Consider the following 144179-nt stretch of genomic DNA (forward strand, 5'->3'; position numbering starts at 1 on the left):
ATATTGGTTCCATAAATTTTCATGGTTTTCAAAAACCGAGAAATGTTCTCAGCCCTAAACCCAAGATCTAGGGGACAAGTGATAATTTCTCTCTACTCATTTGGGTTAATAATGCTTATTATGCATACCTTGACACTAATGGCCAAGGTGACAATTTTTTTTCTAATATGACCACATTTGGGTTTAGTACCAAGAAAGGTTCTGAACCCTAAATCCAAAGATGCAGGGGCCAAGTGAGAGTTTCTTTCTTTGTGCTTTGGTTACTAATCCGAGTAATGTAAACTTTGATACCAGTGGCCAGATTGATGAAAAATTAGTCTAACTTGGCCTTATATGGGTTCGATAAATTTTCTTAGTTTTCAGAGACCAAGAAAAGTTGTTAGCCCTAAACTAAAGACCTCGGGGACAAATGACAATTTCTCTCTAATCATTTGGGTCAATAATCCATATGATGCATACCTTAACACTAATGGCCAAGGAGACAATTTTTTTTTTCTAATACGGCCACATTTGGGTTCAGAAACTTATCTTAGTTTTCAAAAACCAAGAAATGTTCTAAACCCTAAATCCAAAGATGTAAGGGCCAAGTGAGAGTTTCTTTCTCTGTGCTTTGGTTACTAATCCGAGTCATGTAAATTTTGACACTGGTGGCTAGATTGATGAAAAATTAGTTTAAATTGGCCTCATATGTGTTTGGTAAATTTTCTTGGTTTTTAGAAACCAAGAAAGGTTCTCAGCCCTAAACCCATGATCTAGGGGACAAGTGACAATTTGTCTCTACTCATTTGGGTTAAAAATCCATATGATGCATACCTTGACACTAATGGCCAAGGTGACAATTTTTTTTTTTCTAATTTAGTGACATTTGGGTTTAGTAACGTTTCTTGGTTTTCAAAAACCGAAAAAGGTTCTGAGCCCTCAATCCTAAGATGTAGGGGCCAAGTGAGAGTTTCTTTATTTGTGCTTTGGTTACTAATCCGGGTCATTTAACTTCGACACCGGTGGCCAAATTGGTGAAAAATTACTCTAACTTAATGTCAGATGGATTTCGTAAATTTTCTTGGTTTTTAAAAACCAAGAAAAGTTCTCAGTCCTAAACCAAAGATCTAGGGGAAAAGTAACAATTTCTCTCTACTCATTTGGGTTAATAATACTTATAATGCATACCTTGACACTAATGGCCAAGGAAACAATTTTTTTTTTCTAATATGGCCACATTTGGGTTCAATACCTTTTCTAGGTTTTCAAAAACCAAGAAAGGTTCTGAACTCTAAATCCTAAGATGTAGGGGCCAAGTGAGAGTTTCTTTCTTTGTGCTTTGGTTACTAATCTGAGTCATTTAAACTTCGACACCGGTGGCCAGATTGAGGAAAAATTACTCAAATTTGGCCTCATATGAGTTCCGTAAATTTTCTAGGTTTTCAGAAACGAAGAAAGGTTCTCAGCCCTAACAATAAGATCTAGGGGACGAGTGATAATTTCTCTCTATTTATTTGGGTTACTAATCCATATGATGAACACTTTGACACTAATGGTCAATGTGACAATATTTTTTTTCTAATTTGGCAATATTTGGGTTCAGTAACTTTTCTTGGTTTTCAGAAACCGAGAAAGGTTCTGAACCCTAAATCCTAATATGTAGGGGCCAGGTGACAGTTTCTTTCTTTGTGCTTGGGTTAGTAATCCGGATGATGTAAACTTAGACACTAGTGGCCAGATTGATGAAAAATTAGTCTAATTTGGCCAGATGTGGGTTCCATAAATTTTCTTGGTTTTTCATATATGAGAATGGTTCTCAGCCCTAATCATAAGATCTAGGGGACAGGTGACAATTTCTCTCTACTTATTTGGGTGAATAATCCATATGATGCATACCTTCACACTAATGGCCAAAGTGACAATTTTTCTTTCTAATGTGGCCACATATGGGTTCGACAACTTTTTCTTGGTTTTCAAAAATCGAGAAATGTTTTGAACCCTAAATCCTAAGATGTAGGGGCCAAGTGGCAATTTCCTTCTTTGTGCTTGGGACTTTAACCCATCCACAATCAAGAGCTGAGAAACAATCTGCCCTTCCACTTCTCCATTTGTTTTCTCTCATTTAGGAGCTATGGAATAAATTTCATCAATAAAGATAATAGAGGGTGCTATCTTTTCAGTTCTTTCAAATGCCTTTCTGATATTACTTTCACTCTCTCTAGCTAATTTTGACATAATTTCTGGTCCATTAATACAGAAGAAGAAAGCATCGGTCTCAGAGGAAGTTCCACTAGTTCTCGTTTTTGAGCCATCTGCTTTCTAACTCCACTAACATCATCATAACCTACTTCATCTAACCCATCTTCATCCTTCCTCCTTACTAACTCTCCCTCACAAAAGATGTCAGTGTTTGGAGCAACCACACAATACTCTGCTGGGTCTGTCTCAATAACCTTAAATCCAATACTCCTCATTCCACCTCTAACAAGAAAGAGATTCCATTTCCTGGCTGGACTATATGCTTCCAAGAAATAAGCTACAAATGCAACCCCTCAAATCAAAAGAAAATAAATTTCTTGTTCAATTTGAAGAGCCAAGTAAACTAGAAAAATCCTTTCCTTTTCTTTCTGATAAAGCAGAACAAGATAGGAGCACTATGTTTATGTTTGTTCTCAAGAGAGACGTGAAGATAGACTAAACACTAAAATGGTTATGAAGAGAAGGTTTCCTATTAACAACTTTTATTATTATTATTTTTTATGATTGCCAATATCTAATATAATAATTAGGGATAGCATGAAAATAAATTATTTGCTTCCAAATATCAGTTAACTACTAAATAAAAGTCATGACACCATGAAAACTGTTAAATCCTAATTACAGACATTCAGTGGGCAACTTGAAAACCAAACTGAATTATGTTTTCTGATTGCCCAACACTTTATTTCACATAGCAATATTAGTCATATGACTGCCTTATAAAAGTCTAATTGGTAACCTGCTAGTAATACAACATATAGTCTCATTCGTAAGATTAATTATACTAATTTTAGATGCTATCTATTAACAATATGATCATTAAGTCACTTTTAGTAGTAGAGTACCTAAATAATGCATGTACTAGCATTTCTCCTACCATATACCGGACATTGCATGTAATACTTAGTACTTTTCAACAAATAGTGCATAAATAATCCGGTTCAGGTGTAAAGCCTTCGTTACATATCCAAGGACATATGACCTCATTCATGCATATGGTGTTTTCAGCTTATACAAGGACAAGATTTTAGATTAGTGAACTTAGGACTCTCCCGATCTCATTTGGATAATGTTTCTAGACTATAAGAAAAATAATCCAGAAAAGAAAGACAAAAAGAGTTACGGAAGCACAAAAGACCCTCCATCGACGACATTGGAATGGAAACATAGTTTCTTAGTTGAAACCAAGGCAAAACCCTCCATAGGTAGCTTTTCTTGGTTTTAGAATGGAAAAACCGTAGCCATTGAAAGCAAGGAAAAGAAACCCAAAGAAGTAGCAAAAAGAGGCAGCAAAAGAAATTGATAGAAGGGAATGTGCAGACCTTCCCTTGAATGAGCTCCAAAATGTGAAATGTGAATTGTGCAGACCGAAGAATCCGTCGCCAAGCTCCAAAATGTGAAATGTGAATCGTAAAGCAACTTCAAAAACTCCCGAGCTGAAGCTTCTCTGTAGTCGAGTGATTACAGAGAAGGAGAGAAAAGATTGGAGATTCGAAAAAACCAGAAGGGAGACTTGAGGGATTAGAGAGGAGAGAAGAGAGAGAGAAGAAAACATTCACATGCAGGAGGGAAATAGGATCGGAAGATTTTGTTCAAAATTAATAAAGGGGCAATTTTGTCATAAGAAAAGGAGATACGAATTGTATCTCATACGATGCTCTCCTTTCCTATACAGTTGCTCTTTTTTGATATTTCTTCAAAAAAGTTGCCCTCTTTTAGTTATTATCTAAAGTGTGTTTCTTTAATTGATATTAAGGCCGAAAAGCTACCCTTATCGGCTAGAATCCCTAAAAAAAAGGGAAAATCTATGATATGGAAAAAGAATCTTTTCCATATCATATCAGGTGAGATGGACCAATTAACAATCAACTTTCTATTTCGGTGAATGCAGGTTATCGTAGGTAACCGGTTTCAAAAACAACATTTAAAATCACATTTGATAACAGAAAATCATTTAAAGATAAGAAAGACGTTAATGTTCGCCGTTAAATGTCACCCTCCCCCTACTTCCCTCCGTAAACGATCAACCTACTCGGTTACCTCTATAACATCATCTGCGGAGAGCAATGGCTTCAGAGAAGAAGCTCTTGAACCTAATGCGGGAGATCAAAGTTCAAAAATTAGTCCTCAACATCTCCTGGGTGAAAGTGGAGATCGTCTCACTAGAGTCACGAAGGTGTTGGAGCAGCAGAGTGGGCAGACCCTCATTTTCTCAAAGGCTAGGTACACCGTTCGATCTTTTGGTATAAGATGTAATGAGAGCTAATCCTTAAAGTAGAGTGCTTACTTACCCAGAGTTCCTTTGTTATTGTAGTAATTGAAAGCTAATCCTTTCATCCTTGGAGATGATAATTCGAGCACCATGGTTGGAGCATCGGCAATGAAATCCTGCTCAACCCATCACTTCTTTTCCTAGATGAACCAACCTCTGGTCTAGACTCAACTACAACTCTTAGCAAAATAGTTCAAATGATACACAATGTTGCAAAGGTAATAAACCACAACATTTCTTATTTTCTTTAATTTAGAGAACACCCTTCCTTGAATTTTAGTGTGGGGTTTTGTAGGCTGGAAAAACAGTAGTGAGTACAATTCATCAGCCATCAAGTAGACTATTCAACAAGTTCGACAAGTTAATTCTCTTGAGAAGAGGCAATTCATTGTACTTCGGAAAAGCCTCTGAAGCTATGCTATATTAATCTTCAATTGGTTGCTCTCCTCTGATAGCTATGAAACCAGCGGAGTTCTTAATTGATCTTGCAAATGGGAACATAAATGACAAATCAATCCCATCTGTTCTAGAGGATAAAATCTTACTTGGAAGCCAATTTCCTGAAAACAAGATGGAAGGCCATACCCTATGGACATCCAAGAGGTTATAAATTGATCATAAGGCTAATCTTATGTCTGCTTATTTGATTCTTTTACTTTTTCATGGAATTCCTTCAAATATATCTGCATTCTGCCTTCTCTGTAGTATCTTGTAGGTGCTTATGAAACAAGGATTTCAAACATAGAGAAGCAGAAGCTTCTGAAACCTATGATGGTTGATAGTGAGTCAGAGATACAGGGAAGGTCACATTCAAGAGATTGGGAAGCATCCTGGTGGGAGCAGTATTCAATTCTTTTCAAGAGAGGTCTGAAAGAGAGGCACCATGAATATTTAAGTTGTTTACGAGTCACCCAAGTTGTATCCACTGCGATAATAATAGGACTCCTCTGGTGGCATTCTGATGCTTCATCTCCCAAAAGGTTGCAAGATCAATGAAGTATATATTAAAAGTATCTTCCTAGTCCTATTCTGCTCTAGATGCTACTCTTTCAAAGTTGTTCAGTCAATAACAACCAAGAAGGCTTGCAGATAGGACTATTGTTCTTCATTTCTGTATTCTGGGGATTCTTTCCTGTATTCACAGCCATCTTCACATTTCCACAATTCAATAATTTGTAATTTAACAGACATATGGACCATTTCAATTGATTGAGAAGGGAGAGGGAACAACTGTTGGATGTTTGATTGAAGAAGTTCGACCAGAAGAGTGAGGGAGACAAATAGCCTATTGTGAGGGAGAAGAAGTTCAACCAGAAGAAGAAGAAGAAGAAGAAGAATATACTTGTGATCGAGAGTGAACTGGGAAGAAGATATGAATGTAATGGAGTATTCGGTTAATGAATAAGTTAAAACTCTTTTAAATTTTAATTAACATATAAAAAGCCAATTACTAGTTACTTAAATAAACCTGGTAACTGCTGTATACGTGGCAGCAGTACATGTTTTCGATATGATATGGTTTTCCATATCATAGTCGGACCCAAAAAAGAGAATTCATTTAAGATCTATCATATAGTAGAGTCCGAAAGAGGCAAACTCATAGCCACTTTCTGCTATCCACAAAATCTAAGAAGAAAAACAAAATGGAAGAAAAACAGTTTGGTGATGGTGGCCACAAAGAAAATTGTGTTTACAGGAGAATGAATAAAATAGGAAAGTTACATCAAATGGGAACAAAATCAGAATCCTCACGTAATCTGTATAGAGATGCACATACATGACCGTTTTAGTAGGAGAATGCAGCGAATTTGCCCCTACACAATTATGTGTATTCTCCAAAAATAAAAACAAAAAAGAAGGAAAAGATGAGGAAATAAAGAGAAAGAAGTGGGTTCCTAATCTGTCACGTTTCTTGTGAATTGAGTGAAGACATGTAAATTTTAAAGCCAAATAAATGGGCTTAATTTACATGGCAGGTTCTAAATTAATATGGGCCTCCATAGGTCTAAGGCCCATGTCTACATAAACATGACCATGGCCTGGAAATCCAAGTGTACTAAGTCCAGTTAGGCCCATCTCCTATTGTAATAGGGTGGTCCCATTGGCAAGACCACTAACTCCTATATAATGGTGCATGTATGGATTTAACCCTAACCCAAGATCCCACTTACATGAGATTGGTTAGCAAAGTGAGCTTAGGTGGCAGCCCTAATTGTAGGCTATAAATAGCCTTGCCTAGAAAGAAACAGTCATTTTTTTTTCATACTCATATCACAAGAAGCTCTCACACACCAACACTTGAGGATTGAAAAAAACCACAAGCTCCTATAAACTCCAACAACTTCAAGATTAAGAGAGAAGAAAGAAGAGAAAAGCTTCTTAGTTCTCTACAACAGACTTGGATTTAATCTCTCCTAAGAAGATCGAGTCACTATAAAAAGGCCTTTCTTAGAGAAACATCCTTTACAGTCGATCAAGCACGAAGCCTAGAGTGAAGAAATTTACGTTGACTATTCAAAAGCACCAAAATCAATGAAATCTACATCAGCACTTCAAGAAGTATGAGAAACACATCAACTGCCCTCGTCTTCACTGAATTCGACCATTAATCAGAGATTGTTCATGTCATCGAGCAGAAATCAAAGAGAATTCAAATCCCTTGTATTTCTTTATTACAATTTTTTTTGTAATTTGTCCCCATTTTTTGTGTTAATCAAATACACGAAATTTGTGTCGATATTGAGAAGTGGGTCAGGCATGATGAGGTGTTCATATGAGAAAGAGAGAGGAGGTTGATGAGGTGGCTTCTTGAGAGAGCAAGGAAGACTTAAGCAAAGAAGGGTTGAGAGTTAATGGTTGGGGTAAGGGAGAAAGGAGAGGCCATCTAATGGCCTCAACTACTTTTATATATATATATATATATATATATGTAAACATAAATATTGTTTTATACTTAGTTTATATTTTTTTTTAGATTTTTATTTGTAAAAAATGCTAAAAATTGTAATTTATGGCTCAAAAAAGGTTTTTTTTGGCGAAAATAGTGGGGCAAAGCACCTACGACTCCTTGGGATGCATAAATCTTGAAATTTCACCTAAAATAAAAAAAGAAAGATCACCCCCAATTGAACATCAGAGTACTAAGTTATGACTTCTATAAGTTTGCACATATATTATAACCCGTGGCTCGATGACCAAGTCAAATGGGTCAATGGTTCAACTGCCTGAGTTGAATATTTATTTACCAAATCAATATTATTTAACCAAACCACGGGTTTCAGCAACATCAAACCCGGAATCAAGACTGAGTGACGATTTGAATAGTTCAACTACCTAGATCATCAGAAAGTTAAAAACACTGAATGAAATGAAGGGTGTCGGATCAAATTTTGTTGGAAGATTGCTGGAATGGGTTTTATTGGGAGCAGATCCCAACTCAAGACGAAATTGTGTTGTGTTTCATTTCTTCTGTTAAGGCCTGTTTTTTTTTTATATTATTATTATTGAAATTGACTATTAATAGCTTTCTTTTCAGATTTCCTTTTCACAAAATTGTCCTAATACACACATCACAACACGTTGCAGCAGTATCTCAAAAATATCTCTCCCTTGTTCTATTATTTTCTACAAAGTTCGTCTAATAACAACAAAATGTGCCTAACCTACCAAAGGGTAGATCCGCCACCTCCCCTAGTCCCCTTCACTCTATAAAAACCTAGTCGGGCATAAACACTTGGCACACAGTTTTTCTTTTGCTAGTAATCAGAACACTACCTATATCTTTCCGGGATACTGAAGATGAACTTTGCTGGTAAAGTCTCCATCCTCTTTACTTCCACCCATGCAGCCAAATTTGAAATCCGAAACCAATGCCCTACACAGTCTGGGCAGCTGCTTCCCCAGGCGGTGGCAAGCGACTGGAACGAGGCGAGTCATGGACAATCGATATAGCAGCCGGTACAAAGGTAGGTCGCATCTGGGGCCGCACCAACTGCAACTTCGACGCAAACGGCCGGGGAGGGTGTCAGACGGGTGACTGTAGTGGGCTTCAATGCAAAGGTCTCGGGGCCCCACCCAATACCTTGGCTGAATACGGGTTGAATCAACTCCAAAACATGGATTTCTACTACATCTCTCTAGTAGAAGGATTTAACATCCCCATGGACTACAGCCCTACCAGTGGCAATTGCCCGGGAAAGAGATGTGCAGCTGACATCACAGGGCAATGCCCAGCTGAACTTAAGACCCCCGGAGGCTGTAACAATCCATGCACCGTATACAAGACCAGTCAATACTGTTGCAACAACTCTAGGAACTGTGGGCCTACTCCCTTGTCCAAATTCTTCAAGGATAGGTGCCCCACTTCAAAAGGAAAGCCTCCAAGAGTGGAAATAAATGTGCTACCATTGCTAGATAGAAGTTGCTAGAGAGAAGTCCAAATTCTTGAAAGAGCACTCAACTTATTTTCTGACTTAAAGGAAAGCCTCCAAGAGATAAAAAGGGATCCTACTTCAAAAGAGTGGAAATAAATCACATGGAAACCTCCAAATTCGGGTAACGCCTCATGTAACTCAAACAAAATGTGCTACCATTGCTAGAGATTATACTGGGAGAGTGTTGGACTATGAAGCCTACAAATTTGGAAATTCCTCTTGGGAAGTCCACAATTCAACTTTGAATTTCAAAGAGTTCCCTATCTTCATTGGAGGAGGTTCAAAGCTGTTTATTTCTTGTCTAAAAAAGAAGGTGGAGTTCCCATGGAGACTTCATAGCATCATTTACAACCGTCTTCAAATGAAGGATCACCTGTAGAGAGAGAAGTTGCTTACCGTCGCACCTTTCATGAAGCAAATCAAGCAACGAACTGGTTAGCACACGAGGCTCTCTCATCGGATTCAGAGTTCTTATCTTCCTTGCCTTTTTCTCTCTCATGGATTTCTTTCATCTGCACGAGGCTCTCTCACGGGTTCTTAGGGTTATTATTCGACGTAGTTTCGGTTATATTTGTTTCCAGAGAATGATGGAGAACATAGAGACAATTCTCAAGTTCTCTATATACGAGGAATTTGTTATTCCTTTTTATAGTAATCATTTACTAAAAAGAACAGAATAACCATCCGCACACAGTTTTGAACAGAATAACCATTCCTTTTTATAGTAATTATGCATTCTCTGAAATACAATTCTACAGTTCCTATGGCTGTAGCTGCAACACTTGCAGAAGTCACCAAATAAAGAATCACTTCTCTGTCACTCAGTCTTATGCTTGTCCTGAACCCCTGCAATGTATTACATGCATGAGTAGAAGCCCCGGAGTCAATACACCAGGAAGCAAAAGTAACCAACATATTGGTCTCTATGACAAAGGATTCAAAATTACATTGTTTCTTGGTCTCCAGGTACTGAGGACAGTTCCTTTTCCAGTAGTCGGTCTGCTTGCAGAAGTGACAGGCATCTGATGCCTTGTCCTTCTTCTGCTTTTTAGACTTGTTAGTTTTCTTCTGAGGTTTCTTCTTTGCCCTCCTCTTCTTTTTGCCCGATTTGCCACCTTCAACAAGCATGGCTATGAGCTCATCATTCTTTATCAGTTCTTCGGCCCTCTGCAACATATTGTTGAGTTCCTAAAGGCTAACACTTAGCTTGTTCATATTGTAATTCATTATGAACTGATTGAAGGAAGGAGGCAAAGAGTTCACGGTGGTATCAACTTTGGTGACATGATCTAGCCCATATCCAAGAGCCTCTAATTCATTGATGTATCCCATCATCTTGAGACAATGATCATGAATTAGTTGGTTCTTGGACATTTATGCGGTCATAAACTGCTTTAGGACCTTCTGACGAGTATAACGGTTCTGCTCTTCATACATGGTCCTTAGACTATCCAAGATATCCTTAGACACTTCGATCTAATCGAACTGTCACTGTATCTGATTGTCTAAGGAGGCTATGATGTAGCACTGGGCAAAAGAGTTTTTCTCTTCCCATTCTTGATATTCCCTCCTGCGGGCCTCAGAAGCCCTATCACCCGGACGATCCGGAGCAGGGTTCTTAGCAACTTTGTCCAATTTCTCGGATGTTAGAACCAGCATAAGATTACGAAACCAGTTAGCGCAATTTGGGCCCTTAAGCTTATTATCGTCCAACAGTTTGGCGAATTGTCCGTTTGCCATTTCTGATAAAGGCAAAGTAAATATTAGTCCACAACCTGATTTGATTCATGTTATCTACATAGATATGCCTTTTAATCTGTGTTCCATTTTCATTTATTCATTGATGTAGCGTGATCTGGTCACTCCTAGCTGGCAGGGGCCTCACTCCTAACTGGCAACGAACAGCACCTGAGAAGGAGAAGAAGATGAAGGGTTCCCGGGGAGCTTGCCCGACGGGAACACTCCGATGCTTAAGTTAGAACTCGGTGGAGAGCTTAGAGAGTTGCAAAGAAATAAATGCTAAGAGTGAAGATGCGCAAGTTTTCGATTACAAAAGTTCAATTACCTCTTTCCTTGGGGGTCGGAGCCCTTATATATTAATGCTCTGTCAAATCGGGTGTAACCGCCTCTGATTCTCTGCTATAGCCGTTATTTGCCAGGCTGATTCGATTGGTGCAGGTATCTGTCGCAAGGTATGGTCCTGTCAGTTGAGAGATGTTATGCAGAGCTGTTGTGCACAATGCTGCCTGACGTGAGACGTGGGCGCAGTCCTCTGGACAGGCAGGTGCTGCACCGCCGGACAAGAGACGTGAGAGCAGTCTGACGAGCATGGTCTTGTCGGATAAGAAGTTTCCCGAAGACTCTGGGTTGCTCAATAGCAAGCTATTTTGTAGCGAGCTCCCCAATAGCGAGCTCCTTTGTAGCGAGCTCCAATAGCGAACTACCTTGCAGCAGGCTGTTCTGTAGCGAGCTGTCTAGAGGCGAGCTGTTCTGTTGGGGTTTTAGCGAGCTCATTACGTCAAGTTGTGGCCAAGCTGTCATGTTGAGTTGTCTCTTACGTTGAGTCATATCCACGTGTCCCTTAGTTAGGAGGTCGGGTCAAATCACCCTCCGTCATTCATCTCTGAGATTTTCCTCCTATCTCAGTAACGAAGACTGTGAACTATGTCTCTAGAAATATGGGAAACCACATATAATACATGGAGCCAATTATTTCAGCTACATAACCCCACCACCTTCTGTGAAGGATTACATCCACTCATCTCATGAGCTTTCCCTTTGACCTCTGTCAGACAAGGTTCATTGCCATTTTAGGTTAAACCTTTCTGTCCAATAAGTGCTTACCCATCATATTCGTGAACGCCAAGGTACCGTGAGAGAGTCTTCCATTTTAGGATAGGCCCCTCCCACATCGGTCTATGACGCCCCTATCATCTTATGAAACAATCCAACAACAAATGGATAGTGCAATTTTATGGTGCATCTCCTCATTACTGAAGGACCCATCTTCATGCTAATAATGAAAGGCCTTTAGAGAGTTCATCATATGAATCTCCCTATCACATGCACTTATATTTCAGTGGAGGGAACAAAATATTACACCCTAGTTTTATTTAGGTCAAACCAAAGTGGCTCCCACTGACTTTCTCAAAGCTAGATTTAAATGGGCCCTAAATGGCTAGGGTTCCCCACGATTCCTCTTGGGGAAGAAGTTGATGTGGGGCCCATCAAGCAAGCAGATCATCCAATGATCTTATGGACACAATGGCAATGATGTGCATTCAGCCATAGTGAGTGAAAGAGCCACTATCGAATTAGCGTGGGCCAAGTGCTTATGGCCCATGTACGTAGCACATCACACATCCATACATCACATGCATGAAACAAATTGATCCAATCAATTAAAATATCTATAAAACCCTTAATTAATTAGATTAAATTAGTATAAGCCCAACAGAGCCCATAATGTTATCATATAACACTATCTAGGTACATGGGTTGTACTGCAAAAAGCAGTTCAGCCCATGTAGCTAAATCAATGCTAATTCAGTTTTATCATATTAAAACTAGGTTTTTACAGAGGTGGACCGAATTAAAACTTGAAGTGGACCATTAACCCTCTGTCCTAAACTGAATTTGGGTAAGAAAAACCAACCCCATCAAACCATCAATTCGGTCCAACTAGTTTGGACCAAATCTAGCACAAATCGGCCCAAGTTTTGGTGTCCAGTTCAAGATTTAATTCAAGAATAATGATCTGAAAAATAAATTAATTCAAGATAATCAAATTATCACGAAAATGAAATCAGAGGGCTGCACTGTGATTTTCTTGGACATCCTGCAAACCTGCAAAGAACAATTAATCGCAGATTGCAGAATCGTTATCTACAAAATCGCAGATCGCAGAACTTCTTTCTGTGAAAACTTCTTCTCCTTTGTTGTGCACTCCAGCAATCTCCAGATGGAAATAAAACAAAAAAAAAACTAATTTTTCTATTATTACATCACATCGAATTCCTATACAATTTCTCTAAAAATAAAAAATAATTATTTACAAACAAAATTGAATAGAAAAGAAACAGCAGGGTGCGCCAATCTTGGCACTAGAAAGATTCGATCTCCATCACATGTGCAGCTCAAATATTCAAGAAACATTCACAGAATAATTCTATAAATATAACAGAATAATAAAGATTTATTTTACAAATCATTCGTCCAAAATCTGGAAACCAATTCCCCGAAAAACGCTAATTGCGCAAATCGGGTAGAACGCCTTCTGCCCATTTGCGTAGATTCAGATATGACCTAATTTGGTTCAAGACTTGAACCTGGATTTGATACCACTAAAGGGATGGGAGATCCATCATATGGATGGTCAAACCCTATAGGAAGGTTGGGCAAATTTTCAAAAATTTCTTCTCCCATCCGAGAATCCTATTCCCAATTTAGAAAACTACATTTTCAAGATTTGTTCTTATAACTAAACTGGACCAAATCTGAAACCAAGATTAGGGAGGGATATACCTGATACGGAATCCATGCAAAAATCTCCTCCCAAAGCAGGTGTTCATGCCCAAAGAGTATACCGAATCCTCCCTCCACTGAATATGACATAGCTTAGGATGAGGCAGGATTAGCAGGTAGTTCTTCACCAAGAACCTCTAATTCTTCTATAAGAATCGAATGGGGTAGTGAGCACAAATTCATAATTATTTCTTCTAGCAAAAAACAATATCAAGATCAAATCTTGATTAGTTCCAGAATTGGAGATCGAACAGGGTAGGGCGGCAAGAGCAGGGAGAAAAAGAACTGAAGGCAAGATCTGTCTAACTGAGTTGTCTTCTGTAATGTTTGTGTCTTTTTCAGATCCCTACTCTCTATTTATAGCCTTAAGAGACAACCTCCTAATCTGATTAGGAGTCTCTTGATCTAAATCTTTATTTGGATTTGAACTCTTTAAGTGATAGGGATAATCCATTATCTTATATGCAGTTCAAGATCAACTTATTCCTAATCAAATTAGGAGTTCCCTGATCCAAATCTTTATTTGGATCTGGACTCTTTAAGTGGATAATAGTTATCCTCTTATCCTTATCTGCTGATCCAAACCTAGATCTGCCCCTATTTAATTAACCCAATTAACCCAGTTCGAAATGGGCTTTAGGCCCATTAAGCTTTCAGGCTCACTTCCCTTTAATGCTAAATAGTTTGGCTCTCTTTGTATGGCGTGGGACCCTAACATTGACCAACATATCAGCCACATGGGTTCAGCCTAGCCTCTGTTACAAGGCCTGGCCAAATTCACTGCTGAATACAGTGAACCCTTGAGTTCATCACTATGGGCTCTTAATGGGCCCAACATTTACACTAAATGGTCCTTGGGTCCAACCATCTTATGAAGGCCCAAGGATTGTGGGCAGATGCAAGATTATCCATCAGGTATAACCCTCAATGGTCTTACACTTAACCTCTCAGCCCTTAATGATTAAACACTGCCCGACAAGAAAGGACCTCTCCCTCAGCTACAAGGTATAGAGCTGCACTCTCTACTCACATGGATCCCAGGAATTAAAACATTTTGCAAACAATTTGTGAAACCATAATATATAAGTATATCTCTATATAAATATAGTTTGCAAAACAAAATTTCAAACACATTTGAAATCCACTGTCTGCAGTTTAGGTTTCCATCAAAGAGAGTGCATTTTTCCGATCATTCACTTTGTCCGACAAAGGGCTGATCCTGTCACTATGATCACCAACTCAGATGAATTCTTGGGTTGTCCCAACATACCCAGGTTTTGACCCTCTCTAAGGATCTCACTGATTGGCACATCAAAGACAGCCCAATCCGACACCTAGTGCAGTATCATAATCAAGTCTAGGGGTCAGTGTAACATTCCAATTTTGTCCATCTGTCTCCAAGGTCCAGGGCAATACTGGAATTTTGGTACGGTTCAGGGTTTCAAGAAAACCCACACTGCATGTACCTCAGGTCTCACCCTAGCAGCTGAGACAAGCCACCCCAACCAACTTGGTAGTGTATCAATGTCAACCTTGGCATGATAAATCTCCCCAGATCTATCCAACGGCTGTGAAGATTCTAAACTAACACAAGTCTCATATGTTTCCAGTTTAAGGGTATTACATAGAAACACACCACAATAACATGAATCAAGTATGTACTTTATTCATTTACAATAAATATCATAATGTACATCATGCTAATTGGAGCTAAGGGCATACACTGTCTAACACATATACATTTATATCAATTTTTAGTGTGGATCAATTTATCAACCCGAGTCCAATTTGGGTTCGAGCCCAACCCAAGTACATAAAATTTTAGTGTGGTCTAGGTTTGGGCTAGATATTTTGAGCTAGAACTTGAATTTAAGTTGGGCTTAGGCATTAGGTCCAATTCTTAGGGTTGGGCCTGGGTTGAGCTAAAATCTAGCCTAGCCCATGCAAATTAGCAGTCCTAATGAAAATGAGCAACATGGGGAACCATTATATGATGTTTTATTATATATTATGAGTTTTTTAGTATGTTATGTTTATTAAATATACCAATTTGATGAAATTTATAGACATGTTGTACTTCTTCATGTTATTATTTTGATTTTTAATTTTACATATTTTAAATTCCATTTCTATTTAGAAATTACAAGCTTTTTTCAGTTTTTCATTTGGACAATTTCTACTCAATTCAGCAATTAGTTTTAAATAGGTGTTAATTTTTTCCTTAAAATTTTCTTTTATATTTTCTCTCCAACCAAATGCAAAAGCTTTTATCTGCTTTTTCTTTTTCATATATTGTGTTATTGATGTGGCGCCACATGGTTGATATATTTGTGTTTTGTTAGTGTGGGTTATGTGTTTCCATTATAATGAGTATTGTATGTATACCTATATTATTATTTTTGTTGATAAAAAGAAGAATAAAATTGAAATTCATAATCAAGCATGTTCAAAATTTTTCTCATTCTGTCCATTTCTATCCATTCTAAAATTTTATTATTAGAAATAATGACAATTGAACCAAACATGACCTAAACTTCTCATATATCTTAGAAATAGAAGTATGAAAAATGCCACTTTAATTTTCTCAATTCAATTTGTCCATGGCACTTGGGTCTAACGTGGTGGCAATCATTCTTAGCTTTAATATATATCATTGATAACGTAATAATGGGGAAATTTTCATATAATGTCTTATGTAGAAAAATATAATTTTTCGCACCCGGCCCCTTCTCTGGAAAGGATTTTGAATCCCAGATATAAAAGAGATGAACAAAAAAGAGTATATGTGTTAGGCCATATTTAGGAGTGCTTAAAAATAAGTGTTTATTCGAAATAAGTGCTTATGTGGGCTGGGACCATTAAGCAATTATTGGTGTTTGGGAAATATGCCTGAAATAAGTGCTGATTTTAAAAATAGAGGCTTATTTTTTAAGCCCAATTTTCTATCTTTTTTATAAGTGCTTATACAATAAGCATTTATTCATTTTTTCTTCCAAAATTATCTCTAGTTGAATTTTAAAATACCACTTATAAAATTATCCCTAGTTGGATTTTATAAAAATACTTTCATAAAAGTGTTTCTATAAAAATATTTTCATAAAAATATATTTTAAAATTTTGAAAGAAAATAAAGGACAAAATAATCACAAATGCTTATTTAAGTGTTTATTGAAGAAAAAAGATATCAAACGCTCAATATGAAATAAGTGCTTATTTTTTAAAATAAACATTTGAAAAAATTGAATGTCAAATTCCAATAAGCACATATTTTTAACATAAGCACTCCAAAACATGGACTTACTGTGGTGAATGGTCTAGATGATCCAAAGTCGTTTTATGAGACGGAACTTTCCTTCTCTGTATAAGCCAGAATTTGAATCATCATCGCCAGAAAAGTCAAGGGCTAGTTTTAAATGAAACGAGATTTCTGGCATGGGCTCTGTAGAAAATAAGGAAGCATAAGCCCGTTAAGCTTGCCCACCTCACCTCATCTGTAGAAAACTAAAGGGGATATTTTTCTTCTTTCTCTGGTCCAATAGAGAACCTTCATATATCTTGCCCTTATTCCACAATCCTGATTAGTCAACAAAATATGTGCCTAACTTTCCAATTAATAGTACCGAGTACTGACCACTTGATCAACTATAATCACCCCTTCATCAAATCTTTCTGTAAATACCTCCTTCATCAAATCTGTCTTGGTAGCTGAAGATGGCCTTTGCAAGAAAACTCTCCATCGTCTCCCTCCTTTACTCTGCTATTCTCTTCATCTCCACGCATTCAGCCACATTTGAGGTCCGAAGCCAATGTCCCTACACAGTCTGGGCCGCTGCTTCCCCAGGTGGTGGCCAGCGGCTTGAACGAGGCCAGTCGTGGACCATCAACGTGACAGCCGGTACAGAGGGAGCTCGCATTTGGGGCCGCACCAACTGCAGCTTCGATGCAAACGGCCGGGGACAGTGTCTGACCGGTGACTGCGGTGGGGTGCTACAGTGCCAAGGTTTCGGCACCCCGCCCAACACCTTGGTTGAATACGCGCTGAATCAATTCAATAACGTGGATTTCTACGACATCTCTCTGATAGATGGCTTTAACATCCCCGTGGAGTTAAGCCCTATCAGTGACAAATGCCGACGGACCAGATGCGCAGCTGACATCGTAGGGCAATGCCCAACTGAGCTTAAGGTCCCCGGAGGCTGTAACCACCCATGCACTGTATACAAGACCAACCAATACTGCTGCTACTCTGGGAACTGCGAGCCCACCCCCTTGTCTCAGTTCTTCAAGAAAATGTGCCCGGATGCTTAGTTTTCCCAGCAATGATCAACAGACAAGCACATTAACCTGCCCCGGCGGTACTAACTACAGGGTTGTGTTTTGCCCATGAGCCACTCTTTTTGATATATATGTGCTATTGTACATGTAAGAAGGTGATCTCTCCAATAAGATGTTCGGATCCGCCTCTAGTACTAGTTGTAAGGATTCAATAAATATGTGTACCTATCGATCGATGTGCACTTACTTTCTTGTTAAATTTCGATGATATACTTGTAGAAGAAAATATAGAGATGACATTATTGAAGGGACCCTGTTATCTGTTAAGACAAGTCCTCTTCTAATCTAATCTAATTAATTTCATGGATTTGATCACTTCTTCATCCACGTACGTCAGTAGTTCTCCGTTTTTTTTTTTACTATTGTACGAATGCTCCCTGCAACATATCAGGAAATTAACATTTTTCAGAAATCAGATTGGCATCCCACAGAACCACCCACCCATTTATTGGGGACATAGAGCTTGAATCTATGTCATTTATTGGGGACATAGAGATTGGCATCCCATGACAAATAGAGCTTGAATCTCTTACCCACAAGACATTACGGCTGTAAATTTGAAACATCTTCCATGTAGATACGGGGAGATGTTTGGTGTGGGATAGGATTCTTGTGGGATAGGATTCTTGTGGGTAAAAGATCCAGATTCTAACAAATACAAGAGGTGTTACCAATGCAGCAGATGCATATAATGACCAACACACAGAATAACACAATCATGATGCTTGAGAGTGGATTAATTGGATTGGGATTAATAACTTTCACCCCAGGAATTGAATATTTGCCTCACTATGATACTGGTTACATGTTTGTCGACCCTTCTGGTGCTTCGAAGTTCAAAGGACACTTGCGTCCTTAGAGTGAAAAAAAAAAAAAAATGGATTAAGTTGTCTGTGGTAACGTTTTAAAAAACGACCCAGAAACGGAATTGTTTTAGGCATTAGTTTTCGGGTCAACAGTCTGACCGTTTGGTTCGAATGGACGGTCCGTTCTGACATCAAAATTAAAAAATTAAAAATTAAAAAAATGGTTAAAAATTGTTGAACGGGTCAACGGTTTGATCGCCTAGGTCAACGGTTTGTTGACTTTTTTCAACGGTTTTTTACCAGATTTTGGGTTTTAGGTAAAACGGAATTGGTTGCTTGGACGGTTCTTGGGCCGAATGGTCCGACTGTTCGGGTCAACGGCGGTTCAAAAACGTTGGTATGTGGTTTGCCAGTCCAGATTTCCTACCCACAAAAGCCCTTGACACCACAATCATACATCAGGAACATGTCCCATAAATGATAATATACAGTTATGGGAGATGTAAGTAGGGTTCTTGTGGATAAAAAATCTAAACACATGGCTATTATAGATCTCCTATCCGAGTTCACATCTCTGCCCCACAAGGAGCTGCCCCATAACACCCTATAGCACATCCCCGCCATGTATTGAAAATCTCCTGATGATGACATCATCGGAACTGGTACTATCATTGGGAGATGTTCCCAATACACAGTGAGGACGTGATGTGGGGCATTGCGGGGAAGAGCTATCCATGGGACACCATAGCCACATACATCAAGAGCATGTCCCAATAATGAATGAGAATATACAAGTGATGTTATCAATGTGCATTTCAATTCCCATGTCAAGGTGCAAATGGACAAGATCTTGATCCCATCTAAATTTTAATCTAATCATATTTTGTTGGATTTGGATATACCTCTATATATTATTTATTTATTTAAAAATATGTTTACATTGTACTTTTGTAATTTATTTTTATATTTTTTATAAAAAGGGGTAATAGCATATAAGAGCAACTTTTGGTGTTTAATATCAATAAAAGTAATATATTTAAAAAAAATCAAAAATAGGTTAACATTTTAAAAATAATATCAACGTTGCCGGAGGTGGCCGGAGGCAGAGGTGGCAGCGGCGACGCTGGTGGTTTTTCTGTCCAATGTTGTCACCTCCACCTCTGCCTCCGACAACGTTGTTGGAGATGGGTGGAGATAGAGGTGGCAGTGGCGGCAGACAAAGGAATGACCACCAGTCCTACTGCCACCACCTCCAGCAACGTTGCCAGAGGTGGAGGTGGGCGGAGGCGACGACAGATGGCAACGGCAACCGGCAGCGAACGGCGGCTCTGATGAACAAATGGCAAGAAGAAGATGAAGAATGTTTTTGCCCTTTATTGATATTATTTTTAAAAAATTAAACTATTTTTTAAATACATCATTCATTAATATTAAACCCCAAAAGTTTTCCTTCTATGCTAGAAACCCTTATAAAAAAAGTCGTGCATATACATGATAAAAATAGTTAAAAATGCTTATATTTTCAATAATTGATTAAATTTTATGCCTATAGGTAGTTAAATCAATACGGATCAGATTCGAATATTCCACAATTTTATTCAAATTAACTTTTGTAAGATTCTGCTAGGATCGAATTGGATATAAATTTGCATCCCTAGCTACCCGTGTGGCCGTGTCCCACTCCCATCAATAAACGTGGGTAGGGTCTTGTGTGCATACTGCGTAGGACATCTGAACGCGTGTCCAGTCCGGATCTCCTACCCACAAGAAGCTAGCGATGTACAATGTAGATGTGATAGATTTTTTGTGAGCAGAGATCTGAACTGAGTCTGGATTTTTTACCCACAATAATTCTGCTCACATTTATCTCAGTCATACATGAAGAATATCTTATCTTCTGGATAGTATTATACAGGAAAAAATGTTCTCAATTCACGGGTAAACATAGGCAAAATTCCTGTAGGCAGGAGATCCGGTGTCCGCATGGCTTACTGCCCAAAGGAAAAATTTTCACTCCCTGAATGCTGGACAAAGCATTCCAAAACATGATATATGTTCAGCCAGATTACGCGTACCAGTTGAATACTTTGAAGGATACAGGAGATAGCCAAGATATATAAATCCAGCTTGCTATAGATTGGTCTATCATCTACGACAAGAAAATCACATATGAAAGGGCACCCTATACTTATTAAGAGTTAGGAATTCACCTGTACCGAAAATTGGAAATACATGTACGCCTTGTTTTAAAAGAGAAAAGATCACTTCTTATTGGTGTTTTTGTTTTAAGCCCCGTTTCGACGTCTTGTTTCTAGCAGATCTTAGTTATTTGTAACTTGTAAGTTATAAATTAGATGCTTTTAATGAATTTAGCTTCTCAGAAGTCGAATCAGAATAGTTTTGTTTTCATTTATTCAACAATTCGTGCATTAATTTCAAGTAAGGACCGTGCATGAGTGCATCAATCTCAGTGCAAGAACCTGAGAAAACTGCTGTATTTTATTTGAAATCAACCTCATTACAGCATAGTTCTTGGATCCCGGCCTCAGGTTCCTGATCTCTAGTTGCCTAGACTTCTAGTCACTCTTCGGCTACAACTTAGGGTTTACGAGTCCCTTGAATCTGCCCACGAGGAACAGTACAATATATAAATACAAAACCTTGTATTTTGTATTAATATAAATGATAAATTAAGACTTTTAAATCGGGATATGTGCTACAAATTAATAATTAAGACATGTATAATTTAGGAACAACAATTTTCTCCATTTTTTTTACATGGGGATCTGTTCCGAATGGGATAGGGATGGGGATGATTTTATCCCGCAGATATGGGGTTGAAGAAGTTTTCATCCCTGTTAGTGGAGACGGGGAGTGGGATTATATATATATATATATATAAACATCTATATATTAATATTTTTAAAAAATATAGTTAAATATGTTTGAATCTTTTTTAATAGGACTGTAAATTTTAATTATTTTATTTTTATTTTTTAAATAAAATAAAAAATAAAAACAAAATAGTTAATATTATAAAAAATCATGAGGACGGAAAATGCGATAACCTTGCGTTAGCGGGAATGGAGATGTGGACGTATCTGCTACGGAGATATATAACCACGTCAGTGATCTATACATCCTTTCATTGGATTTCCTATTCCGTGGTGGTACACGTCTCGGATCCGAAATTTAAAATTTTAAATACACCATTCGACGTATTTCTTCGCTGGAAATTTTCCAGACCAAGGCTTTTGTATCAACATCACACCAAATTGTTGTTAGTGACCTGCTGCTTTTCTTGACCAGCTAGGGTTAATTGACTTAATTCTCCCTTAAAGGATAAGGAGCCTAAACGCTAAGACGACTTGAAGTCTTTCTCGCTTGTGTAACCCAAGTGGGAGAACTGTACCTAGTGCTTTAAGTCGTATCCCTATGATTTTTCCTGGGTCATTTATGGCTTTCTTTTTGTATCTTGCCCTTATTCCATGAACCAGAATAGTCAACCAAATGTGCCCAATCTTCCAAAGGTGCACTGGACTGGACCTGGAGTCTGCAGCCCCACCTCTCTATAAAAACCTCCTTTGGGCTTTGGCTTGAACACAAAACCAGAATACTACCTATATCTTTCTCACTACTTTCTGGGTTACTGAAGATGGCCTTTACAAGTAAACTCCCCACCTTCTTCCTCCTCTATTCTGCTCTCCTCTTCACCTTCACCCATGCAGCCCAATTTGAAATCCGAAACCAATGCGCCTACACAGTCTGGGCCGCTGCTTCCCCGGGTGGTGGCAGGCGGCTTGAACGAGGCCAGTCATGGACCATCAACGTACCTGCCGGCACAAAGGGAGCTCGCATTTGGGGCCGCACCAACTGCAACTTCGACGCAAACGGCCGGGGACGGTGTCAGACCGGTGACTGTGGTGGGGTACTACAATGCCAAGGTTATGGTGTCCCACCCAACACCTTAGCTGAATACGCATTGAATCAATACAATAACTTGGATTTCTTCGACATCTCCCTGGTAGATGGATTTAACATCCCCATGGACTTCAGCCCTACCAGTGGCAACTGCCGGGGAATCAAATGCTCAGCTGATATCGTGGGGCAGTGCCCAGCTGAACTTAGGGCCCCCGGAGGCTGTAACAATCCATGTACCGTATACAAGACGGATCAATACTGTTGCAACTCCGGGAACTGTGGACCGACTCCCTTGTCCAGGTTCTTCAAGGATAGGTGCCCCACTTCGTACAGTTACCCCAAGGATGACCCTACAAGCACTTTCACCTGCCCTGGTGGTACTAACTACAGGGTTGTATTTTGCCCATGAGCCCCTCTTAATGAAGGTGTGTCTTAATAAATAGCATCTTAATTTGAATCCGCCTGTAGCTCTGTAAGGATTCAAAGAATAAGTATGACGAAATAAAACTTCGACACGCACGTTTCATGTGTACTTGTTTTGTTGTTAAATTTTTGTTCTATTTGCTTGAAACATATTACTAGAGCCTTTCAAATTACACACATAGATCTGTGCCTACCAGTGTCTGGGATCAGATGGACAACTGACATCGTAGTAATGCCAGTCAAACAGACTTCGATATCATACCTTCAAAGTTTAAGCTGTTAAGAGTGTTTAGGTGTGGTCTTTGAATAAGTTTTTATTCTTTAATCAAGGTTTTTAAAATTAAAACCGAATGAGACAATTAATGGTCATGGGTTCTTATTAAGGAAAGTTCTCCAAAAGGCAACTCCACAAGACTGGCAGTTACCAATGGAGTCTCTCAATCCATAATAGCATTTAAGAATAAAGGATATTTAGCAGTTGCTAATGACAAATCTTCTCCAATTATTAATAAAGGTTCTCACACTGATTTGGCAACATTAAATTAGAAAGAATTAATTAGCAGAAATTAATTAGAAAATCTTTGTACATAGGCTCCTATTCTTAGTTTCTTTATTTATTCTTTCATCTTTGTGTATATATATTGTTTCTATCTCAAACTGATTGACAGGTCAAGTAATACAATCATTCCTTTATTTTTTACTCTCTCCCCGACATCTTTATCTGTCTGGTTCTCCGGTTGAAAGGTCCAATCGTTCGAATCGAATGGATGGCTTGTTCTGACAAAAAAATAAAAAATAAAAAACAACCAAAATCATTGGACGGTTCAAATACTTCGACCACCCAGATCAGTGATTTACTAACCAAATCAACGGTTTTTGGTGAAATAATGGTTCTGAGGTAAAAGAGATCAGTCACCTAGTTTTTCTAGGAAAACCATGCTCCTGATACCTATGGGCTGATGCCTATCCTAGTTCTTCAAGAAAAAGTACCCAAAATGCTTTAATACTTGCAGTGAACCCAAGGATGATCAAACAAGCACATTCTCTTGTCATCGTGGTATTAACTTCAACGTTGTCATTTTCAGATGTTCACTTACGTGTACTATTGTAATTACTTGTTGATGAAGGGTGATTTGGCACGACCTAGCAGGAAGGGGACACATAGGCACGATCTGAACGAAGGATGACAACTCAGTCTGGCAAGCCCAGTTCGCAGCATTCGTAGTTCGGGTATTTAGCCACCTCGGCCCAAAACCCGCCTCGACGTAGAGGCACCTCGACACCCAATCCAGTTCGGGACTAAAGAATCGAAGTCCCAGCTCGGACCTAATGAACCGAAGCGCCGCATAACCGACTCCAAAGGCCTCCCCAATAGATCCCGAATCTCTTGAGGTCACGATGGGCCAACAGACCCCGGATTTCCCGAGATCACGATAAGAACTCATCCCGATTCCGCCTGAATCAGAGGTAGATGATAAACCTTATCAACGTACTGCTCTCCTTCAAAAACGGAACCAACCTTATCTCCACAGCTCGAAGATCCCAGAGCTCTTCCATAAGACCCACGACTACTCTAGTATATAAAGACTTGAAATCTCAAAGCAAAGGTATGTATGATTACTCTAATCACTAGCGCTCAAGCTCTCAAGCATTCAGCTCGCATTCACAGCATAATTACTGACTTAAGCATTGGAGCGACCTCACCGGATTAGGTACCCCGGATTCTCTGATACAATGTTTTGCAGATTGGTCCAACTCGCCGTCCATCTAGAATTCGGATCGCCCTCCAGCTAGGAGTAGTGAGATCGCGCACCATCACTTGTCAAATTCAAGTTACATGCTTGGCTGCACAGTCTAAAATTTTAGCGGATTGTTGCTAACTGCATACAGGAGACTTCTGATGAGCGGATTTTCGAATTGTACTCTCTCCTTCACTCTCGTACAGGGAATCATGTTGCTCGTGCTCTAGTTAAGTTTGCTTGTAACCACACACGCACTCACACTTGATCCTTTCTGTTATCTGTTCGTTGCAATGAATTTGCCTTAGGGCCCTTCAGAAAAGGAAAAGAATAAGTATTAAAAGTCCAGTCATGATTCACGAATGGTTTACTTTTCTATGAGTTAACGCACTGATCCGAAGATCATATTGAATCCAGAATAGACGATTGAAGTGGTCTTCTTTATATACCATGTGAGCTCTTGTAGGGTAGGTCAATTGCCTCCATGTGCAATATTGAAATTTCAGTTCTAAACAGGCATAATGTAGAAGATAATGAGGCACGAGTTAGAAAATAAACTCTCCACTATAATTAAAAGTCATGTACTAGAAGGAATGAGCTATTAATTCTATACAGTCTTGCTTGGTGTCTCCTGAGATTTACTATCATAGAGGCATCCCACACAAAATCACAATTTAAGCTCAAAACAAGTTCTCACTTCTCTCGAGCGAAACGATCCGGGGCCACTTTTCAACCTTCTATTTTGACTATCCAACAGCTCAAGGCTATGGTATTGGTATTGGTATTGGTATTGGTATTGCCTTATCATAAAATTTCTCCAAACACAATAGATTCCAACCCATACGATACGTTACCATTTAAATATACTTTGATTAATTAATACTAGTGGCCCAGTGGGCATCAGCACGCCAGCGCCCCACAGCGGGCTCCTCATGCATTGGTAACATCATTTGTATATGGGAGATGAGATGTTTTCAATATACAGTTGGGATGTGAACTCATCGTGTGATGTATGGGTTTTTGTTAATAAAAAGTTGAAGTATGATAATTAATTAATCTATTTATTCTATATATATAAAGCAAGGTTGTTCATCTCAAACCCTTTTTCTAATTTTCTATTTTTATATTTTTTATTTTTTTAATTCTACCTAATTGTCGATTAAACCAATAAGGAAATCATATAGGCAATATCCCCTTATCTTATTCTTAAAATCTCTCTCTCTCTCTCTCTGCCAATCACCTAAGTCATCTTTTCTCCTAATTTTTTTTTCTAAAACTTTCTCCTAAAACATCTCTAATCTATCTCACATGCCAGCATCTCGAGCGAAAAAAAAAACAATTAATTAAAAATATTATTATAATTATAAATGATATTTTAATATTGATGTTATAAAATCTATTTCTCTTTACATATGACTATGAGCCCCGCACATCACTATTTGTATTAATGCTAAAATTTGACAAACACTATAGCAAAAGGATGGTCAAGAAGAAATGAACCAAGGGCCCAAAACGCACTATGCATTAAGAAGACAAAATTGAATGGTTAGGTTCTTTGAATACATGAAAAACATCCAACCCCTTAGCTTCAACTACCAGTTAATACTAAACTAGACTGACCTGATTTGATCAGTTCAACTCAGTTATGCAAATTTGGAAATAAAAAAGCAAATAAGAGAAATTTTCACTAAAAAAACTAATTTTATTAAATAGAAAACAGAAAAACAGAAAAATAAGGGAGTATAATAGAAAAATTGTTAACAAGTTTGTTAATTAACGAGAAAAGAACAATAAAATAAGGGAAACTTTTATAAAATCAAAAAATTATAAAAAAAATAGAAACATAAATTTTTTAATTAATTAATAAAACAAGAGAAATTTTCATTAAAAATAACAAATATTTTATAATATATTTAAATGTGATATTTATTAAGGAAATATTAAAAATCACAAACTAGCAAAAATATGAATAAAGGGAAATTAAAAATTAGCAACTTACTTTACACGATTAACATAATTAAAATAAATTAAGTAATTTATTTTTATTAACTTAAATACATTTAATTAATTTAAAATACGTTTAAATTCTATTTCAAGTTAATATATATAAATAATTAACTAATAAAAGTTAAAAGGAACTTATTAATTTTATTTAAAATCATTAGCTTTCTAGATGGAAAATACGGTTCAGTTTGCACAGTTTTATGTCTTTTTGTTTGTAATTATGATTTGTACTCTTACCTTAAACATCATTTATTCTTTTTGTCTCATTTTTACTCATTAGTAGTATAAATTTTACATCTCGAAATTGAAAATTTTGCACCACCTTCATCCTACCTCAATTCTCCCTCATATAAAGTTGGAACAACATCATCTTATTTCCTATCTCATTCCCAATTCCCAAACAAATAACCCTCGCACCACATTCTCTTGCATATAAGGTGGGACTACACTATTATGTTTCCTATTTCATTTTATTTTAGTGGGGGTTGTCCTATTTTATTTTTCACAAAAGGTCAAATCTGAAGCAACAGTAGACCAGATTTTATACTCAGCCTATTTGCACTCCCGTGCATTTATACCAGTAGAAAAGAAATTTGCACTGCGACCCATAGAGAGAGTTTTTATTAGGGTCAAACACATGGAAATTTATAAGATTGGTAGAAAACTCGGGGAGTTTTTATAATTTCCCCAAATAAATAATAACAAATACAGAAAATTGGCCACTCTTACCAAGGTACAACTTGGGATTGGATAGGCTAGACATACACTTGAGTTGGACTTTGCTTAACAAAGACTTTCACCGCATGGATCCAAGCTAGTTTAAGATTGTATTTAGCATTCTTTATTTTAAGGGCTGATATCATCATCAGAAAATATTCACAATATATGGTGGGGATATGGTGTGGAACGTTGTAGGGGGCTGATTTGATCTTGATCATTAGAGGCAATGCCCACCACACCATTGCTCAGAATGATTCCTCAATACACCTACCATTCCTGGGTTTCCTTTAGTTGCCCTAAGATACACAGCATTCTAGAGATTATAATTTTTTGTTTGACTAACCCACCTTTCAAAAATCTTTGGTCTGTTGGCTGCATTTGTTATTTCTTATTTTAAAGATTTATCTCCTTTTCATTGTTAAAAACTTAAAATGTCCATGCAAATACTGAGATTTAAGTTATAAAAAGAAGATAAGTACTTAAAATAAAGAATGCCAAATGCATCCTTAAGTCATTTCTAAACCTAACCATGGTTATAGTTTTTGTTTAACTAACCCACCCTTCTCATGCTCTAAGGTTAACGAATAACAACAAATGAAAACCATCTATATATACTCCCTTTCTATCTCATACCTATACATCATGCATAGATACAAAGGCTCAGTTTGGAAGGAGTACAAATACAAATATGGACAGTATAAATACATACAAAATAATACAAAATGGAAAATTGTCAAAAACTCACCATGAGTTTTCAGCATTTCTCTTAAACTCACCACAATTTTTTAAAATGTCTAAAACTCACCATTTCATTAGCATGACGTTAAAGAGACTAACGGCTGTTAATATATTACCATTTTAACCTTCATAGAAAAATATAAAATATATACATATATTTTAATATTTAGACATGAAAAAAAAGGAAAAAGTTCAAAAAAATATTTTCAAATATAAAATACATAAAAACATAGAAATTACAAAAAATATAAAAAAAATTATAGAAATTGCAACAAAATAAAAAATTATTTTCAAATTATAGAAACTATGGAAATTGAAAAACAAAATCAGAAAATAAAAATTGTAGAAAAAACACCAAAATTATAGAAAAACACAGAAATTACAAATAAATAACAAAAAATACAGGAAATTTTATAGATGGTAGAAAATAGAAAAATGTAAAAAAAACAGAAATTATAAAAAATATTAGAAATTAGAAGAAAATACTAAAAATGTAAATAAAAAAGAAAAAGGAAAAATGAAAAAGACCCTTTTCCTCTAACTTGCCATTTAAGGGTGATTTGGTCATAAAAATTGTTAATTATGCTGCATGGACACCTCTGTTAAGAAACATTAACGGTGCACTAAAGAAAAGTGAGTTTCGGAAAATAAAAGCTTACTGACATGGCGAGTTTTAGACATTTTGAAAAGTTGTGGTGAGTTTAAGAGAAATACTGAAAACTGATGATGAGTTTTTGACAATTTTTCATACAAAATATAAGGTTTTGTACTCTACATATTTGTATTTGTACTCCTTCCAAATTGAGCTAAAGAGACTTTTGTTATTTGAGGAAAGTGTAGACTAAGCAAGTAACATTTGGCCTTAGGTAATATGTTTTATGACATATGCATGCATTTTAGTGATATACTAGCAGGGAGTCGTGCATGTACGGGCTTTGTTAAAACAGTTTCAAGTAATAGACTTAGGGGTACAAGTTGAATGTACCCAATTAAAGTCGGACCTGATTCAATCAATGCTTTTGATTGACTGTGTATTGAAATCCTCATCTAAAATTGTCCGTTTTCATTATTTGATTTTTTATTATATATATGACAAAAGAATCTTTAAAGTATTCTTTTTTTAGTTTGATATTATATAAAATGGATTAGAATTAATTGAAAATTTACCTTTTTCTTTTTAATAAAATTTACTTTTTCTTTTCTTTCGTCTACTTTTTCAAATCTATAGAAAGATGAAAATGTAGTTATATGTACATCACCAAATACCCTCTCAAGGGTCCATTTAGTTTATAATCAAAATTGAAATTAGAATCAGAATAAAATAAAAAATTAGAATCAGATGGAATAAGATTTCGTTAAAGGAATGACTATTTCTTCAAATGGGCCGGGAATGCCATTCCAGATACTTGTTCCCACGAATCAAGTGGGCACTTAATTTTTCGTCGCATATCATTTAATAGGTATCAAACTTTGGATTACGTATCACCCTCTCAGCGACCACATAAAAAATTAGGTGATTCACCCATAAATAAGGCTTTTTTTATCAAATTCAAGCATCCATACCAAAACCTACCTAAGGGATTTTTTGATATTTCTTCTGTCCGGTAGAGTCATGCATTGGGAACATCCATTTTTAGAAGTGAAGATACTTCCAATGTGAGGCGGGTGTGATAACCATAAAATGAATAGAAAAGACATGATACCAGAAAAATTTATAACCAATCAACCAATGTCAAAAAAGTGGTGGGTTTTCATCAAAATTCATAAAGGATTTCCGGTGTCATGTCCTTTTTTAACATCATAGATGTTTAAGCATTAGAACAAGTATTTATAGGAAACCTAAATGAAGGTCAACTCACATTTTCTGTGATGAGATTATTGTAGCCCTATGAAACAACTAAATCAAAGTCCTTGATTTGTTGCCATGGCCTCACTTTGAATTAGGGGCGTCAGTGGATCCATTTGGATGGATTGGATGGACGGATAAGATATATTGAATTTGGACAGATTGGACGGGCCAATATAACTTATTGGATTGGACCTGGTCTGTCCATAATGAATTTATATTGGATTGAGCCAATATCTGGTCCATTGGTAGAAGATAAGAACATAGATATTAATGAACCGGGTTTAAGTTGAAACCAATCTCAATTAATAAGAATTTGAACAGATTGGACAGTCTCTGGACCGACCCAAAATGGTCTAAAATATTCATTGGACTGGATTGGACCAGGTCCATTTGTAATGAACTCACATTGGACTGGATCAGATTGGACCAAATCCAGTCCAATTGACACCTTTGCCTTGAATTGATGAAATGAATTCTTCATGGTGCCACTATAGTAAATCTAAGACCATGATTTTCTGTTTTAGACCTGGCTACTGCAATGTCGTAGAAAAAGTGAATTCAATGAAGGTTGGTTGGAGACAAAATCACACATTGGGTGAGACCGAATCTATTCGTAACAAAAAATTATTCCAACACGATATGTATCTGCATATCACAGACGTAATGAGTCCTATTCTCATGGTGGCTCCTAGCTTCACAGTGAGATGTATAGACATATATAGATCATGTTGGTACAATTTTTTGTTGTGAGCAAATCCCATTCCAGTGTTCCTAACGTCCTACACATAAGGTATGGATGTCATGTAAGCCCCATATATCAGTGTGCTCAACCCATTGTTGATCCCACCAATTGAATTGTTCGAAGCGTCACTTATTAATCAAAGTTTCATGTCCAATTTGCATGAAATGCACCATTTGGTCAAAAATCATCTAAGCCGAATGGTTGATCCATCCAACCTTGTCACCAGATCACAGGTTATACACCCAATGTATATGTAAACTTCGAGAAGTCATCACTTTGTGCTCAGATGTGTGATTAGGGTGATCTTTTTTTTTTTATTTGGGGTATTTTTTTGAGATCTATGTGTCTTAAGGTGTCAAACCCCACTATTTTCCTCAAAAATCCTTTTTTTTCCAATAAAATTGCATTTTTACATAAATTAAACATAAAATAATATTTATATATTATTTATATATGCATATATTACATCTAAAAAATAATTATTCATTTTTCTATTAATAAAATATATATTTATACATACCTATGTTGATGTGACATTACCTGACTCGTTAGACCCAAATGGTCAAATTAATGACCCACGACCCAGAGACAAAAAAGTTTGACCACCAAGTCAGTTTTTAAAACATTGCGATATATATACAGAAACAAAAAAATTTTGTCTCACCAATTCGGTACTCTATTAATACAAAAACAAGAGAAATAGATTGTGAAGAAAAAGGTTTCTTTAAGGTTGTGTTTGGTTTGAAAAATCCTTCCTTTCCTTACATTTTATTTCAAACCAAACACAACCTAAATTCATCAATAGGAAAAGAATGTTGAGTTCTACAGCATACATGGTTGAGTCCCATTGTACCCACTTGGGCCCATTTCATTTTTCGAGAAATTATTTTTATTGACCAACTTTACAGTATTTTTTTTTATAAATTCTAGGTCCCACAATAAAGTTAATTTCCCTAAGTATCACTTATATACCCATTTTCTAGGTAGATAAATAATTTTTCCACCCAAGAAAAAAGCTTACATAATTCGATAAGTTTGTCCATTCTAACATTGAGTTTGCATAAATCTCTCTCTCTCTCTCTCTCTCTATATATATATATATAACAAAGCGGTTAAGAAATTTTCTCCTGTTTTTTATTTTTTTGTTTTTTTATTCCATGTCATTTTTTTAAATAACCAATGGGATGCTCTCCTTCCATTTTCTCCCAGTTTATGCTAAACTACCTCTCCCAGTTTCTCCTAAACCATCTCCAATTCCTATTTATCTCCTAACTTATCACTAATTTAGTTGAGAATTTCTCCCCAAATTATCTCTAATTCTTATTTATCCTCTTTGCCACTTTTTATCTATATCTATCTAAAGAAAGTTTAAATTAAAATTTTAAAATTTTTTTAAATATTTTAACAAATTATGTAATAACTTTCAAATATTTATTAAAAATATAAAAAAATAATTATAAGAGATTTAATAATATTCATATTATTAATAGTTTTATATTTCTACAAAATTCATAACGAAATTACGTACTAACAATATAAACTATGATTTTCAGATTATCCAAATTAAATGTTATTCAAATAATAGAAATTTAAAATTAAAAAATAATATATTATTTCAATAGTTCAATAATTAAATATCTTATAAAACACTAAAAATAGCTAAATAATTACATAGAAAAATATTGAATTATTTAAATATTTCATTAACTAAATATCTTCAATTAAAATAATGAGTATTTTTAAATATTTTATATATTATTTAAATATTTAAATAACTAAATATTTTAAATAATGAAATATTTAACATAATTATATTTTAAATAGCTAAAATAATGAAATTATGCAATAAAATAACAAAATCATAACATAACATTAAAATTAATAATAATTTAATATTTTTACAAAATCAATAATGAAATTATGTAATAATAGTATAAACATTAAAATAATTATTAAAAACATAAAAAATAATTATAATAGATTTAATAATATTCATATTACTAATAGTTTTATATTTTTACAAAATTCATCATGAAATTATGTACTAACAATATAAATTATGATTTTCCAGATTTTTCAAATTAAATGTTATTCAAATAATAGAAATTTAACATTCGAAAATAATAAAATATTATTTCAATATTTCAATAACTAAATATCTTAAATAATAAAACACTCAAAACTTTCAAATAATTACATAGAAAAATCTTTAAATATTTAAATATTACAATAACTCAATACCTTAAATTCAAATAATGAGTACTTTAAAATATTTTATATATTACTTAAATATTTAAATAACTAAATATTTTAAATAACGAAATATTTAACATAACTACATTTTATATAGTTAAAATAAGAAATTATGCAATAAAATAAAAAAATCATAACATAATATTCAAATTAATAATAATTTAATACTTTTAGAAAATTAATAATGAAATTATGTAATAATAGTATAAACTTTAAAATAATTATTAAAAACACAAAAAAAAATTATAACATATTTAATAATATACATATTATTAATAATTTTATATTTTTACAAAATTCATCAAGAAATTATGTACTAAAAATATAAATTATGATTTTCCAGATTATTCAATTTAAATGTTATTCAAATAATAGAAATTTAACATTCAAAAAAAATAAAATATTATTTCAACATTTCAATAACTAAATATATTAAATAATAAAAGAATAAAAATTGTTAAATAATTGCATAGAAAAATGTTTAATTATTTAAATATTTCAATAACTAAATATCTTAAATTCAAATAATGACTATTTTTAAATATTTTATATATTATTTAAATATTTAAATATCTAAGTATTTTAAACAACGAAATTATGCAAAAAAATAAAAAAAAAATCTTAAAATAAAAAATCATAACATAATATTCAAATTAATAATAATTTAATAATTTACAAATTTAATAATTAAATTATATAATAATAGTATAAGCTTTAAAATATTTATTAAAAACACAAAAAATTATAGTAGATTTAATAATATTCATATTATTAATAGTTTTATATTTTTACAAAATTCATTACGAGATTATGTACTAACAATATAAATTATGTTTTTTTCTGATTATTTAAATTAAATGTTATTCAAATAATAGAAATTTAACATTAAAAAAGTATAATATTATTTAAATATTTCAATAAATAAATATATTAAATTCAAATAATGAGTATTTTTAAATAGTTTATATACTATTTAAATATTTAACATAACTATATTTTAAATAGTTAAAATAACGAAATTATACAATAAATTGAAAATTAAATAAAAAAAATCATAGCATAATATTAAAATTAATAACGATTTAAAATTTTACGAAATTAATAATGAAACTATATAATAATAGAATAATTTATAATTTTATGGATTATTAAATTCAATTAATAATTTTAGTTATAAACTTTAAATAAGGATATTATTTAAATAACTAAATAATTTTTTAAATAACCAATTTCACTTATATCAATTAATATTTCTAGAAAATAACATTCAAAAAATTAATATTCATTAATAATGATTTTAAAATCTTAATCTATATTTATTATATATTTAATATACTAAAATTAATATTTATTGTGTTCTCAGCAATTATTTATAGTTTTTTTATAAATATATTTTCAGTAATTATCTATAAATATATTTGTTTTGTATTTTTGTTGTACTTTATTCATTGATATTTATTAGAGATTAAACTATTATTTGAGATTACAATATTTACTGACTATCGTAATATATTTTTTAGTATTTTTGTAATTATTTTATTTTTATTAATTATTTATTTTATTTTTATTATCAATATATTTTAAATTATTATGCATTTTTTCTATAAAGTTTTAATAATTATTGGAGATTAAACTACTTTTATTTATTAGAGATTAAAATATTAATTTAGATGAAATTAGGGCCTCCTTCGTTTAGCGGTATCACACTTACCTAGGTAGGTAAGTGTTTGCTGGGTAAAATTTACCTAGGAAAGTTTATTTACCCATGTTCTTTTAGTTGAAACTTACCCAGGTAAATTTCACTTTCCAATTTACCCATGTTCTTTTGTTTCACCAACTTTTTTGGGTAAGAGGCCAATTTGTTACACCATTGCCAAAATTACCCTTTTGGCCTAAATGAATATTTTTTGTGGATGTTTTGTTTATAAACCTATGTAATAGGTCCATGCCATATCGAAAGGAACTCAATCAATCACAAACCAATCACTATTGCCAACATTATCCTTTTTAGAGGTTTTTTTAATACCACTAATCATAGAAAGATTTGAATTAAAAACAAACTAGAGGTCCATCCCTTATTTGTAGTTATAGTGGGAATTAAAACAAATAGTTGCATATTGTTTTAACACATTTACTAAAATTCTAAAATGAGCTAAATGGGTTCAATTATAAGTACCGAAGCATTAGGGCAAAGAAGTCGAGCATATTACAAAAGAAGATGCACATTCTCAGAAATCAGAGAGAAGAATGAGATAAAGATTTGCGACTCGAAAACCTAACTAATCGAACAAAGTTTAATAAAAAATGAAAACCTAACTAATCAAATACAAGAACAATCTACTAGCTCTTACAAAAGCTATGAGATTTGCGACTTACTAGGTCGAGCTCGAAAGTTCCAGTAATGGAAGAGAGAGTGGAGGCCTGGAGGTGGAGGAGACGCCGATCTTTGCTAGCAATGCGAATGCCCTAAGCTTGTTAACAACACAAGGGTATTTTCGACTAATTAAAACACCCCACGATGGGAAAGTAAACTTACCCTTTCCCGCATAAGTGGACTTTAAACTTACCTGGGGGAAACTTTAATTTCCATGGGCCCCACACGTTATTGCAAAAAAAACATGGGAAAGTTGGTCAACTTTCCCACCTCAACTTATCGGTAAACGAACGGGGCCTAGGGGTATTGATCACGACCTAGTTTAATTCGGTTGTAGGCTATTTGGCCAACCAAATCGACATGGTCAGGTGGGGGAGTTGGCTACCCGAAATCTACTGACCATTAATAAAAACCATCTAAATTGGGTTGTATTAGTTTGGGTTGATTTTCGGTTTGCTCAATTGGTTTAAAAGATTACATTGGAAACTTAATTTAAATTTTTTAAAATTACACTAATATTATTAAAAAAATAAATTTATAATATAAAATATTTGAGACTAAGAAATATGGGAATTTCCCCACTTTCCCGTATTAAAATATAAAAAATTTTAATATATATCTATGATTGGGTCATTCGATTTTGTTCAATTTACAAATGGCCACAACGAAACTTATCCCAATTTCAACCGGAAAATATTAGAAACTGAGCAATTCAGGTCGAATTGGTCGGATTGGTTGGTTTTATCAATTCGATGAACAAACTTAGCTAAAATAAATTATTGTTATTTTTGTATTGTAAAAAGTTATTAAAAGTATTATAAAATATAAATAATTAATTATTTAAAAATTTAAAAATATAAAACTATTGTATATTCTTATGTGTTTTATTGATAAGCTTTCTTTAACAAATCTCATGCATCACACGGGTCTCTGCTAGTATCATTATAAAATAAAAAATGGATAAATAAACTTATCCGACTAAATATTTTCTATAAAACATTTACCTCCAAAAGTGAACTTAGGGTAGTAGGGTAAGTTCACTTTTGAAAAACGAACAAGGACTTTAAAGTAATGATAGTTCACAATATACCAAATTTAATCTCTACTAACACCGACCCCGATGCCGATGGCGAGATATCAGGTGCATTCGTGACTCATGAGTAGATGGAAACTTCACCAGTAAAGGAAAGACCAGCCTTCGGCCTTCCCCAATCTCGACAACCTTTTGCAGGTCCCACACCTGAAGTAACTAGTCCAAAAGGAGTAAGAGGAAAGTTAATCTCAACCGTTTATCAAGTGATGTGACTATCATCTTCATTGGGCACTAACGTACACCGACTATCAAGTTGACTTTCCAATTAAACGAGTTAACTAGAACATAACCATAGCCCTAGGCCCTAGCCAGCGGATTTGGGCCGCGTCCAGCCGATGAAGTTGTGAGCCGATCTAACAACCGCTTGTACTGAACTCCCTACTACAAATATAGTAATATACCTCACACTTGTGTAAATGGTTGTTTCCATAATTCCATTTGCTCCAAATTGATTGTGAAAGGGAAGAGCAAAGTTGCGCGATTCGAAATATATCTTTGTTTCTGATCGGTTTCCTTTCTTCTGCATTCGATGATGCCTCAAGGAAAACTTGAAGTTCTTCTCGTTAGTGCCAAAGGTCTCAAGAACACTGATTTTCTTAGTAAGCTTTCGAACGACTTTCTCCACAGATGATCTTTCTCTTTCTCTCTCTCTCTCTTTGCTTTCGATTGATTTCTCATCTTGATCCTCGATTCATGTAGAAAAATGATGTTATCTTCTAGCCCTAGGATTTATATGGAGATTTTATGTAATTAATTGACGATCATCTGCTTGGTCTTCCTCAGATTTATATTCCATTTGCAGACGCTATTTTGTCGTCAGAACGTTTAGTAATCCTATTAGGATTTGATTTGTCGATTATTTATGACATTTTCGTCTCAATGTAATCACTGAATTCCAGTTATGAGTTGTTCAAATATCATTTACACGATTGATCTTACTATTTTATTAATCTTGAAATATCTTTTTCAAAATTATATTGATATCCTACAACTATTTGTTGTTAATTTACTCAAGTATATCAAATCCTTGTGGTTTAGCTGTAACTCGAAATAATTAGATAGCATATTTCTCGTTTTCTTTCAGAATGGCCATTAGTGCCACTTACTTTCTCTACAATTTGTCGAGACATCATATTGATTGACTAGATTCTAGATTATGGCGTGAGAGGTTTGAATTTCTCTATATAGATGAATGAAATTGGTATAAATTAGATGTTCCTTTCTTGGCTAGCTCGGTTCATTATATTTATATATATTCCACTACATGTACTATAGATGATTAAGCTAACCGAGATTATCTCTCGAGTTTGCATTGATTATTCAGCTTGTTTTCGACTGATACTTTGATGTTTCGAGTTCATTCTTCAGTATATCTGTTTTTGTTTCGCTTTCTTAAAATTGACAATCACTGCTGAATGGACTGCATGCAATTGTTTCAAGCTGATTTATGAGTGATGGGGAAACCGAAAACGCTGAATGATCGTTGATTTTTATGCCCACTTCTTTGATCTTGTCATTTTTTATTCTGAATTTCTGCAGATTGTAAATTACAGTTTTGCCTCGCCTTCTATGATTGGTTTCCATCACTTTCGACGAAGCTGAATTCGTTATTTGACAATGTATCTATACATTCTTGGTCATTACATGAAGAAATCCCTCTTTTTAGTTGTCTACGTCTTGTTTGATAAGCTTTAGATGTTTATGACAGGTAAAATGGACCCATATGTTATCCTCACTTGCTGTACTCAGCAACAGAAGAGCAGTGTTGCGTCAGGTACATCTCTTGCTTGCCTTTCCGGTTGCCAATTGATGGTGTTGTTTTACTTTTCTCCTTCCGTTCATGTCTGTATATCGAAGCCGGATCAAGCAAAAACCAACAATAGTACATCTAACAGATTAGTGTCTAAATTATGAACAATGCCCCTTTATGATGCATGAAAGGCTCTCGTGGAACAGAGGAACCTAGAAATTAGAATAGAATGCCAATTAAAATAAGAAAAACAATACCTTTTTTTTTTCTTTTTGATAGATTGAAAGCAATACTTCTGCAGCTCGGTTGGTCTGCAGTCTACTATGTCTTTTTCTTTGAAAATAAAAATTAGAAAACTAAAACAGGAGGAACATAAATAGACATGCCACTAAAAACTGATATTTATCAAAAAACTTATATCCTTTTTCATTAACTAGTAATTAAGCACATGCATTGCACGCGAGAAAATTTTCTTTATATTAATTACTTAAATTTTAGATATATCATAGTTAAAATAGAAATTGAAATTTAACAAAAGTAACAATATGATTAAAGATAAACTTAAATGCTTGTAGAAAATAACAATTATTATTATTATTATTGCATTTTTATCATAAATAAAAATAAATTATTTTAACAATTATTTTTATTTAATATGATGAATATATAACATAAAAAATGTTCTCAAATGTTTTTTACAAAATTCTGTACATTTTTATTTTTGGTGTTCTATCTTTTTTTAAATATTTATTATTCAATTATGACATCATGGGTTTCTTTGAAAAGTTGGACCATTAACCCACCATCTAGATAAGAAAATAGCTTTGCTTTTGGATTAGTTTTAAATTAGGGAAAATTATACTCGGAGTTGGTTGTACATTTAAAATTAAGCTACAAGTTGGTCCATAAACCAATAAAACTCTAACAATCAGCTCTACATTTCAAATTATAAAAACCTCCACCATGTCACCAGAGGCTTACGTGGTTGTTGCCAACATGGGACTCTTAATCCATGTTGGACACAACAAAAAGCTTATCAATTTCTCTCATTCTCTCTCTTTTTACCTATTGTTCTCCCTCAATCTCTTTCATTCTCATTCTCGGTCGATCTCTCTTTCTCCCTTAATTTCTATCGTTCTTCCTCAATTTCTCTCTCGCTCCCTCTTTCATTCTTTTTTTTTTTTTCTTACACACTTATATGGTATTAATCAAATCGTATAAAAGAATATGAGACCAACTTGGTATGGTTAAAAAATCATTACACCAATTTGATAAAAAATTCACAAGAAACTCTTGGCTACAAAATTTACACCAGCTAGAGAACGATAGAGATTGGGGCAAATGGGGATATTGACCAAGAGGGAGAATGAAGAAGAAGAATGGGAGAGATTGAGGGAGAACGATAAAGAGAGAAAGAGAGGGAGAGGTTTTGATTTGGCTACAGACTGAAGATGAGAGAGTGTGAGATCGAGAGATGACTATAAGAGTAAGAGAGAAGGGAGGGAGATCGAGAGATAGAGGGAGTGGGAGAGAAATTGAAAACCTATTTTTTGTATAGGCTTTTTGTTGTGTCCAATATGGACTTAGAGTCCCATGTTTGCAATAGTCACATAAGCCTCCGATGACATAGCAGGGGTTTTTATAATTTGAAATGTAGAACTGGTTAGAGTTTTGTTGGTTTTCGGACCAACCTGGAACCTAATTTTAAATGTACAACTTTCTTTGGTTATAATTTTTTCCTTTAAATTATATATTTCATTTACATTATATAAAATATTTTTTACTTATCACACTTATTTTTTGTTTGTCTATGGTATCATTTGACTCACCACTAACTCACCATCTAAAAAGAAATAGTTTGATTTCTAGGTTGACATTAAATTTTGTATTACATTTTTATCATTGATAAAATTATTTCTTATGTATAAAAGTTATTTTTGTTCAATATAATGAATGCATAATATTAGAGATGTATCCAATGTTTTATTTTTTATAAATATATAACATTAGATATGTGCCCAAACTTTTCTCTATCTTTTTTTTTATTTTTCTGATTCTTTGTTTTCTATTATTAAAAATTTTATTATTTGACTATGACATCATTTCATTTCTAGGTAGATTTTAAATTTGGCATTCCATTTTCAATATTAATAAAAATACTTCTTACATTTCATAGTTATTTATTTTAACTTTTTATTATTTAATTATGGCATTATTTACTAATTCATTTGATCCCAAATGGGTTGAATTGCTTGCCCACCACTGGGAGGGAAGAAAATGGTTTTGTTTTCAAATTAATTTTCAAACTATTATTTTTATATTATTAAAATTAATATTGTGGATTTAATTATAAGAATTTAATGATGAGAAAAATATATCTTAAATATAGAATTTAATTGAGAGAATAGGAAAATATTTTTATTTCCAACTGGTTTTAAATTTTACATTCAATTCCATCATTAATAAAAACAATTCTTATTTATCATACTTATTATTGTTTAATATGTATGTTAAAAATGTTCTCAATTTTTTAATTTCTATTTTTTCATTTTATCTATTTTTAAATTTTATTATTTAATTGTGACAACATGGATTGACCCATTTGACCCAAAATGATTTAATTTCTTACCACCACCTAGATGAAAATACTATTTTTGTTAGGTAGATTTTAAAAGTATAAGCTTTTATGTTATTGGAATTATTAATTTATTAAGTATGGATTTAATTAATAGACCTTAATGATGAGAATAAACAAAAATGACTTAAAATTTATTAAGTATGGATTCAATGAACATGAGTGCAAGTTAATAACTTAAATGTTGGATTTAATGAGAGAGAATTGAATGCATTGAATATGTTAAAGTTACCACTTTTCAACTCATTTAATACCAAGAACCGATTATCCTATTTACCCTCCTTTTTTATCAATAAATTTAAATATAGAGGGATAAATTTTATCTTTAGAAAATTATAGAAATATTCTTGAGTCATTCGTGCTTTTTAAAATAATATAAATTTTTAGTTTGTTGAAATAATAAAATATCCACGACTAGCAGTAGACATAATAGCAATTTAAGTGGTTAATGTTCATGTGCCTTACAGCTGCAATGGTACATTTGCAGCATGCTTTTCTTCCAAATAGCCCCACTGTAAAGCATTTATGACTCATTTTCGACTCCGTATGTACCGCTGATAATACATTGGGTGATGCAGGTCAAGGAACTAAACCAGAATGGAACGAGATCTTCGTGTTCACTGTTTCCCAAGGCGTTACGGAACTCCACATCAAAATAATGGATAGAGATAGATTTACTAAGGATGATTTTGTAGGAGAATCAACGTAAGTAATTCTGCATCTATCGTTTCTAGATAAATGTGGAAAAAAGGGAATGAATCTAACTGAAATCATAAATCATACTCAGTTAATGCTCATCCGGATGCCTGCCTTCTTTTTCCCGTCCTTGCAGCATTTCTTTGAAACCACTTTTTGTGGAAGGAAGCTTCCCACCGACCCCATACAGTGTGGTCAAGGACCAGCAGTTCTGTGGAGAGATCAAAGTTGGCTTAACATTCACTCCTGAGGTATATCTCTTCAATATATATCAATTTATTAACATGCACATCCGTGTCCTGGAATTTATCATGTTCGTGAAATGCAGTTTCGAAGTCATTTTTAGTTCAACTCACTAATAATATGATATTTTGATCATTTTTAGTTTAATTTATTAATACTATTTAATATCCAAATTCAATTCGAATTTGATGTAAATCTGGTAGACATGATCTCATTCAAATTCCGATCCTATATCTGATTGGATTCCAGTGTATGATAATTGAATAAAATTTTCTGCTAATTGCAGGATGACTATGAGCAGGGGTATTATGCGGAAGAAGAGAGCTATGGTGGATGGAAAGAATCTTCTTCATGGATTTAAAATGGTTAATTAAATGCTTATGACTCTCTCTCTCTCTCTCTCTCTCTCTCTAAGTCTCTATTAAGGTTAGACTTCCATCGCCAATCTCTGTCGTTAACTTTCACATCATGCACATTTTGATTCTAAATTTAAGTTGAAATAGAAATTTAGAAATAAAGCGATAACTAGACCTTTATTGTTTGCATATTAGAAGGGAGCGAAGTTGCTTTATAAATTTTATATTTTATATATTCTAAAAATTTTTATTATTTAATTACAATTTCATGGGTTGGCTCTTTTGGCTTGGATGTTTGAATCAATTACCCACTTTTGTCATTAATAAAAACAAATTTTATTTATCACAATGAATGTGATATTAGAGACATTCCCAGTTTTTTATAATTTTTGTATTTTTATTTATTTTAAAAATATTATTATTTTATTTAAATTTTTGTTTTTCAAGATTGATTTTAAATTTTGTATTTCATTTCTCTTGTAATTACCTTTTATGTATATTACTTATTTATGTTTAACATAATAAATATACAATATTAGAGACAACCAATTTTTTATATTTTTATAAATATATAACATCAAATATGTGCCCAAATTTTTTTATATTTGTATGATTCTTTGTATTTTTTACTTTTAAAAAATCTATTATTTAATTATGACATCATTTCATTTATAGGTCGATTTCAAATTCTACATTTCATTTCTATCATTAAAAAATATAGAGTAAGGGCTTGTTCGTTTCCTCTTAATACCTCTTATCTCTTATCTCTTAATTACTTTAAGAAGTTTTAAGAACATTTGGTTTTCATTTTGTTTTCAAACTTAATGTTAATAATAATAATAATAATAATAAATAATAATAATAATAATAATATATTGATAATGAAGTTTTTAAAAACTAACATTTAAATAGTTAATACTAATTACTTAATTATGTAATTATTAATGAAATAATATTTAGAAATTATTATTATTTTATTAATTATATATATGTTACTTAATTACTTAATTTGTTTATAATTTAATCATTTATTTATATTCATTATTTTAATTATTGAATTATATAACTATCTTAATTATTTAATTTATTCATTAATTAATTGTGTTAATTAATAATTATATAAGAACTTATTACATAATTCATAATTTTTATTAATTTCCCTTTTATTAATTATTTTATATTCATTTAATTAATTTGTTATATAATTAAACAAAATTTTCAGACATCAAAACTTAAAAAAGTTCACCAAAATCCAATACACCTCTTAAAGTAATTATTACAGTTCCAAAGGCATTCAGACATCAAAACTCAATGCAAACGAACAGGGTTGCAGATTGGTACCCTATACTTTGGCTATTGGGGCCCAAAAGCCTAAGATGCTGAGAATGTTCGTGGACTTGCAATTTAACCCATTCATGCCCATGTTTAGCTTTTTAGTAAAAAGAAAATGGGGGGCAATTGCTCTTTCAACAGCCTAGGCTTTTAGCCCCTAGCAGCCAAAGTTTTTCTATACTTTGGGGCTAGTCTCACTTTAGTACCCGAATTTCAAAACGTACCCAAGAAATATCTAAACTCCCAAAAACTATCACCTTAATCCAAAATTATCAACCGGCATTAAGTGACATGTGAAAAGACACAAATTCCCTTGAAATGTTATCTAATTTTCTTTATGAACCAAATACACAAAAACTGTTAGTTCAATTACTTGGGAGGGATACCTCCCAGTCGATTGAGTGTCACAAAGGATGAAGCAGAACACAATTTGAAACAGTCTAACATGGTTGCTCTATTATGTTTCTCCTAAATTGCCGTTTAAGCAAGTAGAATGCCACTATTGTCAATTCCCCTCTTCACCACCTTGAATTTTGCCTAAACATCACCACAAAGGACATGCCTATCACCATGGCCATGTTTTTCTTTATTGGATCATCTTAAAGCTCCATCCGAAAACATATTGGGAACTAGCTAGCAAACCCGTGGAGGAGAAAAAGCCCACATACATGGTGTTGCGGAGGATAGGGATAGATCCAAATTGGAAGGGAGAATTGGGCTATTGGGTTTTGAAGAAGGTGAAAGCGTTACATTAAGAAGATAATTCATCGAACCTTAATCTATCCACGCCTGAATTGTCAAAAAGGGGTAATTTAAGATAGCAGTAAGGATGATTAGTCAATTAACTAAACCATAAGGGTAATGGGTAATGATTCAGGCATTAAAATTCACATGCTCTACGGAGTTACGGGTTTGCCTTGCATGATAAGATAAAAACCAATCCAGTTATCAATTAATACTCATTGGGAAAACATGAATGAAGATGGAAATGAAGAGAAGATGCAGTGATACTAGGTAAACGGTAGGGAATGCAATGATGTTTTATGACAATGTTAAGGGTAATTTTAAGATTTTGAAATGTTTCAAATGCATATGACATCACGTACATCAAATAACTGACCGAATGCTAACATTAAGGCCTGAAGTGACAATTTTCAAGAGTTTAGGTACTATTTGACACGTTTTGAAATTCAGATGCTCAAGACCTCAAGTGAATACAATGCACTAAACTGCAATTTATCCAAAAATACAAGTTTTTAATGGATCGATTTTAAAAATAAAAGTTTTATATTGTTAAAATTATTAGGTATTAATTTAATTAGTGAAATTTAGTGATAAGAAACAAAAATGCAGAATGAGTTAATACCATTATACCAACGGGAATTGAATGAACTTATAATATTAAATTACATTTTCTGCCTGTTACAATATATATAGGACCATATTTTAAAAAGAAACAGAATAGAAACACTACCCTCGAAACGCAAAGCGCAGTATTGTGTTGCCTTGTCCTACCTCAGACCTACCCAAGAAGGCTCAGACCGTACCTTTGTGCCCATTGCCCGACACAGCCCTCTGATGCCATCATTAATGCACCAGAGATGAATAGTAAAAGATGTTAACCATATATGTTGACTCTAAAATTTAAATACAAGTTGAAGGTTCATTTCTGCTAAACGAAATGGGACTCTACAATATGATGAAATTTAGATATATTTCACTGAAAAGGGGGCTGAATTAGGAAAATCCCAAAATGATTTTTGAAATCTGTGTATGTTTTTACAGTCTATTTCCTACAGCTACATTTTTCTTTTCTGGTTTACCACTTTCTGCATTCTTTGTTTCTGCCCCCACTAGGTTGCTGTAGGACATTCTCACCTGAACTTGCCAAGCAATCATTTCCAAATGATGAGAATGTAGATTTCACCTGAGACTGCTGTTTCAATATAGGATTTTCTGGATTCCCAAACTGTAATATAAAATCAGTTTGGCAGAAGCTATCGAGTCCACGATTTGGCAATGTAAAGTCTCCATTACTCTGGTTCTGTGCTGTACTAAGCTGTTGGAAGTAATCCTCAATTGCCAGAGTATCCTCCACAGGAATTGCACCTGTAAGAGTCTTGAATGCAAATTCGAGGCACGGGTCTGGCCAAGTATCACCAAATGGCAAAATAAGAGGGGACTTTGGTTTCTCCTCACCTGGCTTTTCATTTTCAAGTTTACCAGTAGTATCCTCTATAAGAACTTGGTTCCCAAGGAGCGTTTCACCTTCCTTTGCTTGTTTATTGTCTGATGGAAGTTCTACACCTATAGAAGCACAAGATGTGGACTCTGATACAGGATCGACCTTGGGAACACCAACCTGCTTCAATGCCCCATGACCCTCACAGGCAGGGGTAAAATCCTCTACTGGATTGCCTTCAAGTTTAGCTGACTGGGTGGGGGTGAAGTCATCTACCGGATTGGTTTCAAGCTCACCGGACTGGTTGGATGCAGCCCGACGTGCCCGATTGCTGGTGTCCAAATCTGATGTTGGCTCTGCTTTGAGCCCAGCAAGTCGTCTTGAAGCCCTGCGAGGCACATCTTTTCCAGCATTATAATTTCCTGAGCCAACATGAGTCTTCCTGTCTCTATGTTTTTGCATTCCTATCTCTAAGGAATGCTTTTCCACAGAAACCTCAGCTGCAGGAGCTGAAATAAAGCCATTTTCTGCATGGAAAACCTTCCCATGTTCTTTCTCTGATCCCTCAGCTTCTGGCTTGGGTAACCCACTTGAGTCCATAGTTTCCTCATCTGTAGCATATAGGAAGTTCAAATCAAAGAGATTTCTTGGGTAATTTAATAAAAAAGAGATGTATCTTTCAATGTAACCTATCTGTGTGGGAATTTTTTAATTGAAAATGGGAAGGATAATCAAATGGAATAAAAAAGAAGATACTTAAGTACTTTATCGAGGTGTAGCTTAGAACTTTACTCTGATTTAAGATGCTCTCAGGGAGTGGTACACATTCTTCTGTGGCAGAGGATTCTATTAAATGTTGATCTACTGTTGCACTCGACTTTGAGTTCTGTCCCATCAGAAGGCATCTTCTTGTTGCATTGCCTTCTAGTTTCTGCCTTTTGGCTGCAGTAGGTGGCTAACAAAGCGAAGACAGAAGGATAAAGTAATTGAATAAAGCATATAATTATGCACAAGATACAATGGTAACAAAGAGAAGATGGAAGGATAAATCAAATGAATAATATGTGAATTCTGCACAAGGTACAGCGTGTAAAATTATGGTAAACAAGGATACAGGAGAAGTGAAATAAGCAAGTTGTTGTGACATTTACACGAGAATGGACCAATTGATATTTAAAAAACAATACATGACAAGGGATGCAGGAAGAAAGGCTGTCATGTAGGTATTTCTTGGTCTTTACAAATATTAAGAAAGTAAATTCATGCATATGAAAAAACAGAGGCTGTAAAGTGTCCACTAGGAGGTAAAAACACTTAAACCACATTCAAAACTAGTAAAAACAACAGTACATAAACACTGTCCTAGTCTATGGCAATGTCCTGCATAATTTGCTTGAAACTCTTGAATCTGTTTTCATTTATATTGCATTCATCCAAATAACAATTATTTGACTGCTTGATTTTGCAATTCCCTACTCTGTTTTTTAATTCTTTTTGGCAGACAAGCATTCTAGCAGCCTAGCACATTAATTATCTTGTCAATAATGTGGATGATAAAGAAATACAGAAAAAATGTAGTTGAGCAAATGGAGAGAGAGAGAGAGAGAGAGAAGAGATAATACTTGGAGGCCCAAGAATGCATACACTTACAGAGAATTTGTCATCTATAGAATCCATGTCATTGGTGCCTCTTTTCTTTGGTTTGATTGCACAGTTCTCAAGGTCTCCAGTTCCAAGATAGCGGAAAACGTCCTTTTTAGAGCGGAATTCATATCCATTTACAGGATCAATGTAATACTGTACCAATTAAGGAGAATTAAAATGCATTCCGATTTTACTAGTTTTGAGTGGAAAAGGAACCATAAAACATAAAGCATAAATGAGAAATGGTTGATGATGCTTCCAACCAAGATAAGACCATCATGTACATAGGCATTACAGAAATCAGATGTTTAAGTTCATGAAACTAAGAAAGCATGTACACACTGAAATCAAACCAGAAACTGAAAGTAAAGATGGTACCGTGTCAGATTTTTTTGTTTTACATGTCTTCCTTCTAACTCTTATCTCCTTAATCCAACCTGGAGGCAACTCCTCTGTTACATCCTTCAGTACAACCTAGTAATTCATTGAAAAATCAGCTGCTTCATATTTAACTAAGTGAATGCAAATGACGGAAAAATTAGATATGTCAAACATAAAAAATACACAGTAAATAATGTTCTAGGAAACACACATTGCATGCAGACTGCATATTCTTGCATTCTTTCCTCTTCACTTCAGGCATGTAACAGCTTAGATAACGTTGCACCTCTTTCTTGGAATAGAGTTTGCAGCCTGTTGATGGAGCAATATAACACTGCAACAAGTAGAAAAGACACAATACTAATGATTTATTTCATTACATGATGGAAGACAATTCAAGAGATTCCTGAAATTCAATGAAAACCTGTCTTGGAATAGAGTTTGCAGCCTGTTAATGGAGCAACATAACACTACAAGCAGAAAAGAGACAAGTACCAATGATGTAATTCATTACATGATGGAAGACAAATCAAGAAACATCAAAATATCCATGCTATTACTAAGAAACTAGCAAGAGAGTATATTACCAAAGGAATACATTCTTCTAAATTGCACATTAATATAACCAAATTGATAATCAATCTTAATGATATGGTAAAATAAATAGTGTCCCCTAATTACTAAAATTATGCAAGCTCAAGATATTCCCTCCAAAATGGCAATATATCTAATCCCAATATATAACGAGAACTAGAATTTGACCATATGCTAGAGAACTCATATTACCAATTCCTTGTTCCGATACTAATCGACCATAAAAGTTCCTTTTTTATAAGCCTAAAAGTTCTTATTTCTTCAAGTGCCTTGACTACAACCACAATTATTATTGTAGGCAAATTAAAACTGTTTTTAATTTAAATGTCTCCTGCAGTTAGGAAATGAGCTTAGCAGAGATGATGATTGTAAGATGGATGGGTGGCAAGACTAGAAAGGACAGAATTAAAAGTGAGCCAGGGATAGTCACAGTAGGTGATAAAATAAGAGAAAATAGACTAACAAGCACCCCATATGGAAAAATCTCTCACTACTAAGCAAATGACAAGACCATATTTTGGCTTTTTGAGTTCATGAATACAATCATATAATTGGAAACATTTTTCTTTAAGGAGAAAAAATAGGACAGTAAAAGCTGACAAAACAATTCCATGAGCCTAATTCATCAAAAAAAAGTCCTTGAACTTACATGGAAATCTTGCATGTTAGACCCGGGCTCAGTGATTCCCAAACCGAAAAAAGACCTAACTACACCCTCCCTTGCAAAGGTTCCAAATAGGCTATCTTTTGATCTAGGAGTCCATCTAAACATGTCTAGCCCCAATGACAAAGCTTAATCTTTTTCTTGTGAAACTTCTAAGGAACCAAGTGCCTTCTACAGTTGCTTGCAGTGCCAATCTCCTTCAGCTCATTCCAACCTGAAGAAAAGGTCAGGCCTCATCATAGAGCAAGAAGTTCTGCTCTTATATAGGTTTCTCTGGTTGGAAACTGGGAAAACATAAGTGAGGAAATCACAAAACATGCACATACTTGTAACATTTTTTCAAAGGATAAGGTGATAACACTTGAAACTAACACCAAAAGCAACTATTTTAGAAACAGTGTCAATATTTTAATTTATTCTTCTGGGGGTGATTAACACTTAAACACAACATAATAACATGGACCAATATGATATTACAGTCAGTTGCAAGAAAATGTGCAATTGATGAACAAGCTTCATATTTAACAATCATGCCAATAGGTGACAGACATGACAAATAAAAGTGCAATAACATGGACCAATATGACAATTCAATCAAGGTATAAAGACAAGGTGCATGTAAGAAGCTACTTGTATATATGGCATACTCATCCTAACAGGCTTACATGCATGTGAAACAGAACCATAGAAATTATTTTCAAGCTTAACTGGATCAGGCTTCAGTTTTTACTAAACAAAAAAAAAAAAAATCATGCTTCAGTAACCACCTTGATATAAAAGATTCATGCCCAACAATTTGATATTGTATCCAAAATCCAAGTATCCAACAACAGTAGTAGGAAACAAAATGACCCTCTCAAACAGTAACCACCTTGATATTAAAGATTCATGCCCAAAAATTTGATATTGTATCCAAAATCCAATTATCCAACAACAGTAGTTACAAATAAAATGACCCTCTCAAACAGACAACAGAAACAGAAGGTGTGAACACTAAAAGATAATAAATAATTAATAAGCAAGGACATTGTACCTTGTATTTCTGTCCAGCACTTGAACCACTCATTCGGGTTTTGATCTCCACAACCCAACCAGCAGGTAACCATTCTGGTGGATCCTCCATTTGCACAACAAGCTAGTGATTGACCCATTCCAATAGGTAGAAATTAGAGAAAGGTTACAAAGAAATAAATAAAAAAATAAAGTGAAAGAAATAAAAGACACTCGAACTCACTTCCATGTCTTTGTCTCTTGAGCACATTTTAGTTTGCCTTTCAATTGGTAGAGGCATGCAATTACAAACTCTCCAGTTTCTATATAGCGAAGGACCCCATCCTTGGAAGGAAATTTGCACCCATTTTTCAGATGAATATAATATGACAGATTATATAAATGGATGAAGGTAGTCTATGTAGATCTGCACAATACTATTACCAAATAAAGTGGATACCCAATGTACAAGACAAAATCAGAAAAAAAAAACATATAAAGCAAAGTACCAGAATCCTTATCTTTTCTTAACACGTGCAATGCACATACCTTTCTGCTTGTATCATAAACAAAACCCACAAGATGGCCATAATAACAAACCAAACAACATCAAAAATTGTCCAATTTGACAATATTTTACATAGTTAATTCTTTCTTCTTTCCATAGTTGTCAAGGCAATGCCTAAGGGATGCCTAGGCAACAAGGCACCCTCGGAGGCTCGCCTTGCCTAATTGCCAAGCAGTTTTGTACATTGTGCTATAAAATACTTTTATATTCTTAATTTTTTTTTTAGATTATAATTATAAAATAGACATTATTAAACTAAAATATTCATTTTGTGTGTTTATATACTAATATATTTTTATTATCTTCTTCTTCTTCCACCTTTCCTTTTCTTCTTTTTCTATAATAAAAATAGGGGTTCAGCCCCTATATTTTTTGAATTTTCTTTTCTTTCTTCTTTTCTTCTCATGAATATGTTGGTTTTCTATACTTTAACATGATGTTTATACTTTTCTTATGAAAATTATGGATAATTATTAAGGAAACATCATTATGGAACCTAGAGAACTACCCTTGGATATATGTTTTTCACTTAAAAAAACCCATTGTTTAGGTGACGCCTAGGCGCTCCCTTGTCGCCTAGCCTCACCTTGGCACCTTGAAAACTATGCTTCTTTCTGATACCAAGTTGTAAAAAAAAAAAAAAAGAAATAAGAGAGAAAACTCTACCACAAGTAAATCATTTAAACAGAGACCAATGATACCATCAAAACCAATGAGTTTTCTAAAGGTACTTGTGTCAGAGGAATATGCATCATTTAGGTGATACCTTTGAGCAAATAGAATTGATAGACCATAACAAATAGAAACAAATAAATCCATAAAAGAAGAAAAACACTTGACTTGCTTGAAGCAATGAAATATAACAGATACTCTTGAAGCAATGAAATATAAGAATAAGGGGATTTCGCATAACAGACACTCTTGAAAAGGATTGCATAACAGACACTCTTGAAGCAATGAAATATAAAAATAAGGGGATTTCACATCCACAAAGAAAAAATATTGAACAAGATACATTGTTTATTACCAAAAAATTTGGGCATCTTGACAAAGAATAACTGATATCCTTATAATTATAATTCTCTTTATCCTTAAGTTTGTTTACTAGGCTCACTGGATCAAAAGTTTAATTTAAAGAAAATGCCATACACCTGCATTGTGTTCCTACCCCATATTTTTGGTCTTCCTACAATGAATCTAACCTGATTCACCAAAGATATCACTTTTTTCCCTTTCTTCCTTTATCAGTAACAAATTGAGTAATTTTATTGATATCCAAGGGATAAGATATAAGAAGTACAGAAACTGTTAAGCTGAGATCAAGAAGCTTTTTCTTTATTATCAATAACTGAAACTTTAATTCATTAAAGAAGAGAAAAAGTGTACAGGGTCAATTGGAGATAAAACAGCTTAACAAATCAAATATTACAGTTGAGCCCAAAACATTTGATTTCTCCCAGACGCTGTTAGCTGATCTTTCAACCCATTAAATTCTTGCATCCATACCCCTAATTATCCATTTAATCTTCTTTAACTCATTTTTGTACATCCATAAATCATTCTCTTTGTTTTGCAGCCAATAAACCACCAGTTGAGAATCCCCTTCTATAATCAGCTTGTACACATCTAACTCCTTTACTTTAATGACCCCTTCCACAGCTACCATTATTTCAGCCCTCAAAGAACTCCCAATATCAGACCAAAGAAAATTGCCACCACCTAACCTAACTCATTTCTGAACTGAACAAATCTCCTAGACTGAAGGGGCCTGGATTCCACCTGTTACTGCCATCAAAATTCAGTTTTATGTACCCTCAGTGTCCAACCCAACTCTAGAGGCTTTAGCGAATGAACAGCTCTAACAATTATCATTCTATCAAGGTTTCCTTACTCTTTTCCTTTTCAAGGCAGACCCTTGCATTCCTCTCTTCCCAAAGTGTCCAGGTTACTACAGCTCATATACTTCTCCACATGACCATACCTCTCTTCTTCAATCAATCAAAAGAGGAGGGAGAAAAGAGGTTTGACATATTGGAAGGAGGGTCCACCCATAACCAGAAAAAAAAAGCAAGAAAGCAATTCTAAATACCAATAGCAAAAGAGAAGGAGATTAGTAAGTGAAAGCAAGATTCACCACTTGCCTTGCAAAAAACACACCAATGGGGAGATAAGCAAGTGTGAGACCTCTTTTTTTCTAGCAAGTCATAGGTGTTAATTTTCCCATGGTAGACCTCCCACCTGAAAGCTCCAATTTTAGGTTGGATTGGTTTTGCCCAAATCTTTTCACAGGAAAAGATTTAAGACGATCTAAAGGAAATGCTAGAGCCTTAAAAAAATGAGGCATGTGAAAAGAAGCCCAAAGGCGCAAGAGTCCAAATTCAACTGTCAAGTTTCAAAGGATCCAAATAGATACTTCCAAGAATGTTTAATAGATATAACACTGTTGGTGTGAAAATTTTAAGAAATTCTCATGCAGCATAATTCACTCAATCAAGTGATTGAATTTTTTATTATTTTGGGTAAGGCCCATTCAGGGAATCATATGGATTGTTCCCCTTAATTGCATTTCCACAAGAAAGTAAAGAACACCTTTTGATTCTGACTTAGAGAAATGAATGCATAGAACAAAAGAAAAGAATAACAAAGTACTTCTTAAAAGGAACTTTTCATTTGCATTTCTTTTACATACTTCAAGTGTACAAGAATGAGACAAAAAAATACAACTGAAGAAGAATTCCTTCTTACTCCTTTCTTCACAATAAGTTGCAGTCAATCAGATAAAATTGACTGTAGACAGCCTCAATCCTCTAGATTTTGTATACAATAAAGGAACTGTAGTTAGTCAAATTGAATATTTGATTGTAAACAGTTTTTATCCCTTTGTTCATTTTCATTTGAAGGGAACCACATCAGCCCTTAGGAATTAGAATATAGATGGTTTAATCCCTAACTTGTCTTGATAGGGACCATAATCAACCAAGTAAAAGCACTTGGTCATAGATGGTTTCTTTCCCTCTATTTTCATACTTAAAAGCAAAAATAAAAGAGAGAGGAAGAAGAATACATAGCAGAAGACATATATAGGAAATACCTCCCCCTAGGTGAAGGACACCTGTCCCTCCCACTTAAAAAGAGGGAACTCCCATATGAGCCACCTTTTTTAGTTTTAAAGATTTAGCTAGAACACTAGCCAACCCACTTACTTGAGTTATAAATTGTTTAAATATTATTTGGATTAAAAAAAAAAATCCTTCAACAAACACCAACAGGATCTCAGAATCACTTGAGCTTCCTCTGAAACCCATATCCCAATGAGAGCTACTGCTCAAACTTGAAGGAACAACAAATTTTGACACAAGTTTCCCTTTTAAGGAAGATAAAGCAAATAAATAAGGAAATTGATATTTCAAAGGGGTTGAGACCACCCATGTGTGTTCCCAAATTTTCACTGAATTACCCAAACAAACGCCATACCTGATAATAGGAAGAAACTAAGGAAGAACTTCATTGATAACCTTCCAAGGAGATCTCGTTGTTGATCTTGCAGCGGCTCCGGCATCCCAACCATATTCCAACTAGCCATGTATACTAAACACCACTTTGTGCCACAACCTATCTTTCTCCATTGGTAGCCTCCATTGGAATGTACCCTCTTTTCCACAGAAATGTACCCTCTTTTCCACCCCCAAAGTGGACTTAATCAAAGTTATCCCCCCCCCCCCACCCAAAGAAATGTACCCTCTTTTCCACACAGCCAGTCTCTTTGAGAACCTCTTTACCACTGGGCTCCAAAAAGATTACTCCCTAGGTTTAGCTCTAAGCGATAAGCCTTGGTATTTCACTGGTAAGGGTGAAACCAAGCAACCTAAAATCCCTACAAAGTCCTCTAAAACCCTCTCATCCAAATGTATCCCAGTAATACAGCTATTATCGAATTTTATCTTCATATTTGAGATCTACCCAAACAAAAGTACTGCAAGCCTTAGGTTTTTGATTGATCGATCATCTTCTGCATCACAGAATACAATAATATCATCTGCAAATAGCATGTTTGACCACCACCCTTTCTCTCCCCACTCTCCAACCCTTAAATAATTGTAATCTGTCTACCCACAAGATCAATCTACTAAGGACATCAGCAATAAGGGTGAAAAGTAACAGTGAGAGAGGATCTCCTTGCCTAAGCCCTCTACAAGCAGGAAAAAAGTCTACCACCAACCCATTGACCAAAATCAAGTAGTGGCAAGTCTAGACACAACCTCTAATCCATTTGCACCACCTTTCCCCGAACCTATAGCACTTAAGAACTTCTAATAAAAAAAACCCAATCAGTCATGGGCTTTCTTAATATCTAAGTTGTAGATCACTCCTTTTCCCCCAAATCTCTTTAAGTCTTTCACACACTCATTTGCAATGAGAATTTGATATGTGATTTTCCTACCATGTAGAAAAGCTCCCTAGAACTGGATGGTAACACCTTCCTAAGTCTCAATGAAAGCACCTTAGCAATAATCTTAGAGAGACTGGTAACCAAGCTAATCGGCCTAAACTCCTTTAGATGAATGGCACCAACCTTTTTATGGATCAAGTTGTCAAGGCGATGCCTAGGCAACAAGGTGCACTTGGAGGCTCGCCTCACCTAATCACCAAGCAGTTTTGTACATTGTGTTATAAAACACTTTTATATTCTTAATTTTTTGAGATTATAATTATAAAGTAGACATTATTAAACTAAAATATTCATTTTGTGTGTTTATATACTAACTTTTTTTATAATTTTCGTATTTGTTAGGGTTTAATCAACACAAACATTGCTAAATGTTGTATTGAACCCTCAAAGACTTCAAAACCTGAACCAATAAGGAAGAACTTAAAATTTTGTCTACTCAACACATTCTCTTCTTCCACTTCTTCAACCTTTTATTTTCTTCTTTTCCTATAACAAAAATAGGGGTTCGGCCCCTATATTTTTTGAATTTTCTTTACTGTCGTCTTTTTCTTCTCATGAATGTATTGATTTTCTTTACTTAAACATGAAGTTTATACTTTTCTTATGAAAATTATGGATAATTATTAAGGAAACATGGTTATGGAACCTAGGGAACTATCCTAGGATATACTTTTTTACTTAAAAAATCCATCGCCTGGGCGCCCCCCCTATCACCTAGCCTTGTCTTGGTGCCTTGAAAACTGTGCTCTAGGATTTATTATATCCCATTCAAAAAAAATCTCTACAAAAGGCCTCTAGGAGTTCAACATTTACAATGCTCCAACAATCCTGGTAAAAAAAAAACGTAGTAAATCCATCTAGCCTTTGATTTATTTATATTTAATACTGCCTCCTTGATTTCCTCTCATTCAAGCTTAGTCTCCACTAAATCTTTAAGATTTCACTTAGTCTAGGCCAATCCATTCCTTCAACCAAGTTTCTTCTATTTAAAGGCCTTCTATAAATAAATTTGAAATGGTCCATAAAATCCCTTTAAACCCCCTCCCTCTGATTGATTACCATACCATCCACCTCCAAAGAAGAAAGAAGATTCTTCCTCCTCTTATTGTTTTCCATTTCATGAAATAATTGTGTTTCCATCCCCTTCTTTGATCTACTTCTGCCTATAGTTGTCAAGATGTCTAGGCAATTCTGGGCGCCACTAGGGCACCTAGTAGCCTAGTTGCCTAGGCAATAAGAATTTTATAATATAAAGAAGTAACTTTTGGCTAGTTCCCTAGTTTTATATGCCATTCAGCACGCAATTTTAATTGAAAAAAAGTAGCAATGCTCTTTATTAAAAACATTAATTTTCCTATAAAAATGTAGCAAATCATCATATCTAAAAGACAAAAAAATCTTTTAAATATACTAATTTCATTATTGTCAAAACTAATAGCATAATAAGCATTTAATAAAAAAGTTTCACATTAATTACCAACTTAAGAAGGTTATTAACTTTATATGATAAAAATTCAAGATGGGAAATAAAATAGAAAAAGCACAGAAGCAGTTGTTTTATTTAATTAAAGAGAGAAAGGGTGAGAATTAAAAAAAAAAAGAAACAAAAAGGAAAAGAAAGCTCTTTACTTCTATTATTTCTTTCTTTTTCCATAGATGGGCACCTAGGTAGGTGCCTAGTTGCTTAGATGGGCATCTAGTTGCCATAAGTCAAGTCATTTGGGCAAAGTGAGTAACCAAGGGCACCTACGCAACGCCTTGGCTTTTGCATCTAAGAGATCTCTTTAAATAACAAATCTTCTACTTCCAATTCTTTCCTCAACTCCCATCTACACTATTTGGCTTCTTCATCCAATTCTCCTAGAGATTCCTTTGCTTCCAATTGCTTAATTAGTCTCAACTTCCTTTCCTATCTAATCTCCCAAATTGCTCCCTATTCCACTCCTTAATTTTTTCCTTTATCAATTTCAACTTCCTATGGAACCTCATCCCTTTAAATTTAGTTGTGACTTGACACCCTTCCCACCACTCCTTCACCCTTTGGTTAAACCCAGGTGAAACAACATATTTTCAAATCTAAATGGGGTCAGGCCTCCACCTCCTACACTAGGATGGAAAAGCAGCATAGGTCAATGGTCAAAGGTAAGTACAGGTAAGGCTCTAGAAGTAAACCCACCCCATAACTCTTCCCAATCTGGAGTAAAAGGAAATACATCCAACATTGAGCAAACTAGATTAACCTGCATGTTGGACCAAGTATAGGTACTCTAGGAATGGAGAATCTCCTTCAAACTACAATCATTTACAAACTGGTTGAGTGGTTGAACCTCTTCATACTTGTGGTTATACTTTGTCTAGGGTTGTTTGATTCTAAGGTAAACCTAATGACATTAAAATCCCCCCCCCCCAAACACCAAGAACCCCCCCAAAGTCCTCTAATATCCCAAAGCTCCTCCCGCATCACTTCTATCTCTGTAAGAGGTGGGGACATACACATTTGACAATACCCACTGAGCACTTCTATCCATCTATCTAAACTAAAATCGAGAATCTTCCCACCATCTCTTCTTTATTCATTGATCCACATGGTTAGAATGCCTCCAACAGCACTCTAAGAGGGTGCCATAGCCCAACTAACCCCTCTAGATTTTCATACACCTATAATTCATCTTTGATCTATTCCCCCAATTTAGTCTTGGAAAAAATACCACCTCAGGATTCTCCTTTCTTAGCACTTCCTTAACAATCTTCCTTTTCCTAGAGCTCCCCAATCCTCTCACATTCCAACTTACTATCTTTATATCATAACTCTTTTCACAGCCCTTGCATTCCTTCTCCTTTTACTTGAATCATGTTCTCCTATCCCTCCCTTCCACTGAATTCTTCATCACCCTCTATGTCAGAAATTGATCTCTCAACTTCACTTATCTTCCTCTTTTTTTTTTTTCTTTTTTTTTTTTGATAGAACTCTTTCTTTTCATTTTTCCTCTTTACTTTTCCCTAAGTGAACTCTTGAAGGTTGCGGAGTGTTAACCTTGAGTCCCAGCTTTTCTGCAAATTCCATTGTTAAATTCTTCTGTCTTTTCTCATCGTCTTCTAGGTGAGACTCCACCCTTAACTCCTCTCCAGCTTACATCTTATCTTTTGAGGCTCCTTTTTCCAAATTTCACAATTCATCTAATTCCTTTTCCTTTAGCTCATCCAAAAACAAAGTTTTCATTTTCCAGATTCTATCTCCTTCCTCCCCATCCCCCAAACTTCCAACCACCACTTCCAAAGCTGCCGCTTCCCCTGCTTCCTTTTTAGTAACCAAAGTAGCATCCTTAGACAACAGTTGGTCTGCTGGAGCTCCTACAACACAAAAGCAAGGAGAAGAAAGGTGTTGATGAGGTCAACCACATATCCCAACAAATAGCATGCCCACAAAGGCTTCTAATCAGAAGCCTTCCTCCCACCCCCCTTGGTTGACTGTAGGTCCCCAAAAGAACTATTCCCATCAACACCTTCTCTGCCAAGAGAATCTGCCAATGAGAGCTCCCCCTCACCTTGCAACATAGAGAAAATCAATGCTGTGCCCTCTTTGAATCCTTGTAACAAGGATTGTAACAAGGATGATAACTCAGCACAGATTTGAGTTTTCATGCCAAATAGGACCAGAAGAAACAACCAAAATATTACCCTCATGAACCCAACTTGAATAGCACATTCATTCGGTTCCCAAGAAGTGCAAATTGTTTAGCAAGGGAAGTGGTTGTAAGAGATCAATCATGATTTTCGAGCCTCCATTGACCCGGACGGTTGGGCCGTTCGGCCTGGGAACCGTCCAGGCAACCAGTTCCATTTTACCCCAAACCCTATCCCTAGCCAAAAACCATTGAACCGGTCAAAGACCCATTGACCCAGGCAGTCGAACCGCCGACCCATTCAATGGTCTTTGGCCGTTTTTTATTTTTAATTTTTAATTTTTTATTTTTTTAATTTATTTTGTCAGAACGGGCCGTCCATACGGACCAGACAGTCAAACCGTTGACCTGGAAACCAGTGGCCATAAGGGTTCCGGTTCCGGGTTGTTTTTTAAAACATTGAGATCAATTGATGTGGGGGTGTACAAGTACAAGGCCAGGTTGTAATTTGTAAAAGGGTTGTATTTGTATTTGTTTTTTTTATGCTCCAATTTGTGTGGAACTTGCTTTGTACTTTTTTTTTATTTTGATAAATAACAGGAAACATTGTACTCTTTTGGCCTGCTGCCTACTTTGTAGGCTGCGTGGAGTTTTGGCATTTATAAAAATTCTTTGTTATTCATTATACATATTACTCTCATGATCCCAGAAATCCCCTCCTATACCTGAATCACTTGGATTCCCAATACTACAACCATCACAATTCATTTGGATAACACCAGGCTGTGGAGGAGCTCATGTAAGAAGTAAGAATATTTGGCTCCCTTCTTATTGAAGAGGAAGCCACATACTGCTTCATTCTTCACCTTTTCTTCAATGATTTTTCTGGTTCTCCTTTCCCATGCTGCTCATAAGACTACAACCCTTACACATGATCACAATATCGCATATCCATAAAGAAAATAAAGACGATACAAACAAGTTTAAGACTGTGAGTGTTCTAAATTTAATGTGCTCTAACATATGTCTACTGTCTTCATTAAAACAGTACCTATCTCTTGCAAAGACTATAAATGCAACTCTGACATATTTCTTTAAACATTTATGTTCTAACTCAACATGTAAATGAGATAACATGGCACCCAGGCAAAATAGCAGTGTTGCATGGACACAGACATAGGAGTAGAAATCCAATGTATGTCCAATAGTCTGGCTCAGCAAGATGAGAAAACATGGACTCAAGGACACATCTATGAAAAAGTATATACCTACAAAAAATGTTGCCTTGCCACTAAGGCTCAGTCTGGAAGGAGTACAGATGCAAATATATAGAGTGCAAAACCTTAAATTTTGTATTAATTTGTATGTATTTGCACTGTAAATATTTGCATTTGTACTTTTTCCAAACTGAGCATAAGGGACATTTCATAGGAGATGGATTCATCTTGTAAATTAGCTGTCCATTTATGTAAAATAAGCTAGGAGATAGCAAAATGTTATGTAGAAGTACCCTCAAGAATCTGTGGAGTGTCAGATTCAGACGTGTGTATGAGACAACACATCATCCATTTAAGAGAGTTCACACAACGCTGCAAAATTGAAATGGTAGGCTGTTATTTACAGGGTAATTTTGGTCAACCTGAGTTCACAACTCATCTTTAGGTACCAAGGCAATGTTAGTATGGCTGTTTCTTCATGTTAATTTTACATGCAAGCAGATTTACCATATCATGGATTGTGGTTTTTCTTTATGAATAAAGATCATGGATCATGTTTAGGTACCAAGGAATTGTTTGTATGAGTGTTTCTTCATATTCCTTGCAAAATTTGGTATTATCCTTTCTTGATAGCATGATGGAAAGAGCATTTCAGAAAATTATGCTCACAAAGAAAAAAAGAAGACTTCTATGTCTTTTTTGGTAAATAAGTAGAAAGATTCAACATGTTTAGTAATTTTCCCAAGAGGTGACAACCAGAACATGCAATAAAACTTTGACATTTATAATGACTTGAAATACAGGTTTTGCTAACATGCAATCTTGATTGCACTTTGGCTCAGTTTAGGAAGAGTGCAAATGCAAATGTGTTTGGTGCAAAACCTTATATATGGTATTTCTAAACCTTGTATTTGCACTCTTTCCAAACTAAGTTGATGTAACCGTTTCCGGTCACGTATCATTTTTTTGGCTACGTACCTCGTCACCTCATCTGCTCCCAAGTGGCCAACAACTCAGGGGCTGAAGTGGAGCTCCCTAGCGTAGTGCAACCCAGCTACTCCCTGCTGGAAGCGATCTGCTCACCTTTGTAGACGACGATAACTGAGGAATTCATCCTCCCTACAGGAGATGATCTGGCTACCAGCAAGAACTAAATCAGAGAACCCGAGGGTGTTTACCCAGCGAGGTCACTCCAATGGCTAAGTCAGCACTTAGTAGCGAGCTGAGAATGATATTAGAGAATGAGAGAGCTAGAGAGCAGGGGTTACCACCTCTTTTTTTTCATCCCTTCGCCCCTGGGGGGTGAGGCCTTTATATACTAGAGTCCTCGTGGGTTTGGTGGAGCATTTCCTGGATTCCCGCTGTGATGGGACCTGTTTTCGTGTTAGGTGGGGATAAAGCCACCAATCGGTAAGGTTGCCCATTTCCGCCTAAATCGGGGAGTGGGTGAGCTAATATAGCCGTTACAAGTCACAATCCCGTAAAATGCAGGGTACAGTGGTGAGCTCCTTGGGGTTGTCATGCGGTGGTCGGTCTGACTAAGAGGCGAGCTGCCCGTAAGTGGCGAGCTGCTTAGTGGCAAGCTGCCTAGTGGCGAGCTGCTTAGTGGCGAGTTGCCTGTGCAGTGCCGAGTTGTCTAAGTTGCGAGGCTATAAGAGGGTGAGCTTCATACGGCAAGCTGCCTGTGGCGAGCTGCCCGTGGCGAGCTGCCTGTGGCGAGCTACCTATGGCAAGTTGCCTGTGGCGAGCTGCCCTGTGGCGAGCTGCCTATGGCAAGCTGCCTGTGAGTGCTGTATGGTGGCGAGCTGCCTAGTGGCGAGCTGCCTGTGAGTGGCGAGCTGCCTATAAGTGGCAAGCTGCCTAGTTGTCACGAGGTGCCAGGTGTCACAATGTCACTGGAGGGCCAAAATCCGCCCTCATCATTTGCCCCCAACTCCCGAGCTGAAAGTAACTCAGCGAAGGGAGTAGACTTCTCCTTTTTGGCTCGTAATTCGACGAGCTAGTAGGCGTTGATTTAATTTCTTAGGCTCTGGGAGCTGCTTGGAAGCGAGCTGCTCGTAAGGCATTGAGGTTTCTACCAGTTCGGTACTTTAGCCCTTAAGACTCTGGGAGCGACTTGTAGTCCTTTCTCCTTGACCTTGCCCATGCCAACGAGGTGGATGGGTCTTGTGCAGTATTGTAGCCCTTAGGCTTCGGGGAGCAATCGTAGTCCACTCCTGAACTTTGCCCATGCCGAAGAGGCGAATGGGTCTTATGCAGTAGTATTGTAGCTCGTAGGCTTTGGGGAGCGACTCATAGTCCACTCCTGAACTTTGCCCATGCCGAAGAGGCAACTGGGTCTTATGCAGCAGTACTGTAGCCCGTAGGCTTTGGGGAGCAACTCATAGTCCACTCCTGAACTTTGTCCATGCCGAAGAGGCGACTGGGTCTTATGCAGCAGTATTGTAGCCCGTAGGCTTTGGGGAGCGACTCATAGTCCACTCTTGAACTTTGCCCATGCCGAAGAGGCGACTGGGTCTTATGCAGTGGCAAGCTGCTTGTGAGGTGCCAAGCTGCCTTGGTGCCGAGCTGCCTATGAGGTGCCGAGCTGACCAGGTGCCAAGCTGCCTGTTCGGTGCTACATGGTGGTGCGCTACCAGTTCGGTACTTTAGCCCTTAGGCTCTGGGAGCGACACGTAGTCCACTCCTTGACTTTGCCCATGCCGACGAGGCGACTGGGACTTAGCTTTCTGGCAGAAGAGGACTTAGCTTTTCGTAGCATGTCCCCATAGACGGCGCCAATTGATGTAACCGTTTTCGGTCACGTATCATTTTTTTGGCTAGGTACCTCCTCACCTCGTCTGCTCCCAAGTGGCCGACGACTCAAGGGCTGAAGTGGAGCTCCCTAGCATAGTGCAACCCGGCTGCTCCCTGCTAGAGGCGATCTGCTCATCTTTGTAGACGACGAGAACTGAGGAACTCATCCTCCCTACAGGAGATGATCTGGCTACTAGCAACGACGGGAGCTGAGGAACCTGCAGGAACTAAATCAGAGAACCCAGGGGTGTTTATCGGGCAAGGTCACTCCGATGGTTAAGTCAGCACTTAGTAGCGAGCTGAGAATGATATTAGAGAATGAGAGAGCTAGAGAGCACGGGTTACCACCTCTTTTTTTTCATCCCTTCACCCCTGGGGGGTGAGGCCTTTATATACTGGAGTCCTCGTGGGTTTGGTGGAGCAGTTCCTGGATTCCCGTTGTGATGGGACCTGTTTTCGTGTTAGGTGGGGATAAAGCCATCAACCGGTAAGGTTGCCCATTTCCGCCTAAATCGGGGAGTGGGTGAGCTAATATAGCCATTATAAGTCACAATCCCGTAAAATGAGGGGTACGGTGGTGATCCCCTCGGGGTTGTCATGTGGTGGTCGGTCTGACTAGGAGGCGAGTTGCCCGTAAGTGGCGAGCTGCCTGGTGGCGAGCTACTTAGTGGCGAGCTGTCTAGTGGCAAGTTGCTTAGTGGCGAGCTGCCTAGTGGCAAGCTGCCTGTGCAGTGCCGAGTTGTCTAAGTTGCAAACCTATAAGAGGGTGAGCTGCCTGTGGCGAGCTTCCCGTGGCGAGCTGCCTGTGGCGAGCTGCCCTGTGGCGAGCTACCTGAGGCGAGCTGCCTGTGGCGAGCTGCCTGTGAGTGCTGTATGGTGGCGAGCTACCTGTGAGTGGCGAGCTGCCTAGTTGTCACAAGGCTGCACCTAGTTGTCACGAGGTGCCAGGTGTCACAATGTCACTGGAGGGCCAAAATCCACCCTCATCATAAGTCATTGGTACTATATATGCTAATTGTTATAATATATAGCCACACCATACCTAGAAGAAGAAATAACTAACTTCCAGCTATGCAAGTAATTACATTTAATATTTTATCATAAAAGGAAAAGAAACAAAAATAACAAAACAGAAAATGCAATGAATGAATTTAGAGTATGGTAATTAAGACCTCAAAATACATTGATGTTTGGCAGTCCTTGTTAGGCATTACACAAGTTCAATTTCTAATTGAATATTACTTTAATAATATTGTTAAAATTTTGATGGAACCTTGTATAGGTTTCCCTTCCTTTCCATACCTTTTCTTTCAAACCAAACACAGCCTAAGTGGAAATGTACCAATTTACCAAAATTTGTGTTGAATGTTGACAAAACAAGCACATATTAATTTAGCAGATCTGGCACATATTACATAGCCACACATAACTTGTGTTTTATAGGACACAGGTACTTTGGGCAAACTGAAGGGTCCAGCCATCATAGCTTATGGCTGAGTGCCTGTTTGGGTGGGCTTAAGTGCAGCAGCTTCTGGGTGTCCAATGTGCAGGGCCCACACGGTCAACCTATAAGATCTGTTTAGTGAAAATTTTGGAGAGTCAAATTGGCTGTCGATCAGCCAGTTGAAGGGTTGTCCGCTTCATGCTGTAGAACAGGTTATCCGAGTGCCTTGCCAAGATTATCTGACTTCTTAGGTAGCTAAGTCAGTTCACTCAGTTTGTCAACAAACATAGCTTGTGTTATTTATGCAGCTCTTAACAAAAGCACCATCTTCAAAGCAGCTGAATCAGCTTAGCCGAACCAAAGATTATCTTCAACTCAGCCCTCCCAAACAGGCCCTGAGAGGTCCAGTTATAATAGATTGTAGTTTATACATTAGTGTTACAAAGAACCAAAAGAATATGGCTGACGTAGTTGCAATATTATGTTATGAAAATTTTACCAGGTAAAAACTCCAAGACCTTCTCATCATCTAAAGAAAGTAATCTCAAATAGATCGACTTCTTTAGATAGCTCCATGAAGCACACCAAAAAAAAATGTACAACCCCATGAAGAAAAAAAGACGATCAAGGAACAAAATGAAAAATCATTTACAAGGGTATTTTAGTCAACTCAAGTAACTGCAAACGGCTATAGATATGCTTCATAAAGATAGCATCATACAAAACTTGTTCAAATTCCCTTGTAACCATGTGATCAAGAAACTAGACCAACATCAGTAACCAGGAGGTTTAGTCAATTCTCCGTCTCTTTACCAATACAAAGTATCTATAGCTTATTCAGATAGAAGTTTGAACATGAACAAACATGCAAGCCTTGTTTTTCTCAAGTAATCACATCCAGTTTCTCTAGCATTCGATGAGTAGTAGTAGTAGTAGTAAATAGAACCAATGAAGTAAAAGCAGCATTATCAAGGTAAAAAAGTCAGACAAACCCAGTCAAAAAGCTTAATCACTTTATCAACAATCATGATATCTAATACAACTTAATCAACGCATTCAGAATTCAATCTACCTGAATCTCATACCCAGAATTCCAAATCTGGTTTGTATTGAAAATAAGCACAAGATAAATAAGCAACGATTCAAATAATCAAAGATTTTACACTTTCCTAAGCTCAAACCCTAAAATTCCAACAAGTTTCAAGAAAATGAGCTGAAAAGGGTAAAATCACCTTATCCTTCTGCCCAGTCCACCGCACTTTAACCTCCGTAATCCAGCCAGCGGACAGCCAGCTTGGCTACTCATCCACAGCCATCTCACCGATATCTGACGTTTTCCGGCTATAATCACCGGGAAATATTACTCCTTTCCCCGAGGATCTACAATTCGTAAGCTCACCCACTTCTTTTCTCTGTCTCACTCTCTCTTCCCCCAGCTCCCTCAGTCGTTACTCAACCTCTATATGAGGTAATTCGACAGTCAAACGGAAGCTCACCCCCAATCAGACGAACAAAACCACGTGTTTCGAAACCCAGAGCTGCGAGTTGAGACCCGCGAAACGTGTCGAAAACTCGAAATTAAAAAAAAAAAAAAAAAAAAAAAAAAAACGTGCTTTGTTTCCTTTTCCTGTTTTCTATCTCGTACTCTCTCTATCTCTCTCCGGTGGGGGGAGTCCTTCAGCTTCAGGCAGGTAACAACGGGGGAGCCGACCAGCGAGTTGTTTGTTGGGCGATGTGTGGAGTTTGGGAATTGGGGTCCTCAGTCCGATTTCGTACAGTTGAATTGAAAGAAATGGTTTTGTTTTTTTTTTTTATTCATTTATTATATTAAAGAAATACCAGTAAAGAACCAAAGATGTGAGAACTGTGGAATGACGTTAGTAGCCCCTGAACCTTTTTGCAGAAGAATTGAGGTCTAGATTTCTGTTCTGCTTTCTAATAAAAAAAACAGATTTCGGTTCTGCTTTGGATAGATACTGGATGGAGACTGTTGGCGCACTCGTGACTCGTGAGACACTCAACACTGATGAATGATGATTGTGCACGGCCACCCCCGTCTTCACATCCCTCTTTTTTATATTTTTTGTAATCGTAAGTTTCTTCCATCTTAATTTTTATTTTTTTTTTATCTCTATCGAAAAAAATCTTTACTTTTTGCTGGTAGGATCTGACCTTATCGACCAGTTAATGAATCATCCGATGAGGTTTCTGTTTTCTGATTTGTTTTTCTTTTTACAGTCAAACCTATTACTTGCAAGAAAACAAAGCGTTGATTTATAGCTTCTACTGAATAATACAGGACATCTAATTGCTGATTGCATAAGCTTCAGCGTTTTATAAGGAAAATTCATTTGGACATTATCGGCGTTAAAAATTGGGATACATCTAAGAATAGTTTTCAAAACCGGATCAGTCAGTTCCGTTTTACCCCATAACCGTTATTTTCTTAAAAATCATTGATTTGGTCAACAAATTGTTGACTTGGATGGTCGAACCATTCAAACCGTTCAACAGTTTGGCCGGTTTTTTTTTTAATTTTTTAAACTTTTTTTGATTTTTGGCAAAACAGGCCGTCCATTCGGTTCAAAGGTTGGATTGTTCGACTGGGGAACCAGACCCCCTAACCAGTTCGTTGTCCGGTTCAATTTTAAAAACTTGCATCGAAGGTTCAAAATATTGATACGATATATCAGGCAGTATCAATAGTCTTTTTAGTTTTTTTGTAAATCCAATTTAAAAGGGTTGGTTTAAAATCCGTCCACCCCTAAACTGGTCAAAATCCCAATACCCCCTCTGTAGGGGCATATCAGGATATTTTGAACCTTGGATACATCATGCATATAATAATTAAAAATAGTAAAGAAGTTGCCATTGATACCGGTTAGCCTATCCAATATCCATGTTTGGGTTAATTAGTACTTTTCATAGTCCGAGCTAACTGCTCAATTAAAGGTTTTGTGTTCGATAGAGCATTAGTTGTACTAATAATATAAAAGTTTTCTTTTATATTTCATTTACAATATTAATAAAGGTGTTAAGTGTGCAGCTATATTCATTGAGTTAAAAATGTCTAACAAATTACTATAAAGAAATAAGTATGGATAAATTGTATAAGTAGCTATCAACAAACATTTATCAACTTGCAACTCTCTGAAGTATGCCACAACTCTCCATAGAATAAGTATATTACCAATAGGCGAAAGAAAAAAGCATTAAAGTCCAAGTGGTTTATATTGTTCTACATTCTTTTAAGTTTTAGGACTTGGTGTAAATCATGTGTAAGATGCACGTTTTGGGTTATAACTTGACCAATCTCAGTTAACCTAAACCCCATAAACCAATGGATAATATTAAATCTATCTTTTAGGTGTTTCTAAACTCAAAAGTAATTAACCTAAGTTTTGAAGCCTAAATAAACATATTTTGAACCTTCAAAATAGAAATATCTAAATTTCTAAGGTTGTGAATAGTGAGTAGTCAACTACTCATTATCTATAGTCAACTACCCATGACAACCAAGGCTAGTGTTTGTAAAAACATTGATTAGTAGTCGATTACAACAAAATGATGAGTCAGGGACCTACCTAGTTAGGTTGGACTGAATCGAACCAAACCAGCCTAGTTGGGTTCGAACTACCTAGTTGGTCCAGTTCAAATTCAAGTTGTTTGGCCAATTGAACTGACCTAGTTAGGTTGGACAAGTTGGTCACCTGAAACCAATTAGCCATTATTGAAAATCGGCCAACTCAGGTTGTATCAATTTGAGTTAGTTAGTTCAAAAGATTTAAATTTAAAGTTAAAAAGTTATAATGGATTAATTAAAATTTATAATACAAAATACTTTAAACTAGGAAATATAGGAAAATTTTCCACTTTCTCATAATAAAATTTTAAATTTTAAAATATAATATATTTATGGTCAAGTTGGTTCAATTTTGGTTAATTTACAAATTGTCAAACTGAAACTAACCCAACCTCTCAAGTTAGCATAATAGTTGAACCGTAACTGATCGAAAAATACTAAAAAGTAACATATTCAAGTCAAGTTGAGTTAGGTTGGTTGGTTGGTTTCATCGATTTGATGAACAACCCTTTTGGGTATAAATTGCCAAACTGAAACTAACCCAACCTCTCAAGTTAGCATAATAGTTGAATCGTAACTGATTGAAAAATACTAAAAAGTAACATATTCAAGTCAAGTTGGGTTAGGTTGGTTGGTTTCATCAATTTGATGAACAACCCTTTTGGGTATAAACTTCTAGTCAACTATCAAAAGGAAGTAGTCAACTATTAGAGAAAAAAGATTCATTCCTATAATTGGTAGTTGACTACTAGGTTTTTTATCAGAAAATGGCATAATGACAATGTAAGTGGTTTTTAAGTCTTTGGCTAGCATACTAGCCATGTTCCTAGAACTTCATTAAAATGATCCAAGGAAGTTTGATTCTTTTGGGATCTTCATAAAGATAAGAGAGGTTTTCTAATTTAGCCTACTCCATCACCACTATATAATTAATGTCTTCAATTAGAAAGAAAAAAGACCAAATAAATTAAAATTAAGAATCTATTGGTCAGGGAAAAAAGAGAATGATAATTTCACCCAAAATATTAATAGAATGAGAAAACAAAATAAATAACGAAAAATTAACAGAAAAATAATCAACTTCATGAAATAGATCAAGATTGATATTAAACTCTCATTTCATTCTCTAATAATGCATATTTTAGTAAATACGACTAGTATAGAAGAGAATCAATTAGGGTTGTCCATGGGTCGGTTTGGTCGGTTATACAATATTTTGGCAACCGAATTGAACATTTTGGGTTGGCTATTATGCCAACTGAAGCTGACCGACAAGTAGCATAAATCGATTTGTAAAAATTCTGTAAGGTGCTTAGTTTGGTCGGTCTAAACCGAATAGAGATCTCCATTAATATATTCTAACTTTGGATACTTTTTTCTTATACTTTTGCAGTTTCTCGTAAGATGTACCTTAGTGTTCTGTTGGAAATGATATAAAAAAATTAAAAATAAAATCATTATGAATCCTAGAGTTATAGGTTTAAGACAATTGTTATGATAACAATCATCATTGAAAATTTTGAATATTTTTATTCAAATATTAAAATAAAACTTAATGAAATGGTAGGTCATGGGGGTAGGGCTAAAATAAGCCTAGGGGGTAGAGGCTAAGTTGTAGACACAACAGAAAGTGATAGGTCATTTCATTGTAAAAAGTGGTTTACAAGAAAGTGGAACATTTCTTATATGAGAAAAAAAGATCACTTTTTTAACAACTATACTATATCACACTATATATAGTCGTTCGGGTTAGTTTTACTCAGTTTATAAATTCATAAACTGCAACCCAAACTGATCAGTCGGTTTATCTATATTTTTAAACCAAAGTTGACTGAAAATTTAAGAAAACTGATCAACTCGGATCGAGTTGGGTCAGATTGGTCAGTTTCACCCAATTCATGAACAACCCTAGAATCAATCTAATACACCTATTGTTGATAATCAATTTCAACCTACTACACCTATTGATGCTAATGGCTCCATAGTCAACCCTTAATATTTATCATCAATGGGTGATGATTCTACAACTCCAACATTAAGCTCCATCTATTCAACTCAACTAATAGATGATGTTACTAGTAATGATGAACCAAAGCAACCAAGGTTGGTTCCACAAGTGTGAAATATTTCAAGAAAGAAAATGTTAATGGTTTATAGAGGGCAATATATAATAATTGCCATAAGGCATTTGGTGTTGAAAACAAACATGAGACAAGTCACTTGAATATCATATTAAGATGCATTGTCTTAAATGAAAATAAGCAAATCTTCAACAAATGATCTTAATTAGAAATATGAAATCATATGGGAATGTGAAGTTGGAACATATACAATTGACTAAGAAGTGTCAAGACAAGTGCTTTTAAAAATGATAATCATACATGAATATCCATTGTCCATGATGGACCATGATGGTTTTTAGAGTTATTTGACTAGCTTTTAACCATTGTTTAAAACTCATTGACAAAACACAATAAAGAGTGATATCATGAGATTGTATAAAGAAAAAATGGCAAAAATGATGGAGATTGATGAAAATAAAGGTAAAATTTTTATTACTACTAATATGTGGACCACAGAACATAAAAAAGGGTATTTTGCTATTATAGGACATTACATTGATGATTCTAAGACCATACAAAAGCAAATCAAAAGGTAACCATAGTTATTTTATTTTTAATTATTTCTTTTATTTTACTAAAATGTTTGTTTTTTAATTATTTTTTTTATCATAGGTTTTGTTATGTACTAGCTCCATACACAAAGGATGTTATTATTAAAATCTTGATGAATTATTTTATTGAATAAACCATTAATAAAAAATTTGCACACACACTTTGGATAATTGTTTTACTAACGATGGAATGCTAGAAAATATAATAGAGATACTTTCTAATAGCCCCCTCTTATTGATACATTTTTTTTCCATATGAGGTGTTATGCACATATTTTAAACTTGATCGTACAAAATGGGTTAGAAATGATTATTGAAGATGTTATAGAAAAAGTGTGAGAGAATGTTATATATTAGATAATTACACCAAAAGGAATGCAAATGTTTTAACATCATGCTAAACAAATATGTATTGCACTTACAAAAAAATTGTCTCTTAATATTAAGACGTGATGAAATTTTATATACATGATGTTTAAGGCTGACTTATTTTACTCCAAATGTTTTTGAACGATTGATAAACACTGTAAGATCATAAAATTGTTGTTCTAATGATGTAGAGTGGACGATTGTCCTAATGATGTGATAGAGTTGTTTTCTTGGATATTCTATGCAATGGCCAATCTTTTTTTTTTCAAAAATTTATGAAATTAAATTGACATTGAATGAGTTAAGTTTAGATAGAAGCTTAATTATTCAAGCTATAATACTAAAAATGATTATGAAACTTAATAAATATTAAAGCACAATACATGGCATTATAGGTGTTGTTACAATTTTGGAAGGTATAAGACTTATTTCCTCCAATATTACTATTAAGTGTGTGGAAATAAAACTGAGAAAGAGGTTGAGAGAATTATAAAAATTTGTATTTGGTTTGTGATTATTAAAAAACATTTTAATGAACAATCTAAGAAAAGTACATCTTATTAAGAAATAATACACCCAAAAGAAAAAAAAAAGATGTATGAATTTAACCTATTTATTTGTAGTTTCAAAAGCACAAAAAAAAAAATGAATCTTTAGTCTAAAATGGATCATTATTTGGATGAGGATTTTTTACCTTATGGCCTTATTTGGTGGTACTTTTAAAAGTAATTTTCATACTTTCAAAAGTATGAAACTACAAAAAATATCAAAACGTATTTGTTTAATTTTTACTTTTAAAAAATATGAAGTAAAAGTAGAAAAAATATTGAAAGCATGAATTCAACTTTTGATACTGTGTTTTTTGGCTCTTTGACATACTTTAAATTTTTTAAAATGTGTATATCAACTATACATGTGATACTTATACACCCTATCATATGGTAGCATATGAATGTCATGTGGAAGTATAGGTACATTAATTTATTTAGTGACACGTGGCATTCATTTATATTATCACGTAGTATTTGCATGTCATTAATCTAATATTTAGATGCTATATAACATTTATATATGATGTCACGTGGCATATATATGCAATAATGTGACATTTAAACATAATTAATGGCACTTATACGTCACATGACATTTAATATTATTTTCTTGTCTTCAAAATCACATGACATTTATATATAACACCACATGACATCTACATATCAATAACCCATATTCAAATGCCAAATGACATTTATATATGATGTCACATGATGCCACATATTATTGGCTTACATTCAAATGTCATGTGGCATACACATGTATAAAACATTTTGTTGTATTCAAATACTATCATTTATTTGTATTTTGAAAAATTTCCATTCAAACGATTTTTTAAGTGAATGTATGAAACAAAAAGTATACCATATACTTTGTACTTTGGTATTGTTGAGAGAACAAAGCACAAAGTAACGTCTAACAAGGCCTTAGTTTGGTAGAAGTTAAATGGTCCAAAAAATCCAATTTTGCAAGCACTTGGTAGAGACATTTATGTTATTTTGGTTAACTAGTTGCTTCAAAATCTACCTTTAGTATAAGTGATAGGTTGGTGAATCCACAATATAGTAGGCTCTTTCCAAGTATTATAGAGGCATTGACATGATGTCAAAGTTGGTTACTCATTAAAAAGAAAGGTACAATAATACTACAACACATTTACTAGATATATTAATTTTGTTATATGCTTTATACATTTATTAGATAGTGATAGGTATTTTATATTTTGTGTAGTTTTGAGTTTTTGTTTCAAATTCAAGTGTGTACACAAGGATGTACATCCTCATCTCACTATTTGTGATGGCATGGATGAAGAAAATTTTAATGAAGATGACAACAACATCATTGATGTAGATTTAGAATGATATTACTTATCGGAATTCATTTCAATTATTGAGAACTTTTTGTGTTTTTTAGGTTATTTTAGTCGTTTATTGTTTTACATATAATGGAAAACATTTATTAAGTTCTATAGATTTATTAATTTTTGTAAATTTGAGTTACTTTTAATAACACTATTAAGCTTGTTAGATGCGGGTTATAAACCCAAATCACTAACCCAACCCACTCCATCATCAAATACAGGGAGGGTAGGGTTGGGTTGGGTTAGGAGGTTTGTTGAGGTGGGGATGGTGTAGAATTTATAAAATCCTCCCTGAACCCACCTTATTGCCATTCCTAGCACTTTCTGTATAAATAGTTAAGAAATTCTTAGTAAAAAGGTATGCACAACATAGCTCTCTCCTTACTCTCGCCTTGTCCTTTGTTCTCTTCACTAATCAACCAATCGGCTCAGTTCTATGACTTTTTGTTTACTTATTGACTTAAGCATTAGGAGAATTTGCTCTAAGTACATACCACGGGACATTCTCTCTTTGTAGGTGTAGGGAATCGACCTAAGTATCGTCACGAACTAATGAATGCAAAACTCCATGGACTTGGTTATTTCTGATCGTAGTTTATGGTCCACGACATTACTTCATTATTACATGAGTCTATCCTCATACATATAAAATACACAATCTTTTCTCCTACTACATTTTTTTTGTAAACATAGGGTTCATTTGCATTTTGCTCAAAATCAAATTGTCTTACAATTGAGTCCATCTTAAAACCTAATGTTCCAACTTTTGGAATGGTGTTTTAGCCCATAGATTGATCTACTGAGTTTGCACATCGTGTGTTTTCACCTTTGACAACAAAGTCTTCCAATTGTTACTTATAGACATCTTTTGTAAGATCTCTATTTAAGAACACAATCTTGACACATATTTGCATGATCTCATAATCATAGTGTGTGGTTATCTCTAACATTATTCTAATAGACTTTAGTATGGCCATGAGTGAGAAGGTTTATGTTAGAATAGTTTACTTTATATTTATATTTTTATTCTACTTAGTTAGGGTCAGTTTGTTTTGTTTAAAATAGTTTTTTATCACTATTTATACACTTTAACTACAATAGGGGCACAAGGGTCTTTTCCCTTTTAATTATGGTCGCCCTATATATAATATTATAATCTGGCCCCACCAGACTGTATACTATTTGCCAAACATTTCTCTTCTCTTTTCCCTCCTCTCTTCTCTCCCTCTCTCTTTCTTTCATTATTCTTCTTGTTTCCTACTATTCTTTCTTTGTTAAGATGGTATCGGCAGTTCTACTGGGTTTGAGAGCATATCGAACAAGGTTTTTCCTCTTTCTCTTGTTGTCTTCTCCAAACTGAGATCTAAAAAGCTTACCTATATAACTGGTATAAGTTTTTCTATTTTTTTTCTCTCTTATCTTGCCGTGTACCAAGAGAAAACTCTATGAAGCAAGTCTACTAAATGCTACCAGAAAAATTGTGAGTTTCAAACCTCTTTTTTTGTGAATCGTGTGATCCTATACCTGAGAGGGGGATGACCTGTTATTTCAGAGTTTTGGTGTAATTACAATGTTATGAAGATCTCTCCTAGTGGTTAATGTGCTTAGATAATCTGGAAGATTGGTAGGCTGGAATTGTTACTTTTGTACAGGTCTAAAATCAATCAAAACATACCTTTTATTGGAGAATTGGTGCTAGTTTGTGTTCAGATTGTGTCTAAATCGAAGTGTGTGCATGTGAACTGCTTCTCTGGTGTGTTTCTAGGATCTTTTTTTTTGTGTCAAGAGGGATCCTAAGTTGTCTTGAAATTGAATAGTGAATTTAACCATGTCCTCTAAGAATTCTACAACTTCTAGGGTTTCAAGAGGTCAAAACGTAGGAATGGCAATGGGGCGGGGCAAAGCTAGGTTTTGCCTGTCCTGTACCCGACCCCGAATTAAAATTCCTTGCCCCATCCCCACCCTGAACCCTGATGGGGCTAAAAATCCTAACCCCATCCCTGTCCCCACGGGGAATGGGGATCCCCAACTTTGCCCCACCCCACCCCGGCTATTCTTACTTGGATACTTATTAATTTATTTTTTTTTTATTTTTATGAAACCAACCTAGAACTATTTTATATTATGCAATACAATATAGTATAATATAATATAATATATATTAGCATATATTAATAATTATATATATATATATATTATGTTTTATAATATAGTCGGGGTGGGGTGGACAAATACCATCCCCAACCCTAGAGTTACAGGTTTTACTAGAACCCACACAAAACCCCGATCAGTGGTAAAAAAACCAGCCCCGATCGGGGAGGGGTAGACCGGGGCCCTACGGGGATAGGTGAAATTGCCATATCTATCAAAATAGAATGAGTGCGGGGGTGGATATGAGTTTCCCCATGGTCGTAATTCCCTTTGATGGACTAAACTACATTGAATTGTCTAGGGGAATTAAACTCTACATTACTGCCAGGGGGAAATAGGGTATATTAATGGTAAAGTGAAGGAACCAAAGACTAGAAGTGTTGAACATGATAGGTGGAACCAAGAAAATAGTATGGTGATGTCGTTTCCATGTTTCCACAAGTAAGGAGGACATTTATGTGGGTTGAAATATCTTGTGAAATATGGGAACAAGCGAAATCTACGTATTTGGAGCTAGCATAGGCACTATGCAAAGATATACCAATTAAAAGATGAATCCTCCATTGCAAGTAAGGGGAGAGAAGTCTCTCAATGTACTACTCAGATCTGACATCAATTTAGAAGGAACTAGATCATTATCAAAATGTGAATTGGAAGTGTGATGAAAATGCAAAGGCCTACAAGTCACTTGTCTCCCAGCAATGAGTATTTGTTTTTCTTTTGGGGTCGAATCCTACATATGAATTTATTAGGGTAAAAATCTTGGAAAGTAAGGACTTACCTTTAGTTCAGCCTGAAGAAAGTAGAAGAAGTGTGACAAATTGTGTAGAGGGAGAGCCGGTTGCACTAGCAGTTCGAGGAGGTACAAATTCAAATGTCGGAAGCTCTTTTAAGAAGGGTGATTCACAGAAGATAGTGGGCGACAAAGACAAGCTTTGGTGCACTCACTGTCAGAAGTTCAGGCACACTAGAGACACATGTTGGGACCTCCATGGGAAGCCTAAATGAGCTTAGGAATTGAGTAAGAAATCAACATTTGATCAGAGTAAGAAGCCAGCCCAGCAAAATCAGAAGAAATATAACTCAACAAATGTGGCACTAGTCCTATGGTACCTCAAGAGCGACACTCTGGTTCTGACCCCAAGGAAGAGATTATCAACTTTTTCAATGATGATTTGTAGTTATATGGTAGGAAACTTCGCCAGATGGATTTTGGCCCTACTCCTACCCCCTTTGCGTCTACATCAAGTAACACTGCCACTGCTTTCCATGTGTCATCTTATACATCTAATTCCCCCTGGATAATTGACTCTAGAGCCTCAAATCACATGACTGGTAAGTCAACTTTATTTTAGGCATATAACCTCCTCTTTGGGAGAGATAAGGTGAGACTTGGATGATGGATCATTCTCCACCATAGCCGGTCAAAGAACCATCTTCCTTCCTTTTGGTCTTACCCTCTCTAATGTGTTGCTTGTTCCTAAATTACTTATCAATTTACTTTCCATTAGTGGTATTACTCACTTCTTAACCTTAAATTGTTCAATTACCTTCTTTCCTTCATGTGTGTTTCAGGATTTGGCCTCAGGAAAGACGATGATGAAGCATGGTGGATGGTCTTTACATGTTGGAGAATAAAGCCAGTCTTGTGGCTACAGAGTCGTCAAGTTCATTTAGTGAGAGTAACACCTACTTATGACATAGTTGTCTTGGTCATCTTTCTTTTGAGTCATTAAAACTTATGTTTTCAAAATTATTTAAGTCTTTGTCAGTTAGTGAGTTACAGTGTCAGTCATGTCAATTGAGCAAATATTGTAGAAGTTTTTTTCCTTTAAGAAATAAAAGATCTGAATTTCCATTTCATATTGCCTATTCTGATGTTTGGGGCCCTGTTACTCTACTTTCTAAGACTGGATATATGTATTTCATTACTTTGATTAATGACTATTCTAGGTATACTTGGGTTTATCCTATGCAATCTAGAGATAAAGTGCCAAAGATTGTGAAAGATTTTCAACGCATAATTTTTTCTCAATTACAAAATGAGATTCATATTTTCCAGCCAGACAACACAAAAGGGTACTTATATAGTGATCTCACAAAGTTCTTTGCTTTGTATGGATTTTTTCATTAGAGCTCTTATGCAAGGACACCCCAACAAAATAGTGTCACTGAAAGAAAGAATTGTCATCTTCTCAAAGTGGTTCATGGGTTATTACTCCATATGCATGTTTTGAAACGCTTTTGGGTAGATGTCATTATGTGTGTTGCATATATCATCAACCGCATACCATCTCGATTACTGGAGTATAAGGCCCCATATCAACTGTTGTTTTCTATGACTCCTCGGTCCCCTATTCCAATGCGTATCTTTGGGTGTTGTTGCCTTGTTCATGACTTGAATTCTATTTGCGATAAGCTCGATCCTCGTGCCATTCCTTGTGTTTTTCTTGATTACCCTTTATCTCAAAGGGCTATTGATACTATAATCTTGTTTCATACAAGTATTATGTCTCCATGGATGTATCCTTTTTTGAGAATCAATATTTTTTCCCAGTTTCTCCTCAGGGGGAGAGTAGGGTTAAGGAGAAACAAACCTTAGGCTCAATTACCTCATCTTCCTGATCCTCCTTTATTCTGTGTCTTCTTTCACTGCCACAAGATCTAGTAGGGTTCAAGAGCAATGGAACTTGAAACTATGCAACCAACATCATTAGACTCGCCAGAGTCAGATCCTCATCATCAACCAAGTGCACTTGTTCCCATTGATATGCTTGATCCTCTTGATATTGATCCCCCTGTTATTAATGATCTTGATGTTCCTATTGCTAAGAGAATGGGTGTTAGATCTTGTACTACTAATCATCCTATTTCTCACTTTATGTCCTATGATCATATTTCACCTTCATATCATGTGTTCATTTCTTTCGTTGACAGTGTTTCTGTTCTTAAGAATGTGGTAGAAGTTTTATCCAAACCTGAATGGACAGATGCAATGAAGAAAGAAATTAATGCCTTACACAAAAATGGCATCTAGGAGTTAGTGGATCTTCTTGAAGGAAATGAACCAATGGAATGCAAGTGTGTGTTCACAGTGAAACATAAGGCTGATGGTATAGTAGAAAATTACAAACATTACAAGAAAAAGCTTTTCTAGTGACAAATTTTGAAATGGTAGAAGGGCAGCTACCGCTAGAAATGTGATTCTTTAGTAGTAATTGATTACCATAGCCGCTAAAGACTAAACGACTACTACTATAGAAGAGGCATGAATGTAATAAGTTTTTCCTCCCCCATGCACCTTCCTTTCCCCATTTACTCTTCTCTCTCTCTTAATCGAACTTTGCACTAGCATCTCCTTGTCAATCCAACTTCACACCATCGGAAGGCATCCAACCATAGGTAAATCTCTTTCTCTATTCGACTTCACCATTTGATTTTCTCTATGTTCTCCACCAGACAACACCAATTAATGACAACAATCACAGGTAAATGAAAACTCGGATTGAATATGTTTGTTTTCTATCTTTTTTGTTGGAAGGGGGGCTAGACCTTACCCTTAACACCCTCTATACAAAGATATGAAGAAAGACTTTGTAACAATCACTTTTTGTAACGTTAGCATTCATCTTGATGTTCTAGCCTTTGGACTATGGAGATCAAATTTCAATCGATACCTAGATCGGTAAATGGATTGGTTGATACATTGGCTAAGCAAGGGGTAAATAGAGGGGCAATTGTCTTGGGCTCAACTGTAACTTTTTATTTCTGGATGAATAGAGGTGTAAATGATGATAAACAGTTTGATTAAATTCCACAATGAAGAAATTTGAAGTTTCTTTCCATTTTATCCGCAATCCCAACTACCACATGAGATGGAGTCTAGAGTTGGGTTTAAGGTGGTCCTACTGAAACTTTATTGCATAGGAATATTTTATTGTTTGTATGCAAAAGAAAATCATAACAAGCAAAACTATTGATAAAATATTTGAATAGAAGATTTCCATAATTTGACTATTGAGGAGTGTGCCTGATGCCATAATGAAGCATTCATGCCATGGATTTTCTTCAACCAGTCACTCAGTCTGCTATGTGCATTAAAGCTTAACTTCAAGAAATATTAGCACTAAGTGACCTAATCATGTCTACTTACCCAATTAAGTAACTAGTGGATCTACTTACCCAATATTCAAATTATTTTTTTCCTAACATACAACATTTACCTAGTTATGTAGGTTCATTGTTAGCACAGGTTCGTTTTTAATCATGAAGGTGTGTAACACTCCACAAGGATTTGTTCTTGTCTCACTCACAACCAATTCCCCCAAGTACTGCTGAATTAGATCTCATATTCTCTCTCCCATGTTGATTATTGAGGCCAACTTCACTACATCTTTCTCAATTCATTGAAACTAGCAGTACATATTAGAACACAAAGACCTTGGAGCATATTTATGATCCCATGTTGATTATTGTTACCCCAAACAAGCTACCTCCAAATGGCATGGTTAGAGTTTCAGAGCTGGTGGATAGCTTTTATACATCAGCCAAGAAGGTGGTAATCTACTATTTTGGATTATGCAAATTTTTATGTATTCATAATGCCTAAATTCAAGTAATTTTTTTTGATAATTATGTTTTCCAATAAAATTACATATTCTGTTCTCAACTGTGCAGGTTGTAATGTCTCATGGTTGCAAACCACTTACTATGGGTATGACCATATTTTCGATGCATAGCATTTTTCTTGATTAGTAGATGTTTGAATGGCTACTATTTTGATCATAGTTCCCCAGGTATGTATCAGCATTAGGTATTAATTCAAATGTCCTACTTGCTTGGGCCCAACCTTTGGCTGCATGATTGTAGAGTTCATTTGACAATGTTTTTTCCCTAAAAGGAATTGGGCTATGTTTTGTTCATATTGAATATTAAAATAATGCTATGCATTTTAAATACACCTGCTTACATAAATTGGCATCGGTAGTACCATATTAGTAGGAATTTTGTGAATTCCTGGCATTGCATAAGTAGTTGTTGTAACGTAGATGATATCTGCTCAATGCTTTTACAGTTCTAATCTTCCTCTATTTCTTAAAATTAAAAAATTATTATTATTTTTTTTCTCTTTTGATCAGTAACAAATACACATTTTTTTTGATAAATAAACAGAATTTATTAGTAAACTACTGAAACATGAGAAGAGGTTGTCGTCATACAACTTAAAAGAAAATGAGAGAATGACCTTGGTTTCTATCCCCTATACAAATTGCATTTGGCCTAAGGCCAAACTTTTATCTAACCCTTGGACTCATTGAATTTCCAACTACATGTCCTTTGAAAACCAGTTAAAGTTTTAAAGTGTTTGATATCTTTTCTATAACTCCACAAAGATGCTTTACTTCCTTTCATTAACCTTCTGATCGCAACATTGGGAATTCCTTTAATGACCAATTATTCAACTCCCATCTCCTTAGTGTTTCATACTCCCATAACTACTCGAGTCTCCTTCACCTATTGGACCTAAAAACATTCCACGACTGAGTCCATTCTCATATCCTATCACTCCCTTTACCGTAAAAATCCAGTTCCATCCATATTGAGGTGAAGTTATGCATCCTAGAAGTTTGGTCTAGTTCTAAATGATAGAATCAGATAACATTGTCTGTAAAAAATTACTAGTAATTTACAAGCCCCGATTATTACGACCATGCATTGAAAAGACATCCTATTACAAATTGCAATAAGAATACAAATTTTGACAAATGATAGTTGAGTCTAAGACTCTAAGCAAGATGGGGTTGTATTCAGACTCTTCTGAACTTTTAAGAATGTTGAGGCCAACAGTGCAACTATTCATAGGCTGCAAATGAGATGCACAATTAAGGGAATTTTTGTAATTTTATCAAATTAGCATGTGCTAATGAAAAGAAGGGCATGAGAATCAAAGAAAATATTCTTAGAACCCTATTCTCAATCTTCTTCTTCTCCCTTCTTATTTTTCTGGTTTCTCCTATTTATATCTAAATTTTTTTGACAAGAATTTACAATTTGAAGAAAAAATGTTTAAAATTTAAAATGAATCGAGTGAATGCTTTGCAATCTGTAAGTCAACTACCAGAAATTTTTGCACAATCCACTACAAGTCTGTAAATCATAGTTTCCAAGTCATAATTTTTAGCTTTTTGTTTTTCTACATTTAAGAATTCATCTATATCCTTTTAATTACCATTTAGTTATTTCATTACCATCCTATGATTGACATTCTTGTCCTACATCAGATAACTGGGATCAAAATTGGATAATGGCTTTATTATCCTATTTGTGAATTATTTGATCATCTTAAGACTGTCCTACATCAGCTTGTTGGGGCATCTTATTGCAAAATTTAATCTATAAAATGTCTACCCTTTTAGTTAATGTGTTGCCTAGGTATCAACGGAGCATTCTTGTGGCCTGTTTCATAGGTGACTAACTAAGTAGATGATGAACAAAAGCATTTTAGTGGGCAATGCATAGTTAATTATTCTTGATAATATAGTGCTGTTGGCCTGTTTAACCCATTTTGGGTTTATATTAGTACAAGGAGATCTAAAAGTCATGGCTCTTAATCCAATTGTATGTTCATATGTATGCTACTTTGAACCAAGAAGGTTATTCAAGAATCTTATGCATGTCTGTGTATGTTAACTAGGTGATAATCTACTTTTCTAGGCCAAAATTCTCAGGGAATATGTGAGTATTTCTTATTGCAAGCTTCAAACCTTATTTGATTTTGTTAAATTAGTTTTCACCCCATATATCTCCTACTAACCATTTAGCCCATTGTTCCATCAAGAAATTCATTATTGTAACACTTGTTAGATATTTTTTGCAGTGACGTATCTTACAAGAATTTTACAGGAGAGTCAGTTCTGAACTGTATAAGAAAACCAAACATGTAAGTCTCTCCAAATTTGATATTTATTAGTTCCTTGTCCCATTTTTTTCCTTTCTCTTACAACCTTCCTCTTTATATTGTTTAATAGGAAAATGATTGTTACTTATTCATCTTCAAATAACAATTCGTAAGTTCCTAGGTCTTCATAATTCTATTTACTTCACTTGGGAACCATGTTGACATATTTATCTTTAAAACTTATGTAGAATCGAGTGGTGCTTAAAGAAGGACCTTCCATGCCCAGAAAATCCAAGTGTAAGTAATCTGTTTTAAGTAATTTTCCATTTATGAGATCCTTGAGTTCTTATACATTTGGTGCTATATTTTACCATTCCCATGAAAGAATTGGTATTTATCAATGTGATTAAATGGAGTTCATGTTATAAATGTAGATCGTTCCTTGTTCATTAATTGTAGCAGCCCAAAGGAGGAATTTGCTGGGGAGAAATATGAAGATGACTCAGCATGGATGGGTCCATCATGCTTCTACCAATCTAATGAGAAACGGGCTTGTAGTACCACGAAAGATTACTTGGAAACTAGCATTACTAATTACAATACCTTGAACAATGCATTGAACATGACTATTCCAGGAATATACAGGACAACCCGTCTTGCCCCTTTGTCACTTAGGTACTATGGATTTTGCTTACTGAAGGGAATCTATATAATGAAATTCCACTTTGCTGAAATTATGTATACAGATAACCATACATTTAATAATGTTGGGGAGCGCATTTTTGATGTATCAATTCAAGTGAGTTTGTTGAAAATTGCCAGCATTCAGTTTTTATTAGAATAAACTGTCATCATTCATACAGTCACTAATGTCATCTCTAAGTGTTGATAATCATTTCCAACAGAAGATAGCATTTAGTTTCATCCTTTTGTTTATGAAAAAATAGAAAATTCATTTAACTTCTTGAGTTCATTTATGCTTTGTATTTGAAGAATAATGATGACAATTCTTCTCTTGATGAAATTTTTGATGCGTTGTTGCTCCTTGCAAGGTCAAAGGCGAAAGATTTCAATATTGCCAAAGAGGCTAATGATTTTGGTAGAAGCATTGTTAAGGAATTTAATGACATCATTGTTAGTCTATAGAGGACGAAGATACAATAAATGAATTTTTATCTTATTTTTTTATTTATTTGAGAACGATTTTGGCTTTTGTATAAAGTCTATAGAGTATACAGTTTTCCTGGCCATTTCTTCTAGCATTTTGTAACTAGTTCATGTGATAGGGCCTTATTCTTGGTAGGAATGTGTTTCACATTGTTAAAGTTATATATGCTGCACCGTAGGAATGAATTCTTCAAACACTGAAAGTAAATTATAGGCCATCTCTTGATCCAATAGCTCAACTTCCTTAATAAAATAGTAATAACAGTGGATTGGATTAAAATTCAGATACCACTTCTCTATTTTTTCTTGATTTTTGTGCAAAAAAATTCTAGGAATTATTCCCAGGCACCAAGCCAACCCAGAAACCTCTCCTAAATTCCTTAAAATTTAGGTCTCTGGCTGGATGAAACAAAGACTTGGGATATGGCAATTAGAAGATTGAGTTACCATTTTCATATGATTCATTTAGTAAGTCTAAATCATTTCAATCTAATAGAATCAAAACACACACACACCCACCTCTATTAGACTTTTGTCTTGCACTGTTAGTCCAAGTTCAAATCAAGAGGCCTACATCAATATGGCAATAGGCCTATACCTTATAGCCAAACTCCACAAACATATCTAAAAGATTTGTCTAAGCAAACCAAAATATATAGTATAACAGAACACTAAATACTATATTTACAGTCAGAGAGTCTGGTGTCACACATCAAAGTGGGATGGATAGAGTAAATAAGATCTAGATCAATTCATTTCCACAAATTAAGTGTTTGAAAAAGTCATAGTGGTCTATATTAAGATTGATTTCTAGAAAATTCTGAACATTGAATTTTGTTGCATAGAGCCAAAAATTTTTAGTTAGATGCCAACATTTCGTCACAAGGAAGAACCATCATATTTAGCTTTAAACTTACAATTGAAATAGTAAACAAAATGAAATTCCATTGACTTGGTGGAGTGAAAGGTCAAAAGCGGGGCTAAGAGTGGAAAATGCTGAAGAAAGACCGACACCTCAGAGTAGAGTATAAAACTAAGGGTATCTTAGCAAATAGTTGAATCTGCATAAAATTCAGTCAATCTAGGTTTGGATTGGGGACGGGGGATTAAACAATGAAACAATTGGGCAACCTACTTGCTTCATCCATTACAAACTCCATCTGAATGAATTGTCAAGAGAACACCAAGTAATACCAGTTCCATAAAGCAGATTAGCTCCGTGTCTTGCATAAGGGGTTCAATAAACTCTCAGCTTTTAGCAAAAGATTTAACCATGTACCTTAGGAGATGTGAACGGTCAACTCATCCAACTGGTAAACCTAACCTCCTAAGAAGGTAAAGGATTACAAGGATTAATGACCAATGTACCTCATCTTAGACATGCATAGAATATTTTGTTGATTTATGCAACCTCCAGAGCAATCAAAATTTCAAAACCACAATAGATGAGTATGAAGTTCATAATGGAACTAGGAAAGCTTATGTAGTTGCCCATTCCAAGTCTTTGTCTTAGAAGAAGCATAGACATTTTTGCTATTTGATTGTAATGCGTGCATAAGGGACTCATTAGTATGAGTTATTACCAAGAGAAGCTCATGTCATAGCCAAACTCATTAATATGAGTTGTTACCAAGAGAAGTCCATGTCCTAGCCAGTACCATCATAAAATTGCAAGGAATATTACCACAAGAAAAGGTAATTTTACAAGATGAATAATGTAAACTACCAAGTTTCATATACTTTATCTAGAGTGTTTTATAAGTTATAAGCCACATGAGAAGACGATTCATTTACAATGACACTCTTCAAGTTAAAGTTTACAAGTCTTACTTCATTCTAGGTTTTTAGAATTTTTATTGAAATATTGTCAATATTTCAATCTTCTGAAAAAAATAGGGGAAAACAAATAGGAAACATTTTATTTGACATCCTATTTTTGTTCTCCCTATTTTGCCTATTTTGTCTCTACTTTCTTATGTTTCCTATTTTTTCACTTCTCTATCTCTTATTTTGTCCCATTTATTTACCAGGGTTTGACTATGATGCCAGAAAGATTTCATATCGTTAAAACATATAGCCAATCAACCAGTATCATAAAAGAGGTGACCAATCAGGTGGTATTTATCAAATTCAAGGGGGTGCTTTAAGTTTTGTAATCATAAATAAACCTAGTTTAATTTCATAAATAATGACCTAGCATAAATGCTTCAAGACTAACCACCTGGATAGTAGAAACGAAACAACATATCTAGTCTAGGTCTCCCAATAAATAAATAGGGATCCACATAAGTTTGATTTCAATATAAATCTATGTTTTTGATGGCATGTATTCCACCCTTATCCAAGTGAAGTATTAACCAAAAGAAGTATTCCTGGACAGAACTGCCACTAGCAACCATAAGACATAGGTAAGCGTTTTCCTAACATTTCATCTTCCTAGTAAGCATCATTCTCAAGTAAATTTGAATTGCATTCTATCCAAATTGCCCCCAAAAGTTACAACTGGAACTCCCCATGTTTTCTTGCCTTCTCTGTTCAAATCCTCTAGATACTAGCTCTCTAGACATTCCTCAACATACTGGGGGAAAACAGAATAAATTTAGTGCCCTGAAGAAATAAGCCCAAACCCCATGAAATTTTATTATATGTATGTGACCCTCAGAACTTGAATGAAATCCAAAATTTTCAACAATTATGTTAACATTTTATAGTTTTACATTGCTTCAAGGCCTACTATAAGTGGAAGAGATATTACAAGATCTTAGAATATTTCCTATGGACAAGTGATTTTGTCCATCATTTTCCTAAAACCTAATTTAGTTGCTTAGCAAAGAAATATTTTTTCAATAATTTAACTAAAAAGCATGCCTCATATAGAAGTTTAAATTCAGCATAAATAGAATATATAAGTACCTTTAATTGTATCATGCACAAAATTTTGTTCAAATAGCTGTAATGCCTCCTTGAGGGACATAACACAACTTTTTCTTAGAATAGGCTGTGTTTCAAGTTTCTGAAACTCTCTGTACAGCTCAGCACCTTCATTTCCCAACTGAACAGCCACTTGTCATTTTCTAGGTGGATATTCCAGGATCATTTATGGCTTCACTGAATACAAGCATGTTGACAAAGCGCTCTTGATATTTGATCAAATGAAGAGCTTAAAATATAAGTCATATGTGATAACTTATAATGCAGTTTTAGCAATGTTGGGACAAGCATGTCGGCTAGATGAAATGTTGCACAAGTTTGCAGCCATGAAAGAAGTTGATATGGTCCCAGATATTGTCTCTTACAACACTTTAATAAATAGCTTGGGAAGGTGGGCAGATTGGATTTTGGGAGAAGCCAAAGAAGTTTTTGTAAAGAAGTCTTTTGAACAGAACTCAATATTTTTAAGAATAAATGGACAAAATTTGTATTTTTGAGAATGAATGAATGGAATTAGTATTTTGAATGGAGAATAGACTTTTAAATTTTATTTGTATTTGATTTGTTTTTTGTATTTCATTTAAATTTGGATGTATGAATATTCAACATGTTATTTGAAGCAAATTATAAGCTTATTTAGTAATTACAAATAATTACAGGTTATTTTGGATGAATTTCAGGTTATTTGGGCAGGTGTGAATATATATATTTATATATATATATATATATATATATAGTCGATGCATCTCTTTAGTGGCAGTTTTGAAGCTTTATCAATAGTCAGGAAAACTATAACTGTTGCCAATAGATCATTAAGCGACAATTGTATATACATATATATATATATATATATATATATATATATATATATATAATAGTTTTAGCGGTAACCGGTACATCTCTTTAACTATCGCTAAACCTATAACTAACGGCAGTTTTTAAGACATTTAGCGACAGTCAAAACTACCGCTAAAAGTCAATTTTCTTGTAGTGAGTGATTCGTTGTTGGGGTCATGTAAGACTAAATATCTAATGGGCAAGAATCATCTAATCATGTATTTTTGGTTTGAGGTGCCCTAATCTATATTACTGAAGGGCAACTCAATTCCTTTTTAAAGGGTTAAAATCTTGTGGCTTGGACTCTCTTCAAGATGTGATCAAATCTTACAATGTAGTCACGACTTGCAAAATCCTACAATGTATCTTAGATGAATGGTTATGCATGTAGTGATTCCAACATGAATCTCAATTGTCACAATATCTATTTTCAGGTCTTAATAGTTCATGAAATCCTCAAGAGAAATTCAATTACTAGTTTCTAGTTGTTTTCTTCATCTTTCAAATTTCATCCAAACTATACTTTGTATGGCTACCTAAAGTTGCCACCTAGTTTTTGGGAATTGGGAATTTAGGAAAACCCAAGATGTTTCAAGAAAAAAAAATGGTATTCTTGGTGACTTGTAACCCAATGGAGAATAGAGATTGTTTGAGTTCGGGAACCAATGTACAATGTGGGAAGGTATTAGGCACCCCACACATGCCCGATTAAATTGGCCTCTACTACACCAATGTTCCAAAATTTTTTGTTAGATAGTTGTATGCCTTTAGTTCCAATTAGATTGATGTACATAAACATTTATGAATGAATAATATAAGTATATTATTGTTTTATGTCCAAATTGGTGTGTTTCTGTGAATTATTCCTTAAACTATACACTTATTAGACTCGTGTCAGTTTAAAATGCTTTCAGCCATTGGATAGACTTGGAAGTTTATCTTGAAAAGGCTAGAACTAATGTGCTACAGAATTCATAGAGCAATTTATCTCAATTGCTAGGGTTATATCCCTAGCATAGTTGGTAGGAGTTTGGAAGAAACACTAAACCTAGACCAATTTCTAATTATGCCCTGGACCTTGGAGATAAATTTACAAAATTAGAAAGTTGTACTTAACCCCAAACTTGATTATGATATTATACTAGGTCTTTGACTGAATTGCTTTTTATATGCTAACTAGTGAGATCTATTCATGGTCAAATAACTAGGCATGTTGGAGCAATTTGGAAAATTACCCAAGTGGGTGATCATAGTGATAAGATCGGCCCCTTTGTCAGACAAAGTGAATATCAAGGTTTACACTCTTTCTGATGGAAACCTAAACTATCGGTAGTGGATTTCAATTGTATTTGAAATCAGGTTTGCAAAATGTATTTATATGTTATATAATTATTTTATAAAAAATGTTTGCAAATGGTTTTAATCCCAGGATCCATTTGAGCAGAGAGCGTGACACTGCTTTTTACAGTCAAGGAAGAGGTCCGTTCCTGTAAGTAGTTGATGAATATGGGTCAAGAGCTTAAGGGCAAGAGACCATTACTTGGTGATTATTTGATGGGCTTTATCTTACAGAAGTCCATTATCCTTGGGTCTTCATAGGGTGGTTAAATCTAAGGATCACTTATGTTTAAATGTTGAGTCCAAACAGAGCCCAAGTTGGTTGGGTCAGGGGTTCACTACCCTTAAGTAGTGAATTCAGTTTGTCCCTATATAAGGTTGGGACTAAACCCTTGTGGGCTAATGTAAGACCTTTGTGAGTCCCATGCTACATAATACTTAGGCCTAAAGTGGCCATGCAATGCCTTAGGACATGAACCATTGAAGGAAATTGGCCTTAGGCCCATTATTAATAAGATTAATTAAGTGGTCATTGTCATGTGATATGGGTCAAATATGGGTATAGAGCACTCATTTCTTTTAAAGAAGATAAGGATTATCTTAACCTGAATGATTTTGATCCAAATATGATTTAGATAAGCTCCTAATAGAATTAAGAGAGTGCTCTATATAAGGAATGAGAGGGAGAGGGCAAACCATCCAATTTCTCCCCTCTCTTGCACTCTTTCTTTCTTCCCTTGCACCCAAAACCCTTGTTCGAACCAGACATTATAGGGGCTGTTTCTCTTTAGTCCATAGCTTAGTTTATGGAGAAAAACATCAATCACATCAAGTTTCACACAATTGCATTGATCCAAGGATGTTGGAGTTCAGGTTTTTCTGAAAGTGCATTATTGAATCGGCTTCACACACACTGATGCACCATCTTTAGTAGGAGGCCAATTTAGCTTTGATATTGGGCATGAACTACCACTCTGGAAGCTTCTTTGTGGACTCCATATCAGGTATGATTAACATTTATTTTAGATTTTAAATCTGTTCCGATTCAGTGCAAGATCGATCTGGAAATTCAAAATTCAAATTATCGGGAAATCAGTTCCTAGGATGGGTTAGAATTTTATTTTTATAATTCGGCCAAACACCAGATCTGGTTTGACCATGTTAAATATGATTTCTAACCTACCAAAATTATTCTAATAACTACGGGCTTATGAAGAAACTAAAATTACCTCTCACGAAATTACAAGAGAGGAACTGAATAATATCTATCTAATTATTCAACAAGAAAGAGAAAGCAATTAACAAATATAAATGAAGTATGGATTTCTAATAAATTAAATGAGAATAACAAATATCTACTACAAAAAGGGGAATATGAAAAATTAGAACTAATGAATCCTGGATATGGATCTAATTTTTTTAATTGGTTGTGAAATTTTTGGGATCCAAAAAAAACTATAAGAAAGATTGTTTTAATTGGTTGATGCATATACTATTTTCCTATAATTATGATATATGGTGTTTGTTCTTGAAACAACAAAGGTGAAACTATTTTGACCCAATTATGCAAAACATAGGGATAGCATGTCAACAACTTTATTTCTATCAAAATGACTTCAGTGTTCTAGGGGGATACTAAATTGACTATTGGGACCTACTCCTATCAAATGATGTTACCTTGGGAGCTAAGATGAATCTGACTTGGGTGAAGGCTGACCATATTAATAGATAAAAAGAAACTAAAATATGCAACTAAGTGATAAATGGTGTACATACCAATTATTACAATTATAAAGCGAATGATTACGATCGTGGGGTGAGAACCTTTGAAATTTCAATTTAAAATGGGCCCATAGGAATTCAACTACAAGACTAGAATACCTAAACACAGATCTAAATGATGCATGACATAATTGGGTGAAAAACTAGTGAATGATTCTAAAATGGGTGCTAATTAAGTAAGAGAATGATTTTCATTCTAATAAAAATGACATTGCATATGCTAATTAAGTGAAATAAGATAAGAAACTAAGAAAAAAACTATTCATCTTCTGAATGGTCATTGAGCCAATCCTATTTGACTACTTCAGAAAATAATAATAATCAAAGAAAAAAAGTTATCCAAATGAAAATCTGCACTATCTAAATAGAAAAATAACTTCTGTATCAAGGGAAGTATATTACTACTACTATCGAAAAGGCTAAGAGATGCACAATGCTATTAAATAATAACCCTAGCAACAAATAGCAACGACGAGAGCATCCAACAAATATATTCAAAATAGTGATCTTACCTCGAATATGGTTTGGAAGCAAAATATATGCAGTGCAACAACTGATATGTTTGGCCCAAGGAATGAAAAAATATTGTTCATGTGGCCCAATGAATAAGAAAAGGCTGCTGAATGTTCTTACTCTTTTACAACGACCGTTAGATTCAAATAAGATTCATCCTTGCTCTTCCTACTATAGGATCGACTCAAAAGGGAAGATGATGGAGTTTTGTTGGGGTGGGAGAAAATAGATGTGTTGGGGTCGTGAGAGATGATTCTTTGGTGTCTAAAACATGTAGGGGGAGTGATAAAGGTATAAGCAATAGTTCATGGGTCTACTATAAACTACAACTAGGGTATAGATGGCTTGGGGGAGTCCTTGCACATGATGAACGTGTTCTCATGAGTTTGGACGTGGGTAAGGGAAGGCTGGAGTTTCTTTGGACATGGAGAGGGGGGGGGGGGGTATTGTTTAGGCTATAGTTGTAGAGTTCTCTCCCTAATCAAGAATGTGTCTTTGTGTGAGAAAGCATGGGTTTTTATAGAGTTTTGGGAAGAATTCTAGAAGGGAATGGATGACTTAGATTTGAATTGGGGGGATGAATGGTTGAGGTTTAAAATGTTTTTAGAGGGAGATTAAATGTGAGAAAGGTATGGCATGACAGCCTTGTGAGAGATTTTCTCAATTAATCAAGACAATAGATGGAATGTCTTAGAAATTTACCTAAAATGAATATTCTAAGTTTAGGTGATTGCTTTATTGATTTGAGACTCCTTAGCTGATTTATTTTAATTTTAAAGATGGTTCTAAAGGCTGGTAGAAAGATTTGGTCATGTGGGTCCATAAGTTTGAAGTTGTAGTGAAGATTCTTGGGGGATTCAGATTGAGTCTAGCTTTGGTTCTCAAGATGGAGGGGTTAACGGTGTTGGAATTGGATGATCTTGGTATCATTGGACTTGAAATTTTGAGCCTTATATGTTTACAGGGTTGGATTTTTTATTTCATGTGATATATGGTTAAGATCAAAATGATCCTAATTAAACAATTGGAATCAACTTTAGCTTCAGGTCTTGAGATGAAGGAGCAAAGTCGTTTGGAATTTTGGGCTATACATAACTATGGTGTTGGATTTTTTACTTAATGTGATATAAGGTTTAGGATCAAAAGATCCTGATCAAACAATCAGAATCAGTTTCGACTTCAAGTCTTAAGATGAAGGAGTACATACCTATGGTGTTGGATTTCTGATTTGATGTGAGATGAGGTTTAGGATCAAAATGATCCCGATCGAATGATTGAAATCAGTTCTAGCTTCGGGTCTTAAGATGAAGGGGTAAATGGTGTCAGATTTGGGTGATTTTTGTGTCATTAGATTTGGAAATTTTGGTTCAACATACCCCTAGGTCGGATGCAAGATTAGTTGAAGCATACTTGAAACTCAAAATGTTGCATAAAGACCAAAGGGTGCAAAATTATGTCTTATATTCCCATCCTTAAGCTAATACAAATCTTGTAGCAATTTAATGCTTTTGTTTGAGCATCACCTAAGTAATGACTTGTTAGACTAAATCTTCTAGAGCAACCATCTGGATAAATTGAGTTGTTACATTTATGTGGGTGAAAATCTTCTAGATAAATTGACTTTTTTAATCATAAATAAACCTAGTGTAGTTTCATAAATAATAACCTAGAATAAATGCATCAAGACTAACCACCTGGATAGTAGATATGAAACAACACGTCTAGTCTAGGCCTCCCAATAAAAAACAGGGATCCACATAAGTTTGATTTGAATATAAATCTATGTTTTTGGTGGCATGTATTCCACCCTTATCCAAGTGAAGTATTAACTAAAAGAAATTTCAGAAAAGCAATATTCCTGGACAAAACTACCACTGGAAACCATAAGACATAGGTAAGCATTTCCTTAACATTTCATCTTCTTGGTAAGCATCATTCTCAAGTAAATTTGAATTGCATTTTGTCCAAATTGCCCAAAAAATTGCAACTGGAACTCCCCGTGTTTTCTTGCCTTTTTATTCAAACCCTCTAGACACCAGCTCTCTAGACATTCCTCGACATACTGAGGGAATAGCTTAGATTTAGTGCCCTGAAGAAATAAGCCCAAACCCCATGAAATTTTATTATATGTTTGTGACCCTCAGAACTTGAATGAAATCCAAAATTTTCAACAATTATGTTAACATTTTATAGTTTTACACTGCTTCAAGGCCTACTATAAGTGGAAGAGATATTACAAAATCTTAGAATATTTTCTATGGACAAGTGATTTTGTCCATCATTTTCCTAAAACCTAATCTAGTTGCTTAGCAAAGAAATATTTTTTCAATAATTTAACTAAAAAGCATGCCTCATATAGAAGTTTAAATTCAGCATAAATAGAATATATAAGTACCTTTAATTGTATCATGCACAAAATTTTGTTCAAATAGCTATAATGCCTCGAGGGACATAACACAACTTTTTCTTAGAACAGGTTGTGTTTCAAGTTTCTGAAGCTCTCTGTACAGCTCAACACCTTCATTTCTCACCTGAATAGCCACTTGTCATTTTCTAGGTGGATATTCCAGGATCATTTATGGCTTCACAAAGCGCTCTTGATATTTGATCAAATGAAGAGCTTAAAATATAAGCTGTATGTGATAACTTATAATGCAATTTTAGCAATGTTGGGACAAGCATGTCGGCTAGATGAAATGTTGCACAAGTTTGCAGCCAAGGAAGAAGTTGATATGGTCCCAAATATCATCTCTACAGCACTTTAATAAATAGCCTGGGGATGGTGGACAGATCAGATTTTGGGAGAAGCCGAAGAAGTTTTTGTAAAGAAGTCTTTTGAATGGAACTCGATATTTTTAAGAATAAATGGATGAAATTTGTATTTTGAGAATGAATGAATGGAATTTTTATTTTGAATGGGGAATATACTTTTAAATTTTATTTCTATTTGATGTTTTTTTTTTGTATTTCATTTCAATTGGGATGAATGAATAAGTTATTTGAAGCAAATTATAAGCTTATTTAGTAATTAAAAATAATTATAGGTTATTTTGAACGAATTTCAGGTTATTTGGGCAGGTTTGAATATATATATATAATAGTTTTAGCCACCAAAACTATAACTAGCGACAGTTTTGAAGCTTTACTGACAGTTAGGAAACTGCCGCTAGAACTTTTAGTGACAATTGTTTTAGCGGCAGCTTGCTGACTTCCGATAAAACCTTTAGCGGTAGTTTTTAAGACATTTAACGACCATTTTAATTGCCGCTAAAAGTCAATTTTCTTGTATTGAAAGCCAGGTTGGTGGCAAAATGGTTTACACAAGTATATGGAGTAAACTATGTTGAGACCTTTTATCCAGTAGCCATGATGAATTCGATCAAAATTCTCCTTTCACTGGCAGTTAAATTTGACTGGGAACTTCACGAGTTTGACATTAAAAATGCATTCTTGAATGGTGACCTAGAAGAGGGGGTGCACATGACTCAGTTTCCAAGTTTTTGTGCCAAAAACAATGAGTAGAAGGTGTGCATGTTAAAAAAATCATTATATGGGTTGAAACAATCACCTTGAGCCTAGTTTAGTAAGTTTCACTTAGCTGTACACCAAATAAGGTTCAGAGAATGCCAGTCAGATCATATTCTATTTGTGAAGAACGGTGAAGGAAAAATTGTATCTTTAATTGTGTATGTTGATGACATAGTGGTTATAGGAGACTGGAATACTAAAATGTAAAAGCTAAATAAATTCTTAGCCACTCAATTCGAGGTGAAAGATCTAGGCCCCTTATGTTATTTCCTTGGGATTGAAGTTGCTCATTCTTAAAGGGCATCTTTATTTCCCGAAGGAAATATGTACTAGATTTATTAGAGGATACAAGCAAGTTAGGGGTGAAGCCAATTGATTCACACATTGAACTTAACCATCAATTGGGAGACAGTTAAGGTGAGGTTATGAACGATGTGAAAAAGTTCCCAAGACTTGTAGGGAGACTCTTATATTTTTCTATGACCAGGCCTCATATTGCTTATGTAGTGGGTGTCCTTAGCCAGTTCATTTATAATTCTAAGACAACTCACTTTGAAGTTGCAGAAATGATCCTTAGATACCTTAAGAATTTCCTAGGAGTTAGTTTGTTATTCCATAAACATGGGCATTTGAAGGTTGAAGTGTATACAGATGCAGATTGAGCAAGGGTAGTCGATCACGAAAAGTCTATCAGTGGGAATTGTAACTTTATGGGAGGAAACTTAGTCACTTAAAGAAATAAGAAGAAAAGTGTGGTGGTTAGGTCCAGTTCTGAAGCAGAATACAGAGTTATGTCTCATGGAGTTGTTGAAATCATGTGGATAAAAAACTTGTTAGGTGAATTGGGTTTTATAGTTAACAACTCCATGTCACTATTGTGACAATAAATCTGCTATCGACATTACTACTAACCTTGTACTCTGTGATAGAACAAAACATACTAAAGTGGACAAGCATTTTATTAGAGAAAAACTTGTGAGTGGAGAAGTGTGCACTCCATATGTTAGTTCAAAAGAACAACTTGCAGACATCTTCACCACCAAGGGCTTTCATCACGCGCAACATAATAATTTGTGTGACAAGTTGGGCATGATTGACATCTATGTCTCAACTTGAGGGGGAGTGTTGGAATAGTTTACTTTACACTTATGTTTTTATTCTACTTAGTTAGGGTCAATTTGTTCTGTTCAAAGTAGCATTTTTGTCATTGTTTATGTAATTTAAATACAATAGGGGCACAAGGGTCTTTTCCCTTTTAATTATGGTTGACTTATATATAATATTATAATCTAGTGCCACCAAACAGAGTTTTATTCACCAAACATCTCTCTTTTCTCTCCCTTTCCTTCTTCTTATTGTTTCCTACTGTTCTTTCTCTATTAAGAGTTTCCTCATAATGAAATCCTTCTTTCTATTTATAAGCCTTCACTACAAGATGAGCTTTGTAGGTCTCAATTTTTCCACCAAGGACATTCTTCCTCTTGAAGATACATTTGAAATCAATTAGTTTTCATTGAGTTCATCTTAACTTTCATGGCATCTACCAACTTAAAGGAGTTTATGTCCAATATTGCTTGAAGTCAAAGGATTTTCTTCACTATCATTAGTTTTTATCAAGAAGGTCTCTTGATCATAACCATATCAACAAGAGTCTAAGACACCCAAGTAGATCTTTTAGGATGGGTGTTTATATTTGGAGCTTCTTGGACCTATCCCATTACATCAAAGTTTTCCTTGTCAATAACAACTTATTGATGATCATCAATTTCCATCAAGAAGGTCTCTTGGTCATAACCATATCAACAAGAGTCTAGACACCCAGGTAGATCTTTTAGGTTGGGTATTTATATTTGGAGCTTGTTGAAGCGAAGCTCTCCCACTACATAAAGTTTTCCTCATCAAGAACAACTTCTTGATGATAATCATTCAAGATGTATTCCTTTCCAAGGAAATGGGTATTTCGACTAACAAAGACCTTTTGTTCACTTAGGTTATAACGAGAAGTGATCTAACCATGTTTAAGAAAGTCCAATTTCTTCTCTTTAATATACCATTCAATGTTGTAGCAGATTAATCTTCAACAACACCAAAACCTTTAAATTCATGGGTAGCATTTGTGCTTGATTTCTTGGATCTTCCTTTGTTGGAGAAAGGTTGATGATGGCGTAGAAACACATTGAAACAGAAACAACTACTCAACATAGCTTCTACTTGATAACATGTAGCATTCTAACTTTTTATACCATTTAAGCACAAAGAAACTTACTAAAGATGTTGTACACTTAAATACACCATTAGTACTCTCAATGTGTTTGCTATCATCAAAACATATAGGGTCAACAATCTTCCCCTTTTTGATGTTGAAAAACCATTAATAAAAATAAAAATAAAATAGTAAAGTTTGATATGAGAGTACTATTCTCCTGTGTCATGTTACATGAGACAATTGAACACAATGATGCACATAACAAATTTAGCTTAGTTAACAAGACAAATGAATATGGCTTTCAATTAAGAACATATATGCAAATAATTAGCCATACTCCACAAGCAATGCTTATTCAACTAGATAAATACTAATGATGCACATAACAAATTTAGCTTAGTTAACAAGACAAATGAATATGGCTTTCAATTAAGAACATATATGCAAATAATTAGCCATACTCCACAAGCAATGCCTATTCAACTAGATAAATACTAATGAGCATAAGAATATATGATATTTTTCTGTATAACTCCTCTTAAGTTGTAGCATATACATATCTTTGGAGGTAGAGCTAAAATATCTCCTTTTTTCATTCATTTGGGAGATCAAATGATAGTCTCCTTTTTACATTAAGAAGATGCATTTTTGTTACTAGCATCTTTTTGCATATTGGATTGTTGCTTCCATAGGAGGTAGTTGGAATTCCTCCATTTTCACATAATGAGAGTTAATACACTCAAATCTAGGGATGACAATTTTCCCCATTTCCCCGATCCCCATAGGGACCTACCTCAAATGGGGCGGGGATGGGGATGATTTTCCCCCTGTAGGGATGGGGAGAGCACTCCCTGCTTCGCAAGGACCCCTATCCCCATGGGTATATATGTATATATGTATGTATGTATGTTAATATTTTAAAAATATTTGAATCTTTTTTAATAGGATTATAAATTTTAACATTTTTTATTTTTAATTTTTTAAATAAAATAAAAAACAAAAACTCACTTCTTCTTGGTGCACAGTATAAGCAGTTCATAGACTTTGAATTTAGTGAGATTCTCCTTTTTTTTTTCTTCCTCAAAAGGTTCTAAGTAATCTTCTTTTTCTATATCCTTTTATTCACTTGAGGATTTATGTAGTCCATGTACAACTATTTCCCAATGATCATAGTCTTGGGATATGAGATATGCCCTCATTTAGACTTTTAGTAATTGTAGTCTTTTCCATTAAATGATGGAAGTCTGGAGAAAGATTGACCTTTATGGTGATAATGAATTGGGTGGCCATTGTTCACCAAGTTGTTAAGCTTGTGGATAGGTGAACCTGCTCTGATACCACTTGTTGGGACCGACGGCCTTATCCAAGAGGAGGTGAATTAGGTAAAGCTCTAAAACTATGATTATGCTTGAATTCAATTCAAGCTCATAGATTATTAAACAATCAAGGTCAACATCCTTCCCCTTAAATTAAATCTAAGCCTTTTTCACAAATAATATTCAACTAAAGTTTAAAGAATTAGTTGGCTAGGTTCTGTAATTAATCAAGATGGTAAACTTGAATCAACCAAACTTTCAAACTAGTGAAGAACCTATGTCTACAAAATTGATAAACAATACAGTAGCAGGAGATGTAGGGGTTAGCAGTCAACAAGAAAGCACAATAGTAAATATGAAGACTGCTAATAAGAATATAGCAACTGATAAAGAATTAAATAGTTAAAGAACTATAGCCTGCTATTAGGTTAGTTCTTCTACATTTAATACATAATAAGGTCAGTAAATGTAAATAATTATATAAATGTAAAGGAGTAGCTGAAATGTAAAGTTGCTCAAATGTAAACGGTAGCTGTACCTAGTGGTGTGTGCTTTGTAGCTAAAGAGAGAGGACTAACCACAAACAAGTAGTAGCGAAGTGGACCTGCTATAAGATAGATGAGATATGGACCATCTATCACAACACTCAAAACTGACTATAGAAATGTAAATAGACGATAAATGTAAATAGCATAACAATAAATGTAAAGGAAATGAATAATGTTTGTAATGCTAGTGCAATTGATAGAGTTAGTAAAGTTAGAGCTCAAAGAAAATAAAGTGCAAGTCTACATGGTCTCAAGGTTTTAAGTATTAAAGTTGAGACAAATTAGCATAAGAGGAATAAACTACACAAATTTTAAAAGTAAAGAAACAAAAACAAGAAGGCACATAGAGATTTTTATAGATAATCGACCAACCCTACCTACATCCTACCTTAGAACACAACTGAGGATTTTCCATTAACCGATTGGACTTCCCAGAAATCAAACAAACCTTTACAACCAATAGGACTTTACGGGTGCATACAATACCTTTCCAGTTGGACTTACACTAGGTGCCAACAAGATCTAAACCAGTAGAACTTTCGGGTGCATGCAAGACCTTATAGTTGGGCTTAATAGAGTTGCCAACAAGACCTTAATGGTGTTCAACAAGTTGAAAACCTATCTATTCAAAGACCTTCCATTATAACATAGGAGTAGGTTTATAATGCAAGAGCAATCACTTAATAGGTAGATATAAATAACTACAACACAAAATAATTCAGTTGCTAGAGTATTTACAGATGCTCAACTTAGGGAGGAGAATCCCAATAAGATGAGTGAGAAAGAACTCAAGGTTTTGACAAAGTTCACCCCTAAACCAGATGAAGATCAAGTATCTTCTCCAGAAAGACTCTAGCTCTAGCTTGCTCTCTTTAAAAAACAATTATATACTATATGTACATTTGAAAGCACAAGTTGTTTTTTGCTAGGTCGATTCAAAACTTGGCTTTTGCTTTCTTGTGTTTGAATTGATGTTTAGAACCTCTATTTATAGAGGATTAATAACATGAAACCATTTTTTATCCGTTGGAGGGATTTTATCTCTTTAGTAAATGATTCAAATTTCCTCCAACTCATTAGAAGGCTTTCTAGATTTAGTAGTATCCTTTCAAGCCTTCAAATGGTTAAACTTCTTCGTGGTAGGTGATTGCACTATTTTAATAATTGACTACAACACAAAGGGAGAAATCTTTTTTCTCTTTTTGTTGACTGGTTCAATTGACTAGTGAGCCTAAGTTGGCACATCTTCTCAATTTGGGCTCTTACATGGCTCAGTTGTCATAATTAGTTGATATATCTTTCTGGGTAGTCAGCACATTCTCAAAATCTTAGCAATGCAACCCTCAAATGTTATAATTAATCAATACATCTTTTTGGGTAGTTAACACATTTTCATAGTCAAGGAAAATTTGCATAACAGATAACCCTTGAAATCTTGGTACATTTTGCCTAAAGGTTTGGAAACTTTTCCTTTGGATTTTAAAGATGTTTCTCTAACTTTTAACATGATTAAGCTTAGGAAAGACAATGTTGTTGAGCATCCATGAAGTGCATAATACAATTGATTTACATCAAGATTATAGAAAAGATAAAAGCCAATAAATACAACTTGATGTATAATTTGACTCCTTTATGAGTTTTGCAGAAAATCGATCTTTAGCAGCTCCAAATCCTTTAAGTTCATGGAGCTTCCTTTGTTGGAGAAAGGTTGATGATGGTGTAGAAACACATTGAAGCACAAGTAGCTAATCAACACAACTTCCACTTGATCGCATGTGGCATTGCAGTTTTTTACATCATTTAAATATAGAGAAGCTTACTAAAGATGTTGCACACTTAAATACACTATTAATACTCTCAATGTGTTTGTTATCGTCAAAACACATAGGGTCAATAGATTCTCCATTTATTGGGACTGTTTAGTCTTATACATAGAAATTTCCAAAGTAGTGTTGTGAGATGCATTGCAAGGGGTACAAGGAAAAAATGACTTCATCATTTTTTATTCATTAAAATGAAAGATGGCCTTGATTGAACTTTATAGGGCAATGTTTCATGGGATCACCAACCATGCACCACAAATCCCTCTTCATATCAACGTCCATTGGTTTAGAGACTTAACAATCATGATTTGGTGCAGCTAAACATATGGTAGCATAGTTCTTAGGTAGTCAGAAATAGAATAAGTTCATAAGACCCATAAATATCGAGTGCATCATTTATTCCCATCTAATAGATTTAATTAACTAATGGGCTCAAATGATTTCTTTTCACAACTTTCAGTTTAGGTCGATCCATATTGCATTAATTTCTAGTGTGGCTTACTCAAAGCCATTCAAAGTTCAACCACCTTTGACTTCATTAAAAAGATGGTTTTTCCTTTAGTTCTTAGTTTAATGACACAATAATGGTGAGTTCCACATGAATTATGAGTAAGTACTTCTTAGGTCACTGATTTGGAATTCATCATGCAACTTTCCTTAATTTATTAGAAATGGGTCCCATAGTAAAAGATAAAAGCAAATGGGCTTGATAGCTAGCCAAAGAAAGCATGTATAGTTTCTTCTTTGTTGGCAATTGTAGAAAATCATTGCTAGAGAAGGGCATATAATAGAGCCTATTGGAAGGGTTAAAAATCATATTAGACATGGATGAATCAAATTTAATGGTTGACTGAATTTAAAAAATTTTTCTAATCCAACCTGAGAACCGATTTCCCAATGATTTTGAAATATGAAATTTCAAGATCAGTCTTGAATTGACTTAGACCAAATTTGAAGCACATTTAAAACTGATTATACCTAAACAGCCAAGGCAATGCGTTTGATAGCCTTCAGATTGGAATTTTGGAACAGGTGATGGGACTCTCTAGCTATTAAAAATTTCAAATACAATGGGGACTTATTGCTCGTTTGCTTCTGTACTCCTATGCTTTGAGATTGAGATATTACATCAATCACTACTAGAACTAAGTAGGTTTGCGCACGCAAGATGTGTCCAAAGGCTAACTATTTGTTCCAAGAAACCATTTCCGTAACTTTTTCACATTTTCTGGGTTTTTAAGTATTTTTTGAATTTTCATTTAGTTTGGACCGGGTTGGACTCAATCCAATCTATTTGCATTTCAAATAGACTGGATCCAATCCAGTTTGTATAGATTTGGATTGAATTTGGTCCAGGTCATTTGTAAATGGACCAACGTTGGGTCGGATTGGACTGGACCAAATCCAGTCCGATTGACACCAGTCTTGAGTCTTGAGTAAGAGGATGATGTTGTAATTTACGATATCTGAGATTGAGGCCAATTCGTCCTCGTTACATGTTGGTTATTTCTTGGTCCACCCATTCTCAGCTTCTCTTTGCCACACAACACATCTCCCGCTTCAAGCATTTCTGAAGCGACGCCCGTTCAGGGGCTTCTGAAGATTGTTTTCTCTTAGACGATGCCCGTTCAGGCGCACATTGTCGGCCCCTGGGGCATTCCTTCCATTACTCGTTTCCACGAAACCCTAATCTCCGTTCACTTCTTTCCTTCTATTCCTTTCGAATTTTCTTCTTCACCGTTTCTTCACTGCTCTGCAAAGAGATCCTTCAATGGTGAGCTTGCTTGAGCACGAAAATTTATTATTTCATTGATAAAATTAAAAATTCTGCATTTGTTTTTGATTTGGTCAAATTTCTAGTTTTGAAGTCAAAAGGAATTCCGATAAATTGTTCCCGTTGGGAGAATCGTTTGAGAGTTGATTTTTCTGCTTCTGAAGAACCGTTTTCCGGCACTGGTTCAGAGAACTCCGCTTCCACGAGGAAAAGGTGCTATCTTTGGTTTATTTGTTTTTCACCCTCGCAACATGGAACTCTGTATTTGAAATTGCATTCCGCTTCCACGAGGAAAAGGTGCTATCTTTGGTTTATTTGTTTTTCACCCTCGCAACATGGAACTCTGTATTTGAAATTGCATCCCCACATTGTAAGAACAGATTTCTAGATAAATTGGTGGATTCCTCTGAACTTAAAGAAGGATGCTTTCTTTCTTTCTTCAACAAGACATTGAATACTCACTTGAATCCAGAGCAGAGTTCACATTACAAGTAAACTATGTAATTGTAGTTGATGATAGCATTTACATGGATTAATAGAGAACAGGGAAATGCCATAACGTCCCATGTTGTGTATAGTGAATCCGAATTGAATGCCATTTCTTGATTTTTTTTCTCTTTATTTCCATTTTGCTTTCTGTTAATTTTCAATGCACCACAAAAAAAAAAAGAAGAAAAAAGGATTTACCTAGTATGGCTCCACTATTGATCGCCGCCTTTACTCTGCTTTAACTCATTGATGGGTATCTGTTCTTTTCCTTTTCTTTGTCCATTTTTTCTTCTTTCCTTTCATTACATGAGCCATTGACGTGGGCATAATTCACCGGTTTGTGTAAGTTTGATTCTTGCGGGTATTGCTTTGTCTACTATGTATTGGAAACTTCAATTCCAAGTTTAAATGTATTAACATCTAATCCATTCATAAGTAGAACAAAAGGAAATATATTAGATTGTTGGCATATATTTACATATCAAGTTACAATTTCCTGTTTACAAAAAAAAAATAGTTACAATTACAATTTCCTGAATTAGAACATCCATTTAGTTTTCTAATAAGGTTTTAAGCAATGACTATTCATATTTTTTTCTTACTCAATATAAATACTAGATTTGCAAGTGAAAGATGGGTGTCATATCATTCTATTTATTGCAGAAAAGTTGTAGAACACGTTTCTCTGCTGAAAGCAAAAGGGGACTTATCTAATGAAGAAGAAACAGATATGCTAGACTATATTTATACATCTCAGTATCAAATGAGAGGAATTGTGGCAATATCTCTAGGTGAGTCTTGTTTATGGGGCTTGTTATTTGGATTTACAAAAGCAATAAACCATTCTTTTTATCCTTTGCTATTTATTTATTCATTATATATTTGTTTAAGAGCCATTCTAGGAAACTAGGAATTAGAAGCTCAGTTTTATTGCCTCATGATAGTCTTGAATTTCATCAATGGTGTTAAGTGTTATGGGCCCGCGAATAGGATCTCGTCACGGGTCGGTTCACGGGGAAAACCTCCTGTTTTCCCTTGTTCCTCCCTGTTCTTGATGAACCTATCTTGGCCGCCCTAATGGTGATTTGTCCAAGAGATCACCAACTTTCCTTACTCTCTTCTTGACTGAATATTCAATGCCTTTATTCACTAATAGTGGCTCCTTAAATAGGAGATTACAAGAGTCCTGTTCTTAGGGAGACTCCTTGCTGAATAGGGAGACCTTCAGCTTTATCTTGATAAGATAAGACTGATAAGATAAGATAAGTCTCTCTTAATCCTAATCTAATAAGATAAGTCTCTCTTAATCCTAATCTGATAAGATAAGGCAACCTAATACGATAAGATAATCTAATCTACTAACTTAATAAGATAAGATAAGAATAACAAGATAGTCTAATCTAATCTGCCGAATGGATAAGATTGTTGCTGCCGAATTGGATAGGATGAGAACACCGGATCATTGCTGTTGTTGCTCCCAATACGTGTCCACATCATTACTCCCCTTCTGGACTACGAGCTTGTCCTCAAGCTCAAATTCAGGATGGGTGTCTTGAAACACAGTCAAAGGAATCCCGGATAGGTGGAATGACTTTGCCCTCCTAGATCGGGTTCCAGTGAAGAGGGTTCATCCTCATCTTCCTCTTGTTTCACCAGGAGGCAGAAAAGTCTCTTGCACTTGTGCCCTGCTGAGTAGAGTTTATCACAATTAAAACATTGTCCCCTCGCCCTGCATTCCGCCATCTCAGCTCTGGACAAGTGCTTAATAGGGGGTGCAACGACGCTGCTCCCCACACTGGATGCTGATCTGGAATTGTTGCTCGTCTGTGGCTTCTGTTCTTGGCTGGCTACTGAATATGGAGCCATTCCGAGTGGTTCCGGAGATGCCCATGCTGATGGAGGCCGCCCCATACTGAAGGTTCCGCGGCTGAGTTGTATCTTGCGTTCGAAGGCGCGAGCTATATTCATGGTTGTGACCAGGTTGGGGGGGTGTTGCATCTCCACATCCACCCTCAAGGGTTCTGCTAACCTTGCGGTGAACATGTCTACCTGCTGGTCTGGTCGTACTGAAGCTGCTCTGGCAAGGAGGGTCTGGAATTGGCGTTGGTATTCAGCCACCGTTACCGTCTGTTTGAGGTTGATCAATTCACCTAAGGGGTTGCTTGTCAGTGGGGGCCCAAACCTAAAAAGGCAGTAAGATTTGAACTAGGTCCAACTGAGCCCAGGTTCTTCCTGTTCCAATCGATAGAACCAGAGTTGCGCTTCCTTTGTTAGGTGAAAGGCGGCTAGGTTTACCTTGTCTTGATCGTTTGTCCGTTGATTGCGAAAAAACTGCTCGCACCAGTACAACCAACCCAAGGGATCTCCATTGCTGTTGTACGACGGAAATTCCAACCTGTTGTACTTGGGAATGACCGCGGCCCCCTGGTTGACGATCTACTGCTCACCGGAAGACTTCGACAGATCCGGTCGGCAGCCGCCAGTGGTTGCCTCCCCTTCTGTGTTCCTCTCCTTGCTAGAAAGGAATAACTCCAAACGCCATAGCTCCCTGACTTCGTCCTTGATTTCTCGTACTTTCGAGCTGGTCTCCACGAGCCAGTGCTCGAGTTTGTGGACCCTGGACGGCAGCTGCTCCAGATCACCCATACGCCTTGCTCTGATACCAAAATGTTATGGGCCCGCGAATAGGATCTCGTCACGGGTCGGTTCACGGGGAAAACCTCCTGTTTTTCCTTGTTCCTCCCTGTTCTTGATGAACCTGTCTTGGCCGCCCTAATGGTGATTTGTCCAAGAGATCACCAACTCTCCTTACTCTCTTCTTGACTGAATATTCGGTGCCTTTATTCACTAATAGTGGCTCCTTAAATAGGAGATTACAAGAGTCCTGTTCTTAGGGAGACTCCTTGCTGAATAGGGAGACCTCCAGCTTTATCTTGATAAGATAAGACTGATAAGATAAGATAAGTCTCTCTTAATCCTAATCTAATAAGATAAGTCTCTCTTAATCCTAATCTGATAAGATAAGGCAACCTAATAAGATAAGATAATCTAATCTACTAAATAAGATAAGATAAGAATAACAAGATAGTCTAATCTAATCTGCCGAATGGATAAGACTGTTGCTGCCGAATTGGATAGGATGAGAACACCGGATCATTGCTGCTACTGCTCCCAATACGTGTCCACATCATTAAGTGACTAGCATGTTTAGCTAATTAGCTTACAGATTCCATGCCTTTTATCTGTATTTTAATGTTAGTTGCTTATGTTGGCTGAAACATGAAACGCAGTCAACAGTCAACACTATTACCTAATGATAATGAGAGCTACATAATATATTAATTAGCAGAGATCTGTTGCATATTTGGTATAAAGGTCATGCATATATTACATACATGTAATCTATGTTAGTAATAAACATATAACCTATTTGAGTATGTGACAATATTTTGGAATATCTAATATTATTATTGTTTACAATATATTAGTTTTTCTTCTTAGGAAATAAACAAGGCCAGTTGTTCAGAATTCTGGCATGAGATGATATTACCTTTGAAAAGGTATTATGTAACAAAGGATTGATTGTATTAAATCCCTTTGTTAGTTGGATATCGGGTTGCAAATGGATCAGCCAATCAGGTATGGTACAAGTTGTTATAATCCCACTCCTGACCTTAATGAACTTTTCCCCAATAAAACCCAGTATGCCCTGTTAAAGAGGTGAGGTGAGACAGGGTGAGATAGAAAGCTGGGCAGAGAGAGGAGGCAGGGTTATGAGTAGGTAAGTAGGTGAGAAAAAAGAAAAGAGGGAAAAAAAAAAAAGAATGATGGTGCAGCTTCTATCTTTCCTCTCACATACACACACACAGAGCTGATCTGCTAAAAGAATGCAGTAAATTCCCGTACCACTGAAATTGTGAAATAATTGCAGAACAAAAGAAAGGTTTGCAAGAATGTAAGTCATTAACTCCATCTAGAAAACACTTTAGAGACTGATCAGGTCTCGAGCCAGGTTCTTGACCTGCAATGTGAATCTTAGACTATAGACCCCCTGGCTTTGAAAATCTGCAGAACTGCAGAACAAAAGAAAGATTTGCAAGAATGTAAATCATTAACCCCGTCTAGAAAACACTTTAGAGTGATCAATTCTTGATCCAGGGTCTTGACCTGCAATGTGAATCTTAGATTATTGACCCCCTGGCTTTAAAAATCTGCATAACTGCAGCTCTCTGAGGTAAGGTCAGTGAACCTCATGTGCACCCTACTCTGTCCCCACCCTGAGTCAGAAAAAAAAAAAACAAAAAGAAAAGAAAAGAAAAGGAAAATGAAAATGAAAAAGAAAACCTGGCTTTAAGGGGTCAAGATATAAGAAATGTATTTGTGCTGTCTGAACATCTTGCTGAATCAGTTCGCCATCTCTTATTATATTGCAGCTTCTTAGTTTAGGTATGGATTCATCTCATAGAGCTACTTGGCAATGATTATTATTGGGTGAAATAGCCTGTTCAGTTTATTTTTGGCTTGTGAGGGGTTTGCAAAACAAGGTGATATTATATTAAACCTGATATGTGCAATATGTTAAGTATATGGAGAGAAAAACTTATAAAAAAAGTATATATAGAGAAAGAAAATTTGGAATTTTTGAAGAAAAGCAATGTGAGAGTTTTGTAAGTCATCAGAAAAGCGGAATGTACAATCTTTTCTTAGGCATACAAGCTAGTAGATTTTGGTTATTTGAAAATTTCTAATTTTTGTAATGATTGGGAGAATATACCTTCTAGTTCTTAGTTAGGGGAGTTGATTATAGCTATACATCAGCTCAAAGTCGATATTTGTATCTACTTGTATGGGCCCCCCTGAACATTTTACCATTGATGCAATTTTACTTTAATTAAATCTCCCTAAAAAGGAGCTTTAAAGTAGAAGTCCTAGGTATTCGTTACAATTTTTAGGTATTACAGTTTCTGCATACACTTAAATTTTTTAAATCCTTGTTTGTTTGTGTAGGCCGTATCTCTGATCAGAACCCTGATGGTTACACCCATGCTGTATACATGCGCTTCCAAAGAAGGGAAGACCTTGCAAAGTTCTATAGTCATTCTTTCTACTTGGGAGTCTTAAAGGACCATGTGGTTCCTTACTGTCATGTATGCCACATGTAAACACCAACAAGCCAGTTCCTTATATGTCATTTCTTTTTAGTTTTATCACAGAAGCACCTTTATCATACCACATTAATTGGAGACAACTTATAGTTGGTGGATGTTTTTTAGGGGTTGATTTCTGTGGATTATGAATCTGAAGTAGAAGATGATATCTTGCCTATATTTCGCAAGGGAGAGGTTAGGTTCATTAAACCCACAGAGTTCATCTGAGTTATCGATTCAATATTAATTCAGTAGGAAATTGAAATGATCCAGTGGATTCTTCTGTTGGTTTCACAATTGAAATTATCTTGTCGACTTGTTGCTGGTTTCACAATTTAAGGTAATTTTGTTCTTTGAACTTTTTAGTCAGCTCTGGATCAATAAGAGCATTCATTGGTCATCCCACTTAATGAAAATTTACTTATTATGACTTAATTTTCTTTTTTCTAGTATTATGTTCTGATGATTCTTAAACTGATGTGAGCTAACTTTGGGGTACAGGAGTTCAATTACGGGGTGGAGTTTGTGCTTCTGCTTTCAGTTATTGAGAGTGCAAATGGTGGAAGTATAGAGGATGCATTGGCTACTTTTGCAAAGTTGACCATGGACTTCCCCTCATTGATTGTACAGTCCACTCAAGGTGTGCTTGAAATAAAAAAAATAAATAAAAAGAAACGTTTTTGGTCTTGAGCATGATTGCTTGCTTATTCACAAACATAGTCCAACTGTAAAGAAAATGTTTCTTAATTGTATTGCCTTGATATCGAGAGTCTGAGATTAAGACAACCCTTTAATATGTGATTCTTTTCTCTTCAAGTTATGTGTCAATTGGTCGCATGTGACATGTCATACTTTGTATTTAGTTTCACATTCATGTTCAATTTTCAGGGACAAATTTCAATTCTAGTGATAACGAATATACACATTGCATAGTAATTCGCTTTCGGTCAAGTAAGTTTTCCTTTATGACTAGTAGCAACTGCTTCTCCCCTCACACAAACAGAAGAAAAAAACAAAGAAATAAAACTGATAAAACAACTAACTTTTGGTCTGTTCTTGCAGTTGAAGCCTTCCAGATATTTGTAGGTGGCTCAGAGTACAAAGATGTAAGGAACTAAGGACCTAATCCTTTGAACGAGCATAGCTTTGTACTTTAAGATTTTGTTATTATTCATAAGAAAAATTAATATTCTATTATTATTGATTATTTGAGCCACAAAAGCAGCATGAACTGATTGATCAAAAAATACTGCATGAACTGTGTTATATACATGCATGGTTACATTCTTTTGTGTATGCCCTAACATATTCAGACAGCCATTAGATTATGAACTGGGGATTAGAAACATGGTTTTCTGTTGCCATTTTTGGTACCAATGCTAGTAGCATTCTTTCTAGTTTCTAGTAATCTTTGGAAAATGAACTTGTGCATTCTTTCATCCATGTAGCTACTCTTTCAGATGTGGAGTGGCTTTATTCACCATAATGGATTAATGTTCAGCTTGATAGTGACATTCAGGCTTCAGTTCATTCTTGTATTAGGGGTGATACTTGTAGCCTAGAGGCAGGATAGTAGTTTGGTGGATTTTAGGGTTTTTTTTAAGTAGTTTTTTTTTTTTTTTATGTGTGTGTGTGTGTGTTTATAGACTCTTGTTGCTTGTTGTTTGATTGATCCGTATGCAGATTTGGAGATCAAAGTTCCAGCCGATAACCCAGAAAAGTCTGTCAGTTCATTTTACCGTGGATCCTGTTGGCACCGAAATTATGTAGTACAGCTCCTTTGGGTTGATGGTTTGTTCCCTCACTCGTTTATGTAAATTATATATGAAGTGAAAGAAATACATAGGAATTGCTGGAGCAAGCAGTATTATGAGTGGCATTGTGCTGAACTGCTTGGGTTTGATACATTCACTGTATCTTTCTATATCTATATGTATTTAGCATCCATTCATCCTAGACTGATGTTTATTTCCTGTTATGTCATAATCTCTCTCTCTCTCTCTCTCTCTACCATGTGCCTTATGTGCATATGCACATGTTCAAATCTGTGTCTGTCTCGGGGAATGTGGAAGAGACCATTTGTATACAAAGAAAGGAGATAAATAACGTTATTTATAAATAAAAGAGTACAAAACGGTCTTCCTGCGTACACGATACTTTCTGATTAGAGAACATGTCAAAACAAATTGAGTTCCTATTTACACAAGTACTTCACATCTTCAAATTTACTCTTGACCTCCTGAGTTCATAAAAAAGAAACATATCCTTCCAACTGTGCTCCTTCATCTTGCCTGAAAGCTTCCAAACAAGTTGCTGTGTGTCTGCAAAAACTAGGACTTTCTTAAAGCCTCTATTTATAGTTTCCTTTAAACCTTCCTTTACTGTTTCATAACTGTTGTAAACTTGACACGGTGATGCTGCAGCATAAATAAATCTGTTAATTTCTTCGATCTATCAACAAGAAGAGATTCTAATTTGTTGGATTATACATATTTTAAGACTTCCATGAACAAGAACCAGCATAAACTCACGTGTGTACATGTGGTTATTGGTATTGGGGCCACTCATGATACGGCACATCAGCCTCATATGTGGGGACCCACAACTGCAGACCTTACGTGGTGTATCATGAATGGTGCGGTCTTATAAAGACAACTGCGGACTACCGGAATTCTAAGACGGGAAGAAAGAAGGTACAGCAGATTCTCAGGAAAAAAAAAATCTGTGTGTTAGGTAGTTAGTTACTTTCTTTTCGTTTTTCTCATTGGTTTCATTTTGAATTAGTTGGGGATCTCTTGCTACTGTTCTTTTATTTTATTTTATTGTTTGTTTCATGGGGCTATGCAACCATAGTTTCAAGATCGATACATCCTGAATTCCCGATGCGCAAGAACAGGCGTATCGGTGTGTTTCGCTACTCTATAACTCTGTTATTTTAATTTTTTTTCTAAATTACATCAGAATCTGAAGCACCTCTTATTTGAGATTCCGGACATCAGTTATATCGTATCCAAATTTTAAACCTCCCAGGCAACAGAAATAACCAATCCCTATAGCTATGGCAATGGAATTTGATCCTAATACTCCGCTACAAGCAGCAGATAACCTACCAACTGGGCCACCATCAGTTGGTGATCTTGCTACTGTAGTTCTCACAGTATTTCAATCTCCTCCATGTTACCGATGCCACCGGGTGTTGTTCTGAACCACATGATTCACATCATTTAATCTCTTTCAAATCAAATCGAAGTGCATTGTTTGACCAACCAAAATTAGTACAACTATTTGCACAATTTTATATAATTGAAGTCAGTCTACATAAACTATTCTGTCCAATTTTAAATTTCTGAAACCCAACGTTTGTCCCCAGCAAACTAGCTTCCCTAATAAATAACCTGTAGATGGTAGGGATTCCATTTCAATATCGAAGTTAAATCCAACAAGTTATTTCCTCTTGTGTCTGAGATTTGACCTTGCAAGCCACTTCAATTATTAATTATAGCTCTTGTTTATCTTATAGGTCGGTGATTAAACCTAATTTAATTGGCCATCTGTCCTATCAGTTCATCGGTGTTGGGCCGGAAACTCTTCTTTTCTCCAATTTATGGCATTGTCACCTTCTAAACTTTTCTTTTCTACATATGATTGTACAATTCAAATAAAGTAATAAACTAAGTCTCCAAATCTTCACTGGTTGGATTCCCTTGCTCTTGGTGAAACTCAACCCAGATCCTGCCGGAAACCGGCCACACTGTATAGTTAATTAGTTGCATACTTTGTACACATCCTTGACATTGAATTGCTTGCATTAATTTGTGCTTGATATATATCTTTATCATCCAATCAAGTCCTACAGTCGTTCATGAAGGGAAAAACAACAAAAGAACTTATATCTCTTTGTAAACTTTATCTATTATACATCACTGGTGGAAGGAAAAAAAAAAAAAAATCTATGACTAACTTTCAAGTATAAAACTGAAAAAAAAAAAAAAAAAAACTCTAGTTTTGGCATTTAAACAAGAAAATTAGCATGGTTTGATCCTTCCAGCCATCCAGTCCAATCAATTGTGAAGTGGGTTGGGTCCTCCTGGCACAACTCGATCAGAAGCCCCAAAAAATGGATCAGCCTTGGAGTTGCTGAGATTTGGAGAAGGTGGAACCGCAGAGAAACGCCATGAAGCCTGGGTTGAAACTTCAGTTCTTGACCTTGGGCCAGCTTCTAATTTGCTGGTTGCTCTGTGGATGTAGTGGGAACTCGATAGCTGGGGAAAGGTTAGTATGACTAAGAGAAACAAAAATGGGACTAGAGAATAAAGAAATCTCATGATGTGAAGAAGAACAAGAAGAAGAGGAAGGAGTAGAAAAGTTGAATTGAGTTGATCACGAAGGCAGGCAGGTGGGGGAGCTCTCTATTAATATGGGGTCAGGCAACCTGTGGCAAAGGAAGATAGAGCCAAATTTTTATAATTAATTAATTACCTCAAATTGACTAAAATGCCCATAAATATCTTTAGTTTTGCACTGACCCTCTTTATTATTATCATTGGCTGCCCAAAATACCCTCTAAAGTCTAAACTAATTGATGAATATTTTCCTCTATCTCCCAAAATTATTTGAGGGTCCCTCTTCAATCTTCATTCTGGGCGCAAGACAGTATTACATCCTGTTTCTTTATGCTTTCAACGTGCGGCAGATGAATTGGAAGGGCAAGATAGGTCAACCTGTTTGTTAATACCAACTCATTTGTACGTGGCAAATTGAAGTCCTGTAACACTTTGCCACATGATTAAAATATAACCATTTTTACCATGCTGTTCAATGAAAATGTGTTACGTGGGTAGACGTGGACAGTAGTAAAAGAAGAAGATATGACCACAATATTATATGGGTAGACATGGGCAGAGTTCTTGTCAGCATGACTCTTGTATGGGGTCGTCTACATGAATCCTGATTCACCTTTCAATGTCATATCCATTATTAAATTACGAGTGATGACATTATTTCAATATTGACTATAATTTATATAGATGCCTATTTATGAAAAAATATAGTAGAAAAATCTCTATCCCATCAGTTATCTTTTATGATCTTCTGATTTATGTTATCCAAATACGACAAAGACATAACTAACATGGTATCAGATATGAAATTTACACTACAAAATATCTAGATATCTTAGCTTTTGAAAGCATATTCAATTTTGAGGTAAAAAGACATAATTATTATATTGATCAGACAGCCTAAACCTTTTTAATTTAGGGAGAATGATAGTTTAGTCCAGGGTCAAAATTTTTAGGCCCAAAGTACAGTTGGGATAAGTTCCAGCTCAAAATTAATGCCAATTTACAGACTGACATTGATGTATAAAATAGAGATTTTTGACATTTTGAATGTTTACAAATCTGCAGTGGAATTCAGAAATTTGCGTTGAGCCTATCTGTACTTTTTCGTTTAAATGCGTTGAGCCTATCTCTATCCCATCAGTTATCTTTCTAGTGAAACAAATAGAAATTGGGGTGGGAGTATCAATGTATCAAAGTGGGATATTGACCCATTCGTGAGTATGAAGAGAGCCCAATTCAGTAGGTGGAAGAGATGAAGCAATAAGAGCTCTTTCTCAATTTTAATTTTAGTTTAGTGATGAAGGGCTAAAGCTAAACCCCCCAAGTGGAGGTTGTCAACTTGTCAAGGGCATTTATGTATTAATAGAAAAGATGGTTGGAGTTGACTCTTGATCTGTTTGATGCTTTTCAACCCAATTGGCTTACATAGTTCTCCGTGCTACGTTACATAATTATTAGATGGTTAGATAAGACATGCGGTACATTTATAGACACGTGTTGCAGTAAATGTGGCACCAGGTGGCATGGGCGTTACATTTATTTCAGAAACTTGAATGATTGGATTGGATGTCTAACCAAGTAATCTATTTCTGATAATTGGGCCATGCAGGTCTGAAAGAGAATGAAGTTTCATGGATTTTGATTGTGTCAATCAATCTTTTGGTTTCTGGGTTTTGCTTGATATGTTCTTTTGAGAAAGATACACATTCAAGGTCTAATGCCTTCATTGGCAAGCTAATCTGTCGTTTGATTTTATTCTGGATTTTATACTAAGCCATAGGCAGTTTGGCTTTGATTACTTTTTTTACTGTACTTACTTAGTGATTGTAATAAAGAGAATGACGGTTGAAATTGAGGTCAATTTATGGGTAGACATGGGTGTAAAAAGTGTGAGTTTTTTACCATTTGAATATTTATAACTCTGCAGTGAAAATCAGGGCCCCACTTTGCACCACCTCAAATGGGGCATGTTTTCCTCGATTTTAAACGATGATGGGATGGGGATAGGGGTGAAGAAGAAAAACCGAAAAATCGAATTGATTGGTTTGGTTTTGGTTCGGTATTTCAAAAAAAATTAAAGGTATCGATTCGGTTTTGGTTAACCAAAATAGAAAATCGATGGTTAATCGAATTGACCGATATATAGACCTGTTCATGGGCCGGGTGGCCCGACGGGCCGGCCCGGCCCGGCCTGACCCCCGGACGGGCTTGAACATGTTTATAGGCCCGCGGGCTTAAATTCGGGCCAAAAAGCCCGGCCCGCAATAAATTCAAGTCGGGCTCGGGTTTTTTCAAAATAGCCTGGCCCGGCCCGACCTAATATTAAACTTAAAATTAGTTATGTGATTATGTCCATTTGAATAAATTTTTTGATTTAAGAATGTAAAATTGTGTTTTAAAATATAAAAGAAAGGGAAAAATACCATCTTGTAGGCCCGTTGTTCATTTAAATAGAAAAAAAAAATACTATATGAATTTTTAATTCTAATTTGAATAGGGAAAATTGTTTTTTTTTTCAATTAGGTCGAGCTTCGGGCTCAGGCTCGGGTTTCAGGCTTTTTACCAGGGCCGGGCTCGGGCCCAAGTTATAGGCCTGTTGGTCGGGCCAGGCTCGGGCTCGGGCCTAGTATATTTTCATTAGTGACAAGTGAAAGCCCGGCCCGGCCCAGCCCATGAACAGGTCTACCGGTATACATATATTTATATATATTTTATGTATATTTATGTATATTATATATTATATAATATTATTTATTATTTAAAGTATAATATTTTATATATATTTCTAGTGTTTTATTATATATTTATATATTTCTTATAATATATATTATAAATAATAAAAAATCGATGAACCGAAACAATGGTTAACCAAACGGCTTCGGTTTCAAAAATAATCCCATGGTACTGAACCGTGAGCACCCCTAGACGAGGCAAGAATGGGGAAAGTATTCTTGCCCCGAATTAGGGATAAGGCGGGGATGAGGTTTTGCATATAATTCTCCAAACCTGATGGTAAATTATTAAAATATTCTTAAATTTAATATTGAGTCTAAAGTATCTCCAAATTTCCCCAATTTTTTAAAATCCTACAATCCCATAATTCCATTTCTAAGATACCCCCGAATTGTCATAATTCAATTCCTAAAATATCCTCAATTTTTCATAATCTTATTTGTAAAATATCCACAAATTAGATTGATTACTTTGGGATAGAAAAAATTTGAGGATTCCTCGTTCCACCCTGAATCTGCCCCACCACCAAGGATGGGGCAGGGATAGACTAGGGTATCTTAACTACGGGCAGGGACAAAAAAGAGGTGCCCCACCCCGAACCCGCCAATTGCCATTCCTAATCTTGAGATATATTTGGAGGATTTTTTTGGATGAATGAAAATTGCCATTTGCATCTTGAAAAAATATAAAAAGCAAAAAGCTAATGGACCTCAACACCACCAATGTACGTACTTTAATCTAGCATACATGGGTAGTTGTTGTCCTTGTCCTTTGTTTCCTCGACTTTGCATCAAAGCCTACCTTGATAATTAACCAGTTAATTGTTTTATTGAGGATCTTGATCTCCATCCTCTTAATTGGTTATTTTTATATATGTCCTGGTTTAAACTGTAGAGCCCCGGTTAGTATCAAATTAGTCGTTTTCTACTATTGAGTGTTAATAGTAATTCCACTTTCCGACTTGTCAGAATTCTGCCCACAATAGATTTCTGTTTCATAGTGCATGAAAACCACTCTTAAGGCTTGTTTTGTCATAGACTGGATACTTTCCAAATTCCGTATATGTTTTGCTATTTTGACAATATATATATAAGAAATATGAATTTTCTTTTCATGAAACCCCCCCCCCCCCATTAGTAGGCAAAGAAAATTTGAGTTGTTAATACTCAAGAGAGCAATAAATCTGGAAAAAGAAAAACTAAAACAAAAAAAACAAGGGTTTCTTCTTTCGGGTTCATTGAGTACTCATAGGTGAAGGCAACAGGCAATGACCCTGTCTTCCAAGTGAGAACATTTAGGCTCTATTCGCTTTTCGGTAAGTTACTTATCCAGGTAAATGCAGTTATCTGGGTAAGTTTTTCTTAGGAAACACTTACCCGGGTAAGTGCATTTATCCATGTTCTTTTATTTCCCTTGTAAATAAGGTAATGACCATTTTATCCATAACAATCTATTATTAAAAGGGGTATTTTTGTCCAATTCAAGTGTTGGCAACTTTCCCCCTTGGTGGGAAAGTTATTTACCCACCTAAGAGATGTGATACCCAGGAAGATAAATTTTCCATAGTCCCCACATAAATTTGAAAAAAGAACATGGGATTCTTGGTCAATGGGAACCAAAATCCCATTGGCCAACTTTTCCCCATCTCAAAATCTGAAAAAAGAACGCCCCCTTAGAAACACAAAGAGGAAAAACCGCCGAATGAAGAGAATCTCCCATTGAACTACAGGTCCTCTACGCACATGTACATACTCCTTTGCCCTAACACCCAAATCCTTAGCATTTGCCTCTACGAAGGGATCAAAGGTAATAGAAATCTGGATGTCGAGTTCAGACATGAACCTTGGTTGTTGAAAGTGGAGGACTAAAAACGGAGCTTTTTTTATGTTCTAATCACAAATACTAAGAGCTTATCTGAATTAGGGTTTTGAAGTTGAAGAAGAAAGAGGTTGACCAGAGAGGAAAAGGAGATAACATGCCAACAGGGGTGTTTTGATAAAAATATATGCAAATAAATTTGTAAAATGGCAAAATAGGTATTTGGGAAAAGTGATTAATCGATTTAACGTTTTCCATCATGGTCATTGACAGAAGGGAGGTTTTTGTCGAATTATTTAAAAATCTAGGGGAGGTTTTTGCTAAAGTGAAACTATAGGGGAGGTTTTTATGATTGTTAGAAACTTTAGGGGAGGTTTTTGTATTTTACCCTAATTTTTATAATCTTCACATTGACCACAACTTGAATCTGATCCAGCCATAAGGATATTTAGGGGCCATTTTCTTTTTTAGATTTTATGAGGGAGAATGTCAGTTAATGGGATTTTGGTTCCCATTAACTAAACTACCCATGCATGTTTTTTTATCAGATTTATATGGGATCCATGGAAAATTCATTGAGAAATAAAAGAATATGAATAACTGCACTTACCCGAGTAAGTGTTTCCTTATCCGGGTAGAAACACTTACCTAAATAATTGCATTTACCTAGATAAGTAACTTCCTGAAAAGTAAATGGAGCCTTCATTCGATAATATATAATATTTTTTGTTTGGTACAAAAGGAAAAGATGCACTAAGAACTCAGTGAGATAGTGCAACTCCAAAGATCTTCAAAACTCTGCCTTTCAAACTTCTTTGCAAAACTCCTCATGATGCCCAAGGTTAGTGAGGAGGTTAGCTATGTGGTTTGCCTCTCCAAACGCATGGATGAACCATCTGCTTCCTGCTATTTTCCTCTAGTCTCCACATGTCTATAATTGTGCTATTGTTGGATTTTAATCTCATTGAAGATTAAATCAAATGGGTGTTTGATTGACTAAATTACATAAAGAGCACACATATACATGGGCTTGAAAAAAAAATGGTTTTAAGTTTCTCACCAAAACTAGTGTTTTAACTTATTTTTCTCTTCTTTCAAGCCTTGTCCCACATTGGAAAAATATTAAATCTGATTTGAGCTTTTAAGTGGGAACTTGTCTATACTCTTTAGAATTGTAGAGAAGAGAAGATAGAGACTTGCTACCGTGTAACGCATGTGTGTAGCACAATGAATTCAATTTCTATTTTGCAAAATCGCAAATCATAGACTATAAGTCTTGTAAAATTGCAAGTCACGCAATGGGCAAAACCACAAATCTTATGTCATTCACGAAATCGCAAAATCCAAGTTGAGATTCACGATTCACAAGTAGGGACTCAGGAAAACCAATATATTCATTCTCAAGATGACTATCTGGAATCTATAAAAGGATGTAAACCAAGCCAAATTATAACACGTGTTCACGTCTCACTACAAATCATTCTTGTCTCTCTTAGTCTGATCTACTACTATCTCACAGAAGATTTCGTTGGAGATTCTTCAATTTTATTGGTTGTTGTTTCTCATCTAAAGCTCTGTTGTATCTTACGAATGAATTTGCTTATAATCCAATAGAAAATTCAATAAATTGAGTAGGGACAAATAACGTTTTAAAAACAGTCTTCAGATACGTTTCAAAGATTCTCCTCCAAATTTCTGTGACTCCAAATTTCCAACACTTCTAATGATTGCTTGTGGCTTGATTCTTTTGTTGATAGATTGAATGATAAGTTTGGGTCTCGATTGTAATGGTACTCTGTCAAGCTCAATATTGTCCACAATGGGGTCATTCCTCTTTAGAATTTTATTGTTCCAATCCTATAAATTCTGGGCAGGTTTCCCTATTTCACCATTTTTTATGTTTCTAATTGCAAAAGAAACACCTTAGAAATGAAAAAGCAATTAAGATTGTGTTTGGTTTGAAAAAAAAAAAGTAAAGAAAAAAAACCTTTACAGACCTTATATGAGTTTTCGTACCTTTCCCCATCTTGTCCATCAAACTGAATTGTTAGAACTTGGAAATGGTTATGCATCACGTGGAAAAAAATGTGGAAAATGAATTACTTAATTTTGTTTTTTATAGCCTTTCACCATTTGAACAAAGTCGGACATAATACGAATGGATTGAATGGTATTTCATCACCTAATTTGTATTTGTTGACAAAATTTACGACACATTAAAACAAAAAATTGTGAATCAGATAATATCACTTGTCACAATTGTCAAAGGTGAACCATGTCATATCTTTACCATGATTGATTAAAATCTTAATGTAACGTGAAACAAATATTAAAAAAAAGAACCATAGTTGAATTTGTATTACTTGTCAAAGTGAGTCTGTGCAGAGGGTTTGAAATTTTTAATTTTATTATATAAAAATACATTTAAAAAAATACTTTAAAAATGTGATTTGATCTCTACTCCTCACCATCTATTTTTCGTTTTGCTTAAATTTTACGAAATTTTGGTTGCAATAAGCAATAACAACAAATTAAATCAAGGGAATTTCTTAAATCAAACATTTTGCTCAGATTTGGTCCGGCCAAATTTTCAAAGATTTTAGTAGATCCCGACCCCTATATAATATGATCTGGTCCCATCGTAAGGATCACTGATAAGTGATCATTGGATAACGTAGTCCATTGTACACGTCCTGTTCGTAGACTTGCATTAGAACTAGGGGTGTCAACGGTTTGGTTAATTAAATCATGGCCATTTTTGTAAACTAAATCAGTGTTATTGGTTTTTCCATTTTATCAAATCAAAATTGAACCGGTATCACTGGTTAATCGGTCTGTTAGTTTTGGTTTTTGACCATTTCGGTTTTTTGGTTTTTTATATTTATAATATATATTATATAAACATATATTAAAAATATATATAAAATATATATACCGATCGATTCGATTAATCATCGGTTTTTTTGTAAGTTAACCAAAAATCGAACCGGTCCTTCAGTTTTTCAAAAATTCCAAACTGAAACCAAACCGATCGATTTGGTTAACCTCATTTCTTGATTCGGTTCGGTTTTTCGGTTTTTCATGAATAGCCCTAAGTAGAACGCTACCCCTATAAAATATGATATGGGTTCAGGTGTTTGGTCGGATGGACGATCATGAATAATACATGAAATAGCATAGGTCCACCTGGAATCTGAATATAATACATACCCTTATATTGTAGGTTTGGAACTTTAAAAGTACGAATGTCAATAGACCGGCCTTGGGTTGAACCCCGTATAAATCAAAATCAATTTATTGGATGGATCAATAAGATATATTGAATTGGACCATTACAGACTTAATGGTTTCAAAGCATTTATTGGATTGGATTGCACCTGTTCCATCTCTAATGGATGTATATTAGATCGGGTCGGATTGAACCAATATCTGGTCTATTGATAGAAGATAAGAGTGCAGGTCTCAATGGACCAAGTTTGGATTGGAAGCAATGTAATGTATATCCAATTTGAACAGATTGGACGGTCCAGACATTGAATTGAATCAATCCAAAATGGTCCAAAGTATTCATTGGATTGGACCAAATTCAGTCTAATTGACATTCCTACTGTTTAGCTAATTGGCAAACTGTACTCTTACTATTTATCTATTATTTTAAAGTACACTTATTATTTTTGACAATTGTCTAAAACCTCCTTATCATTAATGGAATGATTAAAAATACTATTTTACCCATTATTTTCTTTCAAATTTTCACAACGAAAAGGAAAAAAAGGGGAAAGAGAAAGAGGGAGTGTGGTGGTTGCTGCCGCTAGTAGACAGTGGGACATGGGAGGGTGGAATTTGGACTTTGATCTGCAACCGGGAATGATGGATGCACTTGAAAAGATCTAACGGTCTATAGTCATGGACGTCTTGGGTTCACCCTTGGAAGCAATCAAATAACAACGCAGAAAGAGAGAGAAATCAGAGTTCTCTAACCGATGGCCTTTTTGGTTCGAATAACAAAGCTCTCTTTTTCCTTTGCTTTTTGGCGCCAAAATCACCGCCACCACTGCAACTTTTGACAGCGGTGGTGAGCCGGCGACCTTCTCCCCCCCGCCCTTCACCTCTGTTTTTGGATGAGGAAATGATCTTAGTGCAGATTATGATTTATTTTTGTTTCAAAATTTATCAAATTTTGTTCATTGCAGTACAAATGAATGTAAAATAAGACCTAAAGCACAATAAAATAAAATACAAAACAAAATTAAACCAGAATTTGCACTCTCTTGCATTTATATTAATATAAATAAAATTGAATTGCAATCAAACACAGCCTTAGATTCCAACACTCTAATGCAGCTGTTAGTATTCATTTAGTTGTGAAATTTTAGGAGACCATTTTGCCTCTCCTTTATTTTTGATTAGATATACTTTCTTCGATGAATATTGATTGATTAGAATCAACAATGGACAATCTAGTCCTTTCAACTCTCATTCCTCTTTTTTAAACAAGTGAAATGATAAAAAGAAAAAAGATTAAAAAAATTCAAAATTTGGACTCTATAGATGCAATAAAAGAGAGGACAAAATGGTTTCATAAAAATTCATAACTGATGGAATGCTAGAGTGTTCGAATTGGAAAGTATAAAGTAGTCCTCTATCACATATGAAAATTTGGAGACCTAAGCATCTCTACCCCATAGAGTATAGGGTAGTTCTCTGTATTAAGGGAGTATTCGACGAAAAGGTTAGTTTTGTTTTTGAGAAAAAAAAAAATTTGTCACATCAGCAAAATTATATTGTTTACGGTGACGTGACTGTTGTTTATGTTAGAATGGCCTTCGAAGAGATTAGGATTACTAATAGAGAAAAGAGTTGAATTCTATCCCTAGGGTGGTTGTGCTCCTAAACCATACCACTTTTTTTTTTTTGTGAAAATGAAAATATTGGATTTGAACCATCATAGGCATTCTAATGTGGTTGTGGTTGTGGTTGTGGTTGTGGTTTGAATCATATAGAACCACTACTATCGTTCTGTTTGTGGTTCATTTTTTGGACTCAAACATTATTAGTTTTTCTATGTGACTCACATGTGTAAAAGTAATTCATGTACTATCCTTCAATTTTGATCTTACTACTATTTATTTACCATATGTGTACTTGTTTATCATATGTGAATAATAATATATAATATGTTAAATGTGATAAATATATATAATTATATATGTTTTCACGTGTATAAAATATATAGGGTTAATTACTTATATATACCCTGTATATTTAGAAAATTAGTTAAATGTACCTAAATTTTAAAACCTACTTATATATACCTTAAGATGGCCCCACATAACATAAATAGGCCATTGTTAAAGAAAATATAAAGCTATTTGATACTCCATTATATTCTTTTGTAATCCCATTTTTACCCTTGTTCTTCCTTCCTCTCATTTTCTAACTAAACCAATGGAAGCGGCAGCTCTCTCGGAAAGGAGGCGGCAGCCACTATGATCAACATGATGCAATGATGCAGATCTAGAAAGACTGATATAGAAGAAGTTAGACAACCAAGTCTGACGAGAAGAAATCACAAAATGGATTCATAGACCTGGAACAAAGATGAACTCAAAATGGAAATAAAGTAGATGGACTTAGAACTAAGGAACCTGGTTTTGCTCTAATACCATCTAAAATTTTAATTGAATAAATTTAGCTATTTATTAATATAGAGGAAACACACTATAGAGTACATGAAGCTTGTTTCACATCTGGGTTTTGGATTTTGAAAATGAAGGCTGTTATGGGTTTTAAAAACGAAGGTTGCTTGATTGTTTTACATCTACGTTTTGGGTTTTGAAGACAAAGCTTGATTCATTGGTCTAAAAGGATTAGAGAGTGATGATGAGATAAGGAGAGTGTGATAAGAAGCGCAACTATCAGTCCATGTATATCCAGAAAATAGTAAAGGCGAAGGTTATGATGGTTAATGGCTTTATTGGTTAAGGCTTTGTGGAAGTGGTTCAAGAAAAAGAAAGAATATTGTTATGGTATGTTTTAAAAATTTAATAAATAGTTAAGACATTTTTGTGTTTTACAATTTATCTGCTAGACTTAACCTCTGAAAGGTTAACAAGGTATCTAGATAGATAGATAGATAGATAAATAGAATCGAGAAGGCGTGGTTTGGAGCAATGCTGAATTTGACATTTTCTCATATTGGAGCTTGTTTCTGCCTACGAGGGCATGATGTGGCAATGACGTGGACTTCCTATAATGAGTATCAGTGCTGAAAATATATATGGAGCACTGATACCAAACAGAAGCTGTTGATGTTGCTCTAGGAAAACGATGCTTCCAACTCACACATCAGCAGAGAAAACGATGTTGTATCTGCAGCATCGATGCCAAACATATACATAAGTAATTTTATTGAAAATATTGGGAATTTTGTTGGTTATGGAATCATGGTTTGCGGGTTCTAGAACCGACAACAAAATAAAAATCCCTTTCAACCACAAAAAAAATCACCCCTTTAGATTGTGTGGAATATGAACGTCTCTATTGTATATAACCATCTTTTTCCTTATTCTCCTTTCCCAAATCTCATTTAGGCTATGTTTAGTTCCGTGGGCGTTTACTACAAAAACGCTGCCACATAAGTGCCACATAGGCATTGGCGTTTATTGCATATGAAACCATTGTTTGGCTTCACTGTTAATCAAATAAACACTAAAAAACTGAAACGCTTTGATTTATGTGCATGGGCCATTTGAGGGAAACGTCAAAATCTTGTTTCCCCCAATGCATAAGCATTTCTTGAAATGAAATGCTAATGTGGTGCACTTTAAGCTAAGGTGAAAAGCAACTTTATGGGGTGTTACTTGAAATGCCCATAAAATATCCAGCCAAATAGAAGAAGCAAAAAACATTTAAAGCAGCATTTTTCAGATAAACATTTATCTGGCAATCACTCCCTCAATACGCCCACGAAACCAAACACATACTTAAGAATTAAGAGGGTTTTCTCAATCCCCCTTGGTTTTTCCATTCTAGTGAAGTAAAGGAAAAATGTAATAATTAAGAAGCATCATAGCAAGAAAAAGAGAAATATCATTATAGGTAAAAGTTTGGGCAAATATCTTGAAGTACCCCCAAGTTTTAGGAAATTGACTTACTCTACCCCTGCTGTTTGAAATTGCCTTAAAATACCCTTAAGTTTTTTGACAATTGACTAAGTCTTCCCCTTCCGTTAGCATTAGTTAGTGTTCTACCACAATCAGTTCAAATGTGACACAACATGATGTATAATTTTTTTTTTAATTTTAATATTACTCTTTTTGGTCAATTTGGCCTCCATCATTCTTCAATTTTTCAAAATAAAACTCAATTGATCCAAAATTTTAACGCCTCTATTGTTAGAAACCTGGACCGCCAATAATAGAGCATCCCAAAGTTTGGTTTGAGAATTTGTTGACACCTTTTTTATCTCTTTTTTTGTGTCTTTTCTCAGTTTGAGCATTTGCGGGCTTTGTTTATAACTTTGAACTGCATTTTTTGTTTCAAATGTCATTTGGTGTTTTTTCTTAGTTTGAGCATTTGGTGTCTACATTTCTATGAATAGCAGGTTTATTGGAATGTTTCATTTTGAAAATTTAAAAAAAAAAAATGATGGGTAAATAGTCTTTTCCATCTTTCCATTAATAGACACTGACGAAGGGAAGGATGTAGTTAATTGTTAGACAATTTAGGGATAATTTAAGACAGTTTCTAAGTAGTAGGGGTAGAGCAAGTCAAATTTCCTAAATTTAAGGGGTACTTTAAGAGATTTGTCCTAAAACTTTTCCTCTTTCTTATTACAACACAACATGCCCTTTAGACTCCGGCAGTGGAAAGCCAATTTTCTTTTAACTGTTGTCTTTTACTTTCTCCCGTTCTTTTTGCAACCAAATGCGGCATTACATCATTACAGTGGCCAGCAAAATCAATATGAAAATATTAAAGATTTTGCATCTTCATTCTTTTTTAGGGTAAAAGGAGATTTACTATTGAGAAAGGCCAGAAAAGCAAAGTTCAGATTTACATGGCATCTTAAGCAGGATTCAGCGGAGGGAATTGGGACTGAGCCCAGGGAGACCGGGGAGGTTGCCACAGGGCCCAAGACATGGGCCGATCAATTAAGCCACCTGGTCAAAAGATCTAGACATGTCCAGGATACCTCTAAAGATGGGCTAGAGTAGGGCCATCAAAAGGTCGGGTCTGGGTAGAACCGGAAGGTCCGGAACCAGTCCAACAAAAAATATCAAGAAACCAATACCGAACCATACCCTATAGGGTCTATAATTTTAGACCCAGAATTGAACCAATTGGTTCTCAGGATATCGAATCTAACCCGATGGACCAGATTAACTGGGTAGAACCAATTCCAAACCAATAATAATTGAAAGTTTGGAACAATAAATCAGAAACTGAAACCGACTCATCGGTTCCAGATCCGTCATTTAAGACCCCATTGGGGATTCCCATTGACTGTTTATTGTTTAACTAGGCAATGCCAATTCCATCTATTAATGAATTACTCGGTATTCAGCTCGCAAGAAACCCATGAAACCAGAAGATATGCAGAAATGTCCATGCTTGTGCTTCCTGGTTCCCTGCAAAGATCGTAAAGCAACCTCACTTTGTCCAAGGGAATCCCTCAAAGCTTATATGAGAGATGATGAAAAGAATTTTCTTAACAGCTATCCGTCAATCGCTTGCAACATGTACACCAAGAAGGTACTGAGATTACACCTCGACTCAAGTAAAAGCTCTCATCTCCCTTCTTGACAAATTGAACACTATTCACAATCCAAGTATCCAACTATCAACCCAACCACAGATTCCATGCCAACCAAAGAAAGGAAATACAAAAATGATTGCTTGGGGAAAGTTCAGCAGAAGTTGCAACAACTCCCAGGTGAATCTGGTCTCATATATAGATTAACTTGGGCGATATACAGAGTGGAATAGTTGCAGCTACAGACCAGATTAAGCCGTTAGTGATGCTTATGAAGGAATTTACTCTTGAAGAGATTATTTGAGAAGATTCTATCAATAGAGTAAAAGAAAGAACCCATTTGAGAAGAGCTTGATTCAACTGATTCATAATCATCTGCATTCAAATCATGGTACTGGAGTACCAAGTGTATCATATTCTACGCCCTTATTTCACAAATATTGTGTCTAGCCTGCTTATAAGATGAGTATTTTTAACTGAACCAACACAACAAGAAGTAGATTGTAGCATGTCTCTCTCTGCAATATTCAACTACACTAAACAGAGAACTCCTTGGAGGAAATTAGATTGATGAAATACATGTCCCATACCTTTTGAATGCCGAATGCTGAAAACTTGCAAGAAAAAAACGATTTACTCTCTTTCAGCGCTATCTCCATTTTTCACCTCCTTTGGATGGACCTGATGGTGTTCCTTCACTTGATCAACCGGTGTGTTCTCCGATGGCCCATCTTCTGCAGGTTTAGCAACATCATCTTGCTTCATAGCTTCAGAGGAATCACTAGGGGAAAGTCCATCAGTTACTGGAACAGTTTTCTTAATAGTTCCAACCTTAAAATACTTGCTCATAAACTTGTATTCCCAGTCCTGTAAGGCATCTAGTTCAAAAGGACCAAGCCCTGAGATATCGCTAGTTAAATCCTTCTCTTCAAAGGACATCTTTGCAAGAGCTCTACTTGCGTCCTTCCCAGCGAACAATGCATATGGACCACCAGGTCCATAAAACATTCTGCAAGAAAGTATGGATAAACAGGTAAATTAAGTATTTACAAGATAAGACACATAAACCAGTGTTTTAAAAGTGCAAGGCAAGGCACAAAAATGCAAAAAATGCTAAAAAAATCAAAAATAATATTAAACATAAATTAATTAAAAATATAAACTTAAATTTTGAAATAAATGTTCAAAAAAACTATTGTCTAAAATTAAAATTAACCATAACATGCAAAACGTATTTAAAATGAAAGTTTAAAATAAATCAAGCATAACATTTTTTTTGGTAATTAACACAACACGTTAACAACTCAAAGAGGTAAGTGGTAACAGTGGGATTCAAATCCACATATCTGCTGGGACTACCTAGCCAATGTACCAACTGGCCACCACTCAGTTGGTAATCATGCATAACATATAAAACATATTCAAGCAAGTAAACTTCTCAATCTCTTTATTTTTTTCCCAATTGCATTACTTCATATAGCTAACGTGATCTTAAAGTAAGGTTCAAAGTATAAATACACCTCGATATGGAGCAAAGGGTGTATTGGTACTTTGAACCTAGCACTCATGAATTTTTTTTTAGTTTTTTATCAAAAATAGGTCAGGGGGTAGGTCTTAAGCCCGTCTACCCCCTGAAATAGGCCAAATTCCTCAACCCTTCTTATTTAATGTATCGGTGACCCACTGATACGATACATATTGACCGATACAGGCCAATACATGACAAAATTTTCAACCTCGGCCAAATTTCCCAACCCTTCTTATTATGCATTCTTGATTCTATGAGTCGCCTTGTGTACCAACTACCAAGCCCATCGAGGCAAACCCAAACAAGTCCATATCAGTCTTACAATTTTAATACTATAAAAAAGATTTTATAATTTTTATTGTCTTTTAAAAATATTTTTATTAGGATGAATGAATGAGCAACATTAGAAAACATTCAAAAAGCACAAACATGGGCTAAAATGCAAGGTGCACCAAGTGTGCGCCTTTTGAAAGTGTTGTGCCTAGGACCTAGGCGAGGTGCAAACCCTAAGGCCCCGTTCGTTTATTGGTAAATAAGAGGGGAAAAGTTGGTCAATGGGTATCTCTTTCCCATTGACCAACTTCACAATGTTCTTTTTGCATTAAGTACTAGGCCCCATGGTAAAGAGAGCTTCATTTACCCGGGTAAAACTTGCACATCTCCTAGGTGGATAAGTAACTTTCCCACCTAGGGGAAAGTACTGGGCCCCATGGTAATGAGACAAGTTTGCCCTTTTTAACAATGGCTTTTTATGCGTAAAAGGGTCAGTATATTACTTACCTGGGTAATATACCTGGGTAAGTGTTACCCAGGAAACATTTACCTGGGTAAGTGCACTTACCAAGGTAAGTGAGAAATTTGTAAATGAACAGGGCCTAAAATGCTCCTCACTTGTGCACCTAGGTGCACCTTCTAAATCACTGGCATAAACCAGAAATTCCATCAGAGAGAGTCACTAAAATTATTGCCCTATACATAGTTTTACAAGGGAACCCATAAGGAACAGCAATCTACATCTTTTCTCCGCTACTTGGTTGGGTGTACTAGCTATATTGTATATTCTATAATTTCAATTGCATGCTTTCTTGAACTAGCTCCATAACAATGGAGTTTGGGAAACAAATTGTCAAGTGAAGGGACCATTCCAATCTAAAGCAAAATACATGGGACTAAATCGAGGATAGAAGGGTAGAAGCAATACAAAAAGAGGGAACACAAGAAAATGAAAACCAAACAGACCACAGAAAGGGGGAAATCTGAGTAAACTCTGATCTTAATGAGTAAATGAACACTACATGTCAGAGAACCTCGCAATTTAGCTATAAGATTGCTCCAGACATGCATGAGGCTTGGTTATTAAACTCAAATGTTCAGGCAAAACAAACAAAACTACCACAAAAGCAAATTTAGTTCCAACTTAATGATAGAAGACACTGATCGCTGAAACAGACAATTTCTGCATATTATTGAAGTCTTAGAATTCATGCCTTTGAGACAAAAACAACTTTTATTTAATTTTTAAATAAGCAATTAGGCAATACAACTTTAACAGAGCAGGATACAAAAAAATTTAAGAAACAATTTTACCCAACTATAATAATCGAGTAATACCAAAAAGCATGGAGTAAAACCAAACCCAGACCGTAAGTAGAAAAGAGGAAGACAGGCCCTGCTTGCAAAATTAACATCACGGTTCAATCTTTCAGACACATAAGATCTACGAAGTACCAAATTATATATGCACAGAATAATCTGAACCCAGAAGTAAGATTAATGCATAAGAAGATGAATTCTTAGGCAGATAATCGAACTAAGCAATCCATATAACTAAATGAACCCATATCGTCATAATAGTAGCGAAAAATGCAGATAGCAATTAAGTGCGAGGGAAGAGGAACAATCAGACCATGAACACGCAAGCCCACTTACTCCCATTATCCCAGGCATAAAGGACTGAAAAGGAGAAGAAAAGACCAGAGCGACACCAAAAAACCAACGATCAGGAATCAGAAATGAGAAGCAGATCTAGAGAACTGGATTTCGGACAGAAGAAAGGCACTTAACCAAAAGCCTTAGTGTTCATATTTCAGCAGCCAACCACCCCAGGGTAAAGCTACGATGGGCGGAATCCAATTAAAAGTAAATGAATAGGGTTCATAGAATCAGTAAGAGGAAAACCAAAACAACCGGGCAAAATAAAGACCATTCGTTATAAACACATATAAAACCTCCCAAAATTAGCAGTAGATTAAAAAAATAAACATGAAGTAGCGAAAGTAAAATCATCTCCAGCAGAAGCTTGTTACCCAAACAGTCAAATCCAAAACTCGTATGAATTGGAAGAAAGGAGAGAAAGTATAAGTAGACACCTGCTCTGCGTTACATCATAGATCTGTCCCTTGATGGCCATCAGCAAGGGTTTGTTAGGGTCCGATCCATCATATGCCCTCAACTCCTCTTCAGTGATTTCCCCAAGTTGAACAGGAGGAGAAGGCTCCATTTGTTCTTGGAAATCCCTCGACCTCGGAGGCTCCGAAGGCCCAAAGAAGCCAGAAATTGCATAGTAGAAGGCGAAAGCCAAGGCCACCACCGTGAAAAAGGTAGCGGGAGAGAGTCCTGTATACGCAGTGATCGCCTCTCTCAACGTCTCCCAAAGCTGCAAAGCCATACTTTTCAATAAAAAGTACGCTGATGAGAAGCAGAAGCAGAAGAAATAAAAGCACAAGAAGCAAGCAGCAGAGAAAAATGGGGGAGATAGAACTAAAAAGTGGGATAAGAAAAGTCACCTTCTCTAGTTTTCTTCCCGAATTTAACCTCCCGTCGCCCCGACTATTCCCTACGCACAGAAATCAGTGAATTAGGACAAGATGATTTCCAATTAACATTTTCGCTATAAATTGCTGAAATTTGCATGAAGTTTGTAACCATTGCACAGTTTACGAAGAGTACAAATACATACAAAATAATAAATAAGACTACAAATACATACTCCATTTATACTCCTTCCAAAATGAGCCATTGCAAGTAGATTAAAAAAAAGGAAAATGACGCTCAAACCCACTTAAGAAATTTTAAACCCTAGAAAAAGCAGTATGTTAAATGGAGAGTCGCTACAATCCTTTGATATTTCAAAATTTCTGTGAACCCCCCTCTTCCACTCGATAATCATTTCATGTCATCTTCTACAATATTTTTGGACAAAATTACCCCCAAATATTTCGATTCATATCTCCACAGCTCATTACCTCAGTTCGAACGTTATGCTTTTCAAAAAAAGAAAAAAGTTGGAACGTTATGCACCTAATTCCCTCTAAGGGTGTCAATAGACTGGTTTTTATTGGACCCATCCAGTCCAAAATCAATTTGGACGGATTGGATGGATCAATAAGACATTGGATTAAACCAATCTGGTCTAAAATATTTATTAGATTGGATTGGGCGGCTTCAGTCACTGCAAGGCCCATTCGAACACTGTTCGAACAGTGTTTTATTTTATGTAGAGATATTCTCAATGCAAAGCTATCATGGTTGTTTGAACGGACTTTGCAGTGACTGAATCCCATTTCTTGGATTGGACCTAGTCCATCTGTAACAAATTTATATTTATATTGGATTGGGTTGGATTAAGTCAATATCTGATCCATTGATATAAGATAAGAATACATGTATCAATGGACCAGGTTCGGGTTGAAATCAGTCTAAATCAAAATGAATTTGAACAGATTGGATGGTCCAAACATTAAATTGGACCGGTCCAAATTGATCCAAAACATTCATTGGATTGAATTAGACCTGGTCCATTCATAATAGACTCACATTGGACTAGTTCGGATTGGAACAAATCTAGTCTAATTAACACCCCTAATTCCCTCCATTTTGAAGTTAATTGATGGACTACGCTAACAACCGCCTTCACTGTTTTGTGTATTTATCCCAAGAATAAGAGGCAACTAAGAGTTTATGAGAATGCTTCAATAGATCCCCTTGTTCTACACCATTGTCAATGGCCTGCTAATTCGTCGTTTTCAGTGTTTCTCCCGAGAATAAGAGGCAACAGAGAGAGAGTCCTTCTTGTATCCTAGAGGAGGAAGTCGCGGTTGCCCTTGGAAATCTAGGGCTCTTATTAGGTAAGTAGTTTCATTCGTTTTGCTAGAATTCTTTCGTTTTTTTTTTTTAATAAATCCAGAGAGGCTACACAAAATGGGGATAACACGTTCCCACAGCACATTGAACAAATAAAAGCAAGAGGCCAAGGAAACTTACACAGGTTCAACAAAACACAACCATCAATCGCCAATTGGCCAACCGTATTTCTACCGAGAACAAGAGGAAACAAGAGAGACAAAATTCGTCCTTAAGGTATCTTCATCTTGATATAGTATGTTTTTTCCATTGGAAAAGTTTTTTTGGTTTTGTTTTATGAGTTTGAATGATTAATCATTTCTCTTTCTTCTCTTTTAATTTGAACTTCAAAACTTGTTGGGTTTGCTAATTGAGAATGCATGCTTAATCAATCTCTTGTTCCACCGTTCGAAGCCAAATTTTTCTACCAACAATGATGTTGCTCGGCTCATTTGAATTCCCACATTCGTCCACTATCTCTAAGAACTGATGTTGCACAATCCGGGCACTCCTAGCGGGCAGTCGACTGGCTCCTACCTGGCGACGGACGGTACCTGAGAAGAATACGGTGAAGGATTCCCGGGGGACTTGCCCGGTGGGAATACTCTGATGCTTAAGTTAGAACACCTAAGAAAGCGGTAAGGAATGCGAAAAGGGCTAAGAGTGCGGGTAGCGGTAGATCTATGAAAGTTCGAGATTAACTCCAGATCAATTCAAGTTGCAAGATACCTTTTCCCTTTCGACCGTGGGGTTCTTAAATATGGGCGTTCTTGTCAAATCGGGGGTAACCGCCACTGGACCTCTGTCGTAGCCATTATTTGTCAGGGCTGCACGGGTAACCGTTGTAGAGTACTACCCAATCAGATGAGTGACACGTCCCGGAAAAGACAGACACGCCATCACCTGTCGAGAGACGTGGGTGCAGTCTGCCGGGCTGGTAGGGACTTGTCTTGGAGTATTCCCTTTCAGCATACTGAGGTTCTCGAGCACGCGCTGTAGCGAGATCATTCAATGGCGAGTTGTAATATAGCGAGCTGTCCTGTGAGGACCTTAACGAGCTCGCTACTCAGTCGTAGCCAGGCTGTCATGTTGAGCTGTTGCTTATGCTGAGTCATGTCCACGTGTGACCTTCTCAGGAGGTTGGCTTAAATCTCCCTCCATCAATTGCCCCCCACTCCTCGAGCTAAGGATTATATTCTACCGCGAGGAGTTCATGGAGTGTGACGGGTGGATTTGACTCGAAATTCAAACTTGGTTGATTGATTGCATTAAATACACGCGCGAAAGTCAAGGGATTCCTAGGTTTTTCGAATGCCAAAAAATGCGTCAAAACAGCACTCAGTTCCAGAAGTCGTGCAGCCGGCATTACCTTAATCATGGAAGACGTGCAGCCAGTCACATTTCGGTTTCAAAAGACGTGCGGTCAACTTGACTGCGAACCGTCAGATTTGCCTTAATCTAGGTCGTTGGCTTTGTGGGCACAATGGCTATAAATAGGAGGGCCCCATACCTCATTTCCTTTACACTAACTTGCCTTGCTTTCAGACTCTAAGGTCGCGCTTTCACCTAGCTGCTCGAGCTCTTCTTCCTGTTCACATCATCTTTTCGGTTCAGCTTTCCCTGGTGAGTCTTATCACTTTATCAGTATGTTTGGGTACCCGTACGTCTTTCCCCGGGGCGGTAATCAAGATGACGCCCCCTCGAGGTCAGGGGGAGCTTGGAGGCAGGTTTCGAAAGCTCGGGAGGTCTCTGGCGAGACGGCTTCCACCTCCCAGGGCAGGGAGCCAGATAGCTTTGGTCCTTCCTCTATGTCAATGGAGAGGCTTAGGACCTTGGTTCTTCAATTTAACCTCCCTAGAAACCTTATCTATAGTCTCCCATCTAGTGACTACCCATGGGAACACGGTCCCGATGAGATCGTAATCTTCCAGGAGCAGCTCATCGCTAGCCTCCGTCTTCCTCTACGTCCTCTGATAGTGGAGGTTTTGAACCACTTCAACGTTACTATTGACCAGCTTCACCCCAACTCGATCCAAAATGTAGTTGGGACTACTTCTTTATTTTATGACTATTGTCTTCCCCTTAACCTTGACATCTCTACTATTCTTTCTATCAAGAATGCTTCCCCCGGAGCGCCCCCAAAAAAGCGTTCCTATTATTTTTCTCCCCGTCGCGGCTTCAAGCTCTTACACGAGCTGCCGAACAGGATCCCGGCCTGGAAGCGGGACTATTTTGTAGTTCGCAACCCCGAAGGATGGCCCTTCCCAACCCATTGGAGGGTCGTCGTCCAGGATTCGAGTGTTGACTTGGATCCCAAAGTTCGGGAAACGCTGCAATCCTGGGCAGCAGTTGGCTTCCATTGGTCAGACTATTTGACTGACGATAAGCTCGCGCAGGCCGGCCTGAGCCCTAGTAGGTTGCCTTATAGGTCGGTCGCGTAGTGCCTTGTAAATTTTTTTTTTACTGGACTAATGCCTTGTGATTTTTGACAGCCATCATGTCTGGTGTAGATGCATGTCGTCTTCTATCCAGCAACCAGAAGCACAGGCCAAAGAGGTTGCGCTCTGACCAAGCTTCCACTTCTGAGAGCGTTGAGTTCAAGGTTGCTGATCCAGCCTTCATTTCTCCACCGCCTGAGGTCCCACCAGTCCCACGAAAGGTGGCACAGGAGAGCACGAGGTCCCAACGCAAGGGCAGTTCCCTCCGTTCGAGCAGTCCCACCCCTTCGCCTTCCCGTAGTTCCCTACCGGGAACTGGGAGAGTGTCACCGACTTCATCGTGGCACCGCGAAGGAGCCGGAAGGCAGTCTCCCATGAGGAGGTCGCCAGTTGGGTAGGGATGGACCCCAAACAACTCGCCAAGCTATCCTTCGCCCACTGCATGGTGCTAAGTGGCTTTTTTCTTCCTTCTCTTTCTCTTCTCTTCTTTTCTCTTTTCTGACCTCAGTCTTTTGTTGGCAGCTGAACTCCGCCATCCACGCCATGGCCCTCCAGACCAACATTCACTCCAGCGATGCTCTCGCTCAGAGGTCAACCGTGCAGAAGCTCCAGGGCGAGCTCGACCGGGCCCGAGGTGAAGTCCTTCAGGCTCGAAAGGGGAGCGAGGCCCAGGAGCTGCTCGTTCGGAACCGGGAGGCACAGATCGCCCGGCTATCCAAGGAGAGTGCTCGCTATCGGGAGGAGTAGTCGAGGGTGGCAACGGAGAGGGAGCTTCTTCGCTAGTAGGTCCGAGACTTGGAGTCCACGCTTCAAGATCAGACTCGGAACTTCGACACCATGGTGGAGGCTGAGCGAGCTAAGGCGGTGTGGGACTTCAAGGACTCCCATGAGTACCACGACCTCTAGGTGGAGTATGGCTCGAGCTCCTTCCGCTCTGGATTTAAGCTTTGCCGCTGGCTGGTCCGGAAGAAGTTCTTCGGGCTCAACCTCGATGGCATAACAATGAAGGGTCTGGATCCGAAGACGGCGGACCTAGCAGAGGAGGAGGAGTCTGACTCTCCGGTGGATGACGAGGATGTGGAGGCGGTGAATCCCTGAGGTCGATTGCTGCTCTTCTGTTTTCTTTTTCTGAATGGATTCTGGTGGTTCTCGGGTGTTAGAACTCGATTTTAAATATCTCTTTTTTGATGAACTCTCTTGGGCGGTTGGGCCCTACTTTTTTTTTGTGTTGGACTTTTTCCGGGCTGTTAAGCCCGATTTTTTGTTTATAGAAATGGAATGTTTTATCTTTTTCTACTAAGCATGGTGTGCTCTTTACTTTCTGTCGAAGCAACCTTATCACTCGAGTTGTTAGAGCTACATACCCGAAGTAGGATCTTTCGGTAATTGTTACCTCGAGTTGTTCCTTGGTGCTTGAGGTAGTTTTATAGTATACCCCGAAGTGGTTACATTATATGCCCGAACTGTATGCTCACAGGTTGTCCCTTATTGGGTTCAACTAGTATACCGAGGCAGGCTACACTCCATAGGGTTCATGCCCGAGTTGCCTATGCCTTCGGTATTAATACTTAGCCTTTGCCGATGAAACAAGTACATCTTGTATAGCGCCGAGGTTTTCGTTATCTCGGCATTCTAGCCCTTAGACTAAGGGAGTGACTTGTAGCCCACTCTTAGAGTTCGCCTATGCCATAGAGGCGACTAGGTCTTATCGTGTTGAGGTCTTTGTTAGCTCGGCATTTTGGCCCTTAGGCTCTGGGAGTGACTCTTGGTCTACTTAGTTGCTCGCCCATGCCATAGAGGCGACTGGGTCTTATCGCACCGAGGTCTACGTTAGCTCGGCATTTTGGCCCTTAGGCTCTGAGAGAGACTCGTGGTCTATTCAGTAGTTATAGGTAATATTGCCTTAAGTTGACAATATTCCATGCCTGAGGTACTTCTTTCCCTTCTAGGGTATCGAATTCGTATGTTCCTTCCCCAAGCACCCGCTTTACTCGGTAGGGTCCTTCCCAATTTGGCCCGAGCTTACCAACACTGGGCTCAGGTACCATAACTTTACGAAGGACTAGGTCACCGACGCGGAGGTTCCGCTTCTTGACCCTGGCAGTTATAGTACCGAGCTACTCTCTGTTGGTAGGCCGCAGTCCTAATGTATGCGAGGTCCCATACTTTGTCAAGCTAGTCGAGGTTGGTACGAAACTCGTCTCCATTTGCCTTATCATCGTATGCTTCTAGTCATAGCGAGGAAACCTCGATCTTGGCTGGGATGACTGCTTCAGTGTTGTAGGTGAGGTTGAAGGGGGTTTCACCTGTGGCGGTCTTCACTATGGTCCGATAAACCCATAGAACACTGGGTAGCTCGTTTGCCCATAGTCTTTTAGCTCGGTCTAGCCGTGCCTTCAATCCGCGGAGGATAGCTCTGTTTGTGACTTCCGCCTGACCATTTGCTTGAGGGTGTGCGATTGAAGTAAAGTTCTGTTGAATCCCCATGTCTTGGCACCAGTTCTGGAATTTAATGTCCTTGAACTACTTACCATTATCAGAAATCAGTACCCGAGGTAATCCGAAGCGGCACACTATATTTTTCCAAAAGAAGTTATGTACGTTCCGAGTTGTGATTGTTACAAGAGGTTCGGCTTCTACCCACTTAGTGTAATCAACTACTACCACTAAGAACCTCCTTTAGCCTATTGCTGGTGGAAACGGTCTGAGTATATCGATCCCCCACTGTGCGAAAGACCATGGGCTTGTGAGGTACTTTAGATCGGCAGCAGGTTGATGATGGATATTGGCATGGTTCTGGCACTTGTCACACTTTCTGACGAGCTCGATCATGTCTGCTTTCATTGTTGGCCAATAGTACCCCTGTCGTAGTGATTTTTGGGCGAGGGCCCTGCCCCCCAAGTGTCCACCGCACAGGCCCTCATGAGTGTCGCGGAGCACGAACTTGGCTTCGAAAGGTCGTAGGCAGCGCAGGTAGGGAAAAGTGTAAGATCTTCGGTACAACCATTCGTCTATCATGACGTATTTGGCCACTTGATGCTCTACCCTTCTAGCGGCATTGCGGTATGCAAGGAGGGTCCCATGTAGCAGGAAGCTCGCGAGCGGATCAATCCAGCTTGGCTCTGCTTGAACGACAAGAGCGACCTCCTCTGCCCCCCCCCCCCCCTGAGAATGTTAGGCTGAGGCAGGTTCTCTATGTACACGGTTCTCATGGTATTATCACTAGTGCTGGCTAACCGCAACAGGGCATCGGCCTCAGCGTTCTCCGATCTCGAGATTTGCTTGATGAAGTGTTATTGGAAGTTAAGTAGAGTCACTCTTACTTTGGCCAAGTAGGCAATCATAGTTGGTTCGCGAGCTTCGTAATCGCCTGCGACTTGATTGACCACGAGCTGGGAATCGCTACAGATGACGATATGCTTGGCTTTCACTTCTTTGGCTAGAACTAGCCCAGCTATTAACGCCTCGTACTCCACCTCATTGTTGGATGTCGCGAACTCGAAGCATAGTGCGTACTCCAGTTTTGTGCCGCTTGGGCCGTACAGAATGATTCCGGCTCCACTGCCCTACTGGTTTGAGGAGCCATCTACGTGAAGGACCCAGGGCTCCTCATCCCAGTTTGCGCTCGGCCTAACTAGGAGAGACGCCGCACTGGTTACTACCTCATGGTGCTTGAGCTCAACTGACCCGGGAGCTTCGGGCTCGCCCGAGCTGGAGGCCTTGTGCTCGACCGACCTGAGGACTTCAGAATTGAAAGTGCATTCCGCGACAAAGTCGGATAAGGCTTGGGCCTTGATAGCAGTTCGCGGTTTGTATTGGAGGTCGTACTCGCTGAGCTCAATGACCCACTTCGTCAATCTACTAGAAACATCGGGATTGAGTAGAACTTGCCTCAGAGATTTGTTGGTGAGGATGATGACAGTGTGTGCTTGGAAGTATGGACGGAGCTTCCGGGCTGCGATAACTAGTGCATAGGCCAACTTTTCTATCTCTGGATATCTTGTCTATGCTCCCTGCAATACTTTACTAACATAGTAGATAGGTCATTGGACCTAATCTACCTCTTTTATTAGTACTGAGCTGACCACCTCGTCACTTGCCGAGAGGTACAACTCTAAAACATCGCCCTCCTCGGGCCGGGTTAAGACCGGTATGCTAGCGAGGTACTTTTTGAGCTCGTCAAACGCGAGTTGGCATTGTTCGATCCATTCAAAAACTTTGCTCTTAATTGCTTTAAAGAAAGGCAGGCAGCGGTCTGCCGACTTGGACATGAAGTGGCTCAGAGCAACTATTCGGCCATTCAGCCTTTGAACCTCCTTCAGTTTTTGGGGTGGTCTCATGTCTAGGATGGCCTTTATTTTGTCCGGGTTGGCTTCAATGCCGCGCCGGTTAACGATATATCCCAGGAATTTACCCGAGGTAACACCGAATACACACTTATTAGGGTTCAATTTCATGTTAAATCTACGTAGAATTTCAAAAACTGAATGTAAGTCTTGTATTAAATCATGCGAAAACTGGGTTTTGACGACCATGTCGTCTACATAACATTCTATTTTTCGGCCAATCAATGGCTCACACAATTTATTTACAAGTCTTTGAAAGGTTGCCCCAGCATTTTTTAGCCCAAAGGAAATGAATCTCCCTATCACATGCTAATGATGGAAGGTCTTTAGAGAGTTATCATATGAATCTCCCTATCACATGCACTCATATTAGCTGGAGGGAATAATAATTACGCCCTAGTTTGATCTAGGTCAAACCAAAAGTGGCTCCCACTGACTTTCATAAAGCTAGATTCCGGTGGGCCCAAATCGGCTAGGGTTCCGCACGTATCCTCTCCGTGAGGGGTGGGGCCCACCACTGAGGAAGGTCATCCAATGACCAAAAGGGACACCATGGAAATGATGTGCATTCAGCCATGGGCGCACAAGAGACACTATTGAAAATTGCATGGACCAATTTCTTATGGTTCATGCTCGAAGCACATCACACATCCATACATCACATGCAAGGATAAATTGATCCAATCAATTAAATATCTGTAAAGCCCATTTAAAGCCCATTTTTAATCCACAATATTAACCGTTAATATTATCTAGGTATATGGGCTGAATTAGGGTTGATCAGTTCCGCCCATATAGTTGAATCCGCGAAGTGGGCTTTAGCAGTTTTAACAACTTAAAATTGGGCCTTTACAGGTTGGGCCGAATTAAACATTTAATTAATTATCAATCCTCAGGCCCATTAGTGGGAAAAATAGGGCTGACATTCAGCCTTGATCGAACCCTAGATTCGGTCCAACCAGTTTGGACCAATCTGGTTCGAATGGGTCTAGGGTTTGATCTTTAATTAAAGATTTAATTCAATAATTAATCTGGAATTAATTATTGATAAAAGAACAGGTAAGAATCAGTCAAATAGGGCTATTCGCACAGTCCATCCTGCAAAACAGAGGTTAGATCACAGGTTGCAGTTTCACAAACTGCAAATCGCAGAGCAATTCTCCCATCTATGAAATCTCCTTCTCTGCGCCGCCAACTTCGATCCAAAATAAAATAAATAGAAAACCTAATTTCTATTAATAATTACATCAGATCGAATGCCTATACATTCAGTCTAGAAAAATTAAAAAAAAAAAATTATTTTACAAACCAAATGTAATAAAATAATCAAGAAACAGCAAAATCGCAGGTTCCCTGCGCCAATCAAGATTTCTATCTCCATGTGTACGAACAGCCCATAAATCAAGAAAATTATAAAGAATAGTTCTAAATAATAATCAGATTTATAAAAATTAATTTCAAATTAATCGCCCATTAACTGGAAACAAATTTTCTAGAAAAACATCATATCTGCGCAAATCGGGTAGAACACCTTCTGCCCATTTGCGCAGGTTCAGATTTGATCCAATTTGGTTCAAGACTTGAACCATGGCTCTGATACCACTGAAGGGATGAGAGATCCATCGTATGGACTCCCAAATCTTGCGGAATAAGGTGGGCGAATTTCAAAAATTTCTCTCCCTTCAACTAGGAATCGCATTCCCTATTTTAGAAAAATTAAAATTTTCAAGGATCAATCTTAAACCATGAATCGAACCAAATCTGAACAAAACAGTAGGAGAGGATTATACCTGATACGGAGAAATAATATCTCCCAACGAAGGTGTTCACGCCCAAGGAAGGATCCAAAGACTGCTCCCACTGAAGATGGCGCAGTGTAGGATGGAGCAGAATCAGTAGTGTTCTCTCCAAGAACCTAATCCTTCGCAAGAAATAGCAGAATGGCACGTGAGCACACCTTCCTATCAGTCCATTCACAAGGAACTGATGTCAATATCGAATCTTGATTTCTCCCACTGAACTGGAGGTTGAACTGACAGGTGAGGCGGCGGCAGGAAGGAGGCGGCAAGAGAGAGTTTTCGCAGATGTGCTGAATTCTCTCTTCTGTGATTTCAGCTCTAAAGACAAGTGAAGGACTTGTGTTGTGTATGTAAAGGCTGCCGCCCCCTCCTCCTTTTATAGCCTTAAAGGGATCAGCTCCTAATCCCATTAGGAGTTGCTGATCCAAATCATATTTGGATCAGACTTCCCTTTAAGTGATAAGGGTAAGCCCTTATCTTATCTGCAGATTGGATCAGCCTTCTCCTAATCTCATTAGGAGGTTTCCAAATCTGAATCACATTCAGATCTAGACTCTCTGAATGGATAGGGTTAAGACCCAATCCTATCTGCTAATCCAATCTCAAAATTCGCCCCTTATTTGACTAATTAAATTAGCCCAGTTCGAAATGGGCTTTAGGCCCATTAAGGTTATGTGCTCACTTAGCCTTCCTAACTTCTGCCCAGTTGGGCTTCCTTGTATGGCGTGGGACCCAAACATTGATCTACACATCAGTCACATGGGTTCAGCCCAGCCTTTGTTACAAGGCCTGGCCAAATACACTGTTATGGGCAATGCACCCGTAAAACCCATCACATGGGCTCTATGGGCCCAACACTTATCCTAAGTGGTCCCTGGGCCAAGCCACCTTGTAACACCCAGGGACTGTGAGCAGATGCAAGATTAACCCATCAAGTATTACCCTCAATGGTCTTATACTTAACCTCTCAGCCCATAATGATCAAACACTGCCCGACAAGAGAGGACATCTCCCTCAGTTGCAAGGAACAGTGTTGTACTCTCTTCTTATATGGATCCTGGGAATTAAAACCTTTTGCAAACATTTTGGAAACCATAATATATATACTTTGATATCTCATATAAAATATATTTTGCAAAACGAATCTCAACGATTGAAATCGTTTGTCGGTAGTCTTGGTTTCCATCAGAGAGAGTGCATCCCCGATCATTACCTTTGTCCGAAAAAGGGGTTGATCCTGTCACTATGATCACCCACTCAGATGAATTCTCAAACTGTCCCAACATACCTAGGTTTTGACCCCCGCTAAGGATCTCACTGATTGGTACATCAAAGACAGCCCAATCCAACACCTAGTGCAGTATCATAATCGAGTCTAGGGGCCGGGTGTAATTTTCCAGTTTTACCCATTAATCTCCAAGGTCCAGGGCAATACTGGAAATCTGGTCCGGTTCAAAGATTCAATTAATCCTACATTGCATGTGCCTTGGGTTTCACACTGGCGGCTGAGACAGGCCACCCCAACCGACTTGGTGGCACATCAGTGTCAGCCTTATCAGGATAGGTCTCCCCAGACCGACCCACTGGCTGTGAACATTCTAAACTAACACGAGTCTCATTAGGTGTCCAATTTAAGGGTATTACACAGAAACACACCACAAGAACATGAATCAAATATATACTTTATTCATTTACAATAAACTCATAATGTACATCATTCTGATTGAAGCTAAGGGCATACAAAAACTGTCTAACAACTCAATCCCTCCTTTACAAAGAGGAATAAAAGAGGGGAGAGGGGATCTCCTTGCTGGAGACCCCTAGAGCTTTTAAATTTACCCCTTGTTGGACTATTTATAAGGATTTAGAATCTAGGTGTAGTGAAACAAACCTTCATCCAGTTCCTCAACATTTGTCTAAAGTTTATCATTTTCAACATGTAGTCTAATAAATCCTAATTAAGATGGTTATAGGCTTTCTCTAAATCGGTTTTGCACACTAAGCCATTCTTGTTTGTCATTTTTCTTGAATTAATTAACTCATTAGCTATGAAAACATCACACTGGATATGTTTGTCTTTATGGGTAGGATTTGCTGCATAGTTGTATGAGATCAACTATCCTAAATCATCCCTTTATGTTGTGCCCAAACAATGCAATCCCTTTAAATCTAAGTGTTATAATTCATCTATATTTTTAATAGTTAATTTATCCTACATGTGTATTGTTTAGGTGTTGAGGTTCAAAATGATTTTAAAATCATTCATCACTTACATGATGGCATCAAGTTCAGAGAGGTCACTCTTGTGCATATGCACATATAAAGAAAAGTTTGTTGGAATACAAGTAAATACAAATACTATGTATGAGTCCCTGGTTTCCAAGATTTGTGAACGATTTGCGGTGGAACAAACAAAAGTTAAGATTGAATATAGTATCTAGTGTGTAGGTTATCAAAATTTAGCATTAGAGAGTGAAAACGACATTGCAACTATGGTCGAATACAATTCCACAACAGCAACTTTGATAATATCTAATAAAGAGAAGGGATGCAAACAATCTTTGAATCCCTCTATATGAGATGTCAGGAAGGAAGAAACTTGTCCAAATTTGCTCAAAGGTTCTAATGGTGGTAGTCGTACTAGCACATTGATAGGTGCATCATAGTCGGGTGAGATTAAAGGAGTCATGCAATTGTTTGAAAATGGAGATGCATTTTGACTAGCATTGAATAACAGGCAACACATCCATTATAGGTGCAATGCAAACAATTGTGGATGGGAGATACATGTACGTGCATTGAGTAAAAGGTCTATTTTTAGGGTGCACAGTATCAAGATTTGCATTCACACTCGACAACTGGTGATTGTTCTATAAATCTCAAACAGTCAAAGAAATTTGTAGGTGAACTAATCGTTGATATGATTCGTGATTGTCCCAAATATCTTCCCAAAGATGTGATAAAGGAATTTTATCGTGAGTGTGGCATGTGGCTGACGTATAAGACAGCATGATGAGGAAAGGAGAGAACAAAGTATCTAATAAATGGTGTAAATGATGACTCATATAAACAAATACCATGATTGTGTGAAAAATTATTGGAGTCTAATCGAAGATCTTATATTATATATACTGTTGATAACGAAGGGAGATTTAACTAGCTATTTGTTGCACTTCATGCATCATTGCATGGATATAGAGTTGGTTGTCATCCTATCTTATTTATTGATGGGACACATTTGTTTGGGAAATACCAATAGAAGTTATTATCTATCACTGCTATCGATGCAAACGATGGAATGTTTCCTGTTGCATTTGCTATTGTGCCATCTAAGTATATTCCAGACTGTACTTGGTTCTTGTTAAACTTAAAGACGACATTGCAACACAATCAAGAAATTGTTATGATTTCTAATAGAGGGAATGGTATTCTTAGTGCGGTCCAAAATGCTTTCAATCTTGAGCTCCATGTATTTTGTTGCTGGCACTTAATGGAGAATTTGAAGACATTCATGTTACACCTTCACCTCTCAAAGCCATTAAGAGAAGTAATAAAATAAATGGTAAATAAGCTATGTATGCATGAACAATTCTAAGGTTTAAATTTTTGTTTCGGAGTTTATCGACTTTGATCCAAGATGTTGCAAACTGGATTAAAGATAGTAACCCACGTCATTGGGAAAATTCTATGTTTCTTGGAAAGAGGTATGGTCAAATAAATACAAACATTGCCGAGACATTCAATGGTTGGATATTGAAAGCTTGTGACCAACCAATCATGACATTGATTGATATGATTCATGTAAAGTTGATGGAACTTTTTTGGAGATGGCATTGCAAGACACTTGAATGTAATATAATTTTGGAGCCACAAATAGAAGAAAATTTGAAGATGTTATTAAATACTGGTGCTAAATAGAGTGTCCATTTATCAGTTTGAATTAGTTTCCAAGGAGAAAAAAAATTATAATGCGATTGGATAGAAAGACATGCACATGTTTAGCGTGACAAACATGCATGGACTATACTTGGTATTGTCAAGTGGAACATATACGACTTTGTGGATGAATGCTACTTCACTAGTATACAAACTCTTATATATTCAAAACCAATACATGCGATGGCAATTGACAATACGCCAAGGGCCTGTCTCCAAAAGTAAAATGTGGGTTAAAGGAAATTTGCCACCAATGAAGACCTATGTCCACCTAAAACCAAGCATCCACTTGGTCATCCTAGGACCAAGAGAATTGAGTCCCATGCAATTAAAAAAAAGGAAAGTCCATTGCCATTGTTATTGGTCATTTACTCTTTCTTGTTGCTTTCTTCATTTTACATGGGTACTTTTTACTTTTCCAATTTTTCTTGATTAAAAGTTAATTGTGTTATGATTTAGGTGTTTGTATTTGGATTAAAATTCTGGATTGACTAATGACAATGATAGGTAAGCATACCCTTCTTGTTGTAGAACCCACACATTACCCTCAAATTGCCACTATCTAATGCCAGTAATGTGAGCTTGTCACAAAGATATATAAAAGTCACACTACAAGATATGAAGGGTTGAAATAAGGAATTAGTACTCGTTGGAAAATAAACATGTGCCAGACAAGAAAAAACTAAGAAGATAGAAAAATTACCATGCTTGCAGTGAAGGCTCTATGCACGGAAGATTTCAATGAGTCGTATACTTGAATATTCTTCTCACACACGTCAATGGTGACATGTTGCCAATGCAAGCTAAAATAAATTAGGATAAAAATCTTATCATACTTACCACTATTTAAGGGTTCAAACCATTTAATTAGTTTTTTTTACCTTTTCTGATTAGCATAATCTTGCATTATAAGTAGTGATGTTAATTTATTCTTTAGATGGGCAGTTTTTAATAAATCATAATGATAGATAAGACAAGGACAAATATATATTAATGTCGGCACATAATTAAAAAAAAAATACTTTTTATAATGCCTCGAATGTATTGTCGCATAAATATCTATGACCTATGGAATACCATAGATGTAATTGTTTTTAAACAATTGATACACATATATGGTATGGATAAGATCAAGAAATAATTATACCATATTTACCTCTTCACGCAACCATTCTTCCATATCAAACAAAGTTCTAAGATGAATCTTCCTCAACTACGAAGAGTAAGTTTTCCATACATATGTGTCATTGCAATTACAACACAAGTAAAGAAATGGGTGGATGAAACAAATAGGAAAAATGCTAGAAAAATATTACTCTTTGTTGTCACTGTATAAGAATTTC

General features: G+C 36.1%; 5 protein-coding genes and 3 pseudogenes across 13 annotated transcripts; 6 read left to right on the top strand and 2 right to left on the bottom strand.

The window, feature by feature from the left end:
* Nucleotides 1–4213: 4213 nt before the first annotated feature.
* LOC109115515 (ABC transporter G family member 22-like) lies at nt 4214–5689 on the top strand (annotated as a pseudogene).
* Nucleotides 5690–8067: 2378 nt separating this feature from the next.
* Nucleotides 8068–9649, top strand: LOC104608794 (osmotin-like protein OSM34 pseudogene; annotated as a pseudogene).
* Nucleotides 9650–17083: 7434 nt separating this feature from the next.
* On the top strand, nt 17084–18117 carry LOC104608754 (thaumatin-like protein pseudogene; annotated as a pseudogene).
* Nucleotides 18118–22191: 4074 nt separating this feature from the next.
* Nucleotides 22192–23061, top strand: LOC104608752 (protein P21-like). Its single transcript, XM_010274836.3, has one exon. The coding sequence runs from the start codon at nt 22264–22266 to the stop codon at nt 22936–22938; it is 675 nt and encodes a 224-aa protein (XP_010273138.1). The 5' UTR covers nt 22192–22263; the 3' UTR covers nt 22939–23061.
* A 13752-nt stretch (nt 23062–36813) lies between these two features.
* Nucleotides 36814–42427, top strand: LOC104608751 (elicitor-responsive protein 3-like). 2 transcript variants are annotated; one of them, XM_088890354.1, is made up of 6 exons: nt 36814–37063; nt 38004–38083; nt 38173–38238; nt 41428–41554; nt 41682–41796; nt 42075–42427. In XM_088890354.1, exons 3-6 carry the CDS (start codon nt 38178–38180, stop codon nt 42147–42149), a joined length of 378 nt encoding a protein of 125 aa, XP_088746480.1. In that variant the 5' UTR covers nt 36814–37063; nt 38004–38083; nt 38173–38177; the 3' UTR covers nt 42150–42427. The 2 variants fall into 2 exon arrangements, with proteins under 2 accessions (XP_088746480.1, XP_010273137.1); XM_010274835.3 differs by lacking the exon at nt 38004–38083 and having other exon boundaries at nt 36819–37063.
* A 2651-nt stretch (nt 42428–45078) lies between these two features.
* LOC104608750 (uncharacterized) lies at nt 45079–65788 on the bottom strand. 4 transcript variants are annotated; one of them, XM_088890531.1, is made up of 9 exons: nt 65262–65637; nt 50176–50358; nt 49975–50076; nt 48927–49155; nt 47895–48017; nt 47681–47776; nt 47309–47455; nt 46451–46613; nt 45079–46269 (listed from the first exon to the last, which is right to left on the bottom strand). In XM_088890531.1, exons 4-9 carry the CDS (start codon nt 49047–49049, stop codon nt 45296–45298), a joined length of 1626 nt encoding a protein of 541 aa, XP_088746657.1. In that variant the 5' UTR covers nt 49050–49155; nt 49975–50076; nt 50176–50358; nt 65262–65637; the 3' UTR covers nt 45079–45295. The 4 variants fall into 4 exon arrangements, with proteins under 4 accessions (XP_088746657.1, XP_010273135.1, XP_010273136.1 ...); XM_010274833.3 differs by lacking the exon at nt 48927–49155 and having other exon boundaries at nt 65262–65788; XM_010274834.3 differs by lacking the exon at nt 48927–49155 and having other exon boundaries at nt 50176–50276.
* A 35294-nt stretch (nt 65789–101082) lies between these two features.
* Nucleotides 101083–108993, top strand: LOC104608749 (Stress responsive alpha-beta barrel domain protein). Of its 5 annotated transcripts, none has more exons than XM_010274832.3 (9): nt 101089–101379; nt 101466–101676; nt 102532–102659; nt 106876–107015; nt 107142–107210; nt 107517–107655; nt 107904–107966; nt 108078–108121; nt 108699–108993. In XM_010274832.3, the coding sequence occupies exons 1-9, from the start codon at nt 101226–101228 to the stop codon at nt 108783–108785; spliced, it is 1035 nt and encodes a 344-aa protein (XP_010273134.2). In that variant the 5' UTR covers nt 101089–101225; the 3' UTR covers nt 108786–108993. The 5 variants fall into 5 exon arrangements, with proteins under 5 accessions (XP_088746920.1, XP_010273134.2, XP_088746917.1 ...); XM_088890791.1 differs by having other exon boundaries at nt 101093–101379; nt 101466–101592; XM_088890792.1 differs by having other exon boundaries at nt 101240–101379; nt 101474–101676.
* Nucleotides 108994–125018: 16025 nt separating this feature from the next.
* On the bottom strand, nt 125019–129124 carry LOC104608748 (membrane steroid-binding protein 1). Its single transcript, XM_010274831.3, has 3 exons — nt 128982–129124; nt 128565–128864; nt 125019–125676 (listed from the first exon to the last, which is right to left on the bottom strand). Exons 2-3 carry the CDS (start codon nt 128861–128863, stop codon nt 125301–125303), a joined length of 675 nt encoding a protein of 224 aa, XP_010273133.1. The 5' UTR covers nt 128864; nt 128982–129124; the 3' UTR covers nt 125019–125300.
* Nucleotides 129125–144179: the final 15055 nt, after the last annotated feature.

This window comes from Nelumbo nucifera, chromosome 6 (genome assembly GCF_055504915.1).
Source record: "Nelumbo nucifera cultivar China Antique chromosome 6, China Antique-T2T, whole genome shotgun sequence".
Classification (NCBI taxonomy): Eukaryota; Viridiplantae; Streptophyta; class Magnoliopsida; order Proteales; family Nelumbonaceae; genus Nelumbo; species Nelumbo nucifera.

What these genes read in the sequence shown, in the direction of transcription:
- LOC104608750 (XM_010274833.3), bottom strand. Translation starts at nt 50,232, where the DNA reads ATGCCTCTACCAATTGAAAGGCAAACTAAAATGTGCTCAAGAGACAAA. An exon ending in CTATAGATGACAAATTCTCT is followed by an intron (nt 46,614 to 47,308) that starts GTAAGTGTATGC and finishes TCGCTTTGTTAG; the next exon opens with CCACCTACTGCAGCCAAAAG. An exon ending in TGAGAGCATCTTAAATCAGA is followed by an intron (nt 46,270 to 46,450) that starts GTAAAGTTCTAA and finishes TATATGCTACAG; the next exon opens with ATGAGGAAACTATGGACTCA.
- LOC104608751 (XM_010274835.3), top strand. Translation starts at nt 36,994, where the DNA reads ATGATGCCTCAAGGAAAACTTGAAGTTCTTCTCGTTAGTGCCAAAGGT. An exon ending in CAAGAACACTGATTTTCTTA is followed by an intron (nt 37,064 to 38,172) that starts GTAAGCTTTCGA and finishes TGTTTATGACAG; the next exon opens with GTAAAATGGACCCATATGTT. An exon ending in GAAGAGCAGTGTTGCGTCAG is followed by an intron (nt 38,239 to 41,427) that starts GTACATCTCTTG and finishes TGGGTGATGCAG; the next exon opens with GTCAAGGAACTAAACCAGAA.
- LOC104608749 (XM_010274832.3), top strand. Translation starts at nt 101,226, where the DNA reads ATGCCCGTTCAGGCGCACATTGTCGGCCCCTGGGGCATTCCTTCCATT. An exon ending in CTATATTTCGCAAGGGAGAG is followed by an intron (nt 107,211 to 107,516) that starts GTTAGGTTCATT and finishes TTTGGGGTACAG; the next exon opens with GAGTTCAATTACGGGGTGGA. An exon ending in GATTGTACAGTCCACTCAAG is followed by an intron (nt 107,656 to 107,903) that starts GTGTGCTTGAAA and finishes TTCAATTTTCAG; the next exon opens with GGACAAATTTCAATTCTAGT.
- LOC104608752 (XM_010274836.3), top strand. Translation starts at nt 22,264, where the DNA reads ATGGCCTTTACAAGTAAACTCCCCACCTTCTTCCTCCTCTATTCTGCT.
- LOC104608748 (XM_010274831.3), bottom strand. Translation starts at nt 128,863, where the DNA reads ATGGCTTTGCAGCTTTGGGAGACGTTGAGAGAGGCGATCACTGCGTAT. An exon ending in TATGATGTAACGCAGAGCAG is followed by an intron (nt 125,677 to 128,564) that starts GTGTCTACTTAT and finishes ACTTTCTTGCAG; the next exon opens with AATGTTTTATGGACCTGGTG.